Genomic DNA, 144,179 nt, shown 5'->3' on the forward strand with positions numbered 1-144,179 from the left:
ACTGTATACTGAGACATGACTCACACATTAAAGGAAATGAAATGTTTCTTTGTGACGTGGCTGCTGAAGATACGGGACTGGTGTCAAATGACACACGACTCATCAACTGCCCCAAAGTCCATGGTTCTGAAAGAAAAAGAATAATGTCACATTGGTACTGAAGACGCATGAAAAAACTTGGTGTCAGTGACAGATTCAATAATGCTACATACAAAGCCAGTATGATAACTGAGGAAGAAATATGCCAAAACCATGCATCATTACCATCAACTTTTGGCTTGACTCTAAAACCTGAAGACATGTCCATTCCTCTTTTGTACTGCAAAAAGAAGAAGAAGAAGAAAGTAATAATAAAAAAATAAAAAATAAAAAATAAATAAATAAAATAATAATAATAATAATAATAATAATAATAATAAAAATAAAAATAAAATAAAATAAAATAAATAAAATAAAAAATAAAAAATAAAATAATCCTTTCAATGAGAGATATATTGCTTTGTTAAGCTATTTTTCCACCAAATCCCTACCTCAAAGATTAGTAATCCTTAATAAAATCAAGGGATGCCTTTCTATATAATCACATAAAGTGGTGAAAAAGTGGAATCAATACCATGTGGTTTCTCAAAATGTCAAAGGATTTGCTTGCATTTTTGCAATCTCAGAAACGAACCAAACGTAAATTATGTCAAAACACTTGATTTATAAACTTTGACACTGCCTCAATTGTACCACATTTAGATCTATGCATAAAGATTCAGAGTGACAAAACACAATCCAAAAGACTGTATGACAAGAGGGAGGACTTAGACTATCCCACAGTCAACCTTCTGGCGAGCGAAATTCCTGCAGCTCCAGCCTTTGGTGTCGACTTTCACAACTTTTGAGGTACAATCGAGCATGCTCTTTCTGCGAAGATTTTACGGAACGCCAAACGACTCTTGTTCAAAAGTTGTGTGATCAAGGTTATAACAAGGCCTCAGCAAAGCTTTCAAAACGTTTTTCAGCTAGACATGTAGAGCAATTCCCTAATTATATCGGTATCTCGTGGCTTTTTAACAATTGATTAGTCTTTGCATGTGTTTATGACGGATGCCCCCGGTGGCGCAGGCCACGCTCACCTTTTCGCAAACACCTGGTATTATCATGTTTTGATAATGATTCATAAACACATGTTTATCAGTCGCAAACGTAACGTGTACGCGTGACGGCTCTGTCGTCTCTTGTACGCGAGACGGTGCGGTCCGCAGTACTCAGTGAAGCGCTTGATACTAATCAGTACTGGTTATGATATAGTAAGACTCGTACAGTAGACTCTGCGTTTTGAAAAGAAGTCGTTATAATTATGGAAAATGGTTTTGTCGCTTTTATTCAAAGATAGAGTGAATGCGTTATTGCTTAACGCCACAGGAGGATGTTTACAGCTATAAAACAAGATAGATGAAAAAGAATGAAGAAATATATGGACCAACAAAACGTCCTGAAACAAGAACAGTTTTCATCAATATCCCTGCTTTTTAAATCTGTTTGAACCCAGACGGTATTAATCCAACAACGTTGTCAGTAAAATTGTTCACACAGCCAACTAGCAACTACCAACTCATACAGTTTTTGTTCTGTTAAATCTCTCATTTCATTAAATAAATACATCACACAAAGGTTATACATTGGTATAAATCCTTAAACAGACCCAAAAAGCTATATCTGGCATATAAATGCGCACGTATGAAATATTAATTACATGTATGTTAATAATATAACGATTGTGGCCTGGAAGCCATTCGGTGCTTGCTGTAAGTTAGACACAGTTCAAAATTTACATGTGCTCGGGTGTAATCCAAATTTTTATTGTCCAGCGAGAAAATGGTAGTTGCTACCTATCAACTTCCGATTTCATTTGGACAGCTCTTGATGGGGCTGAGATATGTTGGATGCAGTGTACAACATCATGATCATGATCATGAAGATGATGATGATGATCATCTCCTAGACCTCTCCTGAGAGTATAAGAGGACGACGATGTAACCCAGCGAGGGAGCAGTATGTGAAGCAACTAGACCGGTTGTAACTTCCCGACTTTAAAGGACTGTGCCGGATGTATTGGATCTGTGTTTGTGTATTCAATATCCATAAACCACATCAATTTCCAGGTTATCGGTGCACACATGGAGCATAGTTATAAAAGTGAGAGTGCGGTTTTTAGACTTATTCCGGCCGTATCATGACGGGGGACACCAAGAATAATCTTCACACAGTACCAATGTGGTTGTGGTTATTGTTTTACGCAGTCGACAATATGACATAATCTGTCAGTAAAAGTCAGGTAGTGAATGAGTATGGTTTTACGCCGCTTTTAGCAATATACCAGCAATATCACGACGGGGGACACCAGAAATGGGCTTCACACATTGTGCCCATGTGAGGAATCGAACCCGGACCTTCGGTGTGATGAGCGGACGCATTAATCACAAGGCTACCCCACCGCTCCTTAATCGAAAACTGACAAACGAGTTGCTGATATTATGAACAACGTCCCGCGGGGTACGATGGCAATTATGCAATCAACCAAGTCACCGAATCTGGCCACCCGATCCACTTTCTTCGCCTCTTACGACAAGCAACAGCGTGCTTGAGAGGTTTCCGAACCCGGGTACCTATGTAGGAAACGAACTCGGATCTTCGCCTTGACGAGCCAACGCTTTAACTACTTGGCCACCTCACGGACTAACGCAGTGTAAGTGTAAGGCAACAGGTTAAAGACACATTGTCCGAGGTCACAAGGATGCGCTCCTCGACAATGATGGATGAATGCTGTATTATCTCAAAACAATGTCACAACTTCACAGAAACACCATTCACTTTAGACTGCTTGTTAAAAAAAGACAGCTAAATAGAAAATCAGTTGACGTCGGTTACACCGATCATTATGCACTGCAAATGTAATATCCGGTGTTCTGAAGTGTCGTCTGCACAATCGAGAACGCGTACAACCATTTCAATTGATCCCCTGCCATTATCTCATCAATTTTTAATTATTGCACACAGCTTCTTTCTCTGACTCCTTTACTGGTGGTTTATAGCTTCAGTTCTGGTCGCCATTTTCAGTTCAACGCAATATATCGTCTTTGCCTTGTAGAATCAAAGTGTCACGCGGCACATGACACGAACAGACGACAACGCCAGCAGACGACCAGATTGGGGAGCCGTCTGCCCACCTCTAGTTCATTCCGACCGATTTATTCTGGACAAGTGGATTAAGTACTATAAAGATAATTCTAGATTGGTGAGTGTTAAATTTCTCCTTGTTATTGAAAGCATTAGCGTCAATGTTTGATCAATAATTTGACATTACCGTGTTCAAATCACGGTTACATTGGTGATGGTAATTTACGCTTGTTTTAGTTTAATACATGGTTTCTTCCCATTGCGTTATTTAACAGCGATGCCTGGTGTACGCTCACGGTACTGTGGGGGTATTCAAGTTTTTGACATCCCAGTGTTGTCTTATAGAGGGGTTCCGCACCATTAACATTGGAGGTACTTAACCCCTTCGCTTCCGAACCAGTGAAACGAAACGGATAGCATCTTGCCAAAACAAGTAACTAAATAATTTTAAAATGAAATTTACTTTTAAAATTTAATATAATCATAACAAAAACACCATGGTCATTTATCAAATACTGAAAATTGATAATAATGGTGATGATATGGAATATAGTTTGATCTGTCGTCTGAATCTGTCATTAGAGGCCGGGGTACTTGATGCCGTTCAACAAATGTTAATGTGGCAAATAGAATATCTCAACTTAAAACGTATTTGACATTCCTCCATAACTTGTGTGTAGATCTCGTGGTATTCTGATTAATTGAAATATGGTGAAAGTGACCAAGCAATCAAAGCCAATTTTCCATAATCTAACACGTTAAACAAACAAACGAATTTGAAATTCCTCCATAACTTGTGTGTAGATCTCGTGGTATTCTGATAAATTGAAAAATGGTGAAAGTGACCAAGCAATCAAAGCCAATTTTTCATAATCAAACACAAACTTTCTAAATCCTGAGATAGTTTTGTTTTCTTAGGTATTTTCGCTACTTACATGTTGGTACTTGGAGAGAAACACTGAGATAATGTGAAGTTAGTGTCCTTAATATTTAAATGTGATCAAGTAAATATTTATGATTGTTTTTGCCGTTACGTGTGATCAAGTGTATGTGAACATGACATTGAAAACCAGCAAAATGACGCTAACCAATTAATTTCGGTGATGATAAGTTGGGATTATCCAAAGATAAGTAATAATTGTACTATAATTCCTATATTCCTATATTCGCTATAAAGAACGCAGCAATTGATATGCAAATATTTGGATTTGTTTAATTATTGTACACAAAATCAGAAATCTTTAGAAAGCCTACGTGGTCCTTCTTCTATCTAATGCACATCAATACAGTTATAGTGACGTTTTGAACAATGTTCTTCTAATTTTTTTAATATATTTTGTTAAGTGTCGATTCCCAAAATGACGTGAAAGAATTAAGCGTGAAACCAACAACCAACTAACAAATGGTATACAATCAACTATTGTATTACACAATCAACTAGGTTTACAAATCAATACAAATTACTGCATAGCAATTACAATGGCAGTAATGCAATAGAGTGGTAGTGCAATATTCAATAGCAGTTTTAAATACAACATATGATGGTAGTGGCGATATCAAAAAGTTCAGTGATAATAATGTTCACCTATCCGCAGAAGTGGGCAAGCTTCCGAGATAGGCCTAGGCTGGGAATCCGGGGTGATGAGTGATCTTCACACAGAAGCGGGTCTTGATGTAATGTCAGATGAAATGTGAGATGAGACAGGGACGCGCAAGCTCCACTTATATTAGTATAACTAGCTTCCAGCACTTTCCACACACTGCTTGACCAGTCACAGAAACCATTCATGCTATTCAGTAAGTTTACAGATAACCCGAGCATCTAAATGTAATAACTTCCTCACCACTGGTTACATGTAATAGTACTACATTCCTGACAACTAATCATTGTCAAGTAACAATGCAATTGTTACGTGTCGATTTCCAAATTCAAACAATATGTTAATCCAGAAATCTGTACGCAATAGAACTTACAACAAACAAATGGTATAAATCAACAAATGTATTACACAATTACTAAGTTTACAAATCAATACAAATTACTGCACAGTAATTACAAAGGCAGTAAACAATAGAGTGGTAGTACAGTATTTAATGGTTATATATAATGTGTGATTCATCTGATAAAGTAGTAAGCATACACTCCGAAACGTTGTGTTCTTCAGAATAAAGAAGTTGACATCCATATACTCTCTTCCTCAAACAGAATAAGTCTACCTTTACTTGCGCAGTTCTTTCAACCTACTGAATCAAGATTACACGGAAGTCTCTTAGATGGCATACGAAGTAGTTTTAGACAGTAATTAATGCATTTCACCGAACTGTTTATAAGCAATGGGTACCGTTCACATTCTCCTAAAGCCATTACATTTGGAGTGTTAATTCCTATACTAAGATACTTTTTACATGCTAGATAATGGACCCTTTCTACTACCTCTAATCATTGACGTCCCAATATTTCGCATCCATAAAGGTAAAGAAGGATGAGTTTAATTTTAGAACCGAATATTTTTTTTAAATGTTCCGAGTGAGATTTTTCCATATGTCCAAACCAATGTTAAAACATTTATTTGTGACTTTTTCCCATTAAACTCCAAATATGACACTGCTCTTGTTAAATTTGAAAATTTAGTCATCATTAGTCCAAGGTACTTATATTCTGACACAACGTCTACAAGTTCATTCCGATAATACCACATTGCATAACGGTTCCACCTATATTTTAGTTTTCAACAGGTTTACATTTAACTTCCAAGCTGAACAATAATTCAGTTGTTCTTGCAGCCCATCATCAGCAAACATCAATAGAGCCCACAAATATCAAGAATTTCAGCGGCCAACTCATTGATAAAGAGTGAAAATAAAATTGGTCTTAATACACAGCCCTGCTTGAGTCCAACAGGGCAGTCCAAACACTCCGTAAAACCAGCGTTACACCGCACACGTGCTGTAACAGACGAATGCATAGACTGAATCATATTCACCATGTTAACAGGCAGGCAACATTTGTGGAGAACATAAATAAGATGTTTTTTTATCTCCAGAATAAAATGATTTTTTTTAAAGTCTATAAATGCAACATAACATGTATCTCTATGTTTACTTAAAAATTCTGTATGCACGCAGCAAGTGTGAACACGTTATCTGTTATTGCCTAAAACCTGCTTGTTCCTCACATATTTTGTTATTATTTGCGGCCCATATTTTTAATTTAATTTAATTATTGTTGGAAATATCTTTCCGAATACACTATTACACTATTAAAACGTATACCTCTGTAGTTATAGGGATAATCTTTTGACCCATGTTTATTAATTGTTAATCCAAACACATGGAAACAGGCCTGTTGAATAAATCCTAATAAATAAAGTAAGCATGTATGGCATTTCCTGTAATGATTGTATATCATTTATTATCTCTTTTCTGTAATTGTAGACTGTGGATATTACAATCGTATAACACACACACACACACGCACGTACGCACGCACGCACACCACGCAAACACAAATGCACACACTCATACACTCTCGCGCAAGCACGCACCCACACACTCAGACATACCAAAAAACTGCATATTTTCCAATTCTTCTGTACTAGACTTTTAAAGGAGAGTTTTCCTAAACAGATATTCCCTTTCAGTGAATATTTAATACAACACTCACTGTGCGACGAACTGTGTGGAACAGTATCCACAGCTTATCATCAACTACATGAGAAATCCGTTCGTATCGACTAAATCAGTTTACAGAATGCGATCTTTGTTTGGCATTAAATGTCGGTGATATTTCATCAGAAAAATACGGGGTAATTTGTTCGTCCCAACAAAACATCAAGAAACGATTAAGCTTTAAGTTTAAATTTGCTAGTTTACGGACAAAATGTCAATTTGTTAATATGAGAATAGTCTGGTGATCTCAATGGCATAATAATCGGACCGTGATACATGTTCGATTATCGACATCGATATCTCTCCAGATGATACATGAATATAGAATATGACAACAGCTACACATGCATACGTCTGCGATATAAAGAAATTATGACCCAAGTGTGTTTCCGTATCGTACATATATGTTAAAAATAAGCATTGTAATATTAAGGCCAATTGAAAGCTTAATGCATGTTTGATATTCCTAACATATGACAATAACGATACAGAAACACACGAAGGTTATATGGTCTGTATCTGTTATTTCATAAAATGTCATTCTTAAAAAACTCCAAGTTTAAGACATATTGTCATAGCGACCAATTAGGGCAACCCTTGTCTGAATGAACATTTAATTCCAAAGGCTATTTACCCTGTAGCCATGACCTGTACACGTATATGCCTTGAATCATTATTTATAAGGTGTTAATGCCAACTGTTAATACCCTGTTGTAGTGTACATTGACTGTCTGTCCTTCTGAACGAACTGTGGAACGATACCACTGATTAATTACTGTTGTTAATATTTATGACAATCCACATAAGGTGACCATGGTTATAGAAGGTCCAGAGATGAAAAGGTCTTGCCCTCAGCCTTGATAGGGCACCAAGACAACAACCACTACCACTATGTGCTGACCTGGCATATAGTGCTTCTTGTATGTATATATCTACCTGTATATAGCAAACTTGTATATATCACAAGCCATCGACTCCGTGTTGTCACTTCCTACCGGTCGCCCCTTGCATATAAGAATATGAAAATAACATTAATCAACGTCACACCAACGCGTTGTTGATATAGCTATTCTCTGTAGTAACTTTAGAACCTCGTGAGAATACTAATCCTGAGTGAACCAACCCATGTTTGATATAGTGCCCATTGATTTGCAGCCAGGTTTGTTCACATGTGTTCGCACACACCGGGAAACCGTTTTCAAAACATTAAAGGACGTGATGCAATGGTCTTCGAGCAAGAAGACATCATGTCGACATATACAGCGTTTTGTTTGTTTGTTTATGTGTTGTTTAACGCCCCTCAAGCAATGTTCCAGCTATATGACGGCGGTCTGTAAATAATCGAGTCTGGACCAGACAATCCAATGATTGATATCATGAGCATCGACCTATTCATTTGGGATGCGATGACATGCTTCAACCAAGACAGCGAGCCTGACCACCCGATCCCGTTAGTCGCCTCTTACAACAAGCATAGTCGCCTGTTACAGCAAGCATGGGTTGCTGAAGACCTATTCTACCACGGATCTTCACGGGTCTCAGAGCTTAGTGACTACAAGGTTACTTTATCAGCATACTTATCGTATCGTGGAACCCCGTTTATTGGTTTTGGTTATCGTATCGCTATAACAATATCCATTATATATGATAACAGTATATGATATATACAATTATACGACGGAAGGGATATTGTAAATATTTTCTGACTTACTTTGACATTCATGTTGTATATATAGTAATAAACAGGTCAGATAACAAGTTACAAAATAGTTGAAAACACATGTAAACAACAGTGTATGGTAGTTTTGGGAACGGTGTGATCCAGTTATCCGTTCTCACGATTAGTCGATATATCGCCAGTAAATAAAACATACACCAACCAATGCATTTTGTTTTCAATATATTTACTGGGAAGACTGAAAAGAAGTTAGAAAGAAATTGATAACGCTTGGGAAACATCTTCTTGCTCACTTATATCGGCTTATACCCCGTTCCAAATGCTTTATATATATAGAGTTATTTACGGTTATAACGAACTCAAAAGGACCACTAACTTTAGTTCGTTATAACCGTAGTTCGTTATAAGCATATTTACAGTATATACATAAATATATGACTTTAATCAGTTCGATGAGCAAATGGCGGGGACAAAAAACCCAGTTCGTTATATCCGTCTATTTGTTTTAAGCGTGTTATAAACGTAGTTAACTGTACTCTCGTAAGTGATTTTGCACATGTTTCACTATACATATGTACAATTACTATGCGTTCACATGAAAATTGACTAAGGTGTGTAAATAAGGTACGTGAATGGTGTAAGACAGATATTCCTCAGTCTGTTCAAGACTTTCAACATGGAAAGATTGTTTTCCCGTCAAAGTTGAATGAGCAGAGAGTTCCCTTACAAAAATCTTCGCATGAAGCAGCATGTGTTTGATTTAATCTGTAGACAAATTGTTGACTCATTGAAACCCAAAGAAAACATTGTCCGCCCAGCTTGATATACGCACAAAAGTTGGCATTGCTATAGAACTTCAGAATACAGAACTTGTGACAATTTGTTTGGTGTTGGCAAATCAACAGATATATTAATTCGATCGACCTCTATCGTTGGCATTAAAGTTCACATTACAACATATCCATACAGTGAAAAATTACATTTACTTTTGCACCTGCTCCAGACATGATGCAAATGTTCTGCTGGTGTAACTATACACACATGAGTGAACGCGTTCACATGACAAGTCTAGTCACGTATATTTACACGCGTCTGCAAATATACACACTAGTATTAGGGAGTAAGTCGAGTTAGATAAGTTCGAGTTATCGGGGTATCACTGCATATATCGATGCATCGATACAACATAATCATGAGTGTCAGTCACCTCCATTGATTGTCTGTGGTAAATAGAGAGTGAGAAAGTTGGGTCAGGCTTTTAACAGTATTTCAGTTATATTACGGCGTGTCAGCTTAATGTGGGAGGAAAACACTAAGAGACGCAGGTCTCAGACGTTTACCACTTTGGTGAAGCCCACGAGCACAGGTATTATGCTGACAAACCTAGAAACATAACCGGGACCAAGCGGGATCGAACCCACAATCATAGGTTCCTGGCGTGCCAAAGGGACGCAACTCTAATTGCGACGCCTTAGACAACTGGGCCATCTGTAAGCCCTATGGTAATTGAAAAGGTCATTTTATATTGAAACGAGGATACTATAAACAATTCATATCCACACAGACACAGACACACACACACACACACACACACACACACACACACACACACACACACACACACACACACACACACACACACACACACACACACACACACACAAACACACACACACACACACACACACACACACACACCTCAATGCACACGTATTATCACGATAGATACGAGAACATGCTTCATTAAATCGGTTTAAACACAAGACAGGTGATGAAATATACATAACGATGTAACGTGACATCCCTGAGACCGGGTGCCCCATGGGAGTTATTCAAAGGCATCTCTTATCTTACCAAGAAACATTCATAATGTAACGGGTCATTTGATGAGGCATTAATTCCTCAGCTGGTAATGAGGACGTATATATATGTCATACACACTCAAGGATGCAAGTTCGTTGGTGATTGGAACCCATTTAATGAAGGAACGTGTTTGTTGTAGGGCGAAAAAATTATTATTATTATGTACAGACCAAAATAAAAAATGCAGCAAAGAATGTTTCGGTGATCGTGGCACAGTCAGGCTGGTTAGGCTCATCATCAGCTCAGGACCCTTGCCCCCTCTACACGCAGCCCAGACAGCGAATAGGACCTCCCAGGAAGCGCTGCCAAGTCAAACCCATCCAGAACTTTTCGGAGAATGTGAAAACTCCCCAACACGACAGCCTTCTGCGTTACCCAGATTGTCAGAAGGACTGTATTCCTGGCAGCAAACCTGGGTACTTGATTTATCGAATAGGACAGCATCAGGTTTGTTGGCCTGGATACGCCTGAGGATATATACGAGCCTATTCCAAAGGATTTTGTATTTATCATTTTCCATGACGCCCTCTTCATATTCTGGGTCGTACCATGGATGGACCTCTGCGTTAAAACCACAAGCATTGCGAAGACGATAATGAATGATCGAGCAAAAAAACCCCATCATGTCGCTTAAGATACTGTGTTTGTGCGAAAGCTGGACACCCGCTGACAATGTGTTGGACATTCTCATTAAATTCATTGCATACTCTACATTTCATACTTAACATTTCGATGCAAAATCACACACTGATGGTTTCGAGTAGGAGGTGACTGGTCCTGAGCAGCATACAGACGTCTTCTGTTTCACTATTCAGGCCAGCCGACTTCATCCAAGCGAAGGACTCTGCAAGGTTGCTGATCTTCTCAACACACTGCCCATAAACTCGATTTGATATGGCACTTCGTTTGGTTGACACTCATTTCTGTACCGTCAGGCAGTACAGAACCATCAACAAAATCAACACTGACAATGAGATAATGGCCCACATACTTGGCTCGTATAAGGATACCGTGGAATGCCTTGTTTTCTTTACGAGTCTTGTCTTGACATGCTTCACAAGAGGATCATCAAACAAATAAATGTGTGCATAAGTGCAAAATACAATTCTTTCATGAAGAGCCTTCACGTTAATCATTATTATTATTATTATTATTATTATTTCATTCAGCTGTGATATTAAAGAGAATATTCGAACTAGTTCGTGATTCGTCACTCAGGATGCTTTAAGACGACAAACGAAAAATCGCAATTCGTCATGAGTAATTCAATCACGACATACGAATACGTCTTTTTATTCATGTAAGAATCTTGAATTACGAATTACGTACTAACTTCTGGTTGTTCTGAGTACTGGATATTTAAAGTGCCGTTTGCTTTGACCGGTTCATAATCAGCGTCATTGACGCAAGAACTAATGCTCGCTGATGACAACTATTCAAATGTAGATACGATCCAGGGAAAGGGTACGTCCGAGGATGTCTGTAACAAGAGTAAATACGTATATACAATGTATACTACTACTACTACTACTACTACTACTACTACTACTACTACTACTACTACTACCCCGTGACGACTATAATCGGTCTTAAGCAACCCATGCTTGTCGTGAGAGGCGACAAACGGGATTTGGTTGATGCAAGTCGTCGTATGCCAACTGAGTAGATCGATGCTCATGATGTCAATCAGTGGATTGTCTGGTCCAAACTCGATTATTTAAAAACCGCCGTCATATAGCTGGAATATTGCAGAGTGCGACGTTTAACAAGACAAGCAAACAAATAAACTACTACTTCTACTAACCCGTGATGATCCGGAGTAGAATTGGTCTTCAGCAACCCATGCTGTCCGTAAAAGGCGACTATGCTTCTCGTAAAAGGCGACTAACGGGATCGGGTGGTCAAGCTAGCTGACTTGTTTGATGCATGTCGTCGTATCCTAATTTCGTTTATCGATGCACATGATGTCAGTCACTGGATTGTCTGGTCTAGACTCGATCATTTACAGACCGCCGTCATATAGCTGGAATACTGATAGCAGATATGATCTGTACAGTTCATCTTTGGTTAAAAACCAGATGCCATTTCGGGATGTCACATTATGTCTTACGTGACAGGGACAGTGGACAAGGGTTTGCCTAGAAATAAGCCTCCACAGTCATTAAGGTGTATCTGTTTCATCAACATGCTCTCAATCGGCTTGCTGAAACAAGGAACCATCTCAGGTCGAAGTGAAAACGTACACTGGGAGGGGTCATGAATGTTTAATGGAGCTTTGTATGACCCTGATTAGCGTACTTTCTATCAAACGAGAGGATCTTCCGGGTCGCTGCTGAAGTATCCGGGAATACTGATTGATGTATGAGGTGTTTACGTGGTATATATAAACACGTAACCTTCTGAACATAATGACGTGGTGCTAACGTGGAGCTTCACAGGTCCAGTTTTGTAAGAGGCAGGTTGCATGTAGCTTTAATTTACTAATAGCTAAATAATCATCATTACTTTTGCATGTTATGATTGTGGATCGGTCATACGGACATTTTGACAGCGTAATTGCTATTTCATCAATAAATCATTTTATCAGCAGGTATCTAGCCAGGATATGACCAGCTTCCTGGCAGTATGATGAACACACAATGTCATTTAGAAAGTGGGCATGATCAAATGTATCAAATGTTATATTTGGGATAACACTTTCTCAGTAAAGTACAGATTCTTGTACATTTTGGGGTTGTATCCCGTACTATTATCCATAATATAACATTTGATTACATTTGACCACTTTCTAAATGGCATTGTGTGTTCATAGCTTTCGGCCATGGGAGTTGTGCCACTTTACACTTGTCAGAGGGGTACACAAAGTACGTGGTCTAGACTACCAGTTGTCGGACTCTCATTTTGTGGAAGCCTAGGACGGGACTCAACTAAAAAATGTACGAGAATCTCTACTTTACTTAGAAAGTGTTATCTTAAATATAACATTGGTTATATATTGTCAGTAGATATGTAGCTCTTTATCAGTATGAATACACAAAGCTGCCTCGCCAGTACATATATCAATCAATACTTTATTCACCATAAAGGCCATAGGCCCATATACAAATAACAGTTTACAAGTATGATAGAGGCAACATACATCATTTTAAACATTGTTTAACGTATACTTTCTTCTTTCATACGCATGATAAATAAACAGGCATAGTGATTTTATTTGTTCTGTATCGTTTGTGGCAATTGTCAATTTAAATGTATGCATATTCACATTAGTTATACATTTCTTTGGTAGATATTTACTTCTAATATCATCAAAAGTACCACATACAAGTAGAAAATGATATTCGTCCTCTGCACCTCGATCACATAATGGACAGTTTCTCATTCTTATATCGATTTTGTGCCACCTACCTACTATATTTTTCAACCGTAATAGTCCCCCGCCAAACTTCGCTAAACTATTTCGAAGCTTTAATTCGCTAATTGAATAAAGATACTTTTCTGGTTCTACCAAATTTTTATATTCTCTTTTAAGGTTATATCTTGAACTGTTATTTATTGAAGATATCCAATTTTAATGAAACATACCAATAGCACAATCCTTCAACATACTTATTTAACATTTTTTTTATCTCCAACTGTTTGTGACAGCCAAACAAAACAAAACCCAATAGTAGATTTGAAGCCCAATTTTTATAGCCAACATTCTCTAATAAAGTAACATGTACGCTTTTTGGGGGTGGTGGTCCCCTTGCATTGATAATATCTTAACCTGTATCCAACACTAGTGAGTTTATATTCAATGGATATCGGCCGCATTCACCATAAACTATAACATCAGGTGTTTGTGGTCCAATTTGTATCACGTTTTTTACAAGCCAGTATACTCTCAAATGTATTGATTACCCAAATTTCAGATGCGTACAAAAGAATCGGACTTATCTGCATATAAATCTAGAATATATATCTGACGCTGTAAACCACATATTGTATCAGAAACCATGATTACATCATACTTCTACTATATCTGGAAAGAGTTCCATGTGCCATACCATCTGCAGCTAATTCATGTATAAATAATGAGAATAGCATAGGGCTCAGCATACATCCTTGTCTTAAACCAAATGGACAATCAAAGTAATCAGTGAAATCTGTATTACATCCAACACATACTTTAACTGATCGCTATTCAATTTGTAATGCCCAAGCATTTTACCATTAAAGCCATAGGAAGACAATAAATTTATAGCTTTGCTCGATTGACATAATCAAAAGCCTTTTTTTAAATCAATAAAAGCTACATACAATTTCTTTTTCTTTTTACATAGACATTTCAATAATTGCACATGAAGTAAAAATATGATCCATTCGAATAACCTTGGCGAAAACCTGCTTGATTTTCAGAAACTTTACTGATAACATCTGCCCATTTTGTAAGCCTGTAATTTAATACATATGTATAAATCTTTCCAAGCGAACTTAGTTATGATATTCCTCTGTAAATATCGGGATTATGTATGTTGCCCTTTTTATTCAACAGGATAATAATTGTCTTAGTACATAAGTCTGGAAAACATACACTTTTAACTTTCTTATCAAACAAAGAAAGTAGGAAGGGCATTATAAATGGTTCCCAAGACTTAATCATTTCAATGAGCGCATTATCAATTCCAGGTGATTTTCCATAGCGTTATGTATTTCTTCAACTGTTTTAGAAGATTCTAATATAAGCTCTTCAACCTCACTTATCTGTGCAGGGCTGTCAGTTTCATTTTATATTTCTAGAGTTTATTTTCTAAGCTGTTAAAATATTGCTAAAATGATCAAACCAACTATCGTTTTTAATATAATTAGAAATTCGTCTTAACTCTTTCCAAAAAAACTGTGCTTCATATAAAGAAATAAGAATAAATATATTCTGAAATTAGATAATGCATCTTCCAATACATATTCATGAAGATATCCCATCGACTTGAAGGTCGTGAGTCACAATTTGCATGCGCTTGTTCCATCTTCAAGGGCGTTAACTGACTATAAAAGTCCAGAGGAAATTGGACCTTTAGTTTGTTAACCCCCATACCTCGGAAAGATGGTGCATATTCATGCACGGCTCACAATGTGGATGTTTGCGTGTACGTTGGGAGCATGACACTCACACACATTTTGTTCAATGTGAACAGCTCACAGCTATCAGGTGTTTATAAGAGACTTGTGATTAACCCTATAAAACGCTTACGGAATGCCGGTTTTGCTGAAAATTGACGTCAACGCGCCGTGAGTATGCTGCAAATAGGAATGCCGCAAAACCAAATTTCCAGACAGGACCGTTGGTTGCTCCGGTTTTGATCAGGGTTACAACATTCAAGGCTTTAGGTTCTACTACATCAAAACCAGTTTGGACAGTGCGGCTTTCGAAGGGAGCCTTCAGTGCAGATCGAGAGATATCTGCAGGCTGTGATTGGAGGATATTCTGTAAGATTTTTTATGTCTTTCAAATGTACATCAATCCAGTTATTAAAACTGACCATGTTTTTCTCTATTTAGTACTGTCTTTTTCAACATGATGACTTATGCTGAATGTGACCACAGTTATTTTCAAGTAGGTGACACTTGGTGCGAAACTGGGGGTGGTGTGTTTAGCTTCCTGTACTCGGAAAAGGAGCTGGCTAAGCTAGTCATTTTTTATTTTTTTATTGCTGCTCTAAGGCCAAACTGTGCGCACACGTACAGGTAATAGCTGTTGCATGCTTAGTTATTATTTTTATTTTTATAACGTTACTATAGAAGTCTATGGGAAAACATTTGGTTGTGTGTAACATGTAGCAACAGTTTCAAAACGTTTTATAGACATATGGAGTACCTTTCCAATTCTGACGCATCAGTGACCAAACTCATTTCCTGATGTTGTTCCCTATTTTGTCTTGTACAATATGCTCCCCTGTGTTTAAGGTGAATAACTGTCTTGACATGTGTTTGTAACGGATGCCGACAGTAGGGCAGGATAACTCACCGTTTCGTGAATACCCAGTATCATCCCAATTTGACAGGGTGTCATAAAAATTTGCTCCTGATATAATCGGAATCCCACAATGGACATACTAGCAGAGCTTTCTCGTGATTATGAAAACATGGAACCCAAGATAATCCCATCAAATAAAGCCTGGCGTCCAAGCAGTCCGTCTTGCGTATGCCTCGTTGTGTTGAAATCGTGGGGACCTGCTAAAAAGATCGAGTTATCTGGCGTTCGAGACAACCAAACTTCCCATTACCCAACCCAGTCATTTCATGTTAAGGTTTTTTTGACAATTTGTTTTATGATTACGTTTTTTATTTGCACGTTTTAGACAACACAGTAACTTACCCCTACTTTCTTCATCCTCTACTCCCACCTTTATTCCTCCATCCCCACCCTCATTCCCCCATCCTCACCCATCCACTCATCCACCCCTACCTCCATCATCCCCTACTCCCACCCTCATTCCTCCATCCCCCGCCCTCATTCACTCCAACAAACCTCCATGGCCCTTTACTTCTGCATCCATCCCCGTCTTCGTCCCTCATCTCCCCTCATCCACCCTCCCACCACCCCACCTCTCCATGTCTCCACCGTTCCTCATCCCTCCACCCTTCCTTCTCTCTCTCGCCCCTCCCATCTCCCCACCACCCTGATCCATCCACCGTCCCACCACACCTTCCCAGCCTCCACCGTTACTCAACCCTCCGTCACCCCTACATCCGGTGCAACGTGGCGATAGCACTGCACTGCACCTGGAATGTCGAGTCCTCTCTAAACATGAAGTCGTAGTATTATGAAGTCCACAGCCATAAAGACTTGTCCATGTTTACAATACACATTTCACAACCATATGATTACACCAGCCGCCCCACAGCCAACACTCGCTCTCGTTAGGACTCCACGTCAACTTCGATTTATCCGTCAACGTTCAAAACAATTGATTGATAACACCAGTCTAAATTACATGACGGGTATCAGATTAAAGTCACGTGGTTGTATCACTAAGCAGATACGGTTCCATTTAGCCCTGTTAATTCAGAATCCAATAAAAAAGACCTGAAACAGATGGGCGTTGCAGGGAAATTCATCACAAAATGATCATTACATTCGAATTTTCGATCGATTGTTCTCATGTGCATTATATTGAAAATGAATGTTTAAATATTAATCGCTTTCGTGCCAATATCACAATGTAGAACATTTATTACCTGCGCTATCGTGATGGTTTTAATGCAACTTGCGCAAGACAATTAGCAGTTAACAACATATTTGAATTAATCAATAAAACTGAACCACGAAAGGAAATTATTGTTCGAATGAAACTATAACGGATTTTACGAAATTGCCACCATTTACATGGACGCACGTCGCAATTCAGTAGTTTCATATCGGACATGGGATAGACGAATTATCCTAAATGCATCTTTGAAGACACGTTTCCGTCATGCGTGGATAGCTGATGCGGCGTTAAGCAAATCACTCTCTCACTCTGCTGAGAGTTATGCTCGGAGGAAAAGGAGGGTGGGGAAGCCTAGTGGTTAAGTGTTCGCTCGTCACGCCGAAGACCCGGGTTCGAGTCTCCACATGGGTTCAATGTGTGAGGCCCATTTTTGGTGTTCCCCGCCTTGACACTGATGGAATATTGCTAAAGGCGGCGTAAACCCATACTCAGTCTGCCGAACATTAACTGGGTTCGCTGCTGGAATCCGCATCCGCATGTTTTAGTTCATATAAGTAGACAGGGACCCAGTCACCGCTTGTTCTACGCATGCCCAACTTTGTTTCATTTATACAGATAATCGATGTTCCGAGGTACACTTTCCAAAACGTTAATTCATTATTCTGGAAAACCTGGGCACAGCTTCAGAGCATCAATGGCTTTAGGAGGACTCAGCGTAAATATTGATGCAGAGGCGGTTCACCGTTTCCGAAGTACAGTGAGTGGTTACTGTTGACTGACGCGCAAGTAAATACCGAAGATGCTGTTGGCGGGGACATACATAAGTCATCTGGAAATATCCTGAATCTGATGAGCTGTGATTACGAACAATGTATAGTGTGGAGGAGGGGATTTATATAGGATAAGGTGGGTATTGGCGTCCACTTCTGAACTATCTCCCGAGGCAAACGCGTCCACTCGCCTATATCAAAGCCTAGTGGAAACAAGACTTTGATAAAAAGGTCAGTGGACGATCGTGCCTCGGGAAGAAGGAGCTGAACTAGAGAATGCACGAATCGTCTGAAGCAGTGCTGGTATTGCGATTGTCGCAATGTTCCGGTAACGCATACTCGTAAGAGGCGACAAACTGGAGTTGGATGATGCATGTCATCGTATGCCAACTGAGTAGATCGATGCTCATGATGTCAATCACTGGATTGTCTTGTCCAGACTAGATTATTTACGGACCGCTGTCATATAGCTGGGATGTTGCTGAGTGCGACGTTAAACAACAAACAAACAAACAAATAAACTACTACTACTACTACTACTACTACTACTACTACTGAGCATAACCAGCCTGACTGAGCCAGAATCAACCAAGCCCTTTCTGCTGCATTTATTAATTTTAATCTGTACAATAAACCCCCCCAATAATACCTATGCCCTAGGGTATGCTCTAGGCGCTATATGTGAAGTTGTGAACATATGTTAAACGTACAAACATTGTACTTTATATATACAGTCGAGATAAAACTTGAAACAGTTGTTACGGGGAGTAATACAACAAAGTTGATGTGTTTTAATTATGGATTTGAATCTGTACATATTGTCAGTTTTTTATGATGTATGGGAAACTATTCCTTACGCCTGGAGCTTTCTTGAAGAATGATCGTAGGCCAAATGGCTTCATTTGATAAGGTGGTACGACCCGTGAATATTCTGCAACCCATGCTTGTCGTAACATGCGACTATGCTTGTAAGAGGCGCCTAACGGGATTGGGTGGTCAGGCTCGCTGACGTAGTTGATGCAATAACTGATAGTGGTTGAGACTCGATTATGTAGCTTGAATATTGCTGTGTGCGGCGATAAACAACAAACAAACAAACAGTCAAGAGGTGCTGAAAGTTCGTGCGTAATTAATCTACGTATTTGGATATATGCATAGATAAGTTCCAACAGATAAGAGGGTGCGAGTCCATTGAGAGATTTATATATCGAACAAATTATCTTTACGTCAATCCTCGCCCTGACAGTCACTGGAGGCAGTTGAGTAAGGTATTATGTACTCACTCACTCGCTCACTCGTGTATTGCGAAGTGATGATCTACTTAATGATGCGAGCATCCATGACTATTCATAACGAACACGATCGTCTTACCTGACAGAATGACAATCACGAGCGCTGTGGATTTAGACGTCACTGCCTGAGGTATTCGTGGGTCACGTACTTGGTAGATATTACGCGAGAAAGATATTTTTGGTACATCTCATCAGGAAAAGCAACCTCCTAACTATCGCGTGACACATTCGTTACACTCTCGGCAACATCGCTGCATCAGCGTGGAAGCGGCCATTACAAGAAATTTGCCCTCTAACCCCAAATGTTTATAACATTCATAGACCGCCTCCGTGGTCAAGTGGTAGAGCGTCCGCCCGGAGAGCGGAAGGTCCGGGGTTCGATGCCTGGCCGCGTCATACCAAAAGACGTTAAAAGATGGTACTTGTTGTTACCCTGTCTGGCGCTCGGCATTAAGGGGGTAAAACAAGGACCGGTCGGCTCGGAGTCAGTATACTGAGTCTGAGTGGGGTATTTATGTTAAACTGCGGCATGGTATCTCAGTGAGCTAGCACTAGCATCAGTCCGGACTAGTACAAGCAGCCACACACACACACACGTACATGCACGTCGCTATATAAGTGCAATATTCTTGGACGCGACGTTAAACCCCATTTCACCTCACCTATAACATTCATATGTTTGTTTATGTCTTTGAGAATGCCATCATAGTAAATTTTGAAAAGGTATACAACTGACCACATTTCCCAGATGACTTTTACGTTTTGTTTGTTGAATCAGATTGGTGCCAAATTGCAGACAGGGACTTTCTTGAAAAAAAGAAAAACGACCTATGATTCAGACTGTTGAAACAGAAGAAACAGAAATACATTGTTGCAAGGTACAACTTAGGACAACATAGTCAAGGGTTGGTTGGTAAGTCCCGAACCTCACACAGAAGGACTGGAATAATTGTAAAATGTGTTGCTGCATGACGCCATAGAGGTACGTCCACAACAAAATGGGTGTCATGATCAAATTGTTCCCCTGTAACAAATCAGTAAAATAAGCAGCGTTGTGTGACCTTTGGAAAATGGACAAACTTGATTGTTTGTTTGTTGTTTAACGCCGCACACAGCAATATTTCAGCAAAATGACGGCGGTTTGTAAATAACCAGTGTTTGACATCATGATCATCGATTCACACTATTGGGATACGATGACATGCATCAACCAGGTCATCGAGCCTGACCACCCGATCCCGTTAGTCGCCTCTTACGACAAGCATAGTCGCCTTTTACGGCAAGCATGGGTTGCTGAAGACCTATTCTACCCCGGATCTTCACCGGTAGGACATATTTGAGGAACTTGTGGTGACCACTGTTAATTTTCTTTTCCTTTATGCTTTTGACTTAAATAAATCTTTATACGCATTTTGTAAACATGTATGCAAACGTAGTTGTATGGCCGTTACACGACATGTTTTTATATTTCACAGAATCAGAAAAAATATGGATCTTCGATAGTGCAACCCTCTATATATAAGTTTCATAGATATTCAACAGGAAGCATATATTGACATTTAATTATTGGAGTTTTACGATATTGATGAATATTCAACGATGTTAAAACTACAACAAAGCGAATCCCTGTTCCCGTGATCGTAAAGGAGCCGCCAGCAGATCGACCGTGGCTCTTCTATTTGACTTCACTTGGGAAGGAAATCGACAAACTTGTTAGGTATGTTCTTGGCTTTAATGGTGGCAAAATAAACCCACCATTAGTCATGGTTTCCTCGTTATTCAATCACTCCTCGGGCACACGATCGAACGCTGGAGAAACTTGGGTTGATGTATATGTCGTTGCAGGGTATCATATCTTCCCTCCATCTTAACCATCTCCCCACCCCCACCCCCTATCCCCACCCCTTCATCCAACCCCACCCCTAGCCCCGCCAAAACTCAGCTTATCGTCTTCAAACCATCCAGACCCGTGAAGATCCGGGGCGGATTAGTGAAGATCCGGGGCGGATTAAGTCTTCAGAAACCTATGCTTGCCTTAAAAGGTGACTTTGCTTGTCGTAAGAGGAGACCAACGGGGTCGGGTGGTCAGGCTCGCTGACTTGGTTAATGCATGTCATCGTATCCCAATTGCGTAGATCGATGCTCATGATGTCAATCACTGGGTTATTTACAGACCCCGTCATTTTGCTTAAATATTAAACACTTCACCAGTCCACATCCCCTCCCCCGAGCATCCCTAGTTTCTCCCGAATGCCTCATCCCTTCTTTCACCCAGAAACACTACACCTTCTCCTGTCCTAAATTATACCCACCCTCCAACGGACATAATACCCTAGTCACAACACCATTATACATACCCTCCCACATAACCAAACACCGTGTCACTCTCCCCCAACACTACCCCCCCCCCCCCCCCCCCAATCATCAGCTGCTTCACCCCTGTGGCTTGATTCCTTTCTATGAGTATCTGTTTTCATCTTTGCATCTATGACTATCTCGTCTAAATGTAAATATGGGTATCTGCTTGCGGCTCTGACTGTAGATGTACTCCATACTATTGGTTTTGGTTTGGTTTGTTGTTTAACGCAGCTCTCAGCAATATTCCAGCTATATGACGGCGGTCTGTAAATAATCGAGTCTGGACCAGACAATCCAGTGATTGACATCATGAGCATCGATCCACGCAATTGGAATACGGTGACATGCATCCCGATCCCGTTAGTCACCTCTTACGACAAGCATAGTCTCCTTTTACGGCAAGCATGGGTTGCTGAAGACCTATTCTACCCCGGATCTTCACGGGTCCGGACTTTTGGGATCCTTTAGAATAAACACATTGAAGAGATTGGGAAGCTACATTCGGCTCCTTTCCATCTATTTATTTTGAAATAAAAAAACTCATTTTGTGGTGATATGAGTGCAATCGGTTTTCCCATCAACGCCGAAATTAAAATTAAAAAATCGTTTCATTATTAAATCGGTCTTTACCTTTTATGCTTTGGAGTCCCATGTGAATTTATTTATGTTTTAAAAAGGTCGATGATAGATTATCTGGATGTTTTAACATGTCAAGAATTATATTTCATGTTAAAAAATAACTTCTCTGTTTTATATCTTTAAATATTTTTAATAAATGCAAATATTTAATCATGAGGTTGTGAACATAAAGAATATATTCACATATGCGTCAAGTCCTAAAAAAATAAGAAATCTGTAATAATGAAAGGATTTTTTGGAAAAGTGTATGTATGTGTATATCGCCGTGTTTCAGAACGTAATGGAAAGGTGTAATCAATATAGTCAAACACCGTTGTGTCGAAGTTGAGGGGACCTACGTAAATACTTCGAGTTATCCGAGGTTCGACATAACCGAAAAATGAAGAATGAATAACACGAAACATACGTGACAACAAACAACGAGAAAATGAAATAAATGTCGACTTATCAAAGTAAACTTGTGCTTGAAGTACATGGATGACTTCGAGACAACCTCAACTTCGACACATCAGAGATTATATAATGATGAATAAAGAAGGAATGCGCAGGGACCAAGCTTTTACTTCGAGATAACCCTAGGTTCGACAAATCAAAGTTCGACACAGCAGTGTTTGTACCGTCGATTTTTCGTAAAACAGAAACAGTTTGCTAGAGAAACTGGATAAGTAGATACTTTTGTGTGGGTCCAATCGCGAAACCTAGAATCGCTTTAGTAGAAAAAACACGTATGTAGAATATTTTATTGTCCCCGTGGGACAAGTGTGTCGGCAAATTGATCGTTTGGCTGTACAGGAAGTCATGCAAACACTCCCGAAGTTGATGTCTGCTCATAGCAACTGATCAGATCATCAAAACATTCGCAAGACACTGGTGACGCTGCTATTTGCCATCTTAATATAGCTTTTCTTTTTGTAATTTCACTTGCTCTTAATGTGATATTAGAAGTACAGTAAGTTATAACACAAGTTGAAACACTCTTGTAGCATAAGTGGAAAACCCGCTTGGTAAATAGTCCCTTCAACTGCTGATTAACGAGAGTCGTCAATAATCGTTGTCAAATCCAGAGTTTAAAAACGAGGGATTTGTTTTTTTAAGCATCGTTATGGCCACGTTTTCCGTTTTTTAAAGAAATGTTAACACGATTACCAAGTAGGCTGAGAGTGTGAAGGGTTGACACCAGAAAAATGGCAAATATTATCTGTGTTTAATCAACAGCTCTTAGAACGGCTAAATGCAAATAACCTATACATGAACAGCTATTTTGGGTTTATCAGAACACCAGATATCGGAGACCTCTGGCAGTGGAACGCTAATTACTGACAAACAACCAGAAAAGGGGATCGTGCTTTGAACTAACACGCCTCGAGAGTTAACTGGTGATCACGTGCAGCATACGCGCGGACGTCAGAGAAAGCAGGTTAGACTTGCAGTTTGACGGTGTCAAAGATGGTATTGGTCGTTTGTGATCTTCATGAGAACAGATAATGTCCCTTTTAACTAATAATAATAATAATAATAATAATAATAACCCTCTTTGCTGCATTTTTTATTTTAATCTATACAAAAATAAAAATAAATAAAATAAATAAATAAAAATAAAAAATAAATAAAAATAAATAATAATAATAATAGAACTGATCTTCAGCAACCCTTGTTTATCGTTATAGGCTATAAGAGATATTTGGGTGTCAGCGCTGTCCATGCCAAAGTACAATTGTCTCGCTGGCCAGTATGAATTGTGAAGCATGATTTATTTAAGTTTAGCCCCTTTAATATATAGTCATAACCATATATCTAACTTACATCATGCTCCGAAACGCTTCCGGACAATAACTGTTATAGTATTAATATATACCACTCAATAAAAAGTTCAAAAGTGTTTTACTCCTCAAATAGAAATTATCACTCTTGATGTCATTTTGCGCGACAGAGACAAGTCACAAAAACTAAACCTTTTCAGCGTGAAAACGACATGACTATTTCACCCTAGGCCACGTTTATGTCAAGTTTAGTTTTATTACGTTATTGTAGGATGTGTACGAATGTATTACGCGTTTATGTATTACCGGCCGGGGACCGAACGACCGATCTTCCGCTCCCCGGGCGGGCGTTCTATCCACTAGGCGATGGATGCGGTCGGACGTCCCCAGAACAGACACGATATTGTCTCACTCAGCAACTTTGTTTCTCGATTCTCAATCTTATAAATCGATACACCATCACTGACAAATATTGACACTGAATAATTAATTGCCATGTGTTCATACTACACACAAAGAACAGCAAACCTGAATACAATGACTACAGTACAACAAATGTAAGCTTACCGCTAACCTTAGTGTACATGCATTAAGTCTGCTGTAACACTCTATAGGATCTGACGCGGGTGTTACAGAAGCAGGATCTCCTGCTATTTAGAGAAACATAAACGAATATCACTGAAAAACCATTCCGGAATGTTTTATCCATTCGCTAATGTGAGTGAATGAGTATGGTTTTACGCCGCTTTTAACAATACTCCAGCAATGTCACGGCGTGGGAACCAGATATGGGCTTCACATATTGTATCCCATGTCGGGAATCGAACCCGGGTCTTCGGCGTGACGAGCTAACGCTTTAACCACTAGGCTACCGACGGCCCCTCGCTGATATGATCTGAGGTTGTGTAATATAATAACAAATACATAAATGGCATGGCATGCATGTACAATGGGTGCATCATGCATATTTCGATCTTGCATTTAAAAAATCATAAATTATCCGTGATGGGGTAACTTAATACCTTTGTTAGATTATAAGAACAATATATGAAAGCCCCCAGGGACACATTATTTATTATTTAGGCTCCCGTCTGCGTAGAAAACCCTCAGTTTGTATATTTTGGTGAAATATTCATGCTATCAGGTAAAAACGGCTTCATTTCAAGTACGTTCGATATCACGTGCTGTGTTTTGTATAGAGATAGAACCCGTGACTGTTTACACTGATGCACGTATTGAGCCGAACTGTTTAGACAGAGGACAATGACTGACATTAGTTGAAATCTCTTCCAAGAAGAACTATGTCGACTTATTTGTGGTTGGGGCAGTCCGAGGGTCGACTGATTCTGCCGGGACCATACTTAGGAAACAAACACACATTTATTTCCTTTTTTTATGCTAATTGTGAGTGGCGGATGCTACTGGTTGGGCAGGGCATGCTTACCCTATCGCGAACACCTAGTGTCATCATTGATTTTCGGGGCGGTCAGGTAGCCTAGTGGTTAAAGCGTTCGCTCGTCACGCCGAAGACCCGGGTTCGATTCCCGACATGGGTACGATGTGTGAAGCCCATTTCTGGTGTCCCCCGCCGTGATATTGATGGAATATTGCTAAAAGCGGCGTAAAACCATACTCACTCACTCACTCATTGATTTTCAGTGATCCATTCATATAATTTTCACCTCAGTGTTGCCTTCTACACACCCCGAAGTCGATTGCCACACTTCTTGGATGACGTCACTATTGATAAGGAAACACACATGTCCTTCTTGAACCCGTTCCATGTTAAATGAAACGTCTTATCACGTCTTGTACTTAGAAGAGAGCTCAAATGAATTGCATCTTACATTTCAAAACAAACTTAACAATGGGCTGAAGTTTAAAAAAAATCCTTTGAAAATAAAACATACCTTAAATCGATTATTTAACTTCCACAATGACGCAAGAACATTCAGACTCTGATCAGTGAAGGCAAGGAGGCTGAAGGAGGTCTCCTAGTACAACACTTTGCAAAACAATTCTTTAATGAGAATGGTTGTTGACTACTTCTTGCAAACTCCGCAATTGGCCCTGATATTGACGTTCAACTTCCCAGCTTTAATTCACATATTTCACCGCGATTTTCCTTATTCGCCCAATAATCTAGACGTTTTATACATAATATTAGGGTTAGGGTTAGGTTAGGGTTATATATACTGAACCGCAAAAGAAACGTCACCATGGATCGATATATGATAAACCTTATTTGTCCAAACACTTTTAACATACTTCAAGACATATAAAAAAAATGAAACATGGCAAAACTGATCATCAAGGTTGAAATTAAAGTGTCAAATGTTCTTAAAGTGAAACACAACACTAGTCTCTGAGAAAATGGAAACACAAGTCAGTATCTCGTGTGTCCACCATGTGCATTGATTACTGTCGTGCAACGTCGATACATGGAATGGATGAGGTGTTTGATGAAAGCCATAGGCACTTGAGCTCACACTCCGAGAAACGCTTGACGCAGTTCAGCTGCAGTTATCGGTCTTGGTCGGACGTCATTCAGCCGTCTTTCAATCTCGTCCCACGGGTGCTCAATTGGATTCAAATCGGGACTGAGGGCAGGCCACTGCATGGTTCTGAATGCCATTCTGCTGGAGGAAGTCTCTTGTTGCTCTCGCAGTGTGGGCACGGGAGTTATCATGCTGAAACTCGTGGTAGCGGCGACATGCCAAATGAGGTATGGCATGTGGTCTCAAGACTTGATCAATGTTCCGAGCTGCTGTGACACCATTGCATCTCCCTGGACCTATGTTCTGGAAGACCACAGGGCCGACCCTCTGTGAAAAACCAATTCCACCCCACATCATGATGCTCGGACCACCCACGAGGCTCTCTCAACAACATAAGCATGCGAATAACTTTCCCCACGGCGTCGCCAGACTCTCTCTATGCCATCTGCTGTTGAGATACAGTAACGGATCTCGTCTGAGAAGAGGACTCTTCTCCATTGCTGGTGATGCCAATGCTGGTGATGCCATTGCTGGTGCTGTGTTGCCCACTGAAGACGGTCCCGGCGATGACGTGGTGTCAGAATGGGTTCTCGGTGAGGCCTGTGACAGTGGAGGTGTCTGTTCGTCAATCGTCGACGCACGGTGTCCGCACTAATGTGTCGCTGGTGTGTCCCCATGGTCTGTCGAACAGTTTCCGCAGCAGTAACAAAGCGATCTTGAAGATGCTGCTGCACAATCTGACGATCCTGACGTCGGGTGGTGACCCTTGGTCTTCCACTACGTGGTCGGTCATCTGTAGTGTTGGTGGTCTGGTACCGTTGCTGGAGCCTGTATATGGTCCTTACGTGGACCTGAAATGCATTGGTTACTTGCCGGACGGTTTGTCCAGCTTGCAATCGTCCAAGGGCTTGGTGTCGCTGATTTCTTGTTAATCTTGGCATGTGGTAGCAATTCAATAACGAATGAATGTTATCTGGGTGGATGTCTATAGGGCAAGAAATGGGGGAACGCATGTGCATTTAAATTTGCACGGAACTCACGTGCGTCGGGTTACCATGGCCGTTGCCGTGGTGCGTTTGGGCGATCGGTTTTATTGTCATCTGCATTGTTGTTTATCATCAAATTTATTTTTTCCGGATAAGGTAATGTTTAATTTTAGAAACATTGACAAAAATTACTCAGATATTTAAATGACAACTTTTCATGCAATATTACTTTGGGTGGCGTTTTTTTGGCGGTGGTTTTGATATACTAATGCAAATACGAAGCTCAGTGTTCGCACAATTATACACACGCAATCATTTCACGAATACTCATCTTACACATCCCAATCAAACATAAACAACCATATAGGGATATATAGGAGATGGAGACATATTACCCCAGACAGTCAGACCTACAACTATACCAAATTCCACGATGACCCCCTTACTGCCATTCTCAAGACATTGAGACGCATGATCTTACGTCACTGGACCGATGTTTCCTTCTTAAAAGAAATGTCAGGTGAATACTTTTTATCCTATCTATTGTCACAACAAACACAGCAATTCACTTGACGCGGCAACAGTCGCCATGGTATGAGTTTACATTGGGGGATTAGACGAAATTGATTAATTGTATTGATTACTGGAGATGTCATTGTTGTTGGAGATGGGTTATGTTTGTGGAGCGATTCTAGTGCCATGGCTGATGAACCGTGAATCAGGAGTCGTGCTGCAAAACCCTGCCTGATTATTTCTAGGGTCAGCTGTGGGTCATCTTGATCTTTAATAACCACTGCTATATTCGTGAGGTTTTTTCAATAACAACTGCTAATATTTATGAAGATCCTAGCAAGCCACTGTTAGACTTGCATACAAATATTTAGTAGCCACTGCTAGAAGTTCATGTTACTGCTTGACATCCGTGTAGGTCTTGAATAGTCAGTGCTAGGCATTCACATAGCCTTAAAAAGTCACTGTTAGACACCCATGTAGGTCTTAACCAGCCACTGCTATACGTTCGTGTTGATCTTAAATAGCCACTGTTATGCACCTGTATGTGTCTTAAACAGCCACTGCAAGACACCCATATAGGTCTTAAAAGCCACTGTTAGACACCCATATAGGTCTTAAAAGCCACTGTTAGACACCCGTATAGGTCTTAAAAGCCACTGCTATACGTTCGTGTTGATCTTAAATAGCAACTGTTAGACACCCGTATATGTCTTAAATAGCCACTGTTAGACACCCGTATATGTCTTAAATAGCCACTGTTAGACACCCGTATAGGTCTTAAAAGCCACTGTTAGACACCCGTATAGGTCTTTAAAGCCACTGTTAGACACCCGTATAGGTCTTAAAAGCCACTGCTATACGTTCGTGTTGATCTTAAATAGCAAATGTTATATACCCGTATATATCTTAAATAACCACTGTTATACACCCGTATAGGTCTTAAAAGCCACTGTTAGACACCCGTATAGGTCTTAAATAGCAACTGTTATACACCCGTATAAGTCTTAAAAGCCACTGTTAGACACCCGTAAAGGTCTTAAATAGCCATTGTTATACACCCGTATAGGTCTTAAATAGCCACTGTTAGTCACCCGTATAGGTCTTAAAAGCCACTGTTAGACACCCGTATAGGTCTTACATAGCCACTGTTAGACACCCGTATAGGTCTTAAAAGCCACTGTTAGACACCCGTATAGGTCTTAAATAGCCACTGTTATACACCCGTATAGGTCTTAAAAGCCACTGTTAGATACCCGTATTGGTCTTAAATAGCCACTGTTATACACCCGTATAGGTCTTAAATAGCCATTGTTAGACACCCGTATAGGTCTTAAATAGCCACTGTTATACACCCGTATAGGTCTTAAAAGCCACTGTTAGATACCCGTATTGGTCTTAAATAGCCACTGTTATACACCCGTATAGGTCTTAAATAGCCATTGTTAGACACCCGTATAGGTCTTAAATAGCCACTGCTATACGTTCGTGTTGATCTTAAATAGCCACTGTTATACACCCGTATAGGTCTTAAAAGCCACTGCTAGACACCCGTATAGGTCTTAAAAGCCATTGTTAGACACCCGTATAGGTCTTAAAAGCCACTGTTAGACACCCGTATAGGTCTTAAATAGCAACTGTTAGTCACCCGTATAGGTCTTAAAAGCCACTGTTATACACCCGTATAGGTCTTAAATAGCAACTGTTATACACCCGTATAGGTCTTAAAAGCCACTGTTAGACACCCATATAGGTCTTAAATAGCCACTGTTATACACCCGTATAGGTCTTAAAAGCCACTGTTAGACACCCGTATAGGTCTTAAATAGCCATTGTTAGACACCCGTATAGGTCTTAAATAGCCACTGTTATACACCCGTATTGGTCTTAAAAGCCACTGTTAGACACCCGTATAGGTCTTAAATAGTAACTGTTAGTCACCCGTATAGGTCTTAAAAGCCACTGTCATACACCCGTATAGGTCTTAAATAGCAACTGTTATACACCCATATAGGTCTTAAAAGCCACTGTTAGACACCCGTATAGGTCTTAAATAGCCACTGTTATACACCCGTATAGGTCTTAAAAGCCACTGTTAGACACCCGTATAGGTCTTAAATAGCCATTGTTAGACACCCGTATAGGTCTTAAATAGCCACTGTTATACACCCGTATAGGTCTTAAAAGCCACTGTTAGACACCCGTATAGGTCTTAAAAGCCACTGTTAGACACCCGTATAGGTCTTAAATAGCCATTGTTAGACACCCGTAAAGGTCTTAAATAGCCACTGTTAGACACCCGTATAGGTCTTAAATAACCACTGTTATACACCCGTATTGGTCTTAAATGGCCACTGTTATACATCTGTATAGGTCTTAAATAGCCACTGCTTGACACCCGTGTAGCTGGTTCATAACTACTGCTTGACACCTCTTAAATAGCCAGGTGCGGTTGGGTAGCCTGGTGGTTAAAGCGGTCGCTCGTCACGCTGAGGACCCGGGTTTGATTCCCCACATGGGTACAATGTGTGAACCCTATTTCTGGTGTCCCCGCCGTGATATTGCTGGAATATTGCTAAAAGCGGCGTATAACCATACTCACTCACTCACTTAAATAGCCACTGCAAGACACCCATGTTGATCTTTCATAACTACTGCTAGGCGACCATGTAGATGTTATACAACCACTGCTTGACGTCCATGTAGATATTGGGTAACCACTGTCTGACGTTCATGTAGACAAAACTTAAATATAATATGATGTGAAATGATATGATGTATAAAAACATACAGCTAAACGTTGATACTGAATACCAACTTCTAGACATCCGTATACAAACTCGGCACCCGTTCTCTAACCTTCACGCCCATTCCGTGCCCCGTGTCCATAGAAGAGCAAATATGAAAATCGATGTATATTTAAGTTCCTAAGGTCAGTGTCTTATCTATTTAGTGTGTCTCTGTCAATCATGTTGAAACAAAAACCGCCTGTCGACAATTCCCTATAGGATGTTTTATCTAAAGACGGATCTTAAATACCAAAAAACTAACATGTCTAGCATTGATCGGCACATTACTGCAGCAACAATGGTCACCTGGCAAATATCAGCAGTTCCGGGACTAACACGACAGCAAATCTTACACTATTATTATCGGGAGGACGCTAGACGACTATAGCTCATTGTTGGAATGTGTGGCCAGGGTGACAACTTGACAGTTTGGATAACAATTATGGAAAATGTCAGTTTTTCTTTGGTAGAATTAGAAAGTCGCAATACAGAAATCAACAGATGCTGAAACTATGGATGCTGGACCAGAGGCGGATCCAGAGGGGGAAATCCAAATGCAGTATGTTGTAGGCAGTAAAAGTGACTGAGAGAGGATTTGGGGATTTTGAACCCCCTGCCTTTTATAAATGCTGGCTCCGCCCTCGTTGATTGTGTCTCTGTAGAACGGGCCCAGTCACGGAATATGCGTCTACGTAACCTTGGTCTGTGTCAGTGTATGTCATCACAACGCGCATAACTACCACAGTTGCATAACCAGTCATTATAGCCAATATGTTGTAACAACCTGGTGGTCGGGGTTTCGTTTGTTTATTTGTTGTTTAACACCACACGTATTGGTCCAGTTATATGACGGCAGTTTTGAAATAATCGAGTCTGGACCAGACAACTTAGTGATTGATATCATGAGCATCGATCTACGCAATTGGGATACGATAACATGCATCAACCAAGTCAGCGAGCCTGACCAGCCGATTCCATTAGTCGTCGCTTACGACAAGCATAGTCGCCTCTTGTGATAAGCATGGGTTGCTGAAGACTTATTTTACCCCGGATCTTCACGGGTCTCGGGCTCTCTAACTTGGCTATGTCTCTATGTGTCAGTATGTTGCCAGGTCCAACAAGCCCATGTACAGGGGCCTAGAGAAAGCTTTCGATTAGTCAGTTTCAGTTTTCCTCGTTGGGGACTGAAGGAACGACCAACCAAACCTTTCGATTCATCAAATTTAGTCACCTTTTACGACCAGCAGAGGTTGCTAGGGACTAAGTCTAACCCGGAATCCCCATGGGTTACCGATTTAATCACCTCTTAGGACCAGCAGTGGCTGATAGGGACCACGTCTAACCCGGAATCCCCATGGGTTACCGATTTTGTCACCTCTTAGGACCAGCAGTGGCTGATAGGGACCACGTCTAACCCGGAATCCCCATGGGTTACCTATTTAGTCACCTCTTACGACCAGCAGTGGCTGATAGGGACCACGTCTAACCCGGAATCCCCATGGGTTACCGATTTAGTCACCCTTTACGACCTGCATAGGCTGATAGGGATCAAGTCTAACCCGGACCTGAGGAGCGGTGTCTATTCCCAACATATGTCTGGTGTCCCCCTGCGTGATATTGCTGGAATTGCTATAAGCGCCGTAACGCGCTTCTAACATCTCGCCGTGGCTTCCGTTGAATTCAATTTCACATAAGAAAATGAACTTAAAAGCGTTATCATGAAGCTTTTACTAAACATTACGCATAATCCCCACCGATATACATCTCTTCATCAAAGGAGTTGGGGCACGGGTGGCCCAATCGTCGAAGGCGCCGCAATTCCTTGTGCAGTGGTGGACCTCTGACACTCCAGAAACTTATAATCGAGGGTTCGAATCCCGGCTCGAGCCGATTATATTTCTAGGTTTGTCAGCACCATACCCATGATCTTGGGTTTCACCGAAGGGGTAAACGTCCGAGACCTGCATAATTTCGGGCTTTCCTCCCACATTAAGCTGACACGCCATGATATAACTGGAATACTGTTACAAGCGGCGTTAAACTCACTAACTCACACACCAAAGCAGTTAAAAAGCCACGGTCTGCTGGGACGTTTGGGAAACCTGATGCTTCATCTTGTCGGTGTTTGGGATATCTGATTATCTTTCAGTATTTCCAGCTTAAATATCTTTTCATCTCGCCTCCCCATCAAACTTTTCCAAAAGGTTGTGCGCGCCTACTTATCCACACTTGATGTCCTGAATATGGGACATGAATGTTACATTGAATCCATTATACAAGGAAGTATTAAGTGGCCCTGGAAATCATATTAACCTTTGGAATTGGTTTTCATATTTCAAGGATGAGTCTCGTAAATGTTTCATCGCATATCATGTCGCAGACATTACCATTTTGTATTTGCCTTTTCCATCTGATAGGTTTCCACGAACGATTTATTCATAGATAATGCGTATGCTTATTTCAATTTTTGTTGTTGAATGTCTAAACGAGTTTATGTTGTTTGGAAATATTTGCTTCACTGTGAATCCTACTCGCTCGCTCGCTCACTCACTCACTCACTCACTCACTCACTCACTCACTCGGAAATTCCGGAATTAGATAGTCGACCTCTTGCTGACTTTGCGTGCATTCGTACCAAGACTGAGCCGATTGTTGTTCATCCTTTCAACCACTTGTTCAGACTTGATTATTTACACGCAGTCGTATTATCACGTGAATAGTGCACTCTTTTTGCATCATTCAGAATTCCAATGATGTATACATTCAATAGATTCCAAACACTCAGTGTATTAATTTCTGCAAAATATGACAGCACTTTTTTCACTTTCTGAATTGTTTCTATCGGTCACATAGGTTACCAAGAAGAAACATAAATCGTATTCCACATTTATAAAATTTTTGGTCTGCTGATAAAAAAAGGTAATTAATTTTTAAAAACCCCGCCTGAAAACCACATGATGTACATGTATTGTGCAAGAATAGCAGAATCCCTGAATCGTATGTCATCTTGACCCTCATCTATACATAGCATCGTCCGGGACCACATGCAATCATTCAGACACTTCCGTGGTTCCTGTCGGCCTCAGTGACAGCTTGGTTTTCCCTTCTTGTACTGTCTGATGGTTCCATATTACGAAACAAATAATTCAGGTCTCCCAAGCCTCAGCGCCTGCTAATCAGGGCCCGGGTATGAACGTGTTATCTGCTATATGGCTGGTTAGAGTAAATGCTGCGATTAAATACTTGTGTTCATGCACTTAGAGAGTGACCGCAGAGATATCGTCACTTTTTGGTAAAATGATATTACTGGTGTACACCTGAGCTGCCATTATACTAATGATAAAACAACAACTACAACACTACTGCTACTACTACTACTACAACCACCACCACCACTACTACTACTACTACTACTACTACTCTACTGGTTTGCCACCGGGAATACAGCCCTTCTGACAATCTGGGTAATGCAGAAGGCTGCAGTGTTGGGGAGTCTTCTTATTCTCAAAAATGATCTGGATGGGCAGCGCTTCCTGGGAGAAGTCCCATTCGCTGTCTGGGCTGCGTGTAAAGGGGGCAAGGGCCCTGAGCTGATAATGAGCCTAACCAGCCTGACTGTGCCACGATCACCGAAACATTCTTTGCTGCATTTAGTTATTTTGAATGAGGATTCAAGATAAACCGGTATTGCTTTCTTGAGGGTCCGTCTCTTTGCTTTTAAAAACCCTTTGCTGTCAGATACATTATAAACACCTTTGTTTTATCCCTGCAGTATTTCTGCCGCATTATTGATGCACGGTGAGAGTTGGTTGTATGATAGTGAGAGATGGCGTTTGTTGTTGAACCTTCCACACCTGCCTCAACTTCAGCAAGGGCGGTCGGGTGGCCTAGTGGTTAAAGCGGTCGCTCGTCACGCCGAAGACCCGGGTTCGATTCCCGATATGGTACAATGTGTGAAGCCCATTTCTGGTCTCCCCCGCCGTGATATTGCTGGAATATTGCTAAAAGCGGCGTAAAACCATACTCACTCACTCAACTTCAGCAAGGGAGGGGTCCACTAATGCCTACAGTCTAAAACAAACATTTATATGCTTCAGTGGTTTTACATGTGATACCCTGCTACCTCTCTACAGAGTTGAACTGGCCCAATTTAGTGTACTATTGCCTACAGTGACAACTGACAAACACTAGCAAATGATATTTAGTGTTTTTTCTTTATTCATACATTTCTTCTGATATTTCATACATCATACATCATCCATGGTTTCATTTATCATATTCCATGTACATTATGATTCAAACATCACATTCACACTCCCATTTTATCACACATCTTACATTATCCATACCTACATTTCATTCAGTTTCAGTTATCATATTTCATGTATATTATATACATATCAGACTTACATTCATCATATATCATCTCATACATCATCCATATGTATCATTCATTTCCATGTATCATGTGTCACAGAGTTGCACAAACTAGTTGCGAAGCAAATCGTGATGGAGAATCTGTTGATTCTGGGAACAGAATCAACGACGGCCGAATGGGCGAGTTCATTTTATTCCCGGGGTCACGGGTGGCCCAGTCGTCTAAGGCGCCGCGATTCGCTGTGCAGAGTTGTGTCCCTTAGGCACGCCAGAAACCTATGATTGTGGGTTCGAATCCCGGTTCGCCCCGATTATGTTTCTAGGTTCGTCAGCACCATACCCCTGCTCGTGGGTTTCACCGAAGTGGTAAACGTCTGAGACCTGCATCACTTCGGGCTTTCCTCCCACATTAAGCTGATATAACTGGAATACTGTTAAAAGCGGCGTTAAACCCAACTCACTCACTCATTTTATTTCCGTCATCAACATATTGGAACATTCTCTGATTTAAAATGTAGTCAGTGATACATAATTTCTTTATAATTTTGCTTAATAACGTATAGTTGCGTTAATTTTACTTCTTAAAATGCACATTCAGAATGTCCTGGCTCAGAATCAACTACAAGATCAGTAACTTGAAGTCCTCCTAATGATTTAATAAGACGAAATCCTCCAAATCAAACAGAAGCATCAAAGGCATGGGTATGGAGGGTGTCATTGACCAATCAGGGCTAATATATATTTTATATTATATATTATATAAATATATATTTTCTTACACTACTGTCGTTTACAAGACGCCAAGAGGAATGTAGATCTTTTTGTTTACCGCTATGAACAAACAAGCAACTCCCCCACAATGTAGTATTCATGACCATACTTGGTCTGGACGTTGTACTCAGGTGTGATACTGAGATATTCTATCATTTATTGCTTGATAGAAATGCAGCATGAAATTTGAGTTAACAGACACACGGAATTGTTTTGACTGACTTGAATTAATTTTTCAGGGACTCCCAATTGTCTCTTATCGAGTTCCTCTTTTAGAATCAAAAGGTAGTCAATCCAATCATTCTACCGATGGTCTTACTTCGAAGATATTCAGTGGCAATTGATGCACAGGGATTTCTACCATCGTCTTTACCATAAGGTAGTCATCGAGCGCTGCTTAATCTTCAAACGAGGCTAACATTTTCATGCTGTTTTGGGAGCTTTTATTTATTTACAACATTATGAACAAATATTCTAACAATGAAATTGTAGTTTCTCGAGAACCATCCACAATTATGCAACGCTGCTAACACTATGGCGTTGAACTACACATAAGTCTCGGAATTGTTACAGTTGATTTTTCAAAAGACGAAATAAAAGCGCCAAACAATCATAAGAAATGTCTGCTAAAAGCAGAGTCAGGAACATGTGTTTATGAATCACTATCAAATACTGATAAAAGTCGGTGCATTACTGCAGAAATTTCTGTTAGTATTTTTATTTCTACAGAAATTTCTGGCAGAATTTTTGTTTCTACAGAAATTTCTGGCAGAATTTTTTTCTGCAGTAATATTTAGCAGGATTATTTTAATTCAGGAGAAATAAGGTTCAATCATTGGATAGTTTAACCTGGAGTTGCTTCAAATGACCTTTTTCCTCAAAACAAACATTTTTAGTTCACATGATTACAAGCAAAATATAAAACTAATTTCGTGAGATCTTTCAAAAAATTATATATTCACATGCTATATTACAAGAAAACAGTAATTACATGCCAAAAGCCATCCTACCCCAATGCCTCCACAATCATGCCAACATTGAACTTGCAGGGGGACATCTATGGACAAAATCAGTGTTATGTGTGTTTATATTAAAGCATGGTACTAAGTGGACAAAGAGGATGTTCAAATCACAGTCATTTCTGTATATTCTTTTTTGAAGTTTTCAATATATATTTTCCAGTTTTTCACAATACTGATCTTGCTATAGGAAATGTGGTGATTATCATATTGATAAGACAGTCAATCAGCTTCATTAGCTCTCATCTGAATGGAACCCATGTGGACTGTAATGTTGCCAAGGATCATAATCAGGGCGAGTCATGAATATCAGTTATAGACATACACAGCAACAGTGCCCGGCCAATGAAAATCCACATACATGTATACAGAGGGAGGATCTCCAGAATTAACGGTTTTTTCCCTATTTTTTGTATTGTTGCTTAACACTGCACTCAGCAATAATTCAGCCTGTACATAAGCGAGACTCGACAATCTAGTGATTGATCTTATGACCATACTGGCATGATTGGGGTACGACGACACACAATCACTAAAGTCACAGTGTCTGACCACACAAACTAAGTAGTCACCCAAATCGATAGCATAGATATCTGGGGACAAATAAAAAAAAAATATATTCTAACCCGGACTCCAAATAGGCTAAGAATGAAAGTACATTTACCAAGTGTAACTAACCACCAGTGTAACTAAACATACCATTTTATCCAGTTCCTGTCTCAGAACTTGGTCTGTGTTCTCAGCTCCTGAATCAAAATGTCCTTCTCTTTCAGTTGTTCTTGCAGCGCTAATACATCAGCTGCTTCCTTATTGTTTCCAGTTCCCTTCAAATATAATATACATTTTCATTTTCATACTAATGACAATTAAAAAAAACAACTATATAAATTATTCACATTTTGAAGTTCCTTGAGTGAGTGAGAGTGTTTAAATGACAAAGATCTGATTCTATCCTTAGTACTCCTTACCTTGTTTTCTTGTTTAATCTGTTTCAGTTGATAGTTGAATTCTTCTTTGGAGATTTCACCATTTCTAAATTCTGTTAGCTTCCTATAAAGGGTTGCCTCATCTTTAAATGAAACAGTCTCCAAGAAAAGACAGGTGTTGACCTTTGTGTTCTTTTGCTCCTTAAGTTTACCAAGGCTGAATAATTCCATGATATCAAGAATGAGACGATAACATCTGTCTGACGTCGTAGCTACAGCTAGCTGAACTTTGAAACGACCACCAAAACGGTGCTGGAAAAAGGCATCAAATAGAAGATTCAACACATATTCAGTAGAAATCATCAAATGCATACATCTTAACATGCATGAAGATCCAGGGTAGAATAGGTCTTCAGCAACCCATCCTTGCCGTAAAAGGAGACTATGCTTGTCGTTAGGGGCGACTAACAGGATCTGGTGGTCAGGATCGCTGACTAGGTTGAAACATGCCAACGATCCCAATCCCGTGGATCGATGCTCTTGATATTAATCACTGGATTTTCTGGTCCATACTCGATTATTTACAGACCACTGTCATATAGCTGGAATATTGCTGAGTGCGGTGTTAAAACAACAAACCAACTAGCCAATCTAAGCATGCATTACATGACTTAAAGAATACAAGGGAAAATGTGAAAAATAATATGTAAGTAAACTGTTACACTAGCTTCAGGTGCTGAATAACATTTGGGTTTTTTAATTGGCATGTCCAATAATGCAATCGTTTTCCATGAGTACATCACACTGATAGAATTGTAATACATGACATGACATCATGGAATATTGCTATGGTACATAACCTCATGTGCGGCCACATGGAAAACAGAGTATGATATCTTACACGTGATGTCTCTGTTGGTTTCACTGCCTCCTGGCACTGTTTCCTCCATTTAGTATCTGCATTGCAAAGAAGGGCTGTCCCACTTTTACCAGCTTTTGGGTGAAGGTAGTGAAATGCCTGGAAAAAACATAAAACGAAACATAATATGTAATGTATCAAAAGTGCAGGAAATAAAAGGCAGAAATGATAGTCCATTGAATTGGATTGGCGCACAAATATTTTGTAAAAGATGTATCTTCAACGGCTTTACAGTATTTGAAATGAAGGGGAGGTTGGGGTGTCGAGGTTTTCCTGTATGAATCCTTGAATCTAAGAACCTTCCAATCCTTAACTTGTAAAATTTGGGTATGACAAGGACCCCATGCTTAATTTGGTACCAGTGGTCAGTGGAGTGGATTAACAATGCATCCTCCCTATTTCCTGGAGAGGAATATTCATATCGGAAACACGTAAAATAAATATGTTACCATTATTGTAGCCTTAGAATTAAGGGGCTGTTCATCTGTTGGGGAGGTCTCTGCCAGAGATATGCAGGGTGTGTCCACTGGTTTGGCAGCCGAAACAGCTCCTGAACAAATACACATGAGATAGATTCTATAGGCCAGTATAAAAAGAAATCGCAAAATAGTAACTTATAGTTTTGTTTAATATACATTAAGTATTTTCTATCTACCTTCATATTTAACTTTATAAACACTCGTCAGCATGTCAAGTGTCTCCAGGAAGTCGTCTGCATCTTCCGTTTTGTACAGGTCACTCCATAAGTTGTCAGTGACTGCATACTTGTGTAGGGGGCTCTCAATGTCCACACTGTCATGAAGCTGAAAATTATATAAGGATGAGTATACTGCGAAAATTACATTGGATTAATTCGTTAAGTGACTTATGTATCATGTTTGGGAGTGGCATTCAGATAAGCAAAATTGCTTATTTGCCAATCCCTCCACTTTATGGAAATAAATATGTGTATATCAAGAGACTTCTAAACCATAACCGAACTCAAAACTAACCCCACGTGTCGTAAATGGGTGCTCTAAGGTAAAAGGATGGTAAACACGTATTTCATTGGCAAGGGATACTCAACTCTTATGATCGGAAAGGGGGTCAAAGGACAAAGGAGAGATAGACTGACCAGGCCGAGACCAGACCTACTACCCAGAGCTCCATGCGGCCAGCCAGCCTGGTACAAGACTTAGTGTAAAGCTAGCCTAGTCTATGTCATTCAGCAGCTGGTCACTGCGGCGGAATGTGGTTTTGGCGTTGCTGTTCAAGTTCGAATTTCCGATAGGCCTGTCTCCACAGCATAATCTGCTGCCCCCCCCCCCCCCACCCCCCCCCCCCACCCCCAACACACACAAAGTAGCACGCACACGGTTTTCAATATATTTTATAACATACTACTTAGATGCGAACTGTTTAATTGACAGCTGTTAATTGGTAACGGTTAAGCCTCAGTGAATTTGCATTGGGAGTGTTTGTGTGTGAGGGGGCGTCTGGAATATAGGTGGATTCAGTCGGAATAAAGATAAGGTAATGATCTCATAAATTTTATTGAAGGCTTTGAAAGTTGAGGATCGGGGAGACTGTAACACAGAGTAATTAACAAAACGATCACGTGATCGTGGCGCTGATAGACAACACCCACCGACCACGTGCGCGAGACAATGTATCACCGTATGAAGTGACAATACCCGAGGAAATTTAATTGCCAAGTTGGCAGGAAGTCTGGCGGCACGGCACGTACAATATGCGTCGTTTGGGTATTCTAAATTGTCCCAGCACCAGCTTTGATGGGATAAATAAGAGAAGATGATATATATGATTTAAACAGTATTTTATTTCCATTAATGTTCAGATTTTACAATACATAACGTTACAATATGGAAAAAAGGATTAGCAAACAGGCCAAAAAGGCCTACATTAATGCTTCTCCTAATATTGTACATTATACCTGTAGATTGTAATGAAGTCTATAGAGCAGACATTAATGAGTAACACAAAATGAAATAAAATGGAAAGCAAGCTACCAATTGCATTTTATATTCTGAAGTTGACACATAACTTACGTAAAACGGTTTGTTTCAATGATGTAATTGTGAACTGATTTTATAATGTGTTCATTGCCTGAGGGAGATGAGTCTTCATTGCCGTGGAGTATAGTATGTATGCTGGGAGCTGGTTAAGAAAAAGGTATTTATCAATTCTGAACTTGGCATAGCTTGGACAAGATAGAAAAAAGTGGAAAGCATGAACAGAAGGGATTATCAATCAGAAATCTGTCATATAAATGTGATTTTAAATCACTACAACCTAGCATAAGTCTAGATAAAATCACTTGGCATTGCCTCTGGCCATAACTAGCAAAATATGTAAAATTGATGATATATATGTTTATTTTAGGAAAACATTAATACAACAATTTGTTATATTCATAAACATTGGGTCTATAAAGTTATTTTTATCTAAATATTTCTAATGTTATAAATAACAGAAAACTCGCATGTAAATTATCAAAATACTGCGTGGATTGGTATTTTGTAATTTTCCGTGTTTTCACTTTCACTGATCACCACAGACAGATTTATGGTCACGTAGCTACACTACAAGTGTCGCCATACAGCTACAATAAGTTGCCTAATGTACATGTAGATAGTATACAAGTCGCAATAACACCACAGGGGGTGGAGATATCTCCTTTTTCAGATTAGTTTGTTTGCGTTTTTTTTATCAAAAGTGGTAGAAATAAATACACTAAAATTAGACTCTTACAAAACGCGTTTCGCATGACAGCAAAGCAACACAATCTCTGTTTGGAGCACAGGTTGTTATTTGGTTGTTGTTATATAAAATAACCATGTTACCAAAATTGTTTCTTTCCACGTTCTAGGATCGGCGTTTCCAGAAATATATATAACAATAAATATTTTGACGTCTTACCTGTATCGTAACTGCAAGACGGTAACCAGACGCTGTAACTTTGCTGACTGCACGTGATTCGGGATCTTTGCTGTGGCTGAAAAAAGAGTGCTATTTTTTTACAGAAAGAGACCACGTTGCTTGTGCCATTGTGCAAAGACTTTTCAGGAATGCGAAGGTACGATTCTGAATATACACGAATATATACAAGTCACATGACAAAGAAGGTATTTACATGAAAGATATTTCAAATCTCGATGTTAAAGACCATGAGAAATGTAGATTTTACTGAATCCAATCCGATTAAGAGTTACTATCATTCATTACAAATGGATAATACGATATTGCATTATAGAGAGGGTAATTATAGCTACCTGAAGGAGCAACCATATGTCCACTCTTTGAAGTTGCCGCCAAACCGGACGCGTAATTGAAACGCACAAGAACACTGTGTACACAGCTTCTTTCTAATTTTGGAGAAGCGTAAGTGTGTTGAAAGAACAATAGGAATGTAAGTCAGGCATGAAGTTGCACGGAGAAACGGACTTCACAAATTGTACCCATGTCGGGAATCGAACCCGGGTCTTCGGCATGACCAGCGAACGCTTTAACCACAAGGCTACCCGACCGCCCCCACCAGCAAGAAAGCGTGTGTACAAGGACAGTCGACTTTACAGACTGAAGGATCAGCTATCCCAGGGTGTCAAGACACTACTCCAGTTCTTGGATGCTGTTGGCAAACTTCTGAAGATGGATTAAGGTTGTGTCAGTGTGATGACATCCTCGATGTGAACTGTGATGTGAACTGTGATATTAACTTTAACTGAACTCTAAGTGGCGAATATGTTAAAACAATGGATTTAAGGGATGGATGAATTAAAATATTGAATGAAATAAAGTAAAAGAGGGTATCAAGCATCTTGAGTCATCTCTTTTGTCTATAATAAGACAAGTCCATTTTTTCATGATAGGGGTTAATTACCTGATTAACATGTGCAACCAGGTATGACATTGTTGTTTTAAGGTGTCTCACAACTGGGCTGTCTTACTAATGGGAGGAGACCGAGAAACCAACGTGAGACATTATAATCACATGGTTGTTCATATGTGTTATTGAATGCGTGATTGGTATTACTGCTTAAAATGTAGGTTTGTATTTATAATAAGAGCTATTCGTTTACATTTGCGATACAATATAGAAATAGTTTTGTCCGGGTAGCAACATAACTGTTGCATAGGATCTGTTGTTTAATGATAATACTATATGAAAATTCCTCGAGCTGACTTACACTATGGATAGTGTACAGGACAACAGTTATAGAACATCGTGAAAAAGGTGATGGAAACGGCAAAATATTTATTTACAATATATGTGTTTCCAGGGGACGAGTCTGTTACAAAGTCTATGTCTAAAAAAAGAGTAAACTCGCTCCTTGTCGGACAAAACTGAATGTAATTAGGTTAACTACCTATGTACATTATCAGTTGATTACTTGAATTAATATCAAATTGTAACCTGAGATGCTGGTGCCAAAGCTTACAACAGATTACGTGACCACCCAGTGAACACTCAAGGGGGCGTGATATACACCAATCAGCCGTGGACGCCCGACCATAAAAACGGTATATGTTGATTTAACCCTAATTACGTATCGTTAAATATCGTTAAATCTTCGAGAACGTTCAGTCAGGCGGTCAAGCTATTCAACAAGTAGGTAAATCACATCGAAAACCCAAGTTCCGGTCGCAGTGAGAAGCTCTGGATGCCTTAAGGAGGGTTCACCAGCTCAGCTTCAACAACGTTGACATGGGTGAGAAGCATTTTTTTTTGTACACCAAACACTGTATATATCTTAAAGAACGTTGGCCTTCTGTTTGTATTGGTTTCTTTATGAACATATTCATTGAACATGTTCGTACCCATTACAGATCTTACCAACGTCATCAACAGTCAAGACAGACACCTTTCTTCAAGAAATCTGCCCCCAAAGAAAAGCATGGAAATTGGTAAGTAATGTTTATGTGCACAATACCATGCTCCAATATGGTTCATTTATTGCATCAGCAATATTAGGTACAGTTGAGCTACGAACGCGAAAACAAACAGGTAAGGCGAATGTAGGGGTGAAGTACTCCATCAGTCTTGCGTTTCGATGTTGTTGTTTTTTACCATCACCGACTGCGTTGCCAAATTTCGTTTCGGAATCTAAACACGGTGCATGATTTTTATCAAAATTTCAACATGACCTAGGAAAGGAAGAGCCAGGGCCCTGCGAAAGTACGCGGATTGTGTAGCCCATATATGGCTTCAAGTGGCATTATATTGGTGTTACTTAGTATGTATACCAGGTAAGTGTTGCCCTCGTTGCCGACCAGGCCATGACTTAATTAGGGTGTGAGTTGGTGGGTGGCTCGGGCTACTCTGTGGTGCTTACAGAGTAGGCGTGGGGCTAGGCAAGTTTACGAGACAGAGATCTACTCTATGGGCAGCCATTCGGTCAAAAAATACAAAGTTCAAATAAAGGACACAAGTACGCAACTAAGGTCAAATATTACGAATAAAGAACTAAATGTTACTACTAAAGGTCAAAATACAATATTAAAAGTCAAATGCTGCGAAAAGACGTCATAAGAAAAGAAAGAACAATGTGTACGAAAGAACGTCTGTAAGAACGAAAGGACGTTTTCAATAAACCAGTCAGAATGTGGATAAGGATTAAGGCACTTTGACAGAATCATTCATTCATAATATCGCGAAATCGTCATTACAAAGCACATCGGTAACATAATTGCGTTGCATAAATTGTGGTTGCAATACAGATAGGATCATGCACTATGAGAGATTCAAATCCACACGTGTGTTTTTATGAAGGCTCACATTTTGCTATTGTGTTTTATCTCTGCCTGTTTATTTGTCTTTACAGTTTTAGTTCAGTTTTTTTTATCCATTTTGATATGTACTTAGAGGTGACAAATATTAAGTAACTAGCCGCTAGTTTCCAAACATACTTTACATAACTTGTTGACTTTAAAATGATTTATTGTGCTTACATGTTTTTAAATTTGGCATAAGGAAAAGACAATGAATAAACTTAGTCTGATGTTTGTCAGGTCATTCATACCGTTCAGTGTATTCATATTATTATTTCACAAGGGGTTTGTCAGCTAGGTTAAATGTAAGTTTAGATATGCTGACAAAAAATCATGTTCATGACTGTCCATCAGTGTAAAATGCTTTTAAAAGTCTTGTCACTAACATTGATTTCACATGTAGAATACGACTTATCTTGACGTGCCTAAGTTTTATGATAACAAGAATTTTAAATGGAAGAAATTCAGTAGTCATTGTTAGGGTTATGTAAACTAGATAAATATCTGAATAGATATTTGTCACTCTTTTTCAGTAGTGAAATCTTGAGACAAATCAACAATTATTCTTTTTCACAAACAGTGCTATAAAAGAGATGATTAATTGATGCTTTATTAAGTTTTTGGATAACCATTAACATTTCAAGAAATCTTTAATCTTAAGTTGCCCCTGCACATCCTTAATGTTTGTCTGCACCGTTTGATGATCCCTACAAGATACTTACATTATATTAATGGCAGATTGCCTTCCAAATATGATGTTTTTATTGGTAATTCTTGTTTTATATAAAAATACACATAATAACTTATTTCTACTTATGTCATAAAAAAGCAATAACTGCTGACAATGGTTTAGGGAAAATGAATGTAATTTAATAGCCAACTGGATACTTTTTACATTATCATTTTAATTGCCCATTCAAGCAAAAAACCAACCCACACACTTGCGATTCTTATGTCAATTGTTTAAACTTCAATATCATTTAAAAAATATACACTTGGAAATAAAAAAGTTGGAATAATAACATCAGCTTGGAATAATTATGTGAGATAATACTGTTTTAATATCTCAAAGGTTTATTTTTTTATAGGATCTATAGGCTACATGTATCTGAGACCCGTGAAGATCCGGGGTAGAAAAGGTCTTCAGCAACCCATGCCTGTCGTAAAATGAGACTATGCTTGTCGTAAGAGGTGACTAACGGAATCGGGTGGTCAGGGTCGCTGACTTGGTTGATGCATGTCATCGATCCCAATTGCGTGGATCGATGCTCATGATATTAATCACTGGATTGTCTGGTCCAGACTCGATTATTTACAGACCGCCGTCATATAGCTGGAATATTGCTGAGTGCGGCGTTAAACAACAAACATACAAACTGTGACACTGACAATATGGCCCAAAACATACAGTTTATGTTAAGGGCGCAAGACATTGTCACAATACTTAATGATAGATTATCATTTTGAAAATACATGACACTGATCTTATTGCATCACAGTTTTGTGAGATGTTTGTTAATGAATGTCTTTTGTATTGCATTATCAAAATGTTTAAAAATCAAGTTTTCATTAAAACATGACATTTTCAGTATTACATGACATTTTCAGACTAACTAGTGTTTTTAGACTTGAAATTCTTATCATTTTCATGTTACTGTCACTCTATCTAACTCTATTAATACCTATATATATGCTACCAATTTTATCCAGTATTTAACCAGGAGATAAAAATACTGTGTTTTCAATGTTTCACTTGGTAACCTGTAAACTGCACTAAACTGAATTTGGAAACGAAAACAGAGAATAAGGTTTCAAATCTTAAATTAAGCATGGATAAATCTACAGGTAACCGTGCTCCACATTAAAAACATGTTGTGTTTATGCTTGTCACCATATCCCAATTCACAGATTGATGTTCATGATGTCAATCACTTTATTGTCTGGTCCAGACTTCTGTACAGACCACCGTCATATAGCTGAAATATTGTTGGAGTGCGGTGTCAAACAAAAAAGTGAACAAACAAACAAAATCACCAACAGTGGTGCTGTATATGCTTAAACAGTTTGTTTACACATAGGTCAGGCATTGAAAGCATGTAACACCAAAACTACCATGAAGTGGGCACCTCTCTGTTGTCCTCAAAACTTGAAATTCATTCTCTCTGTAGATTTTTATGGTTTTCTGCACAAAATGTATTGCCACACATCCTTTCAATATTGTAGTGAAACTTTGCATGTTGTATCCTATAAATGTAATTATTTTAATATGCTTATAGACAATGACTGTAAAAAAGTACTACTTTATAAAATATTAGTTTCCGTTTCAAATCGGCCTTTTTAAGAAGAGGGGGATTATTGTGATTTCATAACCTGATTGTCAAGTTATCAAGATGCTCATGATATGAATCTCTGAATTGACTGGTCCAGACTCGATTAGTTACAGACCGCAGTCATATAGGTGGAATATTGGTGAACGCGGCAGTAAACAACAAACCAAACCAAAACATATATTACTGTCTGCATATCTTATTGTTAGGGAGTTTTGTAGATTCTTATTTAGAAACCAGTGGAGCTTAGTATCCACAGTGCACATATATGGGTTACGTTATTGTAGTTTGTCCAGTATTATTTGTAAAGGATGTAATGGGATTTGTTTTGTAATGGGATCATGCCATGTATGTCGAGACATTTGTGTGTACATTATATTTGTAACAAACGTTTAGAAGGATAGAAATTTATCTTTGTCTTAGCTAAATGCTTGGTACGGGCCTGTTTAATAAATTCAATGTTTGTCTGGTAGGCTTGTCCAATTTTGGAGGCATTGTTGATTTCTGAGAATGGAAATTGACAATTGTTATATTTGTATGACTATCCAATTACATTAAAGTTGCAATTTATGTATTGTTCAAATATTAATTTGACATTTCCAGGACCAGTAAAGCTGCAAGATTTTGTCGGCCAGTCAAAAGTGGACGCTGCAATCCAAGGTATCACTTTTAGTGCTATCATGAAGATAGTTATCAATGAAATTATTGGTATATGATTCCACATACAATATCATGTATTGCGTATTTTTTGCTTGAGGCTATACTATACAATTCAAAGTAAATGCTGAAATCACATGTGGTTAATATTTTTATAATTTATGTAAATTGTTTTAAACCACATTAGAATTGTTTTGAAGTAAAAGTATTTCATGTCCAATTGCTCATCCCAAGTATAAAAGAATCTGCACACAATGTTGAAACTTGAAAAATGCACAAGATTGATTTTTCTCTCAGTATTCTCAATACCCAAATCAGTATTCTGTAAATAAACAAGTTTTGAACAATTTGATTTTCATAGTGATAATACTGTAAATACTATTTTCAGGTGAAACTTTCTTTGGGTCACACACATGAAGATGTGGATCAACTGTTTAGTGTATTTGCAAGGGAACTTAGACAGAAGCCTGCAACAACCCGCGATGCCCTCCTTCAAGATTGGGGACATCCGGACACCCACCACCAAGCTATCAGACTTCAAACCCGTCATGCCTGCCCCAAGGGAAGCGACAACCCTCCCAACTTAAGTCCAAGAAGGCAATAGAGAAAAACAATGAAAAACTGCAAAAACAATCAAAGGTAATTTCAATAAATATTGCATTTCTTTTGAAATATGTATTGTGATGTGTAATATTAGGGTTAGTCAGCGTTACTTAGAATATGTGTAATGTGGGCAGAGAAACAACCCAACTTCATGAGGTTACTATTTTTGCTTTTATTGTATAGATGCACTGTGATTTTAATTATGTTCTCATATTCTTTACATTTATTTTCTTTACTTTCAGATCACTCTGACAAGGCACCGAAGACAAGCGTCAGTATCAGAACAATAAAGAAGGAGCAGCAAGTATTGCTGAAATGTACATATTTTTTATCTATGCTATGTATAAGCTGAGATATTACCAAGGATTGCATTGCAGAAGTTTTGTGCTTTGTATGTTTTTGTTTCTTAGTAAAGCTGTGTATTTAGAATTGTGTGTAATATATATATATATATATATATATATATATATATATATATATATATATATATATATATATATATATATATATATATATTTAGAATTGTGTGTAATATATATATATATCTATATATCTATCTATCTATCTATCTATATATCTATCTATATATATATATATATATATTACACACAATTCTAAATTCTAAATTCTAAAGATGAGATGTGCACAATGAAATTTATGAAACAATATATGCAGTTATATCGTAAAATCATGGTTGTGTTCAATTTTTTTCCATGTCTGAAGTTAACCTACTTTCAGAGTACCGTATATCACATGTAGGTTGTTTCTTTGAATTCCAACTGGGGATTATATATTTGGTTGGCCCCATGGAATAATTATGAAATTTATTTTTTTGAGAATCACATTCACCTTTAGTGTTGTACACTTCAAAGTCGTAAAAAGGACATTGAAGATGGTCACTGAAATTCTCATAATAATTTATATAATTATAGCGTAAGCTCAAGGCTCAATGATTTGCATCTGTCTAGTATACAAAGGTATGAGGCCAACATATTGTTCCATTGTTTAATTCGAGTGACGTCGACTTTTCTTGATAAATTTGGTAAATATAATACCAAGATAAATATCTTCAATTGCTGAATTCGGTTTAAACTCTCCAATGATTGATGCTTGATATTACTGCAGGAAAAAATTCTGTAGAAAAAAAAAATACTGCCAGAAATTTCTGCAGAAAAAAAATTTGGGGCCAGAAATTTCTTCAGTAATGCATTTTCTCAGCCAATTGTTTAGCTTGTAAACATGTGTACACACTGGGACACACATTATTTGGATTCGTCTCCTCGAGATCTTTCCAATGATATAAAACATGTTTTTGAAGCTCGCTTCCTTCTGTGTGGTCAAGTTCGGACTCCTGGCCATTCCTTAGTTGTCCCGCCCTGCCTTGGTGGCACCCGTCACAAACACATGCAACGGCAAGTCAGTTGTTCGCCTGAAAAAATCAACACGGGAACATGTGGTAAAAATCAAAATAGGAACATGCATCGCACATAAATTTTGTCACCGATACGTCAAAGTTGAAAGTGTCCCCCCACATTCCTATCATAAAACATTTCGAATACTTTGAAGTCACGAAAGACTAAAATTGGGGTAAGAAATGAATGGATCTGGTAGGTGAGTTTTCCAAACCATATTTTTCTTTGCAAAATCAAATATTCCTGAAATATATGTTTAAATGAATTATGAATTAAAGTGACTGACTTAGATTATTGTTGCTTCCCTTTCTCCTTATCATTGTTCCGCGCCCACATACATAAACAGACATGACAGCCTCAAAGCTTGTTGGACTTAAACATGATCTTCGTGGCCTTTGTTCTGGTCGAGATTAAGGCGATGTATACTATGCTTCTGGGACTCTCGTTTCTCATTAATAAGTGTGTCCAGTCATTTCCAAATTGAATAAGATTATCCGATGTGAATTGACAGACAGGAAACGTATCCTCGTCTTATTGGCCGAGGCAGGTTACACCTTGTCAATGCAGGAACTGTTGGTATTCCCAAGGCTGAAGACGCACATACACGTTGGTACAAATTTGACTGGTATGCGTGGGTGTCAGTGTCACAAGCGTCCCATGGCTCTTGGGTGTCCTGAGTTCTGTGAGGGTGCTGACACGTTCATCGGTGTCCAGGACCCACACTAAAACAAGTTGAAGCTGCTTTTTGTCATCAAGCAGTGAACGGTACTTGGACTTAAGATGCATGTGTTTCGTTACATGTGTACATAACGAACAGATGTACAGACAATTGTATGTCGAAAGAGTGAATCTTGTGTTACACCGCGGTCATCAATATTCCAGCTGTTGGTGGCCTGTAAACAGTGGTCGATATCATGATCAACGCCACACCCACTTGAACACTATAACACGGAGTCACACTTTTGTAAATAATCGAGACAAAACCCTTTCCATGGCCATTTGAAATCTCTGTCAGAAGCAGAGTTCATTGTACAATTCCGACTATACAATGATGAGCATGTTAATGAATTACTCTGAAATAGTGATATTACCTGGTGTTAGTGAAAATGTGAACATATCCTGCGCCACCGATGGCACCCGTCCCAAACACAGGCAAAGGTAAGTCATTTGTTTCCCTGAAAAAAACCCCGGAAACATATGGTATAAGTCAAAATATTGGTTTGTGGGGCAGCATAGTGGTGAAGGCCGTCAGGCTGATAGAAGGCCCTAAGTGGGTACAATGTTTTGGATATCGCTGGAATATTGGTAAATATTGGCGTGAAGCCATATTCCCTTTTACTCCCGCAGGAACAGCTTTTTAGAATGAGTCTACTGGTTGTAAGAGGCGACCAAAACATTACAAAAATCACAAACGTTATCAAAACCTCGCCGAAACAATGCAATCTTAAGGCCCAAAACGCAACGATGATACCCGTGTCCACTACATCACCATCGAATACTTATTTCTTTGATTTATAGCCAATACCAAATGTAGGTGTATACTTTCTTTTGCTCGGCAGTATACTTGGTCCGATATATCTTTTCGTATAAACGTCTAGTTTACACCCTTGCCGAACTTGGCTGGGATTTTGTAGCTATATTTTGGCTGGACTAACGAGTCTATTCATGGTCCAATCAAAATCGCGTAACTAAATCAACATCCGGTTGGTAAACTATCGTGCAGAGGTCGGGCGATTGCAGGATTTGCAAAGCATGTGTACCGACAACTTAGCTTCAACTGATACTTTCCAAATCTTTTCATGTTTGTAATCAATATGCTCACGTGATTTGATACCCTTCGCGAAGCAAAACTCGTGTTTTTACAATATATATCTTGATTATCGATCAGATCGTCTTCATTGGGCGCCGCCTTTTTGTTTGTTACAATTGCAAGCGACATCAGAGGTAGAATCTGATTGGTCAATAGGAGGGACATAGAAGGGACATAACTCGTAATAGCCACTGGTGGCCTTACGATCGAGAAATTCCGACCTAGTTCCACAAGGGTGGAAACTGGACATGTATAGTCAGTTAACTCCCTTGCCTCGGGAAGATGGGTCCAATATTGAACTTCAATAGTTTCAACCAAAGAAGCATATATGACAAACGTTTCAGGAGTTCTAAATTGTCCGGAACATTTCAAATGGCTGGGGAAAAAACCAAATGAGCTATTGATATTTCAACAAGGTTAAATATTTACATGTAAAAATGTCGTAGAAAGGACGATGTATGAAAATAGCCCCTCATGTCCCATCGGAAATTTCCAAATTTATTATTAAAGTTAGAACTTTCAATTACTACGGGTGGCCAAGTCGCCTAAGGCGCCGCGATTCGCTGTGCAGACTTGCATCCCTTGGGCACGCCAGAAACCTATGATTGAGGGTTCGAATTCCGGTTCGCCCCGATTATGTTCCTATGTTTGTCAGCACCATACCCGTGCTCGTAGGTTTCACCGAAGTGGTAAACGTCTGAGACTTGCATCACTTCGGGCTTTCCTCCCACATTAAGCTGACACGCCGCGATATAACTGGAATACTGTTAAAAGTTGCGTTAAACCCGACTCACTCACTCACTCACTCACTCACCGCGTAATTAAGACAACTAGTAGACAGATACACATAATCAATTTTGAGTTAACAGACAAACAAATCGGAAACTGACTATGGTGAAACATGATAGGACTGCTAATGATCCGGATGTAGACTCCCTTCAATGTCACCAGCGCAATACGTTTCCCTCCACCATTCAAATTACCTGCGCCATCCAATTACCTCATCCTGTTTTGATTATCCAGAGCAATCTGATTATAACCAGTGCCATACCAATTACATACCCGCGGGGGCACTGGTGACCCATTCGTCTGAGGCGCCGTAATTCGCTGTACAGAGTTGCGTCCCTTGGGCACGCCAGAAACCTATGATTATTGGTTCGAATCCCGGTTCGCCGCGATTATGTTTCTAGGTTTATCAGCAACATACCCGTGCTCGTGGGTTTCACCGAAGTGGTAAACGTATGAGACCTGCATCACTTCGGGCTTTCTTCCAACATTAAGCTGACACTCCGCGATATGACTGGAAGACTGTTAAAAGCGGCGTTAAACCCAACTCACTCACTCACATACCCGACACTGATTAGACGATCGTCTTGTCCGCCAGTGAACAACGACAACAGGCGGTCGCAATTTAACAATCTTTGAGTAATATCCGCAGGGACATACATGAATATTTTTAAAAAGTGTTTCGCGTGGGTCATTTAAGAAACGTGGACGGTTTTCGTTCAGGACGATTAATGTTTTGTACGGTTATAATCCGGTTTTAGTGATAGTTATTTGAATGTTAAGATTGTTCCATAATGATAACACCAGCCAATTGTTTTTACCCACGGAGTTCAATTACGAACAAATGCCATGAAATGGGCAAGGGGTCGGTGTACGAATGGCAGATGATGGGCGTCTCAGGGATGGGGATGCTGCAGCCAGATGGTACACAATAAAAATTACGATGCAATATGATGTATAAAGAAAAGTTAAAAATTATGTCTCTGAACTGGAGAGTCTGAATAATGCATTCAAAATAAAACAAGTGTTCAGATTTTTGAGAAGTAAAAAGGCACAAATCTTCTTTTTACAAGAAGTACATTTCACAGCTGATTAGGAACAATTAATAAAGCACCAATGGGGTTCTAAAGAATGTAAGATCATTCTTTGATTTCAATGACGATACATTTATCAGATATAGAAAGAGGAAGAGGGTTTTGAAAATTTAATAATTCTCTGATACAAGATAAGAATTATGTGAAACAAATAAAAACAACAATACAAAACATATTACATCAATATGAGGATGCGTCTAGTTAAAAAAAGATATATTTGATTGTTGATAAATTATTATGGGAATATTGTTATTAGCCATAAGAGGACTATCTATTCATTATTCATCAACTAAGAAAAAAATGAGACTAAAGAAAAAACTATATTTTCAGATCTCAATGAGCTTGACATTTGACTCAAGAAACATTGAAGTAGAAAAGATAGAAATTAATGGAAAATATTGATGCGGTTATAAATGAATTGGAAGAATTAAATAAAGTAAGGACTAAAGGAGCTTGTATTAGATCAACGGCGAAATGGATACACGGCGAAAAGCCTGGTGGTTACTTTTTAAAATTAGAATATCGATTTTTAAAAAATAAGTATATTAAAGAATTACATAAAAATGATGGAACTGTTAAACGGGATGAATTGCTAGTAGAAACTAAACAGAAGATTGTGAATTAATAAATTTAGAAGAGCTTTTTTTTCCGATAGAGACATTCCAAGACTATCTAACCAAATGTCATTAGACTTAGAAGGATAAATAACCGCAAAAGAAGCCCTAGATGCTCTAAAGAAAAAGAAAAATTGAAAAAGCCCAGGACCAGATGGATTTACTACAGAATATTTGAAATTCTATTTGAATGACCTTGGAAAATATTTAATAAAGTCACTAAATTATGGATATAGAAATGACAAAGGCAACTTTTATGTATCTAATGCTTTTGTGCATATGTATGGAGTCCAAACAAAGTGCATTTTATATTATGGAGTTGTAAATGCAGTCAAACAATTTTGTAAGGTAAATGAAAACAATGTTTTCAATTCTATATCTCCTCGACCAACCATGCCACTCAATATATCACATCTGCTAAACCAAAATATAGGTAGCAAAGAATTTTACAAGACATTATCTGCGCAGGAGTTTGTTAAATATCATGACATTGAAAAATGGGAAAGTATACTAAATAAGAGAGTTTGTGAAAAAAATTGGCAAGAACATATATTGATGGCAAAAAGATGCACTCAAAATGAGGCTATAAGATGATTTCAGTTTAAGAGTAATCACTACATTCTTACAACTAACAAATAATTATATAAAATTGGATATGTTGATTCTCCTATGCGTACTTTCTGTACAAATCAACCTCGGACTAGAATCCATATGTTATATGATTGTGAACATGTAAGAAAGATTTGGGAGAAACTGTACAATTGGATACAATCCGTTGTGGAAGGAACCATTGATTTAAACAAAGAAAATGTTTTGTTCGGATTTCAAGGCAAACACAACACCCCATTGAATATTGCACTTTTAATAACAAAACAAGTCATATACAGACAATGTTGGAAAGGGTTAATGCCACATTGTGAACACATACAGCATGAGATAATTAGTTCTTACAATGCTACAAAGGTAATGTCATTTACAAATTGTAACTATGCAAACTTTTTTGGTTTCTGGTCTTCCTTTCACACTTCGTTTAAAAACTAATTTGTAAGACACACTGATACATTACGTTGACTTTACAGGCAAGAATTTATATGTATGTACACTTCTTGAATGTAATGTACCACAATTTTATTGACATGACATGTATATATAAATGCTCTACCTGTTGAGATGAATAAAGAAGGGGACCCCCTAAAAAAAACCCCAAATGCCATGATTGGATGACGCTAGGTTTACCTGGGAGTGTGTGAGTGAGTTTAACGCTGCTTTGACAAGTATTTCAGTTATATCATAACGTATCAGCTTGAAGTGGGGGAAAAGCAAGAATTGATGTAGGGGTTTGACGTTTTACATCTTACGTAAAACCTTCGACCACGGGTATGGTGACAAACCAAGAATAATCACGGCGAATCTGGGATTCGAACCCACGATAATATGATTCTGTCACAACTAACGGATACAATTTTGCTCGGGTGATCGCAGCGCAGGTCCCGGAATTAACGATAAATCGATACTAATTTGCCGTTTGCTTCTACTACAGCTACAGTCATAGTATAATATTGCATAATTCAGTCGTTTTATTTATAGGTTATAGTTTATAGTGCAAATTGTATCTTCCATGTATGTGTTTATGCATACATATTTATTACTAAGTTACGGTTTCTAAAGGTTAAAGATAAAGGCTGCTTTCAAAGTGAAAATATCTTCATAAATATTCCAACATAAATAGAGACGGCTTCATCTTGCATGGGGGATAAGAACAGATTGCTGATGCTGCCTATATAGACAACTTACATGCTGGAACATATGACATACTGGCAAAATCACTGTCGATGGTGTAAACCCAAAGCAATATAGCAACGATATATGATTACCGTTGATGGTGTAAACCCGATGCGAAATACTTGCAGGCTCGCTGACTTGGTAGATGCATGTAGTGAGTGAGTATGGTTTTACGCCGCTTTTAGCAATATTGCAGCAATATCACGGCGGGGGACACCAGAAATGGGCATCACACATTGTACCCATATCGGGATTCGAACCCGGGTTTTCGGCGTGACGAGCGAACGCTTTATTCATTAGGCTACCCGACCGCCCCTTGATGCATGAAATCGTATCCCAATTGCGTGGATCAATGATCATGATGTCAATCACTGGATTGTCTGGTCCGACTCGATTATTTATAAACTGCAGTCGTATATTGCAGTTGGAATATTGCTGAGTGCGGCGTTAAACAACAAATAAAATTGTCGATATTGTATACCAGACGCGATGCATCAGTAAATAGAATTGATGTCGATGGTGTAAACCAGACGCGATGCATCAGTAAATAGAATTGCTGTCGATGGTGTAAACCAGACGAGATGCATCAGTAAATAGTATTGCTGTCGATGGTGTAAACCAGACGAGATGCATCAGTAAATAGTATTGCTGTCGATGGTGTAAACCAGACGCGATGCATCAGTAAATAGTATTGCTGTCGATGGTGTAAACCAGACGCGATGCATCAGTAAATAGAATTGCTGTCGATGGTGTAAACCAGGCGCGATGCATCAGTAAATAGAATTGCTGTCGATGGTGTAAACCAGACGCGATGCATCAGTAAATAGTATTGCTGTCGATGGTGTAAACCAGACGCGATGCATCAGTAAATAGAATTGCTGTCGATGGTGTAAACCAGACGAGATGCATCAGTAAATAGTATTGCTGTCGATCGTGTAAACCAGACGCGATGCATCAGTAAATAGAATTGCTGTCGATGGTGTAAACCAGACGAGATGCATCAGTAAATAGTATTGCTGTCGATGGTGTAAACCAGGCGCGATGCATCAGTAAATAGAATTGCTGTCGATGGTGTAAACCAGACGCGATGCATCAGTAAATAGTATTGCTGTCGATGGTGTAAACCAGACGCGATGCATCAGTAAATAGAATTGCTGTTGATGGTGTAAACCAGGCTCGATGCATCAGTAAATAGAATTGCTGTCGATGGTGTAAACCAGGCGCGATGCATCAGTAAATAGAATTGCTGTCGATGGTGTAAACCAGGCTCGATGCATCAGTAAATAGAATTGCTGTCGATGGTGTAAACCAGGCGCGATGCATCAGTAAATAGAATTGCTGTCGATGGTGTAAACCAGGCGCGATGCATCAGTAAATAGAATTGCTGTCGATTGTGTAAACCAGACGCGATATTGCAGACAGACACACAGACACACAGACACACAGACCATTTATTAGAGTCTCACCCTGTGTTACAAGATATTAAGAAAACCATATTCGAGTATATCATATAATGACATAAAAAATACACATATGCCATTCCAAACAGGAATTACGAGAAACTGTGTCCATAAAAAAATACACAGATAATTTCGTGTGCACAATACAAAATAATTGGCATAAAGTGGAGTGAACAAGAATATGGATGAAAAAAAAAATAACATTAAATCTGTAAAACATAAATCACAATAGTATATATACAGCCTAAAACAGGTTATTGGCATGGGCTCCATCTGCGTTGTCTTAAGATTTTAACATAGGTCTTGGCACACAGTAACGACGAACGATAATCTTTAAAAAGCACCGAACAGTTTTCTTGATCTGGCAGCAGATTAAAATCGGTACAATTAGACTGGACGTCTTGTAAAGACTCGTGAAGATCCAGGGTAAAATAGGTCTTCAGCAACCCATGCTTGCTGTAAAAGGCGACTATGCTTGTCGTAAGAGGCTACTAAAGGTATCGGGTGGTCAGACTCGCTGACTTGGTTGATGCATGTCATCGTATCCCAATTGCGAGGATCGACGCTCATGATACCAATCACTTGGTTGCCTGGTCCAGACTCGATTATTTACAGACCGCCGTCATATGACAGGAATATTATTGAGTGCGGCGTTAAACAACAAACAATCAATCTTACCGTAAATCTTCACGAAAAGGCCAGTTTATAATAACATGTTTTTCATCTTCCACTTGGTCCAGACTGGACAGACGCCTTCTTCTACGGATATGTTGTTTATCTCCCGGTGACCAGTCCAGTAGGTTCGACGCCACATCTAAACTTTGCATAGGCACGACGGTACTGACCCGAGCTATATGCCTGTATATAATGTTCTTTACATGCTATCGGCTTATCCATTGGGAAATACGGTTTGATGTAACCTCAGTGTGGTACTGTACCCCGAGCCTATTGGATAAATCAAACCGTATTCCTCGAGGGATAAACCTACAGCGAATTTATCTTACCGCCATGTTTATCATTTACCACAATTTGAAAACAAATTGAGATGCTGAACTGAACTATATTTACACTCAGGGTCGCTAGCAATGATATTAGAGGTACAATTCAAGTATTGATTATACAAAAATGCATATACATAAAACAATATTATAATGTCAAACATAAAGCTTCGGATCAGGTCATCAAAATCTGGAGATTTGTACAAAGATTTATGAAATATAATTCCAGATTTGAACTTTATCCTGAGTATTTTAAACCACCTTGAAAGGTTTTTCGTGTTTATAACATTGGGCTATTAGAAAGTAAATTCATTATAAACATTTTAGATTTGTTAGAGTATTTATGAAGCCCCCATTTCCTCAAATAGGAAACAAATAGTGAAATTCATACCTATGTCACATAACTGGCAGACTAGGCATTTTCTGTAAGTTAATGATGCGCAGTTTTGTGTGTCGCCATAAGCATGTTTCCACGTTAGCATAACTTACATCTAAAGTCAATGTTAAAAAAACATTACGCGATGCCGTTTCACTGTAATGAGTTAAGATAACAAAAATGGCGGTCAAAATGACGACGCTATAGGGGGTAGATGGAAATTTAAAAAACCCCAAAGATAATAATGACCTTTGGCAATAAAATTGAAGTAATGTATATGTAAGGTAAGATCAAACAGTGTACAGTTATTTTCGATGATGTGAAAACTGACGCGATATAACAATAATCAGTCCCTTCTGGTGACACAACCTTGATAAAGCCATATTATTGAATTAGGCCAAACCATATTCCCTCATTCACATTTTTAACTCCAACTTTCATCGAACAATCATAAGATACTAAACGTTATTAAATAATGGAACCCTTTCAGTGTTTATAGTCACAATCACCGCTTTAATCGATTCCTTTCGCAGTTCCATCGTAATCGATAAAATGGCGACTCTCGCTCGGGTGGTTCATGGAACTGAATGAACTATGGAAGCATTCTTCAAAATAACAACCTGTTTCATACTCTTGAAAGATGTCGATAATTCCCAGCAACAAAGCAAGTAAACAAAACCCCCACACCCCACTTCCCCCGACCACCGTCCTGTGTCTCAGGACGCTCTGGTAATACGAGAGGCAGGAATTATAAGCTTCACTACGGAGGTGTGTTGGTGCCGCCGTCATTGATTAAGCAGATCGGAGGTTTTCGCAGCAGTGCAGCCTTGTCACTGTCATCGTCACACGTCATCGCGGTAGAGGTCTCACGGTGTGGTTCCCGACGTGGAGTTGACACAATTTTTGTCAACACAGGCGTAGGAATTAGCCCGGATCTACCTAAATGGATATGGGAAACTTGAATTGTTAATTGTCTCATCACTACTGGATCCAGGGCGTCTTGCCGTCTGGTACTTCTAAACGGTAGGTGGTGTGTGGATTAGGGTCACGTTGTTGCGTGTTAATTTCTGCTTACCTATGGATTTATGATATAATAATACGAGATAACAACGTTAGGATTAAATCCGTCAAGGGATATAGCCTATTAAGAGTATTATTGCGATCGTGCGTTTGTTTTGTTTCTGTTTGGTACAGGTTACTTCTTGGAATTGTGGCCTGTGTTAAAGAAAGTACTGGATGTGTCCTTGTTTTGACGTACGTTAGGTGCGAGTTAATTCTTGGTATTGACCTGGCCTGTGATAAACAAGGTACTGGAAGGACGCTTGTTTTATGTCTCTTTGGCACAGTATATCTTGGAATGCCCTGGCGCGTGTTAAACAAGGTAATGGAGGCATCGTAAAGGATACGGGTAAGTTCTGATAGCAGGATTTGAACACACTTGTCTGTTCTTTGTGATGGCTGTTTATAGGGTGATTATCGCCGACCTTTGATAATGTGGTTTGAAAAAGAACGGTTTGTGATATCAGTTTGGGTGTGTTACTCCTTATATCCGGAGTCTTCGTGCATTTTGCATAATAATTATTCTGAGAATAGTCACATGTGAGTATGCACGAGCTCTTATACTTTGTATAACGCATTGCATATTTGTATAGCACTGCCGGGCAGATAGTATACATCCATTGTTTGATGGTGGCTAAACATGAAAGACAAATTAGAAATGGTTATTCGATGGTAAGGTGTTTGATACGGGTATCATAGTTCAGATGTGTTTTGGACCTTAAGTTTGCAGTCTTTCGCTGGCCATTTTCAGCCCAGTAACGTTTTGGTAGCCTTTTTAATTATTTTGGCCAAATTCAATTTTCAAGCGTATACTTTCTTTTGCTCGTCAGTGTAGATACCAGCAATAATTTAAACAACAGGGAAACGGCTATCAACAAATGTTTGACAAGGAATGGTATATAAACCGGAAGTTGACGAAAGATTATATGGCAATTTGATTAACGATCAGATACTAAAATAAAAACGATCTCTTAGGAACTCAACAGTACACGTGTGTTCTATCTCTAACACTACAGTCGCATTTGAATATTAAAATGTATAAAAGTAACCCAAGGCCAATTAAATGGTACTGTCACGTGTTAAAAGAACTTGAAGTAGAACAATGTCTGCGCTTGATTCTTCAACCAGCCAAGAGACAGTGATGTACATACAATTTGATGAAGTCCCTACCTTACTACTATTCTTAAATCGTTTTTTGTAAAAGTATGTGCCAGTATTTGTTTCTTGGTGCCGAATTAGCGTATTGCTCTTGATGTTTGGTCCCACTGGAAAACAAGGAGACTAACCACAAGATGTTGGACAAGGGTTACCATGGTAATCTTGGCTGAACACGTGTAGAGTTCACAATGGAATAACACATTTAAGAAAAGTGCTATAAACATTGAGAATATGCATATAACCCATTGTATTATAGTATCATTGAAAAGTTTTTAAGTCCACAAAAACACAAAACAAAAAGAGAATTTTTTTCAAATTGTTCGAGAAGATGAGGACAAAATACCCATCCGTGAAATTTAATTTAAAAATCGGATGTTTCCCCTTCAAATGGAGATCATGACAAATAGTCCTTCCAAACAGGATAGCAACGGAACAGAGACCATGGGAACACAGATTTAGTGTGAGCGTTCTCCTGATCTTATCCGCTTACTGTTTATAAAGGTATCAAGGGTAAATATAAAACGTCAAGGCCAGCGAATAACCATCCTCGATTATCCACCGAAACAGATTCAGTTGGACGTAAAATGCAAAGTAGCGGTGAAATTCTATGAGAGGATCTATAAAAATCAGTGATGACACGAATTGTTCGCGAAAAGGGTAAGCATGCTCAACTGGTACTCCTGTCGTTCACACAATTTGCATGACGATCAGCCACGGCAATATAAACAATATCTACACCGAAACGTCGCCCAATTGTAATAAAGAAGTTGCTCATCCATAACAATTGTGTCTTAATATAAACATACACAGCTGTCGAGATTCATCTCTGAAATAAAATTGTCTTATTCTCCATCAATTAAAGATTAACCCATTATAGAAGCAGATATATGTTGTTTACATCCCACGTACTTTCAGGGTGTTTGTTACAAATGGTAATGCTTCTAGCGCTGTGATTGATCGGAACATAAAACTAGAATGCGTGGTAATCTCGTACTTAAGCTCTGATTTCAACATTAGCCATATACCTTTATTGTGTCCATAAGCATTATGGATTGAAAGAACCTTGCAGTATACCTACAGCTGTCATTGTTTGTTAATTCCCTTTCTATATCTACGGTCCACTGACCAGACACACAGCATACGCGTGGACCACCGTTTAATCGCCACGCACCCCCATTAAAGCCTTTGTCTCATTCACGTCAATCTGTGCAAAGGTTGCACGTTCCAGCTGTGTCTGAACAGGTGCCGTTCTGCAAAGCGATCAAAGCGATGTTACCATACCTAAACATAGACTTACGCCAGTATTAGCGCTAAGGTTGTTTTCAACAACGGTACCCAGATGATGCCCGCTTAGTTATTTAACTGGATTTAAACCATGGCTCCCTTGTTTTTGACCGTGGTCTGACTAACTAAATTGTTAGTTAAACACCAGTTGGCAATGACGTAACTTTCCCCCCCTATCATTTATCTGGATGATAGAATAATTTCATGAAAATCGTTTGTCGCCAGCGGGATTCGAACCCGCGAAATCCGTTCAGAGGGCTAACGAATGTGAAATTAGCATATAGATATTTATTTACATCAGGACTATTTGCTTATCCGTTAATGAACTGCGAAATGTGTTTTATGCAATTTGTATGTATGTTACTCTCGGCATTCTGGTATTTGTCCAGTACTTGGGATTTGGTAGCTTTTCGTTCAACGAAACGAACAGATAGAAAAGAAATTACTATTATCTTGATCAGTGCTATGTTTGCTCATAAAAGGCCCATCAACATGGGCATGTAATATTTAAGTGATTGATAAATATGCTCAAGTTGGTCCACAATGAACTGTGTACTTGCCCCGGACATGCATTTCATAACCCAAATCGGCAAAGTGCGAGGTGCACGTGCGAAAGGCTCGGGGAACATATTTCACGTGCATCACGCAGGGCCGACTCACACAGTGTTCGCTGAGATGAGCAAAGAGTTCCCGAATATCTTTCAAAAACACCTTTAACAAAACAATGTTTTTTAAGCATTTTAGGTGATAAAAGGTTGGACATGGTTTAAGTGATTGCGCGCCTCGTGGTTTAATAAACAATTCCAACGATTAGACACTGGGTCCTCGTGGTCTGACCTATATATAGCCACGATATTTAATCGAGATCATCAGCGTTTATGATATGGATATTTATTTATCTGTATAGTCTTCAAGCAAATTTATTTTTTGTACTGAATAGTGTCGATATTTACATATAATCTCTACATGTCTTCATCGATATAATCGGTAGATACTTATCAGTGTAGATCTATATATTTGGTTGGTTGGTTGGTTTGTTGTTTAACGCCGCACTCAGCAATATTCCAGCTATATGACGGCGGTCTGTACATAATCGAGTCTGGACCAGACAATACAGTGGTTGACATCATGAGCATCGATCCATGCAATTCGGATGTGATGACATGTATCAACCAAATCAGCGAGCCTGACCACCCGATCCCGTTAGTCGACAAGCATAATCGCCTTTTACGGCAAAAATGGGTTGCTGAAGACCTATTCTACCCCGGAATCTTCATGGGTCCTATATATTTGGTATTCTGAATGTAATATTAACACATCCTTACATAAAGATTAGATAAGTCTTTATTAAACCAAGGGGAATTCATATTGCACAGTTGATAAACACTCAAATATGAAAAAGAAAATATGTACATAAGGAAATAGTACACTAATATAACAACGAGATAATTGAACGCTATCACAGTGACGATAAGGAATAGTATTTTGAAATATATGTATTTATATCACAACAAGATTAATTTGCTGCTCATAAATGTCGTCGATGTCTTGAAATTGGGTACCTGGGATTGTGCTTGCTGTATTTAATTTTTTTATGTATTTTACATTTATCTTGAACAGACAGGCTCCCATACCAGTTTAAAATACCTAAGACGAAGTGAGACCTTTATAAATATATTCCGTGTTAGCATTCCAAAGTTTGAATCAATAATGGTGCCGAGATACTTATATTGTTCAACCAAATGAATGTTTTCGGTATCAATAACAACAGGCAAAATTTCGGTCTCCTCTGAAATCTATTAAAATATCCTTTGTATTTTTAACATTTAGAGTTTTGGGAGCGATAATCAATTTCAGATTGCTTAACTTGACGGTTAAACAATTGTTAAAATCACTTATAATATAGTCATGTGTGTATAAAATAAATAAAACAGGAGAGAGCACACAACCTTGCGGGGCACCCGTAGATCTAAAGGACACAAATGATTTATGACCATTTCCAGTCCCAAACTGTGGTCTGCTTACAAGAAAAGATTTTATCCATTTAATGATTGTTGAATTAACAGACATGTTAGACGATTTTGCATAAGCAGATGAGGCTGTATGGTATTAAAAGCAGAGGAGCCGTCAACAAACAAGATTCGTACAAATGAATTGGAAGTTTCAAGATGTTTGTCGATATTGTTTAACAGTGTAAGAGTGGCATACTCTACTCCTCTCCCGGCCCTGTAGGCAAACTGACGTGGGTGAAGTAAATCTTCTGTCTGTCTAATAAGTACATTGTTAAAAATACGTTTGAGGCATTTCATAGGTATGGATGCCAAAGCAACGGGTCGGTAATCATTATTAACAGAAGGATTTGGAATTTTTGGAACAGGAATAACATTGGGTGTCCCCAAAAGTAAAGAAATATCATATCGATAGAATTTTTGTTGTTGAAAATATGACAGAGTTGATCACGACATCCTTCAACACTATACCGCAAAGATTATCAGGGCCTGTAGCTTTGCGGACATTTATTTTAGAAAATGACTACAGCCCATCACAGGTAGTTACTTCTAGCGTTTCGCAATCCGATAAGTCATTTCTGAACAAGTCTTTTTCTTTACTGAAGTCTGTAGTGTCTGAACGAGCGTAGAACATATTTATCTCATTGGCAAAGTTCTAGTTATCTGCAACACTTATTTCTGCTCATTTCTCATCTGTTCCAAGTATTGTCTTAACGCCCTTCCAAGCCCGTCGAACATTACAATCAGCTAACTGTCTTACTTTCTATTTTTGACTTGTATTGAAGTTTACATTTTCCCGATACATGTATTTCTTTCAGAACAGATTTAACCTTCAACTTTTCTCTTTTCTTTTCATTTAGTACTGACGTAAGTTCTTTTGTTATCCAAGGCTTATTGTTCGGAAAGATCTTGATAGGTTTTGAAGGCAAAATAAGTCAACACAAAACATCAACCAGCTCGTCAAGGTCCGGACTAGAATTCTCGAACAACCCCTAGATGTACAATCAAAGCATCCTTTCGATTGATCAAGAGAATGTGGTGTTCACGTTTTCACCGATTTAAATGTTGGTTTTGTCGGCTTTCAACTTTTGCTTGTAGGAAGGGGTTAAAAAGACTGACTTGTGATCAGATGCTCCAAGTGGAGCTTTGGCGTAAGATTTGAAAGCGTCCTTGACGTTGCGGTAACACAGGTCAATCGTCCCATCTTTCCGTGTCGGCTTGTAAGATATTGAATGTAGTTAGGCAATGTTTTCTTGAGTCTGCAGTTATTAACATCCCCAAACAAAATATTGGTGCATTAGCAGAAATGTCATCAACTTTGTCCACATGTTTATGAATGACGTCAGCAGCCCTGATATTGTTAGCGTATTGTTGAAGCACATTCACAACACTGACAAATATCTGTCCGAATTCTCTTGAAGAAGGGCCGCAATGAAACAGACAGTGACTCCACATCTTCGGCACAAACCATGTCCCACGTTATAACGTGCGCTAGATTTTCCTGTATTGTTGACGTCTCTCTCATCTCTGAAAGGCGTTCCGAAACCATCAATTTCTCTATGCCTGCGTTGAACCATGTTTCAGTGAAACAATGTCGGCAGCTTTCTCGGAATTGGAACATGAACTTCACATAGGCTTCTAGTTCGTTAAGACCGTCTCCTTGGTCTAGTGGTAGAGCGCCTGGGGAGTGGAAGGTCCGGGGTTCGATCCCCGGCCGCGTGATACCAAAAGACGTTGAAAGATGGTCTTGTTGCTACCCTGCCTGGCAACCGGCATTAGTGGGCCAAAACAAGGACTGGTCGGCTTGGAGTCAGTATACAGTGTCTGAGTAGGGGTTTTCGTGTTAAACCGCGACATGGTATCTCATTGGGCTTGCACTATAAATCGGCAATATTCCAGACTAGTACAATCAACTATATAAGTGCAACAATCTTGAACGCGACGTTAAGCCCCATTTAATTTCACCTCATTTACCTTAATGAGATCCAGGATAGCATAGGTCTTCAGCAGCCCATGCTGGCCGTAAGAGGCGACTATGCTTGTCGTAAGAGGCGACTAACGGGTTCGGGTGCTTAAGCTCGCTGACTCGGTTGATGCATGTCACCGTGTCTCAATTGCTTGTATCTATACTCACGACATCAATCATTGGATTGACTGGTCTAGACTCGATTATTTACAGGCCCCGTCTTATAGCTGGAATATTGCTGAGTGCGGCTTTAAACAACAAAATAAACTAAAACTAAACTGCCTTGTTTTTGCACACTTGTTAGTCTGCATATAGTCGGGATTTAAGTTTATATGCATGCTTTATACAAATTACTCATCCATGTGGAACGAAAAACAGATTTTTTGGATTTGGAAATCCCAATATAGCCCCACTTGCAGTGAATATCAGCCAATTCAATCTGTGAGCCAGGAATTACATTGAAAGAAAACATTTGTAAGACCTCAAGACAATCGGTTTTAAATATTTTGTAGCATTCAAACCAAATATAAAAATCACCGTGAATCAGATAACAAAAACATGAAATTATCCTGAACGGCAGATCTAAGCACTGATGCTTAAGATACCTGATACGGATGGACATGTAGGCTTGAATATGTTGAAACACATTACAAATGTACTTATACTTTAAAATATTCACAATTTTCTGCTTGATATAGTGTTGCCTGTAATGGCAGGATAGTGTATTTCAATTATCTGTAATGTACCTACGGGAACTACCCACTGAAATGGGTTTGAGTGTAATTGCCCGCGTTGAATTAGTCATTAGAGAAACTCAACGTTTTGACGACGACTTCATCAATTATACAACACGTATTGGCACCGCGAAGCCACGAACCTAGTTTCAATGTACGTACCATATACAACAAACATTGTACTCAATTTTTAGTGGGTCAGCCTCGTGATCTGAGGCCGGCACTGTTTGCATAGTTACCTCCCTTAGTTTCGATGATTGTGGGTTCACATTCCAGAGACTCACTGATTTTACAGACCGCCTCCGTGGTCTAATGGTAGAGCGTCCGCCCGGAGAGCGGAAGGTCCGGGGTTCGATCCCCAGCCGCCTCATACCAAAAGAGGTTAAAAGATGTTACTTGTTGTTACCCTGTCTGGCGCTTGGCATTAAGGGACTAAAACAAGGACTGGTCGGCTCGGAGTCAGTATACTGTGTCTGAGTGGGGTATTCGTGTTAAACTGCGGCATGGTATCTTTGTGTGCTAGCACTATAAATCGGCATCAGTCCAGACTAGTATAAGCAGCCACACACACACACACACACGTGCATGCACGTCGCTATATAAGTGCAATAATCTCGGACGCGACGTTAAACCCCATTTCACCTCACCTCACCTCACCTCACCTCACACTGATTGTACATGTCTGTGAACACCAGAACAGCGTCTGTGTATGGAAGCCTGGAAGGGACATTGTCGCATTGGAATTTTTACCCTTTTTGCTTGTTTTTGTTAGGTGAGTGAGTGAGTATGGTTTAACGCCGCTTTTAGCAATATTCCAGCAATATCTTGGCGGGGGACACCAGAAATGGGCTTCACACTTTGTGTCCATGTGGGGAATCGAACCCGGGTCTTAAGCGTGACCACACGCCCCTGTTTTTGTTAGGGAGACCAGTGGCGGATCCAGTGGCGTGGGGTTGTTGTGTTCTGATGTGTTCTAGGCGTGATCGACCCATTTTAAAATGTAAAAACATTGCCTACCATCGTAACATGTTGGTTTGGTTGAAAATTTGTAAATCCTGCAATCGACCGAAATCTGCAGGACAGCTAACGAACCGGATTTCGATTTCGTTGCGCGATTTTGATTGGACTATGCATAGACTCGTTAGTCCAGCCAAAATATAACTCCATAATACCAGCCTAGTTCTGCAAGGGTGGAAACTTGACTTTTAAAGTCAGTTAACTCTCTTGACTCGGGAAGATGTCTAGTGGTAGAGCGTCTGCCTGGAAAGCGGAAGGTCCGGGGTTTGATCCCCGGCCGGGTCACATCAAAAGATGTTAAAAGATGGTACTTGTTGTTACCCTGCCTGGCCCTCGGCATTAAGGGGCTAAAACAAGGACTGGTCGGCTTGGAGTCACTAAACTGTGTCTGAGTTGGGTATCGATGTTAAACTGCGGCATGGTATATCATTTGGCTTGCACTATAAAATCGGCTTATGTCCGAACTAGTACAATCAGCCACAGACACACACTGATTTTGTGTTAAAATCCAAGACTCTCCCGATAGTAAACCATATTTTGTCAGTACCATGCCCGTGCGCGTGGGTGTCACCAAAGTGAAGTCAACTGACTACGTCACTTTCCTCCTATCGCGTCAAGATACATCGGAAATACAGGGTAAATTTAAGTCTGTCAACCTCAACGGTGTTATCGTTAATTGTATGGACAGTGATGGACAACCGGTTCTTGAATAAAGTTTCTTAACGCTCCTCAACGTCATAAGTGGAAAATTTAAACGTAGAATTATGGCCGTCCTGGAAATTGGCGGTTTGAAGATAAACACCCTGCAATAATGGAATGACTAAATGATACTTGATATGTAGGTTATAGCAATGAGTGAGATGTATCTATTAGGCAGATTGAACGTCATAACAATCGCCATCACCTACTCGTATTATACAGTAGCTGGGGCTAAATGATGCGTTTTATTTCAAACTGAATCCTTTACATTCAATGGTCAAGTAGAGTTGTGAGAAACCACACTTAATGGATCAATGCATACACCTCTCCATGAGTGTGATGGGCTTCGCGTTCGCTCTTCACGCCGAAGACCCGGGTTCGATTCCCTACATTGGTACAATAGGTGACGCCCATTTCTGGTGCCCCCACGGATACATTGCTGGGATACTGTTAAAAGCGGCGTAAAACCATACCCACTTGGGTTAAAACAGCTTTAACATGAGTAGGATGCTAGAGAGACTGCGTATTTTTTGCTTGACCCAAAACACCTTTACCTTAGAAGACCTTCCCTTTGATAATATACAGATAGACATGAATGCTTCTCTTGAATAGAACTGATCAATACGTTGAATATTTGTTGATTAAGTTAAATTGGTATACGTAAAGTATTGGTTGTGTTTTGCCATGCGACAAGCACATTGGATGTGGGCGTCTGCATATGGAGGGAGGTCTGACATCCATGTTTTGTCCTCATCACAACAGACAGCATCATTTAGAAATATAAATAATAAATACTCGGGAAACGGGTTATCAATTGATTCGATCAATAGCATACAGCCGCTTCAGGTAAGCATTTGCTCTTTCCGTCACTGGGTTTCATGGTACTACCCATCTGGATATCGCACCCGTGTTATATGGATGGTAGGACTAGGCATCGATCCAGATACCAGTTCCGTTACAGGCCGACCGTTTTGAATTGATTTTAATACTATGGTATATGCATTTGTGTAATGTTTAGTATTGGTTCGACATCGGTTTAGGTAACTCGGGTATATTTGAGTGAGTGTCTGTGTTGACTTCAGGTTCATTCAACCAATGACACCAGAACGTTTGTCCATCGTTCCAGTAGAATTAGCTGTGAAGATTCCGTGTAAATGGTTTGAAAAAAATTAATCGATTGCTTTCTGTTTTCTCGCGCAGATGAGCCCGACAACGAAGACCATGTTGTGCACTGGGAAGCCTCTTTCTGCCTGAGATCCCCCTGTTGTGCCAAATGTTGTGTGTCGTGCTTGACTGGCTATCCCGACAGTGATGGAAAGCTCTATGCATGGGACTACAAGGTTACAGTGCAATGGCTTGTGAAATACCATTACCACACCAATATCTCTGTAATGCTTGTGGAGGATACATTTGTCAAACGAAAAGTCCCTGAGGAACAGTGAGTGACCTGCAAAGATTTCTCTGAAAGAAATAAGAACATGGTTTAACGCTGAAAACTGCGTTATTTGTAGATAGATGAACAATTGATATATTGTGATATATCTGGAATCCATACAAAGTCCAAGATGAATGCTACAATTGATCTTGACGTTTATACGTGTTCTAAAGTAGGCTTGATGCTACCCATGATCAGTGAATATACCTGGTCTATTGGAGCTAGGGCATTTCTGTACTTTTTGGCTATGATCTGGTGTTTTTTGGGCGTTGCCATCATCTCCGATACGTTCATGTGTGGCATTGAGCGCATCACCAGCAAGACAAGGGTCATCAAGATCCCCGACTCTGAAGACAAGGACAAGTTCAAGGACATAGAGGTCAAGGTCTGGAATGATACTGTGGCCAATCTCAGCTTACTAGCTTTCGGGACCAGTGCACCAGAGATCCTTCTGTCAGTTATAGAAATAACAGGAAAAGGTTTTAAATCCGGTGAACTGGGTCCGGGAACGATTGTGGGTTCCGCAGCATTCAATCTGTTGGTCATCACTGCTGTGTGCATCGTTTCGATTCCTAAAGGGGAGGTGAGAAGGATTAAGAACATCAAAGTGTTCGCCATCACTTCGTTCTCATCCATGTTTGCCTACATCTGGCTACTTATCGTGCTGTTGCTGAGTTCGCCGGAAGTAGTAGACCTATGGGAGGCTGTCATCACCTTCCTCTTCTTCCCTGCGCTCATTATCATCGCCTACGTCACGGATAAAGGATGCTGTTGCAAGAGCAACAGGACAGCCTCCGAGGTTGAGATCGGGCTAGGTAAGAGTGTGTGAGTGAGTGAGTGAGTTTGTTTTTACGCCGCTTTTAGCAATATTCCAGCAATATCACGGCGGGGCTAGGTAAGAAACACACTAATACATGAGTACGCTGAGTTTCAATGGAGACCCGTTCCAAAAAACTAACGTGACCGTATGTCTCCTACTCAAATATAAACGTTTGGCGGTAGTACCGCTAAGATCGTTTTTCGTACCAGGGCTACAGCGCAGTAACAGTCTTGTCGCTGAAACGACCTGGGGCCAATAATTAGACAAAGACGAAAGACATTTGTATCCGGGCTATGTTCCACAAAAAAACCAACATCTTAGCGTTTGGACGACCACACATCCTACTTTTGAGCCTATGTATACGCCAATCATATGTATGAGACCTTAGTACGCATAAACATCGTTATAGGTACGATCAACAGACAAGGTTAGATGTTGAGATGTCTAGGCATAATAATCCATCATGGTTGCAGGGAGAGATCAGACAAATAACAAGTAAAGAACAAGTTTGAGAAACTGATTAGATTGGATAGTGTGAGGATAACGTAAAGGATATAAAGGATAGGACTAGATAGTGTGCGAGGTACAGATTAGACTGAATAGTGTAAGGATAGTATTACTGTATTGATAGATATGATAGGACTAAATAATGTGCGAGGTAGAGATTAGACTGGATAGTGTAAGGATAGTGTAGAGGATAGATATGATAGGACGAGTTAGTGTGCGAGGAAGAGTTTAGCCTGGATAGTGTAAAGATATTCTAAGGATAGTGTATAGGGTAGTGTATAGGATAGTGTATTGGATTCATAGGATAGGACTGGATAGTGTACGAGGTAGACATTAGACTTGATAGTGTGAGGATAGTGTAGAGGATAGATATGATAGGAGTAGATCGTGTGCGAGGAAGCGATTAGACTGGATAGTGTAAAGATATTCTAAGGAAAGTGTATAGGGTAGTGTATAGGATAGTGTATAGGATTGATAGGATAGGACTGGATAGTGTACGAGGTAGCTATTAGACTGGATAGTGTAAGGATAGTGTAGAGGATGGATAGGATAGGAGTAGATAGTGTGCGAGGAAGAGATTAGACTGGATAGTGTAAAGATATTGTAGAGGATAGGTATGATAGGACGAGATAGTGTGCGAGGTAGAAATTAGACTGGATAGTGTAAGGATATTCTAAGGAAAGTGTATAGGGTAGTGTATAGGATAGTGTATTGGATTCATAGGATAGGACTGGATAGTGTACGAGGTAGACATTAGACTGGATAGTGTAAGGATAGTGTAGAGGATAGATAGGAAAGGACTAGATAGTGTGCAAGGTAGAGATTAGACTGGTTAGTGTAAGGATAGTGTAGAGGATAGATAGGATAGGACTAGATAGTGTGCGAAGTAGAGATTAGACTAGATAGTGTGAGGATAGTGTAGAGGATAAATAGGATAGGACTAGATAATGTGCGAGGAAGAGGTTAGACTAGATAGTGTAAGATAGTGTAGAGGATAGATAGGACAGGACTAGATAGTGTGTAAGGTAGAGATTAGGCTGGTTAGTGAAAGGATATTGTAGAGGATAGGACCAGATAGTGTGCGAGGTAGAGATTAGACTAGATAGTGTAAGGACAAGAGAAAACGTTTCAGATTTAACTTGGTCATGGACAAAAGGACGAGGGATTTAAAACATATACGTGAAGCAGGTTAAGGGTGGTGGTAGTTTTAAAGAACGCATCAAGGTTCAGGACAACTGAACATGGATTTAGGTCGTAGACCTAAACAAAATATATTCAGTTATCATTACAAATGATTAATTTTCGTTTTCGAAACTATTTTGCTCTGAAACAATACTTTTTAATAATGGATTTCTTTGCTTTCATAAATGGGTTTGACGAACCTGTTTGAGCTTTATATATTAAATACCACTGCTGAAAACAGTAACGACATCAAGACGGCCAAATATCTAAATAATTGATAGAAACCTACAGACAGGTATCCTTAGGATGAAGCACCAGATCACATCCGAAAGATATTCTTGGAAGTACATTAACAAATACACGTTTCAGTCGACACTACTTGAATTTCCATGGTAAAATGTCGCCCCCTTTAACTTCCCAACAAGTAGCATGTCCTGCCTCACATGGCATAACTTGAAAGTTCCCCAGTCAGGGATGAAGAGGTGGATTGGATGAAGATGAAGATGGGGAAAACAATGGTTTTTGTTTTCAGCGATGCGTATGAGCTCCTGTGTTTATTTATTATAGCTGCTTACCCTCGGATGTATGGTAAGTCGTTGTGTTGCTGTGGTCGTGTTGTTGGAAGCAGTAGTTTACCGTCACAGGCGTCCTTAGCAACATGAAGTTTGTGCTTGTCGATGACGCTCACGTTGATATCGTAGTTAGAAGTATATTGTAAACACTAGATGAGATGGCACACTCGTATAGCAGTGTACACCACGTAACGTAGTGTAAAGTGCTCGCGCACCTGGGTTTGATTTGCGTGAATCGTGAAATATTTTGTTTCAGTATTTAGACCACCAAATACTTTTTTAATGATAGTTTACCATAAGAGTGGGTGAGTTGTTGATGATGATGCTTTAAGTAACATACCATCAATATCACTGCACCGTACACAAGAAATGGGCTTCACCTCGGGCTTCGAACCTGGGCCTTAGGCCTGGCGAGAGAATGGTTTGACCACTTGACTACCCCACCGCCCAGCTTTCATAACATTTGTTTGTTTGTTTTTGTAACGCCGGACTCGAGTCTGGACAAAAAAGTCCAGTGATTGACATCATGAGCATCTATCGACGCAATTGGGATACGATGACATGCATCAACCATGTCAGCGAGGCTTACAACCCGATCCCGTTAGTCGTCGCTTACGACAAGCATAGTCGCCTCTTGTGATAAGCATGGGTTGCTGAAGACCTATTCTACCCTGGATCTCCACATGTAGCTTTCATAAGACGTTATGCTGACATATACATAATATTTTCTTTCCAGAGTGTAGACTCTCATATTCAGCTTATTGTTATTGCTAAGTAAGACGTTATTGTCACGTATGCAATATAAACACTAATATGTTGGCTTCTTGGTATGTAGTGTACCGTCGGCCGTTGTATTTTTTGTCAAAGAATGAATAACCTTGTATGCTTCTCAGTGCCCGGATGGAAACACGCGCAGGCGCATATCATGCTCTCTTTTACCGTATTCGGTTGTTTGTTCAGCAATGGTAAAATGTCCAATTTAGCTTCTGGACAGGTTTGTGTAGTGTCATAATGATTATGTTTTAATTAGCAAGCCAGGAACAGGCATACAATGAGTAGAACCCCTTTCGTGAACACATGTTGTCATAAATAATTTTCGATTATCCATTCATATAATCGTCACCGCTATGTAATCTGTTTCGGCTGATAATGGTTATTCTCTGGCGTTGACGTTTATATAAACTGCCGGGCAATAGAAGGTATACATTCATGATCGATGGTAGCTGAACATGAATCAAACAAGATATTGTTTTTCGATTAAAATATATTTGATACGGGTATCATGGGCAATATGGGGCGGTCGGGTAGCCTAGTGGTTAAAGCGTTCGCTCGTCACGCCGAAGACCCGGGTTCGAATCCCGACATGGGTACAATGTGTGAAGCCCATTTCTGGTGTCCCCCGCCGAGATATTGCTGGAATATTGCTAAAAGCGGCGAAAACCAAACTCACTCACTCACTCACTCACTCACTCATGGGCAATATAACATGTGTCCTATCAATATGTCGCTTACAACAGATGACGTGCACATGACGTCACAAAGAACATGGGGCTTGCCAATTGGGGTAGCCTAGTGGTTAAAGTTTTCGCTCGTCACGCCAAAGACCCGGGTTCGATTCCCGACATGGATATAATGTGTGAAGCCCATTTTTGGTGTCCTATGTGTCCTATGTGTCCTATGTGTCCTATCAAAATGTCGCTTACAACAGATGACGTGCACATGACGTCACAAAGAACATGGGGCTTGCCAATTGCACGGGGGCGTTGGGGTAGCCTAGTGGTTAAAGTTTTCGCTCGTCACGCCAAAGACCCGGGTTCGATTCCCGACATGGGTATAATGTGTGAAGCCCATTTTTGGTGTCCCCCGCCGTATTAAAGCTGGAATAATGCTAAAAGCGGCGTAAAACAATACTCACTCTCTCACAGTGCACATGTGAAGCCCATTTTTGGTCCCCCGCCGTGTTAATGCTTGAATAATGCTAAAGCGGCGTAAAACAATACTCACTCTCTAACAGTGCACAATAATGAGTCAAGCGCGAGTTTTCAAGTGTATACTTTCTTTTGCCCGGCAGTGTATATTAAAATCTGACTATATCTTCTTATAGCCATACAGAGAAAAATATTAACAATTCATAAATGCCAAATATCTAATGTCTGAATTTCGAACTTGTTAACATTTATCAATACAATAATATGACCAGATGACGCTAAATCAGAGCAAGGGAAAAACTGTATTTAACTACTTTTAAGCGAATTCCGCAAAATATTTCATTTTCTTTGCCGGAGTCATTGCGCAAGGCTGTAAAATGATCCGAATGCATGTGTTTCCCGCAACCCTTAATATGCCTCAACCTCCACCCTTACTAACCCGACTTTATTCTGACCATCCCTCAACCGCTCTCTCCGCCCGTCTCATTCCTTCCCCAAGAGAAACCCCACGTTCTTCAATTCCCCACGTTGCTTACGCTGCGTGTTGTTTTCATTCAGATGATAACATGATGCATTTTGTAATTAATATCTTATAAACTGTTGTATGAAATATTAACAGCTATTTGTGCTTTTTGTGACATCAGCTTGATAGTTCAGCCTCCCTGTAGTGTAACTTCAGTATGTGTAAACCTACATGTTTGTACATGTATGGAACTTTTCCGCTATATTTATTAGCCAAGGAGTGGTCACATGTCTTTCGACGCCAAGTCAGGTATGATAATTTATGGTACTGACGTGAGCTACTTAAAATAAAATGGGTATTACCCGATTACCCGGAAATGGTATTCTACAAACCTAAGCCAGTGAGATGTCTCCGTTATTGGAACCTTCCAACGTTATTGTATTCAACATATTTGGATATGTTAAATCTGCTTTTGTCTCATTATTGTATAATAAAGCAATTATAGACTTTATGTGAGGTAAATACCTGTTTTTATGGACTCAAATAAATAATATTGACTTAGGCCATTCCCTTAGAGGCCATAAAAATAGGTATTAACCTCATATATTTGATAGATGTGCGATAAATCGCAAAGAACAATGAAGAACGAAACGTGGTTTATTTCACGATAAAACATTGTTCTGTCATGACGTCATTTCTGGAGATTCGAACATGCGGTCGCAAATTGATGACGTTATTTTTGAGAGTGTTTGATTGATTGTTTGTTGTTTAACGCCGCACTCATATACATATAATCTCTACATGTCTTCATCGATATAATCGGTAGTTACTTATCAGTGTAGAACTATATATTTGGTTGATTGGTTGGTTGGTTTGTTGTTTAACGCCGCACTCAGCAATATTCCAGCGATATGACGGCGGTCTGTAAATAATCGAGTCAGGACCAGACAATCCAGTGATTGACATCATGAGCATCGATCCACGGAATTGGGATCGATGACATGCTTCAACCAAGTCAGCAAGCCTGACCACCCGATCCTGTTAGTCGCCTCTTACGACAAGCATAGGCGTCTTTTACGGCAAGCATGGGTTGCTGAAGACCTATTCTACCCCGGATATTCACGGGTCATTTTTGTTTTGGAGAGTGAAGTGTCTAGTGAGTTGTCCCCCATAGATGTAGCTGGGCAACGCAGGTGAACGCAATGGACGAACTATCGCACTCAAAGTGGGAGTGACATGACAATCGGTATTGGGAGAAAAGGTGCAGATTTACGACGTGAAACTTGTGAGAGTACCATACTTACTACCCTATACATAAAATGGACTTGTCCGACATTTCCAAGGTCGGATTCTATTCAGGGAGTCATCTTTATTTAATACGGGTATATGTTATTGAAGCTTTTTTTTATTGACATTCTTGATGCTATCGCATATAAGAGATGGTTTATTCCCCCTGCAGTATTTTATTGTACGATAAACAACCCCCATTCGTCGTTTATTTCTTAAACAGAGTCTATAAGTATATTACTAAGAGTACAGGCTCGGTTTACTGTTTCTTTTATCGGGGCGTTGGAATATCCATGTATCTATCTGAGAGAATCGTTTATGGTTTAATATGACGTCAAACATTATCTGTTTTCAGATTTGCGATAAGTAAAACCTCGTTTATCCAGACCCCGCTAGTTATATGTAATCATACTGAGAATCTCACCCGAGTGTCTATTGCAAATATGAACACAGTTCTACAAAAGTTTAAAATTCCAAGACTTCCAGAGGTGTTTTGAACGTTTATCGGAACGTTTATATATTTAATATCCAAGAATAGATTATTTTTATCATCCAAAATGATTCTTCCAACTTTTTCAATTCGTAAACAATAATAACCAGGGTTTTGAGTGAAAAAGCACAGGAGATATTAGTGATGTCATTTGATTCTGACGTCATGGTTACCGATGACAATGGCCTGCAAAGCATTGTGATTCTTTCGGCCAACCTCGCCCCTTCCGTAACCGGAAATAGCCGATCGTTTTCAGATGGCATTGGTATTCAATTTCACACAAGCCATATCCCCGAAGGAAGCCGGTTTGGGATAGTAGATTAAAGGAACATCCCTGATGATCACTCTGTAAAAATTATTCCTTGAAACCAGAGTTTTTTAATCCGAACAATTTCACTGGGGACGGTACCGGATTAATAGAGTTTAACTGTATATTTCTGGGATATCAACCCTGTTTCCCCCTGGTTGACCTTATACGAGAGTTACGTCCATCGAGTGATAATTGATATTCTATACAAGGCCCACACGACCAATACTCATTGAAGACGAAAATCACTATATCGCCTCCAGAAGCACAGTGTGACCTAACCTCCAGCGAGCTGTGTTTTCCCAGACCTTGTTCTTCGTCTTTATGACTCTCATTTTGCTGAAAATGTTTTAACATCAACGCACGTGTTTCTCATTACGACGAACTGTTGTAATTCACCCAGTCGTAAAACGCCACACAACACTTTAATGAATGGGGTGTGGGGGGGTTAATGACGGACGTCAATCATAATAATATGTCTGAGGAAGCCAGGTATTGTATTTACCGGATAACGGCGTCTTTGTCAGATTACATTTCAACGCAGTAATGACGACTTGTGACTGTTGATTTGATTTAAGTAAACATGCCTTGCTAGTGGATGACAGTTGTTATGCTCTGTAGTTTTCTCGAATTTTGTTGAAGGCATATTATGTTTCCTTAATTCAATGCCATTTTCAAATTGACATTTGTTTAATAAAGAAATAACTGTTGCTTTCTTTTTCATTGGCAATCTTTGTTCTTACCAAAACCAGACACAGATCCTGATCGATCATTAACACTTGATATTAACTGTACGTCGTGGAGATTCCGCTGCAAGTCCCGTGTTCTCTATTGTTTTATTCTGAGGGGATTGGGGCGTTTCAGGATTCCCGACATCCAGTACTGATTTCCCTTTGTGGATGTCGGGCAGTTATGTACCCAATGCCCCAATATCCGATGTATGTCTTCCCCTGGGGTTTTGGGAACAACATCAAGCACCCAGTATCTCACACCTGTCTTCATGTGGGGATTCGAGGAAGATGCAGTCTCCACAACCTTGTGGCTTTTTGGGTGTGTCGAATCATAATACACCCCAGTACCCGTTACTTGTCTTAGTAAGAGGACACTTACAATTCTTGTGTCTTTGGTGTTTCGAATAATGTCATACTGACACCCAGTGCTAGTTCTATGTATGTTCGTTCTTGGAGCCATTAACCATTAGCTCTTCTGTTCCCCAAGTACGTAAAGGTTGTCGAGATACCACTGTATTGTGTTATCTGCCATTCAATTTAGATCAATCACGACACAATGCCACCAGGAATACACAGTCAGCGTAACCCAGGAGAAGTATAATGTCACCATTGATACTCGTGCGAGGTTCAGGGACATGCCAGAGTCACTGGGTTATTGATTCGGGGCCAATAATGCCGTAACCCCAAGTCCGCATGTTACAACACTCTTACACTCTCACACCATCAATCACACCTACTTGAGGCCGGCTGCCGTGACTACATGTACACCATTCCATCATCAATACAGTTGGGAGATGTAGAGACCTAACGGGAGTTGTCATGGACAGCTCTATGACGGTGGAGCTTAGTACCTGATCAGCACAATCGCATATATACCTTACACTAGTAATGTTTCCGGACGGTGTAAGCTTCCTGTGGCCCATAAACAGCATACTGTTGGGGTACTAGAGATCCATTGTTATAGTGTGTTACTATTGTGTGGCCTATTGAGTATCGAGTTAACGTCCTAGTGAGGTGAGGTGTGTTGTGGTGAGGTGGGGTCAGGTGAGGTGTGTTGTGGTGTGGAGCGGTGTGGTGTGGTGTGGTGTGGTGTGGTGTGGTGTGGTGTGGTGTGGTGTGGTGTGGTGTGGTGTGGTGTGGTGTGGTGTGGTGTGGTGTGGTGTGGTGTGGGTGTGGTGTGGTGTGGTGTGGTGTGGTGTGGAGTGGAGTGGTGTGGTGTGGTGTGGTGTGGTGTGGTGTGGAGTGGAGTGGAGTGGAGTGGTGAGGTGAGGTGTGGTGTTGTGTGGTGTGGTGAGGTGAGGTGAGGTGAGGTGAGGTGTGGTGAGGTGTGGTGTGTAGTGGTGTGGTGTGGAGTGGTGAGGTGAGGTGAGGTGAGGTGAGGTGTGTGGTGTGGAGTGGTGTGGTGTGGTGTGGTGTGGTGTGGTGTGGTGTGGTGTGGTGTGGTGTGGTGTGGTGTGGCGTGGTGTGGTGTGGTGTGGTGTGGAGTGGAGTGGAGTGGTGAGGTGAGGTGTGGTGTGGTGTGGTGTGGTGAGGTGAGGTGAGGTGAGGTGAGGTGAGGTGAGGTGAGGTGTGTAGTTGAGTGGAGTGGTGAGGTGAGGTGTGGTGAGGTGAGGTGTGGTGTGGAGTGGTGAGGTGAGGTGAGGTGAGGTGTTGTGAGGTGAGGTGAGGTGTGGAGTGGAGTGGAGTAGAGTGGTGAGGTGAGGTGTGGTGTGGTGTGGTGTGGTGTGGTGTGGTGTGGTGTGGTGAGGTGAGGTGAGGTGAGGTGAGGTGAGGTGAGGTGAGGTGAGATGAGGTGAGGTGAGGTGAGGTGAGGTTTAACACTCACGTCACAGTGAAATAGTTTGGTTTGGTGACTTTCAACGGCTGCTTCCGGTAGGACGGGGCACCCGGTGTCATGATCATTGAAACTGCACAGTGATTCGTGTGTGTGTCCTTCATTTTTGTGTAGGACAGTCAAGCTCATCCGTTTCGCGAACACCTGGTGTCATTATTGTAACTGTACACTGATTCGTGAGTGTGGTTCCATTTCTGTCATAGAACTACAATACCCCAAGGCTCTGATGTAGTACGAACATTGGGCTAGGCTGTTGTCAGACGGGGGCACGGGTGGCCCAGTCGTCTAAGGCGCCGCGATTCGCTGTGCAGAGTTGCGTCCCCTGGGCACGCCAGAAACCTGTGATTGTGGGTTCGAATCCCGGTTCGCCCAGATTATGTTTCCAGGTTCGTCAGCGCCATACCCGTGCTCGTGGGTTTCAACAAAGTTGTAAACGTCTTAGACCAGCATCACTTCGGGCTTTCCTCCCACATTAAGCTGACACGCCGTGATATAACTGGAATACTGTTAAAAGCGGCGTTAAACCCAACTCACTCACGGTGGTCAGACAATTCTGCTGATTACTGGCTTGATTGTATTACGTACATGTTCTTTCAACATAGCAGTAAGCGGTTACTCGTATATCATTAATACACAAGTGCAAGTGTTGGACCTAATTGGACAAGGGAGAGTTTTTGTTTGTTGTTTAACGACGTTCCCAGCACTATTCAAGTTATATGACGGGGGAAGTTTACAGATTGTGTCGCTGCGGTTCATAAATCAATATATTTCATTCTTGCAACAACAAGAAACCGACCAGGGAGGCCCATTAAACGTTTCCCACTGCCACACACACGCTGGTAGAATTAACGTTTGCTCGAGAAACGACGTTGCATAATTTTATAAAAATATCTCCACAAATAGTTCTGATCCCTAACTTTGTTTGTTGAGTATATGACAATACAGGCAGGTAATACAGGTGTGCCTTTGTAATCCCATTTCCTTGATTATTTGTTGACTGTTTGTTCGGCGACTGGAAATCCTAGACCATGATATCGACTGGATGACAATCAGTGATTCATTAAGTGATATACGGGTTTCGGCTCCAATCAGCTCTTTTGCTTGGTAATCATATTGAACTATTGTATGGCCATTAGCTTGGGCATAAGCACCGTGATAAACAAGGTAACCAGCGCCAGTGACACTCTCCTGCATATACACATCGGCATCGGCAATAACTGCACACTTATTCTCCAATCATGGAAGCAGGGAGCTTGGAAGGCGAGCAAATCGTTTATTTATCGAGCTATATGTATTATCATTACCCGCATTGCTTACTCGGACCCTGATTGGATGATATGCTGGACACCTACTTCGCGTGAAAGTGTTTGTGTTTCTGATTCTATGAATCACGCCGTCATTATCGGCATTGGTTGAACAATTATCAGATTCAATTTGAGCGAGTGACTTAATGGTGCTATATGCCGCCATTAGTGCTATTTATCAAGATGCATGTCTGTAATAATAATTAAAAATTAAAAAATAAATAAAAAATAAATAAATAAAAAATAATAAAAAAATAATAATAATAAATTGTTTAAGCTTTTTGCTCAGCAAAGAGGACGGTTATCACCCGGGACCTCCTAAGCACAGATCACCAACACCCCTTACTCACCTCCTTTACATGGATGACCTTGAACTTATTGCCAGTGGAGGATCTACACAAAAAAAACAGATCCCCCTTGTCGAATCCTTTTCTAAAGATACACAAAGGGGCGGTCGGGTAGCCTAGTGGTTAAAGCGTTCGCTCGTCACGCCGAAGACCCGAGTTCGATTCCCGACATGGGTACAATGTGTGAAGCCCATTTATAGTGTCCCCCGCCGTGTCCAGAGCCGAACGTTCGCAATAGAGTCAAAGCCACAAATACTTATGCTGTGCCCGTCCTTTCATATTCTTTTGGTGTTGTTGATTGGACGAAACAAAATATTCCTGGCGTTGATACCCTCACACGAAGAATCATGGCAGACAATAAATCCCACCACCCTCGCTCTTCCCTCAATCGCTTATTTACCAATCATAATGGGAGGGCGTGGTTTGATTAACTTTGGGGCTCTTCATGATAGAATTGTTTTGTGCACTTTTGCATACATTTATTTGTCTGATGATCCTCTTGTGAAGCATGTCAAGACTCATGATGAAAACAAGGCATTCCACAGTTTTCTAAAACGAGCCAAGGATGTGGGACATAATCTCAATGTCAGTGTTGATGGCTCTGTACTGCTTGACGGGACATAAATGAGTGTCAACCAAGCGAAGTGCCATGTCAAATCGGCCCAGGCTTTCAAGGAGAGGCTATCTGAACGACCGAGTTTATGTGCAGTGTGTTGAGAAGGTCAGCACCCCTCAAGAGTCCTTCGCTTGGATGAGGTCGGCTGGCCTGAAAAGTGAAACAAAAGGCTTTCTGTTTGCTGCTCAGGACCAGTCACTTCCAACTCGGAACCGTCAAAGTGTTATTTTGCATCAAAATGTAAATATGAAATGTGGATTATGTAATTAATTTAATAAGACTGTCCAACACATTGTCAGTTGATGCCCAGTTTTGGCACAAACAAAGAATCGTAAGCGACATGATGGAGTGGCTCGATCATTTTATTACCGTCTTCGTCATGCTTGTGGTTTTGACACAGAAGTCCATCCATGGAACGACCCGGAATATGTAAAGGGTGTCATGGAAAATGATAAATACAAAATCCTTTTGAATAGGCCCGTATACAGCCTCAGACGTATCCAGGCCAACAAACCTGATCATGTCCTTTTTTGATAAAGCCAATGAAATCATTAAAATAATTGAATTTTCTGTCCCTTTTGACACCAATCTGATTGACGAGATTCAGGAAAAACATGGCAAATATGCAGACCTCGCGTTCGAAATGTCACACTTGCACCCCAAGTGCCAAGTTCCGACTTCCCATTGTTCTCGGTGCCTTAGGTTTGGTACCTCCCAATCTGTTGACTGACGTTGGGAGAGTACCCGGGTTTGCTACAAGGAATACAGCCCTTCCAACAATCTGGGTAATGCAGAAGGCTGCAGTGTTGGGGAGTCTTCACATTCTCCGAAAAGTTCTGGGTGGGTTTGACTAGGCAGCGCGGGTTTGACGAGGAAGCGCTTTATCATCATCATCTCGGGTACGGCGAGAGACATTCCGGGCATTCATTGTAACAGAGCCTGTTTAGTATAGCAGAACACACCATAATCTCAAGATCACGTGGAGCAAATAATCTCTAGAATAATATCTTAAATTGACTTAAGTTAATTGACTGTACGTCATGTTGAAATGTACACTTTTCGATGGTCATGTTTCTCTTTTGTTAAGACCGCCTCCGTGGTCTAATGATAGAAGGTCCGCCAGGAGGGCGAAAGGTCCGTGGTTCGATCCTCGGCCGCGTCAAACCAAAATACTTTAAAAGATCATACTTATTGTTACCTGTCTGGCGCTAGACATTAATGGGCTAAAACAAGAACTTGTCAGCTCCGAGTCAGTTTACTGTGTCTGAGTGGACTATTTATGTTAAACTGCGGCATGGTATCTCAGAGGCTAACACTATTAATCGGCATCAGTCCCGACTAGTACAAGCAGCCACACGTCGCTATATAAGTGCAATAATCTTGGACGCGACGTTAAACCCCATTTCACCTCACCTCACCTCATGGAGTGAGTGAGTTGGGTTTTACGCCAATTTTAGCAATATTCCTGCAATATTCCGGCGGGGAACCCCAGAAATGGGCGTCACCGTCACATTGATAAATTGAAACCAGGCTCAGGGTGATTTGGCAATAAAAATATATGAGTCTGCCAACTCAAATTCAGTGATGTATAGTTACTGTTCTTGCAATATTAGTGCGAGACAAAGTCTGAGTCTGATTAGGGTAATAATTACAGCGTTTCAATCTAAACTCATTGAGGGGGCATGGGTCGTCTAAGGCGCCGCGATTCGCTGTGCAGAGTTGCTTCCCTTGGGCACGCCAGAAACCTATGATTGAGGGTTCGAATCCCGGTTCGCCCCGATTATGTTTCTTGGTTTGTCAGCACCATACCCGTGCTCGTGGGTTTCACCGAAGTGGTAAACGTCTGAGACTCGCATCACTTCGGGCTTTCCTCCCACATTAAGCTGACACGCCGTGATATAACTGTAATACTGTTAAGAGCGGCGTTAAACCCAACTCACTCACTCACAAAACTCATTGAGCAATAGACCGGCATGACCCCCTCTTAGTAGAGTGTGGAATAAGGCAATCCATTGTTCTAGATCACTTGTAATCCTCAACGGAGTAACAAGGCCGCCGATGAAGGTGAAGGTCAGAAATCACACACCTGGCATAACATGTTAGCGGCCATCTTTCTTTATACGCCACCAGTCAATTACCCTCCTCACCTCAGAAGGCAAACCAATCTGACCGTTTTTAATATTGTAGGTAAAATACTCCTACTTGCCCCTGGGTAGAATATCCCGCAGCCCCCCCCCCCCCCCCCCCCATCACCACCACCCACCTTGCCTTTGACGTAATTGACATATGCCCCAGGAATCAGGTGATATTTGACCAAGCTTTGACGTTTGACAGGTGATCGATACCAGGGAACCGGTGTTGCCAGATATAATAGCCCGGGGATTACAGTAGTTTGCAAAGAGATAATAGACGCCACAAGAATTAATTGTGATGAAATCATTATACAAAATCCACATCTCTTTCAATACGATATGATTAAATATCTGGATTATCAAGCGGAAATATGACCTGTGTAATCAAACACAATTCAATCATTTTGTACGCGATTATGTAATCAGTAACCGGATATTTATCTGCGGGGATAAATTTACCATGCACCGCCCATTAATCACAGTATCTTAATATGTGTTCTCAATTTGGTGTGATATACCCTTTGACAAACGTGTTGATTGAAGCCACAATGGATAAATAGGGAACGTTTGATTTACAATTTCTCTCTCATTAATACCTTCAAATATTGTTTTATGCTGTTCTTGGATGGTTTTAACCACAAATCTGCTATATCTTTAAAAAACCTCAATACTAGGGTTGCAGAAGTACATAAGCAGTAACATGAGTGCATTGATTGAATTTGTATGACAACACATGATGCTATCTTACCAAGACATTTACTTTCATCGTGGCAAGAGCTTGCATTACATATTAATGTTATGAAAGCTAATCAGATGAAACACGATCCATATTTGTACAAAGATACAAAGATGTAATGACAGATATAGCCACGTCATTGTCCCATAAGGAAAATGTCTTCCCACCAGGTTCCATATTAAACCTCAATAGTTTCAACCGAAGAGGAATTTATGACAACCGTTTCAGGAATTCTAAAGGAAAGGTTTACAGTTATTGAAATTGCAACAAGGATGAAAATATAGGTATGTCATAGAATAAATGTCAAATGTTCAAGTTAAAAGTTTTGATATATTGGTACGGGAATTATCAGATTTTTTCCAATGGTTTCTTTCTTGGACGGTTTACCAACGAGAAAATCAGAACTCCGCAATCTTTGACCCAAGTGAATTTTAACATATGTTTACTGTACTGACGTAATCTACATCTACGAAATTTAGCTTGGTTTAGATACATGTTCACGTTCAAATATTACAAGAATATTTTATGAAAACCTCTAAATCAGACTTTTCAACATATTTAAGCCTCACGTATAATGTAGTGCCGTGTTAAATCCAAGCCAATGGTTGCAATGAGCTAAGGTTTGGAGAATATACCGGTTATTGTCTGTTCATGAATAAGAATCGTCGAGAAGGTTCGAGAAGGCTCTGTAACGAACATCGCTTCCCTACTTACAGCTCCACTTGACAAAACATTCTTTTGTCAAAAATCGCATCGTATGATTGAAAATGTGTAATAATCGACCTCGGGTAAAGCGACTCATGATGGAATGATGTTTGTTGTTAAATGCCGCACTCAGCAATATACCAGCTTTCTGATGTCGGTCTGGACTATATATCTCAGTGATGGACATGAGCATCGATCTACGCAATTGGGATACGATGCCATGCCTCAACCAATTTCATTTGTTTCCTCTTATGGCAAGCATGGGTTGCTGAAGACTATTTGTAACCCTGATCTTCACGGGAGACAAATATATGAATACCTACTGGATTATTCACCGACGTGGTCCGAGACAAGAAGGGTTTCAAGGATAGATTTTGTGTCAGTCACTTACAAACTTAAATAACATATACTTCTTGTTGTCCACGGGGTTTATATCTACACAAGGATCGAAGATGAGGTAAGGTGAAATGGAGTTTAACGTCAAGTTCAACATTATGGTACTCTGCCACGTCTCTCTGTGTGGACCGCCTCCGTGGTCTTGTGGTAGAACGTCCGCCCGGAGAGCGGAAGGTTCGGGGTTCGACCCCCGGCCAAAAGACGTTAAAAGATGGTACTTGTTGTTACCCTGTCTGGCGCTCATACTTGTTGTATACTGTGTTTGAGTGGGGTAGTCATGTTAAACTGCGGCATGGTATCTCAGTGAGCTAGCACTATAAATCGGCGTCAGTCCAGACTAGTACAAGCAGCCACACAAACACACACACACACGTCGCTATTGACACTGCCATCATTCTGAATCATTAAGTACCAACAGATAAATTGACATTGTCCGCAATGCATTATTCATAGAAGTGGTTGGTGGATCCCAATACACGACATTACAACACATCATTGCACTCTTGCATGTGACTGATCGCAAATATTATTATACAACAACGCATGTGCTGCTGTATCCATCAATAAACCTAATCAAAATTGTAGATTACATGTTAATATAACTAACAAAGTTCAAAGTGTCAATGTCATGTCAAGTGTCATGCTTCTGTGCATGTGCAATGATATGACGTCGTTAATATCATTTGACGTCAAGTGAAGCGTCTCAGTTTTTGCCAGTATGCCCCCAACACACCTACACCCCCCCCCCCCCCCCCCCCCCCCCGGTCATGCCGTGACTCCCGCTGAAAATTATACCTGAATCCTTGACTTGAATAGAGATAAATCCCTGTTGCCCAGATGTATTGGTTGAAACTATTCTTAAACGACATCTCTTGTAGGAACAAGTCCCGAATAATATCAAGTTTCTCCACTGTCTTCATTCCATGTCATAATGTGTGCCTAATAATGATTACTAAGTCTTACAATTCACCGCCCTCGTGCAGTTTTCACTCTCTTTATTCAAGTAAAAAGTTACGAGTATGAATACCTCTGGGACATTTCACGTCTTGTATACAGATCTTGGGACAAGATGTCAGTGTTTGTTTGACAAAATATTTCAGCTGACCTGAATGTGTTGTTTAATAAGTACATATAATTTCTATAAAGAGGCACGTGTCTTTATTTCATTTCTTGGGTGATTGTTTTAGATCTGAACGGACAGCAGCAAGATGGAACGGCGGACATCATTGAAGTCGCCAGGGTAGGTCTTCGTTTTCTCTGCTCGAGCGAAAACAGGAAATGAAACATTGAGAAACACGAGGGAACATTGACGAATATACAGAAACATTTATGAACATGTAGGATCAAAAACCGCACAAAAGAAAGTATACAACCATGTTTGGTGGTTGCTAAAATGAAAAAAAAAATGGTTATCCGATGATGATGTATTTAATACGGGAATCATAGTAGTACTACCGTTTCGAACCGTTTTCAGCCCAGTGATGATTTGATAATGTTTGTAACATTTTGGTCGAATCCAGTTTTCAATTGTATCTTTTTCCCGGCAGTTTAGATGAAGATACAGAAAATAGATGAACATGATAGATGTAAATAAATTTAATGAACAATCATGAACATTCATAAACATTCATAAACATTCAAAAATTTATATGAACATACATTAACAAGAACGTAGGTGATTGTATTTTTGTAGTCTCAACTGTGTTCTAAGTGATGGGTTGATGGCACATGTTCTGTCCCTTCAGGAGTGCGGACGAGGTGACAGGAAGATGTCGCTGGATGCGGCTGCTCAGATCGCAGCAGCAAGGATTGCTGAACGCCAGACTCACAATTCGGCGTGGTACAGAGTGAACGCCACCCGAGTCATCACCGGCGGTCACAAACTTACACCCCCAGTCAACAAGGCCATCAAAGATGTGAGTATATTGCTACAACCTCACACCTCCAGTCAACAAGGCCAACAAAGATGTGAGTATATTGCTACAACCTCACACCTCCAGTCAACAAGGCCATCAAAGATGTGAGTATATTGCTACAACCTCACACCTCCAGTCAACAAGGCCGTCAAAGATGTGAGTATATTGCTACAACCTCACACCTCCAGTCAACAAGGCCATCAAAGATGTGAGTATATTGCTACAACCTGACGCCCCTAGTCAACAAGGCCATGAAAGATGTGAGTATATTGCTACAACCTCACACCTCCAGTCAACAAGGCCATCAAAGCTGTGAGTATATTGCTACAACCTAACGCCCCCAGTCAACAAGGCCATGAAAGATGTGAGTATATTGCTACAACCTCACACCTCCAGTCAACAAGGCCATCAAAGGTGTGAGTATATTGCTACAACCTCACACCTCCAGTCAACAAGGCCATGAAAGATGTGAGTATATTGCTACAACCTGACGCCCCTAGTCAACAAGGCCATCAAAGATGTGAGTATATTGCTACAACCTCACACCCCCAGTCAACAAGGTCATCAAAGATGTGAGTATATTGCTACAACCTCACTCCCCAAGTCGTTGGGACACTGGCACCAAAGCTAAACGATTTTGCCAAATACCAGGCTAGTGGCCTTGTACACTACGTCACCCATAACGTCAACCCAAACAATACAAGCTATAGCCGAAAGTCAGTCTTCACTGCTGAGACAGAACATATTTATTTTACTTTTAAAGACGGAAATCAAACATTCCTCTTCAGTGTACACTGTAATTAAATTTGCCATATCCGTTGGTAAACTTTGCCCTTTCTCTCATTTTTGCATTATTCATTTTGTTCGTATTGTTCCTCACTCCTTCCAACACCACATTGTCTCTGAGGACGAAACATCAAAGTCCCTAGTTCAAGTTCTAAGTGTACTGTTTCTTCTTTCACCTATCCAAATCTTATATAATTTGTTTACCGTAATCAATCAATGACGAACCCTTCACTATCGAAGTCGATCAAAGGTAGAAGCAGCCTTTAAAATGTTAACCTTAATCCGCCTGTTTCTGTCTGGAATCATGTTCTTCGAAGTTGCCCAATGATTTTCTTTTATTTAATCAGCAGGAATTTGTTTGAAAAAAAATCACCTGTACCTGAGAGTACTGAAAAACATGAATTTTACTCAGGGTTTACAAAATGAAGTTGAGCTCGAGGTGCTAGATGTTCTGTACAATAAGATGTTGTGGGCCAAAAAGAAATTCATTGTCTCCTTCAGCCGAAGAAATTGAAATCGAATGTGACTGAAAATAAAAAAACAAAACATGCCCAGAGACACCCAAACGTGTTTTTCACCAAAATTATTTCACCACTATTTTGCATTTTACCCCCAATGGAATCTGTTTCGGCAGATAATCGAGACTGGTTATTTATGGCGTTGACGTTTTAATGTTAGGGGTCTCAATCGCTAACTAGAACGGCCCATTACTATTCTTTGTTGTGAGTCTTGTATTTTCTCTATCACGTACTGGAATATTCATTTGGTGTGAACAAAGCACTCCAAGAAAAGCATTCCAAGATAGACTTGCGTCACCGCTCTTTGTCTATCTCCGCTAAAAAAGGTTCATTGTTTTGGATATTGATATTTCCCGTCGTAACCATCCACCTTGTGACTTAACAGTAAATATAAGAATGTATAATACCAATATAGGTTTATATTAAACAAATAGGCGTACCTTCTTACGAAGGACTATGTTACCATAGTGATTACAAACCCTTTGGATGAAAGAGAAAAGCCGGATGCGTATTTCTTTAGATCCACTTTATCAGACGTGCCATGTATTTGTGTTCCACACGTTGTCAACTTTTTAACATAGTAATACTTCTTCACTCCTCCACGCCGAACGCATCACGTATCGATTTCAACAACACTGTAGATTGATTTTCAATATGGAACTAAATGTTTACAATAAGTGACTTTCTGCAGCATCACCTAACAAACACAATATCAATGTCATTCAGAGCTTGACGTAATGCATACATAATGGATAGAGACGCTGTATTGCAGAAATGACTTTGTGTGGTACGGGTAACAATAGGGCCAACGAATGTATGACAGTATGAAAGATCATATATCCTAATGATGGCACGAACTGACACGCTGCTACAATAGAACAATACTGACTGTACTTAACACGCAGTCTTGTCTGCACATGACATCGCACAGGCCGCGGTGGGCGACGCAGGATGCCAGGTTTCCAAGTCTGTGAAAACAAAACTCGTGAAAGGACCGACGTTTATTTTTTCGATCGCTTCTTCAAAACATACAATTGTTTTCATTGAAGGGAGATGTTTATGTTTATTTACAGCAAACATTTCATGACATCCAGCATTCCAAGGAATCATGTTTTTGTTGTTGTAAAAACTGAAGCAAAATTACCTCTTTTTTGTTGTTCAATATTTTCTGGAACAAATTATTTTTTGTTTCCTCCAAAATATCTAATGATATCTAATGGGCGGTCTCAGGCGTCTGTTGAAAGGACAGACTGTTCGTCAATTTCGTAAAAAACAGTTCAAACTGAAAAATGATTATAAGTATTAAAGTATATTTATATAATACTCAAAAGAAGAGTAAGATCATGTTTATGTTCATCAAGATCATTGATAGTCCTGAAACAATCGGGTGTTATTTAACTTAGTTTGCGTGGTATACATTAGGATCAATACTGAAACGTATTCCCCACATCTGATAACACCCACGCTGCTGTTCAAGATAGCAAAAGTAAGGTTTTAATGGAGTTTAATTATACATATTACAATTTAATCTGTTTCCACCTTCCGATAGCAAATACTTTCTCTAATAGAACAAGATAATATGTATCGATATCTCTAAATTATCTACTTATATGGCGTTAAAGGAGAGGACATTTGAATGACGAGTGTCGACTTAAACAGTCGTTACAGGAATCTATCATTACTATCGTAAAGGTCTAGCAGCGTATGGACAGCCGAGAACAAGTCACTATTGGAAGGGTATACGAGTACTTCCTCTGCGAACACTGGCAAGCATTTATGAACATAAGACTTAAGTAGATATACATGAACGATATACTAAGGAAACCTCTGCAATATCTGATGCCGCAACTTTGATGTGGTGAGCAGAAGAAGGAATGTTTTTTTTCAGATTAAATCAGTTTGGTTTAACGCTGCTTTTTTAACAGAATTTCCGAAATATGAGGGTGTGTCAGGGGTAGAAAGTCCAAAGTGGTGTAGAGGTTTATAATTACCAAATTGACGAAACCAACCAGCACGGGTATGGTACTGGAAACCAAGAATAAATACCAGCAAGAATCTGGGATTCGAACCAACGACCAAAGGATTCCGGTACGTCTGAACATCTGCATATCTAATGATGGGCCTTGGACTACTGGGCCAACAGAGGTATTCCGATCATCCTTGTGGGACATCAAGCAGCACCTGTTTATGGGAGACAAGTCTCACAATGACATCAATGGCAAATCCTTTAGGCCCAGATATTCTCACGAATCATTATTAGTTGTATCAATACATTGACGGCGATCAAAGGACAAATACTACCACAATACAATAGGACCGCATTCGAGGTCAAGTGGATACAGCGTCTGTCTGTCTGTCGAGGTTCGACATTGATTAGTCTGAAAACACGAGTCCTTGAATGTTTCCGCTTTCCCGTCCAGGTATAGAGAGATAAATACAACTGAGGGGTCAGCCACCGCAAGTATCCACCTCCCTTATTTACTTTCAGTCTTTTTTTCTGATACCTATTTCTTCTGTAGACCGCCAATGAGGTGTAGTGGATAAAACATCCGCGCGGAGAGCGAAGGTCTGGGGTTCGACCCCGGACAGCGTCGTACCGAAAGACGTTATAAGATGGTACTTGTTGTTACTCTGTTGGCGCTGGGCATTAAGTGGCTAAATCAAGGACTGGTCGGCTCTGAGTCAGTATACTGTGTCTAAGTCGGGTATCCATGTTAAACTGCGGCATAGTATCTCAGTGGGCTGGCACTGTTAAACCGGACTAGAACAAGCAGCAACACATACATAAGTGCATGCACATCACTCAATATAACTACAATAATCCTAAACCGACCTTAAACCCCAGTTCACCCCACCTCACCTCATCTTTTCAATAACAAATCTTTTAGAAAAAAACAAAACACAAGTATTCAGATTTTATTATATTTGCAATACAAACCCAGCGATTGCTTTGTATTGTCAGTTCTTCCAAGTACCTTGTAGCACTTTTCAGTACACTGTTGGCCCATTAGACAACACGTTTTCTGACAAGAAACTCTACATGAGCACGCCATTCAACAATAAAACTATCATTTATTGGACATGAAACCTGTCAACTGTGTTACACCTGCACTTTATGCTGTTGTCCGACTGCAACGTGGCATTGCAATATGTCAATACTGATTTGATATTGCCCTTCATCTATAAACTGACTAGATGCTATAGATTCCCACCACGTATGATTCATCATGTAGCGTCATATTAACGCTTCATTGTATCCGTGATTAGTTCATGCATGTGCATATTACCACCATTGACCCCTCTGGTGCGATGTTCGTGTTGATGAGAATATGCCTCAAAGAATGTATTTGTGTGCATGCATGCATGTATGATATTGTTCGATCTCCGGAATTAATGAAATTAGGGTATTTTAACTGAGGGAGAATTGTACAGGTGACACATCACGTCTGTTTTATGAAGATGTATAGATGACGTTTTTTGTTTAATTGTATAAATGTATGTATTATTATATATATATTGCAATAAATGTGGAAAATGACTGAAATTTTCATTTAGTCAATTTACAAAACGCTTTAATATTTGAGTTATTTTACAAATTGAAAAATTTGCCCATTTATGTTATGATAACGAATTCCAAAATTTGGATGTTAAATTTCAAACACACGGGAGGATAGGATTAAGCAAAACAGGAAAATCTATAATGTCATTTTTTAAATTTTCTCGGCTTCTAATCCTGGCATAATAATAGTCTACTGTGATGTAAAACCATTTTCAATTACATAATAATATTTAGTCTAATGGCTAAAACCTTTAGGCATTCTAATAATTAAGTGAAACACATTTAACATTTACACGTATCTGTCCATTCTGTATTCTTAAATAATTTATTTCAGTTATACGAAAACGTTGTTTACGAGAACGGAAACGCCGGGATCCGGAAAAGCAGCCTTGATATTTCTGAGTCTGGGAAAAAGGCCGTGATTGAGTTCACGGCCGCGAGCTGTGCCGTCCTTGAGAACGAAGGTCATGTCAGGCTCGGTGTGAGGCGGTCTGGAGACGTGGAGAGCTCCATCACAGTCGGGTAGGTGTCGTAGCTGCAGCAGGTGGAGCATGTGTCGCAGCTGTAGTGACTGCAGCAAATGTAGTAGTTGTCGTATATGTAGTAGGTATATTAGTTGCAGCAGGAGCACTTGGTGTCGAATTTGCAGCAGGCGGAGTAGGTGCCGCATGTGTAGTAGGCGTTGCAGATGTAGTTTGTCTGGGTGCAGTAGGTTTAGAAGGTGTCGCAGGTTTATAGTTGCAGCAGGTGTAGTAGCTGTCGCATTTGCTGCAGGAGAAGTAGAAATAGCAGGCGTTGAATGTCTCGAAGACACGCGAAACTCTCCAGGGGAATCGGCGGTTGTCAGAGTGGATATATGACACGGCACTTGGCGTCTACACGTCAATACCACTGGGCTGTACGGACTACCCATTGTCCAGATCCTCGCTGTAATAATCAGATGACATATGTTCGACCCATAAAGCGATTCGCTTACAGGAAGTAATTATTGGCTTAATATTGATATCATTAATTACTCGACTGTGACGAAAAACCTTGTGTTTAAATCGTTTATCGAATAACCTACTTACATTGTAGGTACTATATGTGAAGAACATTCTTATTGTCCAATGAACCGCCTCCGTGGTCTAGTGGTAGAACGTCCGCCCGGGGTTCGATCCCCGATCGCGTCATACCAAAAGACGTTAAAAGATGGTACTTGTTGTTACTCTGTCTGGCGCTCGGCATTAAGGGGCTAAAACAAGGACTGGTCGGGTCCGAGTCAGTATACTGTGTCTGAGTGGGGTAGTCATGTTAAACTGCGGCATGGTATCTCAGTGAGCTAGCACTATAAATCGGCATCAGTCCGGACTAATACAAGCAGCCACACAAACACACACACGTACACGCACGTCGCTATATTAGTGCAACAATCTTGGACGCGACGTTAAACCCAATTTCACCTAACCTCACCTATTGTCCAATGCCGTTGCAATACTTGAATATTGCTAAAAGCTGTTAGAGTGAGTGAGTGTGGTTTTTTCGCCGCTTTTAGCAACATTCCAGCAATATCACGGCGGGGGACACCAGAAATGAACTTCAACATTGTACCCGTGTTTGAAATCGAACCCGGATCTTCGGCGAACGCTTTAACCACTAGGCTACCCCACCGCTCTTTAAAGCTGTTATAATCTACATCACGTGATATCAGAGATGATATCGCGAGAGAAGGGGAGAGAATCATTCTTCGAGTCCAATGTCGTGATAATGATGGAAGAAAGCTGCATTAATCTCCCTTAATCACTTGACATCAAGACAGGCTGACATGGAGCGAAATCGAAACAGTTGCACAGCAGTATTTATAGGCACCATGTCAATTTTATTTGTTTTGACGTATATAATTGTAGCAAGGTGATCTTGTTGATGTGGCTTTGCATTACTTCCACAGCGTGGAGACAATAGACGGGTCGGCGGAGGCGGGAAGCGACTACAAGCCAATCAAACAGAAACTGACCTTTGGGCCCAAGGAGTGTCTCAAGGACGTGTATGTGGAGATTGTGGACGACGATGTCTGGGAACCGGACGAGTTCTTCTTTGTCAAGCTTTTCCTTGAACCCGAGCAGGTCAAAGGTGACGAGGTCGTCTTGGGGAAGGTCTCCATCAACCAGGTCACCATCGTCAACGATGACGGTAGGTGAATGGTCATAGATACTGACGCAGTGGCCATCAGAAACTGATTTGCATAGGTCAGGCTCGATTATTTACAGACCGCCCTGATACAGGTGAACTAATGTCTGCAGCGGCTTAAGATAACATTCAATCAAAACTGTATTTTTTTATGCTAAGACAAACTTGGTCTTGGTTTGTTTGTTTGTTTGTTGTTTAACACTATATAGTATTCCCGCTATATGACGGCGGTCCACCACCCGCTAAAAGCCTGCCCACCCCATCCCGTTAGTCGCCTCTTACGACAAGCATAGTTGTCTTTTCCAGAAGGCATGGGTTGCTGAAGACCTATTCTACCCCGGATCTTCACCGGTAGGACAAATTTGAGGAACTTGTGGTGACCACTTTGATGATCACCTGTAAATTTTCTTTTCCTTTTTGCTTTTGACTTAAATAAATCTTTATACGCATTTTGTAAACATGTATGCAAAAGTAGTTATATGGCCGTTACACGACATGTTTTTATATTTCACAGAATCAGAAAAAATATCGATCTTCGATAGTGCAACCCTCTATATAAAAGTATCATATATATTCAACAGGAAGCATATATTGCCATTTAATTATTTAAGACCCGGATCTTCACGTGTCTTTTAGACATTGAGCAGTCAGTCCTTGAATGTTTCCTCTTTTCCGTCAAGGTATAGTGAGATAAGTACAATTGATGGGTCAGCCACCGCAACTATCCAACTCTCTAATTTACTCTCAGCTTCTTTTTCTGTATTGATATTCTTGTTTATCACGAGGCAGATTGCTTCCGTGTTGCAGCGGGTATAGCGTTTGCCCGCAGAGCAAATGCCCGAGGCAAGTATCCAAATCCTATATCAAAGCCTACTTTGAGTGTCAGAAAACACGAGCCTACTTTGATATAGACTAAAGGACACTTTTGCCTCGGGATGATCTCCGGAGAGCGGAAGGTCGGCGTCATACTTAATGACGTAACATGATAATAATTGACGGCTTGAAGGCGATACAAACAGCCGGATACAAACAATAACAACAACACACACACGCACACATTCGCTGTGCAGAGTTGCGCCCCTTAAGCACCCCCGGAAGCTATGATCGTGGGTTTGAATCCCGGTTCGCCATCGATAATGTGTCTAGGTTTGTCAGCACCATGCCCGTGCTCGTGAATTTGCGGCGTGTGCGGCAATAAAACTCAAATCCCTTACTCATTCACTAGCTCATTCTTACATTTTTACAAGTATATCGACCGTCGATAGTGTAGTGCGTAATATAATTGATCATCGATGAATTAGCATATGGTCATCGACATCTGCGATGCATCGTTAGTTCGACTAATCGTGTCACGCTCATGCAATCAGTCACTGGTTCTTACTCAATTTTGAAATGGCGCGCTGATCTGCTTTAACCAACATTCATAACACACAAGAGCAATAGTGAGTGAGTGTGTATGGTTTTACGCCGCTTTTAGAAATATTCCAGCAATATCACGACGGGGGACACCAGAAATGGGCTTCACACATTGTACCCATGTCGGGAAATGAACCCGGGTCCTCGGCGTGACTGGCGAACGCTTTAACCACTAGGCTACCCCATCGCCCCACAGAAGAACAAGACGTTGCGACCCACAACTATCACAAGCATTTAATCGATGGAGGCTAAAGTAGCAATTAGAACATATCAATACGGGCGTCGCCATTCCAAGTAGATAGTCAGTCCTCTTTACATATATGGAAGCAGTTGAATGCGTTATATAATGCTTCTGTATAATCACGAACAAGGCTAATGACTGTATGAGTGGATTTGAGTGGTATGTCATGTTCGCTGATCTTCAGCAGGAATATGGGATCGAATCCCGGGAACACTTTCCCTCGATTTTTTATTTGATTCAAATATTTACATGATCAATAATTTCACTCAGCGTCTCTGGTTACACTCTCTCTCAAATGGATGGATTTCTTAATACTGTCTTAATTTCTGCTCATACATCAGATGCGGTTACTAAGTAACGAGAGCTCTGTATTTCCGTAAACCAAAACAACAAATGTAATTTGGAAAATAATATTGAGAGGGGAAGTCATATATCAGTAAAAAACAATTATTTTCAAATCAGCATATAAACTTTATACGATACAATTGGTAATGTATTGCTTCTCGCGTCACGCCTTAATGTTTATTTTCTCATTACAAGTTAACTTTTTAAATGGCCTTTCCCCATCATTTTTTAAATCATTCAGAAAACTTCTTCAATCTTGAACAAACACAGAATAGTTAAGACAAAGTTAGATAATCCTCAAATAATAAGTTCTGATAAAAACATTCACCGTATGTGCTGTAAATGGCCCCTACCTTGACAAAAGGGGCACGGGTGGCCCAGTCGTCTAAGGCGCCGCAATTCGCTGTGCAGAGTTGCGTCCCTTGGGCACGCCAGAAACCTATGATTGTGGGTTCGAATCCCGGTTCGCCCCGATAATGTTTATACGTTTGTCAGCACAATACCCGTGCTCGTGGGTTTCACCGAAGTGGTAAACGCCTAAGACCTGCATCACATCGGGCTTTCCTCTTACATTTAGCTGACACACCGCGATATAACTGGAATACTGTTAAAAGCGGCGTTAAACCCAACTCACTCACTCAACTACCTTGACAAACACATGAACGACGCGCGTTGTTGAAAATTGCCAAGTAAAGGAGCTTCACGTGCGAAACAACAATGTTTGTTTTGGGTCATATATTATATATGTGTATGTTTGTCTAATGGCAATGTACATATGGGTTTTATCTCTTTAAACTACTACTTTTGAAAATCGATAAAACACATTTTCAATGCTTAGGTGAATATCAAGTCTGTCCAACGTTTTCAGCTTGAACATCGATTTATCATGAAAATCGAGATCTAAAGTGTTTCCGCTGTGCCGATCAGTTACAGCGAGGTAAATACAACTGGGGGGTTAGCAACCACAAGTATTCAAACAGTCATGTTTACATACAATTTGTAGAATATTGACGTTTCAAGCAATATTTACTTACAGATAAGCAACAACAGGGAGACAAATAGTGATTCTCTGTAACTATATTCTTAGATATGGTTTGTGTCGCAAACATGTCGCAAACATTGGTGCTTCTGAGAATAGTCGAAGTATGTTTTGAGAAAGCTATATCTTAGAATACTGGCCAGCGTTGCTCCCGTATATAGAACCTCAGGAGACGTTTTTTCTTTAAACAATAACCTAACAACGCTATGGCGTGTTGTGGTCAAAACACTAACCTATATGTAATTCATATCTCCCTGTTTGAGTTCTGTATGCAGCATAAACCAGCGAAACCGATAATCCGGCTCTGACTAATGATAATCCGGATTAGCCACGCCCACCTGGATATAATACCATACACGACGTAAGCATTGCTCGCAAAGTATACCTCTAGTAATGATATTATCCTGTAAAAATACAAGTGCATCTACTGGATATGTATAATACAAAGGCACAGTGCAAACAATGAATAACTATTTTTTGTGTTTTGTTGTTTTTTGTTTATTTCCCAAGACTGTTACAATTGATATACAATGGATGATACATGTACGGCTTTTTGACAAATAAAACAGCTTAAAAATGGACGATAAACATTTTAGATCAGGCTATATGGCAATAGACATTAATCATGATAGTTTTTAAATATAATAAACATGTTATCAGCAAGTGGTTTCAATTTCTGTAAGTAGTTAAGATATATTTTTCTTATAGTTGAATCAGTTTTTGTGTAGTGTCCAATTCGACCTGTTCTACGCCTCTTAATGGTCGGTAGCCTTTTCGTCATAGCGTTTGCTGATGAAGCCCTGGCTGCTGTGATTGTTAGCATCCTTCCCCCTCCCTCCGGTCCTTCCCTCCCCAGTCCTGCTGGTTCAGTATGAGTTTAACAACACCATCATCACCAACGTTATTATTATTATTATTATTATTATTATTATTATTATTATTATTATTATTGTTGTTGTTATTATTTTTACAGAGCCTGGGAAGTTTGAGTTTTCTAAGCCGAGTTACATTGTGAAGGAGGGATGCGGCCAAGCCCAGGTGGTTGTGAAGAGGGTAAACGGTGCTGATGGCGAAGTGGCTGTGACGTGGAAGACCAAGGACCTTAGTGCCAAGAGCGGCCAGGAATATCAGGGCGGCGAGGACAAGATCCGCTTCAAGCATGGCGAAACCAGCAAGGTCGTCACACTCGACATATTCGGAATAAAGGCAAGTGACCACCACAGAGAAAATCCGAAATGGGGGAACATATTTTTATTTTAGGATAAATCTTTCTGCTTCCCGACGAGGCTATTAACCAACTGCTGTCAGCAAAACAAATTCAAGTTAGACCCAGAGCGAGAGGAAAGTTCTTTTTCATTTTTTCTTTTCTTAAGTCACACGAGGTCACTTAAAGTAACAACAAGCATCACATTCACTGTTTATCATCAGCAAGTAATACGTAACATCACCGTAGCGCGTACGTCATTCTCTATAATGCTTCATGTGAAATATAAGTACTGTGCTAACGTCTGGATATAATATTCAGTTAACAATGGGGTAGAGTTCCTTCCCCTGGGTTTTGGGGTTAAGGTTGATATTGTTATAAATAAAAGAGACAAATCCTTTTCATAATCATAAGAATAACTATATCATTCGACTTTAACTTGAGCATGTGTTAATGAATCACTATCAAATAGTCATGATACCAGGGCCCACTTGCACAAAGCGATCTTAGCGCTACAACTACCATAAGCCTATGTTAAAGCATGGGAGTTACGATCATCTTAGCGCTAAGATCGCTTTGTGCAAGTGGGCCCAGGTGTTCGCGAAATGGTGCCCCATCCGTGGCACCCGTCACAAACACATGCAAAGGCAAGTCAATTGTTAACCTGAACAAACACGGGAAGATATGATACAATGGGAACACTAGGGAATTGTATCATTTTGGCATCGGTGTATCCTCCACTCTACAGTTTCTTCTATAAAGAACCGACTTGTATCAACACAGTACATCGCTATTGCTTAGTTTCGCGAGTGGTTATATTATAGGAATAGTGCTAAATCACACTTACCCTTATATCAACCTCTGTATGATCTTCTGGAGGTTGATGCCAAGAGTGACATTGTACATTTGCTTCCAGAACTCCCATGAACCTAACTTCCAGGTTGATTTGTCCTCCCCGACAGGGGGCGCTGAAGTCGGGAAGATATCCCGGGCTATTGTCACCATCATCAACGACGAAGGTAAGGCCAGGCATCATTGTGACGAGGGCCCTATTCCACAAAGTGAACTTTAATAGATACGATTGTCATAAGTCTGTGTTAAAGTATGGGAGTCACGATCGCCTCGGCGTTAAGACCCTTAATTTTTGGAACGATGCCCTGGACTATCCTGTGGCGGTTGCCAATTGTGTTAAAATGTCTTTATTTTAACTGCGTAAATCATCATGCAAGTTACACGAAACGGTTCTGAAACATACTACCCACCTTTTGTTAAAGTTACTGATGTATGGAGCCCCTTCTGGAACAAATTCTTTGAAATTATTAGTCTTTGGTTTGGGGTATAATGGAAAGGCAGGAGTAATGGAGTCAGGACGCGGAGCAAGCGATAACTGAAATTTTACTCGAGCACAATGATAATTACTTGCCGTATCAAATCTATTTGGTCAAACTTACCATGAGGTTTACAACCAAACTTTGTCCTGTGTAGTCTTATGGCTCGTGCGAAATGTGATCCTGACATCACGATCATTGAGATATACCGAAGGAACAACAAAAACAATTAATATTAGTTTATATGACGTTCCGAAACTTACTTTTGAATTATTTAATTATTAAGTGGAAGGATTTTGTTTCCATTTTCTTCCAAAACTATGCTTTTGGATAATGGGGTCATTGCTTGCGCTTGTCACTACGAAGGTGCGAGTTCGATTCCCCACATGAGTACCATGTGTGAAGCCCATTCTTGGTATCTTCCGTCGTGATTACGCTGGAATATTGCTCAAAGCGGCGTAAATCCGTACTCACACATTAAAAATTATATATTGGCGTTATTATACTAAATGCACAAATTAATGGAACCATGACGGTCAAGAACCAGTCATGGTCGAAGTTACCCGACCTGTAAATATACAAATAGCATACACCATCCGTTAACCCCACTGTAGCCATGATTCTATTGACCTTCAGAGTTCAGCGCAATGGTGTCTCGCATCCAGGAGAAGACTGAGCATAACCTACAGGGGCTGAAGATCGACACCGCCACGTGGGGAGACCAGTTCCATGACGCCATGAACGTCAATGGCGGCGACGTTGAAAACGCCAGCGCCTTGTCCTATATCATGCACTTCACCACATTCTTTTGGAAGGTGGGCTATACTCGAAATAAAAAGGTCTCTCAAGCCTCAAGGGTATCTACAGATGAATGTAATGTATTCGATCCTTCCTAAATGCTTGTTGAGTTTGGGCGTAACGTCCAACCACGTAACGCAGGATGCTGAAGCAGGCATACCAATATCTTACCAGTAAAATAACACTTTTGAAATGATCCCTGGCATTTGGTCTTGCTTGAGCATGTACCCCGCGGGTGACCAGAATACGGATGGCCAGGTTGACAGTGTGTCACCGTGCCCCGACGGCGTAGGGTGTTGCTCATAATATCAACCACTGGTGTGCCTGGTCCAGACTCGAATATTTATAGGCTTGCGTGACATACCTGGGATACTGCTGAGTTCAGGGTGATATAAAACGTCCATTGGGCGTGTATATACTTATAGAATAAAATAGGGGAACTGCAAAAAAAAAGTAAATTATGTTTTTAGAATGAAATTGTGTCACCTCCCCGAGGGACACCAGAGTTTAATCGCAGTAAAAATAACATACACTATCAGTCAGTATGTGACTTTGTTTATTTGAACTATAATATTTCTATGTGCTTACGTATTAAACGGACTTGGTGGACCAGTCGTCTAAAGCGACAGAATTGCGTCGATGCGCTGCTCCGGAAACCGTGGGTTCGAATCCCAGATTGGCCCTGATTTTGATTTTAGGATGGTCAGCATAATTAATACCCTCGCTCATTTCACCACAGATGACGCCTGATGTCGTAACTGAGATTAGTGAGTGAGTGAGTTGGGTTTAACGCCGCTTTTAACATTATTCCAGTATATATCACGGCGTGTCAGCTTAATGTGGGAGGAAAGCCCGAAGTGATGCAGGTCACAGACGTTTACCACTTCGGTGAAACCAACGAGCACGGGTATGGTGCTGACAAACCTAGAAACATAATCTGGGCGAACCAGGATTCGAAACCACAATCATAGGTTTCTGGCGTGCCCAAGGGAAGCAACTCTGCACAGCGAATCGCGGCGCCTTAGACGATTGGGCCACCTGTGCCCCCGTTACTGAGATTAAGTGATCCATTCATAAAATCTTCATTTTTACGCCACATGGAACATGTTTTGCCGGGTAATCAAGACTGGTTATTCCCTGACGGTAACGTTATATACTAGACCTTCATCTCTGTGGGGTTTTTCTGACACATCAAGCTGACACGCCGTTATATCACTGAAACAATGTTAAAGGTGGCGTTAACCCCAACTCGTTACTCACTCCATCGCCCCGTGAAGATTCCGGGGTAGAATAGGTCTTCAGCAACCCATCCTTGCCGTAAAAGGCGAATGTGCTTGTCTTAAGAGGCGACTAACAGGATCGGATGGTCAGGCTCGCTGACTTGATCGATGCATGACATCGTATCCCAATTGTGTGGTTCAATGCTCATGATGTCAATCGCTGGTTTGTCCAGTCCAGAGTCTATTATTTACAGACCGCCGTCATATAGCTGGATTATTGCTGAGTGCGGCGTTAAAGAACAAACAAACACTCACTCACACCATCATAAAACAGACACTCCTGGACGTAGGGTATCCAACATGGCCAGTTGACCCGCCCTGATCTACCATTATGTAATTTAATGTTCATCTTTCAGGTTCTGTTTGCTTTCGTGCCTCCTCCATCTATCGGCGGAGGCTGGTTAACCTTTCTTGTGTCCTTGGCGATGATTGGCTTACTGACAGCTCTCATAAGCGACCTTGCATCTATATTCGGATGTCTGATTGGTCTTTCCCCAACCATCACCGCCATTACATTCGTAGCACTGGGCACAAGCATGCCCGACACATTCGCTAGTCGCCAGGCAGCAATGATGGAGAGATTCGCAGACAGTTCCATCGGCAACATCAACGGCAGTAACTCCGTCAACGTGTTTCTGGGACTGGGTTTCCCGTGGCTCATCGCAACAATCTACTGGCAGATTAAGGTATGGTTTCTGATTTAACTGAATAGAAAGCGAAGATCCGGGGTAGAATAGGTCTACACCAACCTATGCTTGTCGTAAGAGGCGACTACCAGTATCGGGTGCTCAGGCTCGCTGACTTGGTTGATGGATGTCATCGTATCCCACATGCGTAGATCGATGCTCATGATGTCAATCACTGGATTGTCTTTTCCAGATTCGATTATTTACAGACCGCCGTCAAAGAGCTGGGGTATTGCTGTGTGCGGCGATAAACAACAAACAAACAAACAAACAAAATTCACTGTGTCAAAAGAAATATTCCAGATTGATTATATGGACACACATTTATAAATGTGTTTATTATACAAGACCATTAGTCTTAATTCAACGTTCCCAGCGTAATCGTCGGGATCAACACATGTTTTGTTTTGTTTGTTGTTTAACGCCGAACTCAGTACTATTACAGCCATATGATGACGGTCTGTAAATAATCGAATCTGGACCAGGCAATCCAGTGATTGACATCATGAACGTCATCTATCAATTTGGATACGATGAGATGCATCATTCAAGTCAGCGAGTCTGACCACCCGATCCGGTCAGTCGCCTCTTACGACAATAATGGATTGCTGAAGACCAATTCTTATCCGGATGTTCAAATTCACGGAACGATTAAACCATGTATGTATGAGTGAGTGAGGGAGTTGGGATTAAACGCCGCGTTTAACATCATTCCAGTTATATCACGGCGTGTCAGCTTAATGTGGGAGGAAAGCCCGAAGTGATGCAGGTCTCAGACGTTCACTACTTCGGTGAAAGCACGTGTATGGTGCTGGAACACCTGGCCTAGAAACATAATCGGGGCGAACCGAGATGCGAACCCACAATCATGGGTTTTTGGCGTACCAAGGGGACGCAACTCTGTACAGCGAATCGCGGCGCCTTAGATGACTGGGCCATCCGTGCCTCCTATATCTGTATGAAGGCCACTTTATCATAACCCTGAAGTAAACATGAGCCTTTCCAGCTATACTCGTTAAAATATAAACTGTACCATCTTCTTTACTCAGGGAGTACAATTCAAAGTCGCAAAAGGATCCCTCGTGTTCTCGGTCATCCTCTACACCATCTCCTCTGTCGTCGCCATCTCAGTGCTTCTCCTACGGCGAAACCTCCCCGTCATGGGCAAGGCTGAACTTGGTGGCCCCAAGGCGGGCAAGATAGGCAGTGCCATCTTCGTGTTCCTCATGTGGGTGTTATACATCGTGCTGTCATCCCTTCAGGCACAGAACATCATTAACGTCATCTGAACAACGTCAAAGTAGAACCGGGAAGTCATAACATATCAATATAGCCAGTTCATTAAGATTCACGTGTTAAGCTAGCTTCAACGGGGGGCACTTTCCTATCTTTCGTATATGTGCCTCGTTTCTCAAAGCTATATTTTCAGAAAGTTATAAATTGTAATGTAACCCTACTTAACATGTATTCCCTGGAGTTATTTCCCTTTACGGGTATGCGTGGCTGTCATAACTAGTGCACCCAGTCACACAAATCCCCTTATTGGATATCACTTCTGTTTTATATCCGGGGATGATCTAGTATTTTGGGTATCATTGTACATTCGTCTTATTCTGATATCGGCGCGTGATCATCACGTGTCAACACACGGGAGTTTCATGTCGACAGTCATAGGTGTCATGTGGACATTTAGAGGTGTCGTGTCGACAGTCAAAGATACTTGTCGATATTCAGATATGTTGACATGTGTACACGAGTGGGTGGTTTGTCCTCGACAAGTAAATGTATTAGATATTCATTCTATTTTCCTAAAAAAATCCTGGACCGATTCGAAACACGCGAGGCTATAAATAGCCGTCCAATCTATTTACTCACACGAGCGAGAGAAAATGATAGGAGAGGTGGAGACGGTGACGTCACTTCCTAAACGAATACCCTGGATTATCGAGGATGTGGTTAGTCTAGTGAGACAATTTCCTCGTCTTTAACCGGTATTAAGTGTCTACATTGTTTTGCCCTGACGTTACAAACTGTTATTGCGTGTTTAAGAATCAAGATTATTTTCTAAATCAACATACGCCTTATTGGTGTTTTACAATAATGTTTTGGAAATTATTACCATTAATTATGCAGGCAAGAAACAGTTTGTAGCACTGTATCCGTCTGTGATGTCTTGGAAATTTTACAGATCGAAAACTTAGTGCCATATTAATGCGTCTTGTCAGCCTATTATAATATACTACTCAATTTTTGATATGGATAATTAGATAATGTCATATGATTCTATTTAAATAAACACTTGACAAATGCGAATCATTTTTGTATATCATTGAAAAATAAAATTATCCCTGTCAAAAGTTGAGTAGTGTAATTGCGAAAAGGATTTTTTTGTAATGTGTAATGAAACTCTTTTCAAATCCTTGTGTGTACGCTTATGTTATTAAGCCCCGATGCTTATTGTGTGTAAACTCCACAGCTGGGCGTGGCAGGGGTCGTATCCGTATTTACATTACAAACTGCTGATTGTTGAGCCAGTACGAGTTATCTCCCATTTGAGAAATCTCCTGGGTGTTAAATAATCTGTGATAGCTTATGATCTCTTCCAATATAGTTGTTTAGTGAACGCAATATAATGTTGATGAAATATGGAGGCGTAAATTCACATTTGTATATAAAGTGGATTCATATACAGTGTATGAAATAGTAATGGATTTTTATGACACATTTGCAATTGTATTTCATTATTCAGTATTTGATAAATATTTTTGCACCAATACTTATGTATATTTAACAAGTCCGACTGTGCTTATAGAGCCATATATCGTTTATGCTTCAATAAAGAAAATATTGATGGTTGGTGATATAAATATTGACGGGTTGTACAGTACTGTTCAAACTAAACATCCCCTCTTTCGCGAACAGGGCACGAATGGGAGTCTAGTAACGCACTTATAACCGTGGGCGAAATGCGTGTGTCTTATTTGAGGTCAGTGAACGTTTTCTACTGCTCAAAACTGCTTGTTCGCGAGGGGACGTTTGTTTTGAACAGAAGTGTTTGGTTGAAATGGTACAATACTCGTGTCTCACTCAGATTGCCTTCGTTGCCATCGCCAATGGTATTCCCCTTCAATGTGTAGGGGTAGCCTAGACGTACGTTGGGGGTTCAAGACAGTAAAAAGGGGTTTTTGCACGTAAGTCATGCAGTAATGCGCATGGCTTTACCTGTAGCATTACGCAGTACACAGTTCGTGCTAATCATTGCAACGGGATGAGAGTCGAAAACGCACCTTGATACTGTCTTTCTCAAGAGTTAGCAAAACCCCAAATACCATGTTATATACATTATATACACTGTATACAGAGGAACCCCGTTTGGCCGGACAGTACCGTTCAAAATGAAATTATTCGGGTTTTCAAATTTTCAGATTATTTTATCATGGTTAGGTTATAATATTTGTATACACCAGGACAAAAGTTAAGCACCGCTCCTTTTCTTTCATTTATTCCGAACCTTCATGTATCTTTTGGAAATATCTACGATTGACGTCGAACTTATTTTTATAAATGTCTTTGATACCACCTATACCTAGTGAAATATTAGTACAAAGTTTCACTAAACGGTCACAAATACGAAGTCATATCAAATACGTCTTCCTGAGGCAAGGGAGCTAACTGACTGGAAACTGGACTCTTATAGTCAGTTACCTCCCTTGCCCCGGGAAGCAGTATCATATACTGAAACACTTTGGAAACACATATTCGAATTATTATAATAAATTTAGTTGGCAAAATGTCTACACAATTTAGGTGTTCTGTGTATTTAGGCATGATATAATTAAACACAACACTGTTCTCGTTCGGGTTCGAATATCATTCGATGTGTTTGGAGATGGACTTCAAAAACACATCATGTTTGATGCTTGAAAACATGATGATGCGTTTTCATTGTGGGTCAGTATATGATTCAAATAAGCAGAGTTAGCAATAAAGGTTGTCAAGAACATATTGCCATGACAGATTTACAAGATAAGTCAGAAGAGATCGTTTCAGTTTCTGAATTTCAAAAGGAGTATTTCATTTTGTAAACAAAACAAATTTATTTATAAAAAAATAATGTACGATACCAAAGGAAAGCGGTGCTTAATTATGCTCCAAGTGTACACAGAGAACACTTAACGAGCTCCCGTGTAATACCTATTTTATGAAACGAGAGAATAGTTCTGGCATCTGACGAGCGAAAGCAAGTCAGATACGAGAACTATTCACGAGTTTAATAAAGTTGGTATTACACGGGAGCGAGGTTAGTATTTTATTTACTTCCCATTTATGATTTTTGTGAATTGGGCAGACATCTAGGCGATCCTACTTCAAACACGTCAAAAACTGACACGTATAAATTTAATACCATACAACGGCCCACTTTTAGTATTCAGGGGTCCCTTCCACAAAGCTGTCATACCGCTAGTTAAAGTTGTGGGAACTCCCATACTTTAACATAGACCTACGACTATCGTTGCGCTACGATTGCCTTCGGGAACGGGGACCGGCACCACAAGGTTTAGATGACGTCACGATGCCCTATGACGTAATTTGTGGACTTTTGTTGCAAGATCCACTGGCAAAACAATGCCATGTGACGTCAGCCTAGGAACAGGGTTGCTGGGGCCATCGTGTGTGCCTAAGCTCCTCTCAGCGATGAGTCATATCTAAACGCAATGTCATTGAAAAAGGTATGTTGGGAGCTTTCAATATTTGTCCGTGAAATATTGTTCCCGCAGTACATAAGCACGCGCTTTAGTATTACACAATGTGTAATACAGCTGTATGTTTATCAAACGGGTGACCTCTTCACGGGCGAGTATTAAATAAACGTCTACCACCGTGTTTATCTGATAAGCAGGGTTTCCGTACTGACGGGGTATCTCTGTATGCAAGTCCACTGTATTCCACATGGAAAAAAGAGTAACTTTTAAAGAAAATATTAAACTATCGCAATTTCTACAATCCAGTACCTTAATAATAAAGTTTATAATGTTTACAAAACACTCTTTAAATAGATTATGAAATTAAGAAATTGAAATAAACCTTCATAAGTTGACGATTTTATTTCGTATTAATTGTTATTTGGTCAATATATTATCCCAGCTGGAACTGAAGAACTCTCTCTTTACTTATTCGTGACGTGGTGTCACTTGTTAACTTACACCCAGAGACAATGCTGTTTCTGAGACACTCTGTTCAAATTACAATTTGTGCACACTTTATGTTATGAAATATGAATAATAAATATTTAATTAACACATGGAGAATGTTGTGTGGTCTGTCAAAAGAGAAACAGGTTAAAGTTAACTTGTTTATCTCAAAGATCCAGGGGAGACAACTGTGGGTAACATATTTTATAATAGACTTTTATAGCTGCTTCTAAGAACTGTTATACGCATCGTATTATAGACAAAATCCATCGTAATATTATTTATAAATCTCACGGAGGGTTTTTAGAAGGTTCTTACGTATAAAGGGGTAGATCACTCAATTACTGGGCTGTGTGCATATAACGTTTACAATGTTCGTGTTTTCAAATGATTAAAGAATATCTTTCGTGTTAAATTAGTGAGTGAGTCTTGTTTAACGCCGCTTTTAACAAGCAGTCACACACACACACGTGCATACACGTCGCTATTTAGGTGCAATTTTTTTGACGCAACGTTAAACCAAACTGACTCACACCTTACTTTGCCGTAACGCTCATCCACGTGGAGTATCCATCGTGACTCCAGACGCAGATGTTCTTCTCATCCAAGGCGACATAGGGCTTCCCTTCGGCATTCCTTCGGTTCGAATCCCAAATTCCGTTTTAGGTGTGTCAGCACCATACCAATGCTCTTGTGACCAAAGCTGGCTAAGACAAACATCTCTGTGTGCTTTCTTGCCAAGATATGCCGGGATATCTAAGTGAAATACTGTTGAAAGCGGCGTTAAACCAAACTCACCTTCTAACTCCAACATAACACAGGCCAACATAATCTGGACGGCCAACATAGCTCACTCTATCAATTAAGCTGCCTTCCAATGATGCAATTAATGCTTTCACGTTTCATCTGTTTGTTTGGGTTTATGACGACAGTCTGTAAATAATCTAGTCTGGGCCAGACAATCAAGTGATTGACATCATGAGCATCGATCTACGCAATTAAGATACGATGACATGCACCAAGTCAGCGAGCCTGACCACCCGATCCCGTTAGTCGCCTCCTACGACAAGCATAGACGCCCTTTCCAGCAAGCATCGGTTACTGAAGACCTATTCTTCACGGGTATTTCACATTTCAGATTCTGTTAGTTTCCTCTACCTTTCGTACACAGGCGAAGGGTGTTAATGTTACTTGTTTCCTTGGTAATGATTGGACTTCTCTGATTGTGGCTGATTCGTCTCAACGGACTCACTGCCGAGATACTACTGTGTACCATCAGTTAAACCAATCCTTGAAGTAATCATCGCTCAATAACGGTAATAATTGCGTTTCTGATAAATCCTTTGTACGTCATAACGGATACGATTGGTGGGATATTCAATTTGATGGTGTCAATGCACGTCAGATGATCACCTTAACCCAATTGTGTCTTGTCTAAACCTCATCATATAACCAAGGATTTAATGATGCTCTGATTGGCTACGGAATTCGCGAATATAAGGGGAATACTGACCTTGGTTTGGGGACGAGTCAATATTTGAAAGGCCGATCAATATCGGAGCCCAATTAGTGTCCAGAGTGCCATGACACGACCAGCGTCCATCTCACAGAGGTGGTCATTTCACCAGCTCTCCCTTGACCTAATTCCACTGGACAATGATAATAGTTGTCAGCCAGCCAATGGCGGGTCGGTTACCACTTTAAGACGCTCTTGATGTAGGTAATTAGCTGGAAGAGAGATCTTTCCCAATGGGATATTCACGATATTGACTCTCCGTTGAAAACAATCAACGAACTGGAAATAGTGGGAGAAATGAAACACACAACTAAGCGTTTTTTCACTGCATTGTTTGTTTGTTTATTTGTTTATCAACGCCGCACTCAGCAATATTCTAGCTATATGATGGCGCTCTGTAAATAATCGAGTCTGGACCAGACAATCAAGTGATTAACATCATGAGCATCGATTTAGTCAAAGGGATACGATGACATGCATCAACCAAGTCAGCGAGTCAGACCCCCGACCCTGTAAGTCGCCTCTTACGACAATCACGGATTGCGGAACATTAAATCTAATCCGGATCTTCACGGGTCTCTTTCTATTCAGTTAAATCACGGATTGCGGAACATCAATTCTAACCCGGATCTTCACGGGTCTCTTTCTATTCAGTTAAATCACGGATTGCGGAACATCAAATGAATTCTAACCCGGATCTTCACGGGTCTCTTTCTATTCAGTTAAGTCATGGATTGCGGAACATCAGTTCCAATCCGGATCTTCAGGGGTCTCTTTCTATTCAGTTAAATCACGGATTGCGGAACATCAATTCTAACCCGGATCTTCACGGGTCTCTTTCTATTCAGTCAAATCACGGATTGCGGAACATCAATTCTAACCCGGATCTTCACCGGGCGCTCTGCAAGAAAGGAACTATAGGCGTTTATTCTGTGCGTATTTTACTTTAGAATGATAATTTATACTTACAAACAGAAAAGATATCAGTGAATACAGAACTGTTTCAGTTAAAATGCAGCTATGTTGTTTTATGCCGTAGTTTACAATACTGTAGCTGCATGGATTTGAATAAGGTTTGTGGTGGATGGTCGAGTCGAATCCTACTGAAAACCAGTGATTGACAGTATGAGCAGTGATCATCGTCATCCGTGCGCGATGACCCACGTACAATCATCGAAAACACATTGTAATCACCCGGTGCTCGACTCTTGCAACAAGCGTGGGATAGTAGGGACATATTCTGCCCTGGAATAACAACGGCGGTACCAAGACAGAAGCGAAACAATATATTGAATATAGCTTGAGATGCCATTTACACCAATACATTCATCACGCCCAAACAATGATTAATATTATAAAATACAAAGATTCCCATATAGAGTTTGTCGATATGAACTCATATACCGACAAACCATTTACCAGTGGCTGTATATCGTCTGGTAAGTATATGTAGATGTACTGATGGCGGACAATTTAATCTCCATAAAATGCAAATGGCGGCTTGTAGATGAGCCTTTCTGGTAATGGGTCTGGGAGAGGTTTTATGACGAACGCCACGCTCAACTTGCATGGCGAACGTGAACCTTATTTGACATTGACTGGAATGAGATATGTCATAAGTGCATAGACCATAGGCTTCGTGTAGGCATAGTATGGAGTATACATAACTCGTCAAAACAAACGTTCCACGGTCGAGACCATAGCGCTAAGTACGCGGGCATCTATACTGTAGGTTGATATGTGATTATGTTATCAGTGTTTATTCTAACATGTAAACTTTTGAGTTTTTCAAGGTTGGCTTTAAGTGAATGTGGGATAGAGAGGTGGTTGCGTGGTAGGGTGGTCAGGTGGTTGGCTGTTTGAGGTGGTTGGTTGGTTGGTTGAGTGGGTTGGTGGGTGGGTGGCTGGTTGATTGGGTAGATGGGTGGATGGTTGTTGGTAGGTTTGTTTGTTGGTTGGTTGAGTGAGTGAGTAGTTGAGTGGGGAGGTGGTTGGTTGGTTGGTTGGTTGGTTGTGTGGGTGGGTGGCTGGTTGAGTGGGTAGGTGGTTGGCTGGTTGAGTGGGTGGGTGGGTGGCTGGTTGAGTGGGTAGGTGGGTGGATGGTTTGTTGGTAGGTTTGTTGGTTGGTTGGTTGAGTGAGTAGTTGAGTAAGTAGTTGAGTGGGGAGGTGGTTGGTTGGTTGGTTGGTTGGTTGAGTGGGTGGTTGAGTAGTTGAGTGAGTGCTTGAGTGAGTAAGTGAGTGAGTGAACAGCGATCCATTCCGTCAGGGCATGATGACTGACAAACACCCATGTCTGGGACCTGAGCACCAACTCTAACCCATATTCCACAAGGGTAGTCTATTTTGTGAGTGAATGGATTTGTGGGTGGGTAGGTGGAAAGAGGGGTGAATTTTAGAGATTTGATAAGTGTCCCAATTACCTCAAAGGGTGAATTTAATGTGGGAGGAAATAAAGCAACCATGGATCATAATGAAGAAAATATTAGATTCGAACCCATCATCCAATGACACATGTAAGTAAAACATACTCCATAAATACATAAGAGATAAAACGTTGACAATTCCTGTCAAACAACAGGTTTATCTCACCAAGTGACCTGTCAACGTTTATACTTAGATGTGCAGAACACGGTATTTGGATAAATACTTGACAAAAAGATGCCCAGTTGTCTATTGATGATGTAGTTTCTTGACTGATCTCAGTCTGGTAACTATCGTGTTATTCAGGTAGGGTAGAGCGTCCGCCCGGAGAGCGGAAGGTCCGGGGTTCGATCCCTAGCCGCGTCATACAGAAAGACGCTAAAAGATGGTACTTGTTGTTACCCTGTCTGGCGCTCGGCATTAAGGGGCTAAAACAAGGACTAGTCGGCTCGGAGTCAGTATACTGTGTCTGAGTGGGGTATTCATGTTAAACTGTGGCATGGTATCTCATTGAGCTAGCACTATGAATCGGCATCAGTCCGGGCTAGTACAAGCATCCACACACACACACACACACACACACACACACACACACACACACACACACACACACACACACACACACACACACGTACATGCACGTCGCTATATAAGTGCAATAATCTTGGACGCGACGTTAAACCCAATTTCACCTCATCTCATTCAGGTAGACTTAAAGCAGTTCTGGCATATTGTTTGACTTCCATGAGATCGATTTTATATTTTCAGATAAATATACCTGTATTACCGCACTATATAAATAATATAATTTGTCCATTTGTGGTGCAAACGCTGTATGATTTCTGTGTCTGGCTCGAATTTAACATCTCAATAAAGTGATAAGCAGATACAGGATACTACTTGGCCAGGGGCGATTCTGCATCACTCGTCCTAAACCTCATCATCAACACCCATCTTCTCATTCTTATGAAGAAAATGTATTTTGTATATGTTCAGGTTCATTTACAATGTTTGGCAGGCACCACACTGGAATAAAAACGGGACTCAGTTAATCCGAACACTGCCGTTTTAAGTGAATTATCAAATAAACAGATTTAGAAATATCCGAATTAACAAATCATTGTAGCGGATCGATTTCCATGTTGACCATCCGAAAGGTATTTGTGAACAAAATGGAGTCTCCGCACTAACGAGAATCGAAGTAACGAGGCTTACCTAAAATACATTTTACAAATGTGACTAGTGATAGTTGAGCGATTTCCCTTTTTCATCTTAAAGCTTGTTCACTGTTATTTGTTTTAGAATCTGCGAGGACATATTTTTTATGTAATGCACTCCCTTAAAAAACTAAGTGCGTGGAGGGAGACCAGAATCGGGCCAATAATCCTAGCAATGTGGATGCGAGTCATTGTAGACTTACTTGTCGGTTAAACTTAATGACATACTAGTATACCACGAAAGCAGTTAAAGTTTGCATGAATTACACAGCGACAGTGTCTGTACTTATTACCTAAACCGCTTGACTGGAAACGACGTGGAGTAGCTATGATATAGAAAACAACTAGTCTCGATCACCACAGATTCCACTTGGCGTAAAGGGCACAAGAGCGGTGAAAATTAGATGAATGGATCACTAAAAATCAGTGATGACACGTTAACTGGTAGAAACAAGGATCGAAGGGATGTTTGTCTTGACTAGCATTATTTACTCAAATGCCTGATCTTTTACAGTATTCATTTACCATGTAAATATGATTCAATCCAATTCGGATAAGTATATGTGGGGTCTAATGACAACTGTATAATGAAATATTTTCCAAAATATATACATTAAAACATACAATCACCTACTCCTGGAAAATGCGAAATCCATCTTTGACGACTATGCAAATTACCACTCGAACACATGCAGATAGCGCTGTTGTCTTGACCAATCAAATTTCTCTTCTTGGCGAAAAATATTCTGTGCTCATTTTAAGGAGCGATAGAGGTGGTGACGTCACCGAAATCAAACTATGGTGGAGAATGGGTCCAGGGTATGTATTAACATAGAACAAAGATATTATGTCTGTTTGGTTACATTGTCATTTGTGGGTGGTGATTTTGGAAAATTATCTTAATTAGTTGCTTAATACCATGCCGCATTGTAACATGAATCCCCGACTCAGACTCAGTATACTGACTCCGAGCCGACCAGTCCTTGTTTTAGCCCCTTAATGCCGAGCGCCAGACAGGGTAACAACAAGTACCATCTTTTAACGCCTATAGACTATAGATATAATACAATGGATAATTGAGGATGTTATGTCCGTTTAGTTGCATTGCTCTTGGAGACACAACATCCTTATCATATCAACACCTAGATGAACTGTCACATGACAGCTGGTTGTGGTTGTTGAGAAATAACTCGGAAAGGCTTCTGAAGTGTGATACAAGGCAGATCAGCACTGTTTCTAACATGCTTTTCAAATTATTTTCTCAAAATGACATGATTAAATTAAACATTTTCCAACTTATTTGGGTATTAATCAAAGCCTCATTTCAAATTTGACAATAACTCTCCTTTTTTACTTTGCCATGAATAAAACCCGCACATTTCAATTCACAATGTCAAAGTCAAGCGTTCAATCTTTAAAGTGATTTGTCATTCGTATCAAGTTACGTTTTGCTGAAAACGTTTAGTTTTGCTGAAAACTCTTAGTATTCAAATTTCAGAAATGTGTTGCTTGCAGTTTAAACTTCGCTCGTCACGCTGAAGTCATGAGGTGGATACACAAAAACATCTACAGTAAACTACGGTTAAAACGAACAAGCTTATAACGAACTAACGGATATAACGAACTAACTTTTTAGTCTACTTGCTGATGTATATATGCTTATAACAAATAACGGTTATAACGGACTAAAATTAGTAGTCCCTTTGAGTTCGTTATAACCGTTGGTTACTGTAATGTACATATATCTATACTTATTCTCTCTCCAAACAACAATTTATACGCGAAGAAAATTAACAGTGTCTGTTAACGTAAAGAAAATATTCGAGTCTCGCTAGTTCAATTCAGAACAGGTTGTTAATGATCTAAAGATCTTTAAAGGCATATTTCCAAAGTCAAAACATATCTGTATATCTTGTTAACCTTAATGTTGTAGAAAATGAATATCAGGTTATGCTTGTGTGTAAATCTATCGTCAATTGAGAAATAAATATAGTCCAAAGACGTTTACATGTTATCCAACTATCAATTTGTATTGGGTACTCATGTCAACCTCAAATATTGCATTGTTACAAAATATTGCATTATGCATGCATAATACATTGTAAGTTAGAAGAACACGCAAACCTTGACATCACGTTGAACTATGGGTCTATTGGACTCTTAGTTTGCTATGAATAAATAAATTGGACGCTTGGAAACTGGTATGTTCTGGTACACAATGCCAAAGCTACTTGGTAGGAACGCCGCCAAACGAAACCTCCTACGGAAGCCTTTTAGGGCCAATTGGTTTTGTCTTGAAATTCCAGACAAGGATCGATGAGAATACACCATACTTCATCAATAGAAGAACTTGGCTCTTGTTTAGTATCAAGTGTATCCTAATTTCGTGACCAGCACATCACAGTATCAACTTTGACAGGTCACTCGGTGAGGAACATCTGCTATCTGAGAAGAATAGGCAAATAACCTGTTTGTATTTAACTGAGTGTTTACTTATCATTGGGTGATGGGTTCGAATCCAACATGTCCTTGATTATGATCCTTGGCGTGTCATCATGCTCCCCCTGTCCACCCCTTATTTACTTATTGTTTTTTTACGCCGCATTCAGCAACAGTACAGCTATTTAACGGTAGTCTATAAATAACGGAGTTTGAACCAGGCAAGCCAATAATTGACATCATGGCCTTCGATCTAGGTAATTGGGACATGACCTCATGCATCAACCAAGTCATGATAAACTCACTCTTAGATTCACCCAAAACTATATTGAAGCGATCCTGACCACCCAATTCCGTTAGTCTATGGGTTGCTAAAGACCAATTCTAAACTGGATCCTCAAGGGGACTAGCCATGTAAAGTGGTCTGTGAGTGGTCTTAGAGAAAACAAACTGATTGGTTGATAACAGTGAAAGACGACCGACAATTAAAACCACGAGGAATTACGAATTGTCTGTCTGGAGTAAATGAATGGTGTGCACACAGAACCGACTTAAGCCAAAGCCTGCCGTGTGGATGCCAATGATCACTTGCCACTGTAGTTGACCTGTAGCAGCAATACGAAGATTGATCTGGTCAGTTGCGTAAATACCATAAACAGTTTCAATGGTAAACCACCTTTTGCAACAAATGATACTTCACATAACTGGAGCATCAATTTTTTTCTATATGATGTTCCGGATTTCATAACACACGGATGCCGTGCAGATGGTCATTGGTAACGTCACGTTTAATATCTGTTATGACCACCACGTGCTTTCATAACCGCAGGGCAACGTCAAGACATTGACTGCATTAGTCTCTGAATACTGGCCTTCTCCCCCCTCCCCCCAACCCCCACACCCTGCAGTGTTCGAGCCAGTTCATGAAGTGTTTCAGACTGATGTTGACGCTGTCGTAGACATCCCAAAGATGCGCATTTGGGTTCAAACCTGGCGATCTGGATGGCCAAGGAAGCACATTTTAGTTATTGGCCTGAAAGGCTCCCGTGACGATGTTGGAAAATCTCACGCTGGACGCTAATGGTGGAGAGGAGGTGTTGTCGCAAAATGTCGTCCCTGTAACGTACAGCCGCCAGATTACCCTGCACGTGAACAAGATTCGTAGGTAGTGTGTAGGATATATCTTTCGCAATCCTGGCACGTTGGCAGCTGTGTTCGGCCGTGACAGTCCGTCCACGCAAATGCAGCACCCGGACGCACCGATCTTGGCCGGGTGTAGTGACACGTGGTCGGCCGGAACGTTGACACAGAAAGTTGAATTGGTACAACGAGTCTTGTACTCTGATGTATGAGACCTTCCAGCTTGAAGTCGGCTTATGGCGATATTGCGTGTTGCAGAATTAAGTCGTGGCGTAGTTTGGTTTGTTCAAAATTGCAAAACCATATAACAAATTTGTAGACAGATGTTTTCTTTTTATAGCCAAGTAGAGTCCATAATTCCAACATATAAGGTTGCGTTGTAATGCAACCGGTTTATTTGTTTTTGGAGAGTATATACGATTGCAATTTTACAGCAAAATGACGGCCGTCTGTAAAGAATCTAGAGGCAGACATCATGAGCATCAATCAACGCTATTGGGATACGATGACACACATCAACCAAGTCAGCGATTCTGACCACCCGATCCCGTTAGTCGCCTCTTACGACAAGCATTGTCGTCTCTAACGGTAGGCACGGGTTGCTGAAGACCTATTCTCTACCCGGATCTTCACTGGTCCTTTAGATATTAACCAGCGTCCTTGAGTGTTTCCCGTCAAGGTATAACTAGATACATACAACTGAAGGGCTAGCAAACGCACACTATGAACAAATGCTTTGATATAATCGGAATCAGGCAACGGAATGCTTTCTTGTTTTTGGTCGGTTTTAGTTTCTATTAATAACTATGATTACCAAGTTAGGGATCGTGAATATTTTGGGGATATCATTTTAAAATTGTGCTTAGTCTTCATTACCAAAGAAATATCCCCCAAAACATTCAGGATCCCAAACCAATGTTGTTCAGTATATGTGGTTCTTCAGAACAGAGTGTGACGGTAATGGTGAAACATGATGACCTTCCATGCAGCCCACTGCAACCCATTGCAACTCACTGCAACCAGATGCAGCTCACTGCAACCACATGCAGCTCACTGCAACCAGATGCAACTCACTGCAACCAGATGCAACTCACTGCAACCAGATGCAACTCACTGCAACTCACTGCAACCACAAGAGCCTGCTCACAATGGATATACAGAAATATGGCGTCCAGTGACTGAAGGAAGATGACACAACCAATATTTGCACTTATCTCAGGGTCCATTTCACTAACGTTATACTCCAACTGTTTCCTCATCCATCGTGGTTGAATTTGTCACACACAAGAAATTAGTATGATCGTTCTGGCTGTCTGCAAAACCAGTGTCAGAAAGAGTAACGTTTTATGTGGTAATTTGACATCCTGGCAGGGGGGCCCCTTACACGCTACCATGAATAATCGTTACATGTCGGATGTATATCGAGGCCCATAAACACCATACTTCGGGGACAATTTGACGAGATTGGCCAGACTGCTGCCCTTCTTCAGCAGTGATCCTATTGCTAAGATGGCTTCTCACAAGCAACTCCGTCGCGAAAGGCTTTTAAATTGATGTGCAATCCCATATGGAAAGCTAACAAAGTATGTGTGTGTATTTTAAAGTTCTGTGGATACTTGCAGATCTGTGCAAATGTATGCCAGGCTCTGAAAAGATATGAAAACTTATACAAATTTGAGCCTTTGCGATTATAAGTGAACATAAGTGTTTAAATCTGTTTTTTAACACATTTGGGACGTCACTGTATTGTTAAAACGATCCATTATGTTTCGCGAATGGAAAGTGGGCTGCCATTCGTGTCTACATTTTCTTAAACCCACATGTATAACATTCTGATTTGAGAATAATGTGCTCGGAGAGCTTGTGTCCCCAGACTTCGGTACGATATCGATTTTATATTTTCAGATAAATAGTTTTTCAGCACTGTACAAATAATTTCTTTCCCATCTGTGCATGTTTTGCGTGTCTAACTCGAATTTATCATGATTAAACATGTTTTTTAGCAGATACAGGGTAGTTAGCCAAAGACGATTCTCCATCACTCGTCGTATACCCCATCATCAACACCCACTTCTGTTTCTAATAGAGAAAGTGTATTTTGAGGCTGACCAGGTTGGCTGAAGGTGTTTGTGCTCAGTTAAACATAGGGGCGATAGAGGTGATGACGTCACCGATATTAAACTATGGTGGCAATGAGTCCAGGGTATTTATCAAAATAGGTGAGGGGAGGTGAGGTGAGGTAAGGTGAGGTGAGGTGAGGTGAGGTGAGGTGAGGGGTTTGACGTCGCGTCCAAGATTATTGCACTTATACAGCGACGTGTATGTATGTATGTATGTATGTGTGTGTGTGTGTGTGTGTGTGTGTGTGTGTGTGTGTGTGTGTGTGTGTGTGTGTGTGTGTGTGTGTGTGTGTGTGTGTGTGTGTGTGTGTGTGTGTGTGTGCGCGTGCGTGCGTGTGTGTGTGTGTGTGTTGTTGCTCGTACTAGTCCGGACTAATGCCGATTTTATAGTGCTCGCCAACTCAGATACCATGCCGCATTTTACACGAATACCCCACTCAGACACAGTATACTGACTCCGAGCAGACCAGTCCTTGTTTCAGCCCCTTCATGTGGAACGCCAGACAGGGTAACAACAAGTACCATCTTTTAACGTCTACAGACTATAGATATAATACAATGGATAATTGAGTATGTTATGTCCGTTTAGTTGCATTGCTCTTGGAGACACAACATTTCCATCATATCAACACCTAGATGAACTGTCACATGACAGCTGGTTGTGGTCTTGTTGAGAAATAACTCGGAAAGGCTTCTGAAGTGTGATACAAGGCAGATCAGCACTGTTTTTAACATGCTCTTTTCTCAAAATGACATGTTTAAATTAAACATTTTCCAACTCATTTGGGTATTAATCAAAGCCTCAATTCAAATTTGACAATTACTCTCCTTTTTCACTTTGCCATCAATACATTTCAAACCCAAGCGTTCAAAAAGATTATTGATTTGTCATTCGAAACAAGCTAAAGTTTGCTGAAAGAACATTTTTCAACTTTCAGGAATTGTGAGGTGTTTCATGCAGTTAAAACTTCGCTCGATTCCCGGTGTCGTTGATACCATAGCCCTACGAACTGAATGCCCCCCGGACATTGTATCCTAGGATCAATTGCCCCGGACAATGATACCCATTGTACAATGTCCCAGGACATTCAGTACTAGGTAACAATGGCCCAGGATTACTAATCCTAAAGAATCAATGTCCTAGACTTGGAAAGAATGTCCTATCAGTGTCTCGCTGTATAAATTATAGATTAAAACTCTTCCATCCACGCTATACCCAGTAAAGGCCTATTAAATACTATTCTATCTCGACCAAGATGCCAGTCACTTACGCAATACAGATAAATGAGCAACACATGTCAAAATCCCCCTTTTCAGTGTAGGCCTCTGATACGCATGGTTGGATGAGGGTGTTGGAAATGTCAAAATATCTATGACATTATAACTCAAAGAGCTAAGTATTTATGACATTACTACCCCAAAGCTAAAGATTCTTTTCAACAATTGTTATTAGAAAAACTAAGAATCAGCAAATGTACATGTACCTATTCTCTCTTCAAAGAACAATTTATACTCCAAATTTTCTAGTACCTGTTAAAATACTCGAGTCTAGCTAGCTCATTTCAGAGCAGGTTATAAATGATTAATGATCTGAAGATCATTAAAAGCTTATTCCAAATGTCAGAACATGTCTGTACATCTTGAAATCTTAATGTTGTAAAAATGAGTATCTTTAATCTTCAAAACAAAATATAGTCCAAATATGTTTACATGACATTGTTATCCACCTTTTAACTTGTTTCGCATCCTTATGTCAACCTAAAATGTTACATTGTTACATAATATTGCAATGTTTTTACACGCTTAACCTGACATGTTAACTACGGGCCTATTTGTCTTTCATTTTGCCACGAACAAACAATTTGGACGCATGTACACTTTTGTGTTCAAGAACGTAATGTCCTACTCGGTACAAACCGCGGGTGGTGCTTATCTGTGTTTGAGTAGTATATATTTGCATGGATAAACATGGATAAGCGTAATACTCGAAGAAATGGAAGATAGAAACACGTTGATTTGTCTTAATTTGAATTACGCAAGTTCGAAACAGCAATGTTACTCCTCCTTTTTATTGAAAGTGTCAATTATGTGCATGTATTTTGCTAACGGAAAGGAAAATGTGCTTCATTTAAATTCCAATAAAAATAAATTTATTCTGAAATTAAATAATGCGTCTTCAATACATATTCATGAAGACACCTCCTCGACTTTAAGGTTTGGATTGACAGTTTGCACGTGCATGTTAATGCACGGCGCACAATTTGCATGTCTGCGTGTTTTTGGGGAGCATGATACATACATACATAACGCTTACGTAAAGCTACGGCTTGATGGAAACCAACGTCGGCGTCGTGGGTATAACGCAAACAGGAATGGTGCAAAATGAAGTTGCCAGATATTTAAATGTTCATAGAAACACAATATCATCACTTTGGGGACGTTATCTACAGCAGGGCAAAATTCATGACTTGCCACGGACCGTTGACGTCATGTCAGCAAGACAATCATTTTCTGTTGGTGCATCTACGGAATTGATACCAAACTGCCGCATTAAAATCTCGGTCAATTCCAGGGCTGAGAGAATTAGTGGCGGAATCGTACGCAACCTGTTAAGAGAGCCAAACATCCGGCTCCGATGTCCAGAGACACGCCCAAGTTTGCTACCACGTCACCGTCAGGCACGCCTAGCTTGGTCCAAAAGCATCTGAGGTTCAGAAAACAAGGGGACGGTTGGGTAGCCTAGTGGTTAAAGCGTTTGCTCGTCACGCCGAGGACCCCGGTTAGATTCCTCACATGGATACAATGTGTGACGCCCACTCCTGGTGTCCCCAAACGTGATATTGCTGGAATATTGCTTGAAGCGGCGTAAAACCAAACTCACTCACTCACTCGTTTCTGTAAAAATCCTTCTTCAAAAATGAACATGGTACAGAATATAAATGGTAGGTGGATTAACAGATTAACATAAGTAGGTTAAATAATAGCAACAGAAGGATAAGACTGTAAGAACATGATGGACAGAGAACACTTGATGAGGAAGCCATTGTTGTTACTCTTACACCTCCACTTACCATATGTATTTGTACCATGTATATGGACATTTTTCGAGATCATGTTCTACACTTTGTGCAAATGTAGTGACGTAACGCCACGTTGTAGCAGGATAATTCCCACCCACATGTTTCACGTGGTGTAACATACATTTTTGAGGCAGCATTACGTACTGTACTGCATTCGCTGGTTGTTTCTCCAGACCTTTCATCCACACAACATGTCTGGAATGAGATTGAACGACGCCTACGACAGGATCATAAACACGCGGGAACGCTAGTTCTGTTGGGGCAATTATTGGTTGACTTTTGCAACAACATCCTCCAGGCTGTTTTCAATCACTTGGTGCCTTCTATGCGCCGCAGCTGCCTTGACTTTACAATGTAAGAAAAAAGCTTACAATGTTTTACTTGGAAAAGTTTATACATGTTTTAATGTACATACGATGTCTCATAAGCCTGTAAAAGCTGGGTGCAATACCGATGATAATTGATTTTTTTGTTTTTATGCAGTATGTATTTGTTATTTGCAGGTGACATCTTAATAAAATATTCTCTCTCTATTCTCTCTCTCTCTCTCTCTCTCTCTCTCTCTCTCTCTCTATATATATATATATATATATTTCAACACAAATGGTGGTCACACCCAATATTGACATTGTAATTGAGTCGCTGCACCACCCCTCTTTTAGAGTGTGTCGCTCTGTCTCCTGTTATCAGGTATGGGTTTTGTTTATGAATATTTTATGATCAAACATGAACGATCAGGCCAAGGACCGAATATTATGCAGTTATTTTAAATAGCATGACATAACATTAACACCACTTAAATGAAGCACAGTTATGTTTTCCATTAGTATATATAGATTTTAAAGAAATGAAACATTGTAAGGTAGGGCATTAGTTTAAACAAGACTACGAGACTAATAAGTTTCACTGAAGTAAAATAATTCTTAACTGCTTTACGTCTGGCACTGTGAGAATGAGCATGCGAGAGTGAGAATGTATCGAACACTATAGATAAAAAAATTGACACTTCTTGTCAAGTATCATGTTTATTTTTATACCTGCACAGGGAAGTATTAACTTTGACAGGTCACTTGGTAGGACAAACCTGTTGTATGTCAAGAATAGGCAAATATTTCATTGGGTGATGGGTTGGAATCCAATATGTCCTTGATTATGGTCCTTGGTCTGTCATCACCACACCCATCACCACCACCCCTCCTTCCCTTATTCACTCACTCACTCAAACCAAGGCATGTCTGCAATCCAAAGAATAAACGAGATACGACTTTAACATTGCAAAATAAGTTATTTATTTAACGGCGCCAAACGCCAAACTTATAATTCCCCTGTGAGAATTTCATAGGGCTTATCGGCCAGTGAATTAAAACTACCAACCATTATTTTGGTTTCTTATCTTTTTTGGGGGAAGGTACATATGTTCTATGTACATGGAGTCTATTTATCATGGACATTAAGTGTATTTATATGACGCATTTCTCTACAATAATGAGACGCTTTATGTCGCCACTTGATTCTAAATCAACATAAGACGGCGCATGTTTTGCTACTTTGAAATAGATTTAACCATGTATTATTTTCGTAACTTTTATAAACTTCAAACTTCACCCATTAAATATAAAAAAAACCCATCACTTATTGGAAAAAATGTCTGATTTTGAATCAAGTGTTCAACAAAGATTTGTCACAAGCATCAAAAGATTCATGCACTATTGTACAGGTACACCTTTTTTGTTGTTGTTGTTTTACGCCGCATTCAGCAATAGTCCAGCCATTTAACGGTGGTCTGTAAATAAAGATGTCTGGACAAGCCAGTGATTGACGTTATGAGCATCGATCTACGCATTTTGGATACGCTGTCATGCATCAACCAAGTCATTATAAACACACTCTTAGATTCACCAAAAACGATAAAGCAGCGATCCTGATCACCGCCGTTTACGACAAACATTGGTTGCTGAAGGCCAATTCTAAACCGGATCCACAATGGGACTATCCATGTACAATGCTCTTCTGTGAGTGGTCTTAGAAAAAACACAACTTGTTGATTGATAATGGTGAGAGACGACCGCCAATTCAAACCACGAGGAATTACGGATTGCCCGTCTCCAGTAAATCAATGATGTGCATACAACCCCAAGACTGGTAGAAGTGAGAGGGAAGTGACATCAAGCGGACAATCTGGAACCCTGATTGACAAGCTATTATGTAAACGACGCAATGTTATTAAGTTGTCACGAAATGTACACTGGATGACGTCATATTGTATAGTTCTCTACAATGAAGTGATGTGACGTCATATAGAACCATCAGCATTGAGAATCGCTAATATGCGCATGTGCAAATATCGTAAATTTATTCTACTCTACTTACCGTTGAGAAGTTTAAGCCGAACGGCTTGTAATATACTGAAACAAAGTAAAAAACTCATTGCTAATTACAAACAATTTATGATTTTCTTCTTCTCAGACAAATTTATATCGTGATTGAACCCACTACAGCCAAACACCACCGTACGGTTGATATGGTGACTTGACGCTGTAGTTGCCCTATAGCAACGATACGAGACTTAATCTGGTCAGTTGCATTGATATCGTAAAAAGTGTCAATGTTCAAAACAACTTTTGAAACTAAGTTTACTCTAGGTACACTTATTATTCGATGGCTTATATTGTTATTACGATGGCTTGTTATACGACTTGTACCGTATGTTCTCATGTTGTTTTCAGCTGAACAATTGACTTGCCTTTGCGTGTTTTTATGACGGGTGCCACCGGTAGAGCAGGATTCGCTCACAAGGTATCGCTATTTGTGGTGATTCCTAAACAACAGCATGTGATATAATTGGCATCGTACAATGGACTCTGCTTTAAGAAGAGATGATTATGATTATGCAAATAGTTTTTGACGCTTTTATTTTCTACAGAGAAATATGACAACCATTTTTATACACTGGCTTCTACATATATATATTAAACAAAAATATGTAAGGATCATTAATATTTTGGGATATTATTTTGAAATTGTGTGCTTTGTCTTCACTATAAATATATTCATACTCCCTAACCTTTGTTTCAGTATATATGGTTCTTCAGAACAGAGTGTGCCATTCATTGTAACATGATGACCTTCAATGCCGCCCACTGCAACCCATTGCAACCAGCTGCAGCTCACTGCAACCAGATGCAACTCACTGCAACCAAATGCATCCATAAGAGCCTGCTCACAATGGATATTCAGAAATACGGCGTCCAGTGACTTAAGGAAGATGACACAACCAATATTTGCACTTATCTCAGGGTCCATTTCACTAACGTTATACTCCAACTGTTTCCTCATCCATTGTGGTTGAATTTGTCACACACAAGAAATTAGTATGATCGTTCTAGCTGTCTGCAAAACCAGTGTCAGAAAGAGTAACGTTTTATGTGGTAATTTGACATCCCGGCGGGACAACCCCTTACACGCTACCATGAATAATCGTTACATGTCGGATGTATATCGAGGCCCATAAACACCATACTTCGGGGACAATTTGACGAGGTTGGCCAGACTGCTGCCCTTCTTCAGCAGCATCTCTCAAAAGCATCTCCGTCTCGACAGGCTTTCAAATTGATGTGCAATTCCATATGGGAAGCTAACAACGTATGTAAACTGTGCAAGTGTATGTAAAGCTTGTAAAAATGTGCACATGTATGCAAGGCTCTAAAACATATATGAAAACATGTGCAATTGCTTGTCACGAATGGACACTTGGTAGTTAATGATGAACATATTTAATGAACGGAATTATTTTTTTATTTTGACAATCAAGTGAATAATTTTACATTTTCATGTGTCGCAAGCGAGGCTCGAACCCGCATCCACTATAGTCGACATCGCTACGGCGACACTTTGTGAATCAACCATTAACTATTTTAAAATATGTGTATAATCCTTAAAAGCTTATAAAATAATATACATGATGCTATGTTAGATTATTTTACCCATAAAGATGTATACATTACAAGTAATTAGATAACCGTTTGGAAAGAACAGCATTAGAAAACTAAATATGCTCCCCTGTAGAGAAATTATGTGAGTGAGTGATTATTGTTTTACGCCGTATCAGCACTTCTGCAGGCCGCTATCACAGCTACGTAACCAGAGCCACAAATCAAACAGTGTCTTTACCACAACTTTGAAAGAAAATACACCTACAAATATACATGCAGGTATTGAAGAAAGACCCGAACAACCATGCTAGGGTTTCCGTACAGTCTTGTACAGGGGTACCCAGCTGTCTAGGTCACTGTACAGAGTTGAGTCCTCAGACATGCCAGAAACCGATGTGAGTTCGAATCCCAGCTCACCCTTATTACATTTCTTGGTTTATCTGCACAATGCCCACGCTCACTGGTTTCACCAAAGTGATCAACGTCTAAAAGCTGCATCACTTCTGGCTTTCCTCCGACGCCAAGCCAGCACGCCGAGATATAACTGAAATACTGTTGAAAGCGGTGCTAAACCCACCTCACTCACTCGCATGTAAGTACAACTAATATTGCAACTGAGTGATGTACATTAAGGGCTATGCGGTCAGACGCGTTGTCTGTCCTCAGGAGCATGACTAAGGGCCAACTTTATAGGGTCTCCTCCCATTAGTAAGACAGCCCAGTTGTGAGACACCTTAAAACAACAATGTCATACCCGGTTGCACATGTTAATCAGGTAATTAACCCCTATCATGAAAATGGACTTGTCTTATTATAGACAAAAGAAATGAATGTGGGTTCGAATCCCGGTTCGCCCCGATTATGTTTCTAGGTTTGTCAGCACCATACCCGTGCTCGTGGGTTTCACCGAATTGGTAAACGTCTGAGACCTGCTCGCTCATAATTGCAGTATTTCGGCCTTGCAACGTGTTCATAACGTTTGAAATGGTTTGGCCAAATCCAATTGTCAATGTAGTCGAAAAAGTGACGGTTATAATTTTAATGCTAGAAATTCACATTTTGGCAAATTAATAATTCATCAAGTTTATAAAGGTTTCAATTGATGGCGTCGAGTAATATTTCGGATGAATAAACCTATTTTAAAAATGCATAAAATGAAATTCATTTCCAATATGGTGTAACGAGAACAATAATTGCATGATCGAGATTCACAATCAATACCTGCTCTACGCCATCAATTATTAAGTTGTGACAACCACATCTGAATCGCGACAAGTTATTAATTTTAGATATGGTAGTCGACGTTTGAATTCATACTTCATCTGCGACCGTAAGATGTTATGTGTTTTTCAGGCTGTAATTTGTAATCAATCAACCAACCAAAGAGGCAGGAAAAGGCCTTGTCTAAGAGAATTTGCACAATTTAAATATCATTTAAACATATGCATTTCATATATGAAATGGATTGGCAAACGGGTCAGTGTCTTATCTGAATGCCGCTCCAATACAAAAGCATGTAAACACGTGTCGTTAATTAATTTTACATAAACGTATTTGCCGACATCAGATACTATTTCCATACCGTCAGTTTAAGCAAAAATATAATTGTTAGATCATAAGAAAATGATTAAAATATATGACCGTATTGATTAATTAATCTACCAGATTCTGAGATAAATGTATGTACAGATTGAATTGGTTCTATGTTTTCCTGTAAAGATTTTCAACATTACCATGATATAAAGTTGTTCTTTATAGCATATGCATTTGTATAATAATATATATGATTTAATTTTTAATTTAAAATATAAGTAAAACTTTTAGAAATCGTTACGGAAGTTATCAGATGTGTTCATGTGAATGAAAATATAATTCGTTATCTCAACATTTATTTTTGACTTATAACAATACTAAACGTGGAGGTAAGACAACAATATGTCGAATTTAGAAGTTTTCAGGAACCGTTTTTCCCTCAATAAGTCTTGGCCCTAACTCAATACCTCTTCTGTACTGGATTCTAAAGGTCAATAAAAATCCTTATGAAGAGAGATAAATTGCTGGGTCCAGCAAACGACCACCAAATCCCTGTCTCAAGGATTAACCATAATCTTCAATACAATCAAGGAAGGATTAGTTTGACCTTTTACAATCACAGAAAAGAACCGGTTTCAATTCTGTCAAAACATTTGATTTGTCAACTTTGGACACCGCAGTCCCACAAGACAAGACCACAAACATTAGGAAATACTTCATTCCTTGATCCATGGGGCTTTTGTTACAAAACGTGGTGGCCATAGATAAAGTTACATATCTATCTTCAGAGGTTCAGGTCAATGCATCAAAAATAAAAAAGCAGATGCCCTCTGAAGTTTACCGAGAAAACAATATGTGAAATGCCGAACTTCCTAATTGACATCTATGTCAAATTTGGGGGTAAGACATTTAGGGAAGAAGTAGACTTCCCCATGGACACAAATTGTGTTCCCCTTCTTGCTGATCTGTTTCTTTATGCATATGAATCGGAATTTCTGTTCGGATTGGCAAAGTCAAAACAAGGTAATTTAGCCAATAGGTTTAACCTAAGTTTCAGGAATATCGATGATCTGATATCGTTCAATGATACCTTCCACTGATCTACCCACCTGAAACAAAGGAGACCAATGAAACAGCCTCATCTGTTTTATATTTAGATCTATGCATAACGATTCAGAAAACTCTCCCGACAAGACTGTATAACAAGAGGGATGACTTCAACTTTCAAATAGTCAACTTTCCCTCTATGTCGAGCAACATTCCTGCAGCTACAGCCCTTGGTATCTACATTTCACAACTTCTGCTCTTTCTACCAAGATCCCCCAAAGCGTCATACGACTCTTGCTCAGAAGCTGTTTGATCAAGGTTACAACATTCAAGTCCCCAAGGCCTTCAAAATGATTTATGCGAGACATGTAGAGGACACTTCTAAATTTATTTCACCAGTGACAAAAATGATGTCCGAAGCTATTCCCTACTTGTACCATATGCTCCCGTGTTTTTTCAGGTGACTAGTTGACTTGCCTTTGGGTGTGATTATGGCTGGTGCCATCGGTGGGGCAGCATACGCCCATCTTTTCGCGAACACCTGGTATCATCACTATTTGAAAGTGATTCATAAACACATGCTCACGATATAGTCGGAATCGTAAAATCGATTTTTTGGCAGAGTTTCTTATGAATATGGAAAGGGCTTTGTCGCTATTATTTAGGAGAGATATTAAATGACAATGCAAATAATTTTCCTTAAAATTCTGAAATCTCCAAACCTTCAGTGGGTAACAAGCCACTCTTCGTCCCCTTTGATATAAAGCTATACCGTATAGACTTATTATCACAGAATGCGTGGCCTGAATACTAGTATGTCCTGCCTCACCGGGAGCACCCACCCCAACACAATGTGCACAAAACCCCTCGTTAATCCAGTCACTGCCTTTCCCAGTGTGTTTTAATACTATCCTCCAAAACAAGAGATATCCAAAAAATGAATCGTTTGGATTGCAGAGTGCCCAGAACAACAACGAAGACGTCGTGAAGTTAAAAAACAACAAATGATACACACGGTTTGACGTTCAAATTTAACGACGATGTCTGCCACCATACAATATCCGGTCACGTTCATAACCCACCGTAAACACATCGCCGTTTGTTTCTTTGAAGTTTTGCTGTGGCGTCAGAAACAGGATAACAATTTATTTTCAATTGCGAAATGGCATTTTTAAGATTATGTTGTTGCAGCCATAAAAGAAACATAACTGACACGAAACGCTGATTATTCATAGTTGAGATGAATTTCACATCGATAAATTGCAATTGCTAGTGCTTTATAAAAAAAAGTTGCATTTTGTAATGAAAACATTGACATTGCAATAAACATAGGGAGGCTGTTTTGTAAGGCGACAGTGGAAGCTATTCTGTGGAGCACTGTTATGTATATTCCCGATGATGCCTGGCTGATCCAGAACAACGTTGAACGCTCTCTGTATTCACCGACATGTAAAGTAAGTACCGTAATCGACGTAATAAGCGCTCTCAAAATTAGAAATAAGGGGCTCTTATTAGAATATTATTTTGGTGAGAAAAAAAACAGAGTTGAAAGATACATTTCGTGGTTTATGCTGACAGCCTGAAATGTTTATGTACGACAGATATATTTTTCTGAAATTGAATTGCCCATAATTAAGGGTGCATATAACACACGAGTGCGTATTGTACGCGAATTAATAAGTCTTGTGAACATTGATCAATCGGAAGGGGTGCTAATTGGGATTGTTCACTAGCCAATATATTAGCAAATACCGCCGTGGGCGCTTATTAGAGCGGGGCGCTTATTACATCGAATACGGTATTTGCTTCAGCCATGTGGGAGTGGACGGGTGGCCAAATCGTATAAGGCGTCCCAGACATCTGAGATCGTGGGTTGGAATACAAGATTCGCCCTGAGTATGTTTCTACGTTTGTCAGGATTATACCGCGCTTGTGGGTTTTACGTCTGAACATCTAAGACCTGCATCACTTAGGGATTTCCACCAACATCAGGCTTACAAGCAGAGATCAAGCTCTACTGATAACAACTTTTTCAGCAAGGCTTCAAGCCCGACACTCCCTGGGAGTAGGCCAACTATACGCTTTGGAAATGGCTCTGGCAGCTGCCCCGGAAATACGCTCTGGCAGCTGCTCTTGAACATAGCTCTGGAAATATGCTCTGGTGGCTGCTCTGGAAATACGCTCTAGCAGCTGCTCTGGAACATAGCTCTGGAAATTCGCTCTGGTGGCTGCTCTGAGAATGCACTCTGGAAATGCGCTCTGGCAATATGCTCTGGAGATAAGCTCAGAGTATACATTGTGGCGGAATGCTCTGAGGATAAGTTCTCAGATGCTTTTTGGAGGTTCTATCTCAGATAGCTGAATATATTGGCACCACGCTGATTTGAACTTGAATCACCTTTCCAATTCAATCTACATCAAGGTAACGGGAATCGTGAGTGAGTGAGTGAGAATGGATTTACGCCGCTTTTAGCAATATTCCAGCAATATCACGGCGGGGGACACCAGAAATGGGCTTCCACATTGTACCGATATCGGGAATCGAACCCGAGTCTTCGGCGTGACGAGCGAACGCTTTAACCACTAGGCTACCCGACCGCCCCGTAACGGGAATCGAATACATCTAATTGCAACTTGGAACACCTATAAGAAGGGCTAGACCCTAGTATGAAGAATAAACTCCGAAATCCATCCCATATTTACCCACGATATTTGTGTTCCAAATAGGGGAGTGTTTGGAGAGTTTATTCTACTTAAGCCCAAAATATAACGACTTCCACACACCTGATTACATCCCCAAGAACCAGAAATTTGACCTTAATTTGAACCTTGCTGCTTGTGTGTACCTGCATTGACATGCTGGCGGCTAAACTCATACTGGGGACCTTTTATATATTGACCTTTCGATTAGGTTTCTGTCATTCTTTGAAAGGCAGTCACGATGTTCCAAGATTCTGATGATGGTTGTATTTTCAAAACTTAAGGTACATTTACATTCATCCCTTTCGAAGCAGATCACCCGAGTTTGAGATTTTGCAAGAAAACTTTAAAACTGCAGAAAGCGAAAACTTTTCTGATGACTCAAGAAATTGAACAAAATGAAGCTGTAGTATGGGCTAAAGGCTCCCTTTCCACATCACGATTTGGAAAACCTTGACTAAAAAGAATTTTCTGATTTAGAAAATGTTACAAAAAAACAAAAACACTCCGACAAAAAAGCCAGTGGCCAATTACAGTATTCGCTGTAGGGTTTCGGGAGCCTAAAGGGTAAAATATGACATTAGACGTAACAGCTTAACCCTTCTGATGAGTTAAACACAGAAGTGTACTTTTGTGACTGCGGTTAGAAATACAACAGGGGGAAGACTATCATGGACACACTTTACATGAACATTTTAATGATGACGTCTATTCAATATTTCCCCAGGCAGAATGGAAGTAACGCGGACTTTGCAGGCCTCCGTAGAATACTTGATGCCACAACGAAATCTTTGGCGCAGAAGAGCTTTGACATTCATAAGAAATGGACAGATATTGTGTTGAGTGGGAGGGCATGTCGTATGGTATGCTGAGGAGTATATGCCACAATAACTCATGGATGCTGTTTTCTATTTAAATGACATATGATTTTGTATCTCCGAGGAGAGAAAAACTCTACTCCTTAAAAGTTGAAAGATTCCAGCTTTGTTTATGAGAATGGAGTGAAACATCCACGCTACTGAGATGGAGTCACTTAGATCTACAATGGTGGACGTAAACACTAGTCTGTTGACACAAAATCCTGTACAGATGTGCCAATCATGAACTACCCTAATCGCTGTCCTGTTCGACTTCACGAGAAGTACATGTACGTGTCTTTGGGGTAAGTATATACATAAGGTATATTGTCCCTTTTATCTATACTAACCTTTCTTCAAAATAATCTACAAATCAAGCTCATCACTCAGCTACCTGATATCTACAGAAGATGGTCGCGTTCTATAAAGTTGGTTGGTTGGTTGGTTGGTTTGTTGTTTAACGCCGCGCTCAGCAATATTCCAGCTGTATGACGGCGGTCTGTAAATAATCGAGTCTGGACCAGACAATCCAGTGATTAATGCCATGAGCATCGATCCATGCAATTGGGATCGATGACATGCATCAACCAAGTCAGCGAGCCAGACCACCCGATCCCGTTAGTCGCCTGTTACGACAAGCATAGTCACCTTTTACGGCAAGCATGGGTTGCTGAAGACCTATTCTACCCCGGAATCTTCACGGGTCAGTTCTATAAATACATGGATGAGGTTTCGTTTCGAGATTTCTGCTCGAGTGGCTCTCGGAGATTATGTATCTTTCAACGAGTTTCAGATAAATGGTATATGTGTGCAGCAATCTGTTTCTTACACACCTTAAAACCATTTTAGCATCGAATGCTGGATGTCAATTCTCATGATCGTGGTGTATTACTACATAACACAACGGTCATGAGTGACGTCACTCGGGTTACTGCTTACTACTCATGTCAGGTTTGAGCCTCTACAAAATAGTTGCAGCTGTGGATTATCAAGTCGATGATGATTATTCAAACTAGGAAAGATACCAGAGTAGATACCGAGCTCCCTTGACGGGAGTCGAACCTACAACATCCACACAGTAGGCCGACACTCTAGCTATTACTCTAATCCACCCCAGTGAGACTGTGAATCGCACATATTGGAAAGCGTTATGGACACGCTAATGCTTGATGGTATTGGCGTCCTATCTAGACATTCTGGACACCTTAATGAGAACTAATGAACATCACTTAGGTTTATCTGTAAGATAACATACCCTCAGGCTCATTTATCATCCTAGATAGGTTCCATTCCCGAAATGTGCAACGGATTGAGATCCAATTCTTCTACAAAGAAATAAGAAGAGTGCACCATTCGTTCCTTAATAATGTCTGCTAGAGAGTCTAGACAGTGTGTTTTCCCGTCAGGCTGAACTGGGAGTAATCCTGTAGAGGGGTGATCATGATGATATGGATGATGATGGTGGATAATGATGATGATGATGATGATGCTGATGCTACTGCTGCTGCTGCTGCTGCTGGGTGATGATGATCCAGCCAACGCACACACTCTATGTTAGAGAAACCTTCCCTTTTTGTCTATTTTTTACTTAATTAACTTTATCAAAATGTCTTTCCTTGTATAAGCAGGTGACGAAGCTGTTTAAGGCTCTCTATTTGTATTAGTAGACGGTGTCTCTGGGTATCTTTCCTTAAATATGGAGGTGACGTATGTGACTTACAGTATCTTTGATTTAATGTTCAATGGCGGGTATAGTTCATAATACCTTCACTGTAGTTGTAGATGGCGATTGATGTTGCCATTTCTTGTAAATGTAGGTGACGGGTGTAGCTCATGGTATCATTCCTTATCTTGGTAAGGATCTCTAGTGGATAGAGCGTCTGGCCGGAGAGCGGAAAGTTGGTGATTTGACCCCCTGCCGCGTCATACCTTATGATTTCTCAGTGGGCGATATAACCGGCATTGGTCCGGGTTACTACAAGCACGCACACACACACGCACGCACGCACGCACGCACGTACGCACGCACGTACGCACGCACGCACACACACGCACACACTCAGACATACACACACAAACATACAGACACACACAAAGACACACACACACACACGTGCATGCACGTCTCTATATAAGTGCAATAATCTTTAATGCGACGTTAAAACCCATTTCACATCACTCTTGTAAGAAACCAACCCAAATGACCATATGATGGAGAGATGAAGGTATTTCCGATTTCGTTTTATCGTGAGCTCGATAAACTTTGATCATGTTACCTGGTGGTAATAGCCACAACAGCAGCAGTAGCAATACGTACACTAGTAGTGGTATATGGATATGTGAGCCACTACATGTACCTCGAACAGCCAACCTTGATTCAAGTTGATCACCGACCTTTATACAAGCACACGGCAGTCAGTGTTTGGGGAAATTGTGCCATTACCACAGATTATAAGAACATCTCATTTCTGTGGTTCCAATCAGTTCTTACCCTCATCCTTGTGTTCAGCTTCATACGAGAAGATGAACAGAACTGTGACCAGCTTCTTCTGTCTACCATGAGAAGTATACTTGAATCTCAAAACTGGACATTGCCTCTTATTATCATTACGGATCAGATGAACATTTGGTCACCTACAGCTGATAATCAATAACGTCGGTAGTTACACGCGTACTTTGTCTCTTTCACGCCAGGACATTAAAGATAGCAAATCTTAGCACCCTTATCACAATTGTATTACTGTATATTTACTATTCTGAAGTTTATTCATTCTTGATCAACGATAATAAAATATATAATATATGTATTCAAGCGATATGATCTACCTTATTACCATATGCAGTGTCTTAATGAATGGTCATTTCTATTATATTGTCTTCATCACCGAATGACGTAATGCTGTAACAAATTAATGTTGATGAAGCCTCTGATCGAAGGACGCAATGCTGTAACAAATTAATGTTGATGAACCCTGTAATGTTGATGAACCCTGTGATCAAATGACGTAATTCTTTAACAAATTAATGTTGAAGAACCCTGTAATCGAAGGACGCAATGCTGTAACAAATTAATGTTGATGAACCCTGTGATTGAAAGACGTAATGCTTTTACAAATTAATGTTGATGAACCCTGTGATCAAATGACGTAATGCTTTTACAAATTATTGTTGATGAACCCTGTGATCGAAGGACGTAATGCTGTAACAAATTAATGTCGTTGAACCCTCTGATCGAAGGACGCAATGCTGTAACAAATTAATGTTGATGAACCATGTGATCGAAAGACGTAATGCTGTAATAAATTAATGTTGATGAACCCAGTGATCAAATGACGTAATGCTTTAACAAATTAATGTTGATGAACCCTGTGATCGAAGGACGCAATGCTGTAAAAAAATAATGTTGATGAACCATGTGATCAAATGACGTAATGCTGTAACAAATTAATGTTGTTGACCCATGTTCGAGTTCTTTCGCTCATATGATACATGACACCGCTTATTCCCAATTTGAAACGTTTTAAACAATATAGGCCCATCTTCAGACAAATACACACACTACATAATGTTAAACGTTTTTCGAGCATCACAATATGGTAACTCGGTAGATTACTGGTTAAACGCCCTTCCTCCCACTCCTCATGGAACAATGCCTCTTGACGAGGTAACGGAAAGCTATGTGTTGAAACAGTATGATTGGTTCCAGAATTTGGCCGCATCTATCACCATTCAATAATATCCATTTACATCTCCCCATGCAATCGGAATATCACTCTAAATCAGATAAGACTACTATAAAAATGCACATAAATAAAAAAAAATCTTAGAAAAAGACATTTATCAGCCAAATTACATCCAAAATAATACACAAATTATTTTCAGAAATAGAAGTACATCTTGTCATGATTGTACCATTTTGGAAACAGCGTTCAAATATCAGTCTGATTACATAGGATCGGGCGTTAGAGAGCTGGAATTGTTTTAAGTGTGATTACTTTATGTTCATACTGAAGCACAGACGATGAGTCAGTGACCCTAGATAAAGTTTAGGAACCCACACCATCCCCAATGGTTGTACACTAGGTTATTTTTTCGCTTGCCGAGAGAGTTGAATGTCGCGTGGCTAAATCTCCGAAACTTAAGTCGTCTGTGCGTGTGTGTAGATCAATGCGGTAAAAACGCCGTCATTTGAAAATTTAATGATGTCCTGTACACGACTTCGTCGACACTGATGATGTATTTGTATCCGTGTCCTTGGGACGTCCATGTTAGTGTTGCAGCAGTTGGAACTATGTATGACGTCTTCAACTGTTCCAGCCGTCACTGACGGCGTCCGTGAGATGTCCGGTCAATACATCCTGGATTGGGTGGTCACAAATCAATGTGAAACAGGTTTATTTACTCTCAATGATAATTCGACTCTTTCAGCAATCCCAGGGGATTAGGGGTATTTCACCATCACTATATGGATGAAACAGCTACGGTTCGATATGTCATCCGATGGCGGCTACCCTATCATAGCAACTCCGTGTGCTGGACGTTGATATCAAAATTTCGAAAATAATATATATTTGTAGTGATTGAGGTATACATCCCTCCGAAATCCGTCACAGATGACGTATGCGAGTATGACCCACCGTAGACAGATGACGTAATATTCTACGCACTGCAACACCATCGCCATCATCATCGTCATCATTATGTACATAACAAACGCAGCAAAGAGGGTTTGCGTGATCTTGGCACAGTCAGGCTGGTTAGACTCATCATCAGCGCGGAGCCCTTGCCCCCTCTACACTCAGCCCAGACAGCGAATGGGACTTCTCCCTGGAAGCGCTGCCTTGTCAAACCCACCCAGAACTTTTCGGAGAAAGTAAAGACTCCCCAACACTGCAGTCTTCTGCATTACCCAGATTGTCAGAAGGGCTGTATTCCTGGTAGCAAACCCAGGTACGCTCCCAATGCCAGTCAACAGATTGGGAGGTACCAAACCTAAGGCACCGAGAACAATGGGGAGTCGGACGACTTGGTACTTGCGATGCAAGCGTGACATTTCGAAAGAGAGATCCGCATATTTGCCATGTTTTTCCTGAATCTTGTCAATCGAAATGGTGTCAAAAGGGACAGAAATTTCAATACTATAAATGATTTCATTAATTTATCAAAAAGGACAAGATCGGTTTTGTTGGCCTTGATACGTCTGAGGATGTATACTGGCCTATTCTAAATAATTTTGTATTTATCTTTTTCCATGACGCCCTCTACATATTCTGGGTCGTACCATGGATGGACCTCTGTGTCAAAACCACAAGCATTGCGAAGACGGTAATAAAATGATCGCGCCACTCCATCATGTCGCTTAAGATACTGTGTTTGTGACCAAGCTGGCATAATAATAGTCCATTGTGCTACATATCACTGCTTCATATGATAGTCCCATATGTTAGATATCACTGCGTCTTATAATAGTCCCATAGGTTAGATATCACTGCGTCATATTATAGTCCAATATGTTAGATATCACTGCTTCATATAATAGACCCATATGTTAGATATTACTGCTTCATATAATAGTCCCATATGTTAGATATCACTGCGTCATATAATAGTCCCATATGTTAGATATCACTGCTTCATATAATAGTCCAATATGTTAGATATCACTGCGTCTTATAATAGTCCCATAGGTTAGATATCACTGCGTTATATTATAGTCCCATATGTTAGATATCACTGCTTCATATAATAGTCCCATATGTGAGATATCACTGCGTCATATAATGGTCTCATATGCTACAAACAACTGCCTTCATGTATAAATGTCCCATGTGCTACGTATCACTGCCAGTTACAATAGTTCTATATGCTTCATGCCACTTCCTCATTTAGTTTTCTAATATGCTTCGAGACACTATTTTATTCACTGGCCATGTATGCTTCAAGTGAAACCAGGCATGCCTCGCCGTGTAACTGCCCCACACAACCAATATGCATAGAACTAGCATTACAGGGTGACATTGAAAACCCCTTTCTTACCTCGACAGGGAAGACGATCAGTTGCGGAGAATTTATACAAATTAGATTTTGAAAATAGTTGCTAACAGATAATATCTTTTAAAGACAGTTCACGCAGCGACTAGCTGCATGATGTTGATCAATGCGGCGTTAAACAATATTTACTCACTCAAATCATAATTATGTTGACATGTTCCCATTCAGTGGGAGCGGTATGTAGTCTAGTGTTCAAAGCGGTCGTTCGTCACACTGAAGCCGCTGGTTCGATTCTCTACATGGTTACCATGCGTGAAGCCGTTTCTGGTGTCCCTGTCGTGATATTGCTGGAACATCGCTAAAAGCGGCGTAAAACCATAATCACCATATTCAGTGCTAATATCATATACCCTCCGCAGCCTGTCACAACAAATAGCCATTCCGTGACTCCCATTCCGATTCATACTGACATTGTGATGTTCTCAGTACTTTTGTTGTGTAATAACTCCCTTCTACAAATCGTGATGTTGAGCCCCTCCCACGGGCCCTTGCGTCGTTGCTTAATATTTCTAGATCAATTAACATCACGAGTGTCCAAATGCATTTCTGACACTCGTGATCTATTTGATCTGGAAATATTTAAGCAACGACACAAGGACCTGTGCCCTCTCCCCCATACACCGGTCAGGTTCGATTTATAATCAGGTTATTGAAGGAAGCAGCGCCCAGCTTGAAGGAGGCCCACACACGACAGTATGGGTACCGTCCTTCGTGAGGCATCCAGACACTCACTGCACGCATCCCGTGTGAAATCAGCACGCACCCCGAAGCGCTAGATATACGTTTGACATTATTTCTTCAGTGACGAATGGAATAGGTTTCGGAGCAGTCTGTTGTGTGGGGGTGGCTTGATGCAACATGGAGGCTATACTACGCCACAGCTGTTATTAGACCCTCACTACAAAGTGAATAAGGTAAGACTAATTATATCTTCTTAGGCAAACCTATTTGACTCGGTCTGGTATACATGCGCTGTCACGATTTGAACTTGTCGCATGGGTAGTAGTATTTTTGTGCTGAAGGTGAACATGACCTCTCGTGTTTTGGTACCGAGTTCAATATCATCAACTCAGTGTCGCGTAATTGGTTTCTGCAAACCCCGCTCTATCTAGGTTGATGGGATTCCCCCGTGGAAGGGACGGGGGGTTTATAGGGCAATGTTGTTGTGTGAATTTGAACAGAAACTTATCGATTGCTGTGAATTATCGTTGATGAACTTCACAGAAAGTTCTCTAACCTGTGTGCTTCGTGTAATGTCATTTAAAACACGGGTTTCCGTCCTTACGTCATCGAATCTTACCAGGCAAACCAGTGGTTAAAGTAATGAGCAACGATACGCAACATAATTCTGGCCAGCCAATTCCCTTTCCAGCAGGTGACACGGTTGACCCAGTCGTCTAAGGCGCCGCAATTCCATGTGCAGAGTTTCGTTCCTTTGGAACGCCAAAACCTATGAGCAAGGGTTCGAATCCCGATTCGCCTCGGTTATGTTTCAAGGATTGTCAGCACCATACCCGTGCTCTTGGGTTTAATCAAAGTGGTAAACGTCTGAGACCTGCATCACTTCGGGCTTTCCTTTCACATTAATCTGACACGCCGTGATAAAACTTGAATACTGTTCAAAGCGGCGTTAAAACCCTTTTCAGCAGAGATGCAACATGACACTAACCCCATACGTTAATGTTCAAGATATCCTTACAGTAAGGAGAATTTCAGGCTTTTATCGATATTCGGGCGTGTAAATGTTTCAGGTTAATTTGGCATCCTCGTAACTCCCTGGCAGTACAACAACCAAAGCTGTCTCTGAGCGTTAGAAGGTTAACAGTCATAACATATCATCCTACCGGGTACCCCTTCATTGCTAGTGCGTGAGAACAAACTTAGAAGAAAAACACTTCTTCTTAAAGTCACTACTTGACATGACACGTGAAACAGATCAGTAGCGGATATAACAGCCACGTGCCCGGATGACGCATTCCACCCCACGTCTCATGCCTCTGTTCATGGGTCAACAACAACCACTGCTGATGCAATGCTGCTTCCAACTGGCGTAAATCTTGAACAGGAGGATCTCGTGCCTGTATGCGCCGCCCCAGAATATCCCAAAACATGATGTTAAAGTGTGTGTGTGTGTGCGTGCGTGCGTGCGTGCATGCATGCATGCATGCGTGCGTGCGCGCGTACGTGCGTGCGTGTGTGCGTGCGTGTGTGTGTGTGTGTACATATGTACATATATATCAGGTGAGGTACACATATTTTGCCTGGAAAAATGTCTTCAAGAAATATTGCGAAACTCTCTATTAATAGGAGTGACTATCTGTCTCATGACAATTTTGACAAATTAAACGGCTTCAGAAGCCGCGTTGCTACACAACAGCAAAACGTCTTAGGGATACACAGTTTCTACCGGAGAAAAAGCACGAAGATGCTGAGATGAAGTGGTCAGGTTTCATTACCTGCCATCTCATGTCTGTGCTCGGCACGCGGGGAAACTGACCAGGCCTGGCCATTGAAGGCGGTCAAGCATTAGCACACAGAGCGCTTACTGCATAAACACTTTGCTATTATTTTGGAAATTGTGTTAGTTATGACAAGCAGTAAATAATGTATGTAATGGGATGATTCGGTGCAGTCATGACACACTTTTAAGATGTTCAGCTGGGGTTGATGCTCCACTTGAGCTACGTTTCGGTTAAATCCCAGCCAGTCGGTTGAATATGGGATAAAAGGTGAAAAGGGACGGTGTAAGTAGGTGAGTATGATTTTACGCCGCCTGTAGTATTATTTCAAACATTTTTCAGCGGGGCCGCCAAGAATAGTCTTCGAACAACAACCCATATGTAGTATAGAATCTGGATCTTTGTGTAGGGCGAACCTTTCAGCTACTGGGAGGTCCAACAGTACGACCAGACGCAGGTAGTGAATGATACTACTTCAGTGAAGCCCACGAGCGCGGGTATGATGCTGATAAACCTAGAAATATAATCGGGGCAAACCGGGATTCGAATTTCATAGATTTCCGGTGTGCCCAAGGGACGCAACTCTGCTCAGCAAACTGCGTCGCCTTAAGCGACTGGGCCACCCGTGCCGATGTTTATTGTTCGTACGGTAATGGTGCTGACACGCCAAGGATCATTATGTTGAATGTTGGATTCGAACCTATGATCAGCGGATCCTGTCAGATTCAACAACGACTTGCAGCGCCGTGCCTTTTCTAATCCGGGTCACCCACGGTGTAGTGTGAGTTGTCAGTTTGTTTGTTTGTTGTTTAACGATCAATCATAGTGAACAATATCTAGATTTCCTGTTCGTTCAAAGAAGAATACCTCATTAACACACAAATCAGCCACACAGGTGTCAATGTTGTGTAATTAGCTCTTATGAATTCTAACGCCAGAGCACCTGCATGACAATGTCCTATGCGTTGTCACGCACGCGGCTATCACCTCTTTAGCTCAAACGCGTTACAATCTTGGTTCCATTGCTTCTATAGACCCATGCGATGAAACGACGCTGAGCGTGAAGTAGTGCATCTAATGGCATTTGAAATGAAATTGTGTGCATAACTTTTGCACTTGTTAAAAGTCATGAATAGAAACCTAGTTAACTTAAGGAAAATATTCACGATCAGTTCCGACTTTGGCAATTTGAAACCATGAATGACCGTTGCATATTTACTCTCGTGCATGATGACGTAATTGATTTGTTTCAATACGTGCTTTTAATTGATACAAGGAAAGGACAATGCGACATGTTCACAGAATAACTAACCAGGGCAACTTTTGTTGGCAAGAGGAGGATTGCATAATTTTAACTTGTGAGATCTTACCTGGAATAATGCCAGTGCCCACAACACAATCAGGCTGTATTCTGAAGTCACAGCTTTCAGGAACCACCGTGTCTCGCATTCTATAGCACTGTGTTTATTAGAAAAGGTGGAATGTCTGTTTTCCCTTGAATGGAAAAGAGCATTGATGACACTCATTAAGTGGCAATGGATCCGGTATGTGTTTTACTAGCACATCTCTGCATCTCGAGGGCCGGTTGATGATGCTATAGAAGCACATCTATCCTACAGCCTTTCATCCTATTTTTAGTGGGAGAAACAGTAGTCAGCTGTCACACTGTTATTGATATGTTCTCCAGTGTCAGGGTAAAATCTGTAATCAGGAAGTATTTCTGTTCTGACAATTTGACAAGGAAAACTGCGGAGGGTTGTACTAGAGCGAGATATGGGGATGAGGAGTGAGAAAAGGGGAGGGTGAAAAGGGTAGGTGAAGAGGTGGGAGAGACAGACGATGAGAGGGGAGAGAACGGAAAGCGAGAGATGTGGAAATTACGACGGGAGAAAGTGAAGAGAAAGGCAGCAGACAGAGACAGTGAGAGAAACTGGTGGGAGAGAGAAATCGGAAAGGGACGAAGAAGACGGGGATAGGGCGGGATGGGGTGTTGGATGGGGTTGGGGGTGTTGTGGGGGGCTCGAGAGTGGGAGTAAGAGATAGAGAGAGGGGAAGAGGAAAATAGAGCCCGGAAGAGACGGACACTCGTCCATGTATGATGCTATAACGTGTGGAATTAGGACATGCTGTAGCGATATAGAGAAGTAATCTTAAGATGCCTTTATTGCACAGAAAGGATTTATTTGTGTCTGACGAGGTCGACGTTTGCAATATGCAGCCAACGGGATTCTATGTCCACGATACACGGTGGTTGGGGCGGAACTACTTCCGGACGAAAATTCATTCGATTCATCACTACCAAAGTTCAGCGGGGATCGGCACCTTGGCCTGATAACAGCGGTAGTACATAGCATGGGGAGAGAGAGAGAGAGAGAGAGAGAGAGAGAGAGAGAGAGAGAGAGAGAGAGAGAGAGAGAGAGAGAGAGAGAGAGAGAGAGAGAGAGAGAGAGAGAGAGAGAGAGAGAGAGAGTTATTATCAATTAATAAAAAACAACATTTTTTTCAATAGAGAAATATATGCTCTGGGGTATACGTGTATTGTGTAATATAAATTTAACATTTTTAACAATATTATTGGTATCTCTGGGAATAAACGACATATGA

The 144,179-nt window shown here is 40.3% G+C and overlaps 2 protein-coding genes across 4 annotated transcripts; one reads left to right on the forward strand and one right to left on the reverse strand.

Annotated features, from left to right (window-relative positions):
• Positions 1 to 3,129: 3,129 nt before the first annotated feature.
• Positions 3,130 to 109,121, forward strand: LOC139467985 (sodium/calcium exchanger 3-like). 3 transcript variants are annotated; one of them, XM_071249617.1, is made up of 12 exons: positions 3,130 to 3,283; positions 69,997 to 71,046; positions 73,308 to 73,328; positions 87,776 to 87,828; positions 88,334 to 88,504; positions 93,702 to 93,889; positions 95,295 to 95,536; positions 99,548 to 99,780; positions 100,695 to 100,797; positions 101,743 to 101,921; positions 103,541 to 103,870; positions 104,920 to 109,121. In XM_071249617.1, the coding sequence occupies exons 2-12, from the start codon at positions 70,362 to 70,364 to the stop codon at positions 105,157 to 105,159; spliced, it is 2,445 nt and encodes an 814-aa protein (XP_071105718.1). In that variant the 5' UTR covers positions 3,130 to 3,283; positions 69,997 to 70,361; the 3' UTR covers positions 105,160 to 109,121. The 3 variants fall into 3 exon arrangements, with proteins under 3 accessions (XP_071105718.1, XP_071105716.1, XP_071105719.1); XM_071249615.1 differs by lacking the exon at positions 3,130 to 3,283 and adding an exon at positions 59,631 to 59,893; XM_071249618.1 differs by lacking the exons at positions 3,130 to 3,283; positions 73,308 to 73,328 and adding an exon at positions 59,631 to 59,893.
• LOC139468279 (uncharacterized) lies at positions 38,057 to 39,843 on the reverse strand. The gene is made up of 4 exons (XM_071250148.1): positions 39,670 to 39,843; positions 39,165 to 39,284; positions 38,306 to 38,575; positions 38,057 to 38,161 (listed from the first exon to the last, which is right to left on the reverse strand). The coding sequence occupies exons 1-4, from the start codon at positions 39,841 to 39,843 to the stop codon at positions 38,057 to 38,059; spliced, it is 669 nt and encodes a 222-aa protein (XP_071106249.1).
• Positions 109,122 to 144,179: the final 35,058 nt, after the last annotated feature.

This window comes from Haliotis cracherodii, unplaced genomic scaffold (assembly GCF_022045235.1).
Source record: "Haliotis cracherodii isolate W230 unplaced genomic scaffold, xgHalCrac1.p SCAF_2, whole genome shotgun sequence".
NCBI classification, from domain to species: domain Eukaryota; kingdom Metazoa; phylum Mollusca; class Gastropoda; order Lepetellida; family Haliotidae; genus Haliotis; species Haliotis cracherodii.

What these genes read in the sequence shown, in the direction of transcription:
- LOC139468279 (XM_071250148.1), bottom strand. Translation starts at nt 39,843, where the DNA reads ATGAAGGTAGATAGAAAATACTTAATGTATATTAAACAAAACTATAAG. An exon ending in AACCAACAGAGACATCACGT is followed by an intron (nt 38,576 to 39,164) that starts GTAAGATATCAT and finishes GCCTTTTTCCAG; the next exon opens with CACCGTTTTGGTGGTCGTTT. An exon ending in AGATTAAACAAGAAAACAAG is followed by an intron (nt 38,162 to 38,305) that starts GTAAGGAGTACT and finishes TTATATTTGAAG; the next exon opens with GGAACTGGAAACAATAAGGA.
- LOC139467985 (XM_071249617.1), top strand. Translation starts at nt 70,362, where the DNA reads ATGAATGCTACAATTGATCTTGACGTTTATACGTGTTCTAAAGTAGGC. An exon ending in CGAGGTTGAGATCGGGCTAG is followed by an intron (nt 71,047 to 73,307) that starts GTAAGAGTGTGT and finishes TATTTATTATAG; the next exon opens with CTGCTTACCCTCGGATGTAT. An exon ending in CACCATCGTCAACGATGACG is followed by an intron (nt 95,537 to 99,547) that starts GTAGGTGAATGG and finishes TTATTTTTACAG; the next exon opens with AGCCTGGGAAGTTTGAGTTT.